Genomic DNA, 144,179 nt, shown 5'->3' on the forward strand with positions numbered 1-144,179 from the left:
GCATGCTAGCTAGTCATGAGATGAAGGATCAACATCTAACCTCCAACAACATTCTCAGCCCGGTTACTCACAACCACCTATCCGTCAAACTTTTCGTTCCACAAACACACAAACACACAACCAAAACATGCCATTCACCCAACCCCAATACCAAGAACATCCCCCATACCACCACCAACAAATGGACCATCAACCTCAGACCGAACATCGCTTCTCACCCACACCATCACCCTACCAAAGTCGCCTTAGCCAAAACACTAACCGCCCCTCCTCCTACCGTAGCCAAGAACCCCAAACATCACAATACCAAAACATCCCACAACCATATCTCTTCCAAACACCCCAACAACCTTTCCAAACTTTCCTAGACCCATCATTCACACCCATGTCTCCCTTCAACCGTCCAGGTCGCCCATCCATGAGTCAACCACACCCCAACTTCTCTGGCATGGGTCATGAGCTCAACTACGCCGGTACACCATCATTGAATACTAAAGACTATGCTGAGTTGGCTGAATACCTCAACGGATCTTCTCCTGTAGGAGGTAATGACGCTTCTGGACCATCAGATGAACAAACACCGGTGCAGAATCGTCAACATGGGTTAGGGCCAAGGGTTAGGGTAGCTAGGGGATGTGGGACCGGAGGTCGGTTAGGTGATCCCGGTCATCACCATTAGGATTCTTTGTGTAAACTCCAAATCTTATTAATATCAATTCATATTATATCAAATTTATCTTTGTGTAAACTCCAAACATTAGGTTTCTTTGTCTAAACTCCATTTTGGCAAAATTCACATACACATGTTTTGACAGAAACCCTAATTTTGGGTCAACTTCGCAAGGACCTAACTCACTCATTTTTTATGATTTTGAGGTGGGACAAAGTGAATTAGAAAGTTTGAGATGTCTACTTAAATTGTTATGTTGGAAAAAATTTCATAATTCTAAAATAAACACATATGATAATACAAAACATTATAGGCCATATAACAATTGAAATGTCAAAGAGTCCAAGTTCAGGTGCCCATACCTTTCTAAAAAAAATGCAAATGATGCAAAATTTTAGTCCAAATTCATTATCTTGAAAAGATCTACAACTTTTATGTTGAAGGTTTTGTCATTTGAGGCTTTTATCATTCAAACAGAAGGGCTTGAAGTTGGTCCCTTTTGGCAAAATACACATACACATGTTTTGACAGAAACCCTAATTTTGGGTCAAGTTCGCAGGGACCTAACTCACTCATTTTTAATTATTTTGAGGTGGGACCAAGTGCATTGCAAAATTTGAGATGCCTACTTCAAATGTTATGTTGGACAAAATTTCATAACTCTAAAAGAAACACATGCAATAATGCAATACATTATAGGTCAGATAACAGTTGAAAAACTCAGAAGTCCAACTTCAACTGCCCATAACTTTCTCATAAAAACTCCAAATGATGCAAACGTTATATCCAAATTCATTGTCTTGAAAATATATACAACTTTCATGTTGGAGGTTTTGCCATTTGAGGCAATTGTCTTTAAGGGAGTCGCCAATTGAATTGGCGCCTCCTCTTAAAAATTACACATAGGCGCCAATTGGATTGGCTAGGGCACCTGCCCTAGCCAATCCAATTGGCGCCTCCTTGCAATTTTTAAGAGGGGTCGCTAATCCAATTGGCGCCTCCTCCTAAAAGTGGGGTAGATTGGGAATTTTGCTGAAAACTGGGGTATTTTGGGATTTTTTTCCGAAAAACAGGGTTATCTCGGTAAAAAAACCGTTTTATGCATGTTAAAAATGAATTGAATAAAACTCGATTCTGAGAAGTGCAATCATGAAAGAGACTCAATGAATGGAAATAAAAACAAAGATGAAAGAGATAAGACAAGTAAAAAAATAACCGAATATAAAAGTTGCTCCTGAGATAAGTAGGGACATATAACTACAATCTCCCCCTTTTTGATGGTTGACAAGCTTTCGCTTGGAATTGAGTCAACCTTTGAGTATAATGCGTTGCCCCCTGAAACATTATACACAAACTACTCCAACATAAAAATGAACAAAATAATTCTAGACTTAATAAAACTTCTCCCCCTTTGACAACATCAAAAAGAGATAGTTCGAAATGCATCTAAAACCAACGAAACAACCACTAATAGATAATTCCACAGGTCATAAGAGCTAAACGACTAAGAAGGATATACAACAACCATGATCACATATAAAATGAAGATAGACATATCACAAGCAACATAATTCAATTAGACATGTAACACAAACTTCAACAACTAACAATAAAGGGATCAAACTTGTAAATCAAGATATACATTAACAATAAAAAATAATGCATGAACAAGTAATCAAACGTTCATATGCACATAATTATCAACACAAATTTAAAAGAGTTAAATGCAAGTAAGAACAATCAGAGACATAAGCTAAAGATGAATGAGTAAGATATGGAGGAAATAAGAAAACCACTATGAATCACTATTGATTTAACTACAAGAGTAAGAGTAAGAGAGATAACACCAAGATTTATAGTGCTTTGGCATTCGTCCTTGTTTTGCCTACCTGCACTCTTCAATGGTTTCCCATTAGAACCTACGTGATTCCTTATTATTTAACAAATATTTACAAGAGTTCATACAATCACCAATCTACAATACAACTGAGAAAATAAATCTCCTAATTTGGATCTTGACTTGTATACAACAAACTTACTAAACTCTTTTACATAATCTTTACTCAAATATGTTTCTTGAATCTTCCAATAACACAAATTCTGCTTCAAGCCTTCTTGCGTAGCAATCAACTCCTTGATCCTACCGATTCCTTGAGTGATGGAATTGTACGAAGATCTGAAAAGAACTTTGCCTTATATGTAGCCTTCCACACAGTTACTACTAAGGTAACTCTGAAGAGAAGAACCTACTTCTTTTTGATGGAATTTGTCACCACCATTGATAATCCCTCAATCTTGCTAACAACCTGAAAAATTCAACAAGATCTCCAAGAATGATTAGTTTCAAGTACGTGCCCCCTTCAACCAATATCAGAACTCTTGTTATCAAGATCTGAACTCAATTGAAGTTGAATATGCAAGAATGCCGTAGCAAGACTTTGAACACTCAAAATAGAGGAAATTAATTTTCACTAAAAAATCACATCAAAAATATATTCAGAGTTATTGATGTTACTATGAGAAATGATGAAAAAAGGTTTTATATGTGCTTGAGATTAAGCATACAAAGTGGTTGAAAAAGGTAGTTAGATTCGAATCAAGAGAAAAATATAATTTAAATCAAATGAGAAAATGAAGTGGAATGGAAGAAAGAATTGATTTTTGATAATATTGCCAGTTGATTCAGATTAAGCAAGTCGAATCAAATACCACGTGATTCGAATCATGTTTCAAATTTGATTTGAATCAAATGCCACAGAATAGATAATAAAGTTTTGAAAAAGAAATTGATTTGAATCATGTTCAAATATTGATTCGAATCAAATCAAACAGAACCTATCCTTGAAAAAATTATCATAATCAAGTGTAAGTTTTGATAAAAATCAAATGATTGAGTTCCATTTCTATCCAATTTGTTCAGGATGAAAAATTCAGTGTAAAACTGAATGAATCAAATCAATCTTATAAAATCTCAAATTTTCAAATTTTCAAATTTTCAAAAGCATTTTGAGGTTTTACTTTTGGATCAAAGTTTAACCAAAACAAAAAAAAAAATTCATTCCACTAACATATGCTACTTATCAAAGAACATTTTAAGCAAGATCAAACCTAACCAAAGTCTTATGCATACTAAAAATAAATTAAATCAAACCTGATTCTGAGAAGTGAAATCATGAAGGAGACTCAACGAATCAAAATAAAAACAAAGATGAAAGCCATAAGACAAGCAATAAAATAACCAGATATAGAAGCTCCCCCTGGGTGAAGTAGGTACATGCAACTATAATTTCTTCCATGTTACTCATACCCTTTCTTCCATTTTTCTGTTAATAGGTTCTTCCATATATCTTTGTTTTTCATACACTTTCTTCTTTATCATTTCGCTTTCACCTTGCATGATTTTCGTGTTTTTTGGTTTATATCAGTTACCATATTAGTTCCATGTGTTGCTATGGTGAAACAATACAAGAAGAACGTCTTCATTTTCCACGAATCTTTTCAATAAAAGATACGTTCGTGAAATATTTAATGAGTTGATATGTTGTTGTGGTTTTTTTTATAAATGTTGGTGTATGTTATGGTTGTTGATAAATGTTTCTCAGGACAAAAACAAAACATTGCTAAGTCACAAAGTATGGGTGTGGTTAACAATTGGTTTGTGATGATATGGAGAAACAATAAAAGAAGAATGAAGCTATTGTCAAAGATTCATCCGCCTTGTATTCTTTTCTTTATTAAAACACAAAGTAGATCAACTCCAATTCATTCTGAGACAAGTAGATCATTTCTTCGTTTTCATTTTCCACGAATCTTTTCAATAAAAGGAATGTTGGTGAAACATTTTATGAATTGATATGTTATTGTATGTTATTGTTGTTTTATTGATAAATGTTGATAAGTGTTGTTGTGAGATGTTGTTGTCATTGATAAATGTTTCTTAGAATAAGAACAAAACATTTCTAAGTCACAAGAAAAAACCTTCTTGCGACTTAGCAATGTTTTGTTTTCATGATTCTTGTAACATTAATTTCTTATGCAGATTGATTGAAGATCATGTTGAGTTTATAATATCATATGTAGATTGTTTGTTTCACTAACCCTTCACTGAAAATGCATCCATTTAAATTTATTTAGAAAATAATAATTTGAAAATTAACTTATATTTGAAAACCAAGTTAGATCAATCAATGTTTTTCGAATTTCATGCATCTCATAATTCATCTTTTGCTCTTTAACATATAGAATATGGTTCAATGACCTAAGTTCTTGATAACATCGATTCCTTCTCTTCTAGTTTATTTTGAAAATCATCAATTTGTTGACTAATTCCGACTCATCATCATCACTATCATCATCGTTATTATTTTAAATGATGATGATGATTATGATGGTAGTGATGATGATGAATCTGAATTAGTCAACAAATTGATGCTGTTCAAAATAAACAAGAAAATAAGGAACTATTTCAATGAATAACTTAGGTCATTGAACCAAATTTTATCTGTTAAAGAACAAAAGATGACTTACAAGATGCATGAAGTTCGAAAAACAGTGGTTCGTTTAAGATGTTTTTCAAGAATAATTAAATTTATCAGATTATTATTTTCTACATCAATTTGAATGGTTGTATTTTATTTAGTGAGGTTTAGGGAAAAACAAGCAATTCACATATTTTATAATAAACTCATGTGTATATATCACAACGGTTATCTTTCATAACCATGGTGAAATGTTAATTTTATTCAATTTAAATTGCACCAGATGGGTTTCAAACCAATGACATAAATATGTATAACAACGGTTATTTAAGATAGTCATTGTAATATGTAGTGTGATACCTAGTTTATCACCACGTTCACTCGCCTGTGGTGGAAAGCAGCATACATGAATCAGACGCTACCTAACAACGGATGTGTAACCATAATTATATGTCTTTTGCAATCATTGTCATATGTGTTTTCCATAGTAGTGATGCATTATCCTCACTTATAGGTTTTTTCGGAAACTTCCTAGAAGATCACCCATCCAAATACTACTCCAAGTCAAACACACTTAACTATGGAATTCTTATTTGTTAGCTGTCGCGCCGCGAAAAATACCTGAGAGCATCACACGTTCGAAGATACAACAAAGTCTCCACCACAATTTATTTATTCTAAAGGAGAGGGAAAATATCGATAAAATCCAAGGGGGATAAAAAATAGGTAAGGAAGTCGGTTTTCAAGGGGAAGGTATTAGCATCCCTCACATCCGTTGTACTCAACAAGAACCACTTTGATTGTTCTTTGATCGAATGAGTGTTATTATATAAAGGTTACTTGCAAAAGGGAAAAAATGTTTAATAATTAATATGCTCGCTGAGGATTGAGGCACTCCTGCCTACGTATCCTCATTGTGAAGAAGGATAGGAAACGAAAATAGTGTGTGAATGAATGATGAAAGATGCATGAAATAATGTTTAAACCGAATAGTGGTGTTTAAACTAAAGAAGGAAATAGAAATGGTGTTTAAACCAAAGGATAAATTAAAGTGGTGTTTAAATCGGAAGGAGGTAAAAGTGGTATTTAAACCAAAGGGGAATAAAATTGATAGAAGTGGTGTTTAAACCAAATAAGAGATAAAATGTGGTGTTTAAACCAAACAGGAATAAAAATGGCGTTTAAATTGGATAGAAAGAGCAAGTGAAATGATGTTTAAACAAAATAAGTGGTATTTAAACCAAAAGATTGGTAAAAGTGGTGTTTAAAACAAAGAAGTATAAGTATGGTATTTAAACCAAGGAGACGGTGTTTAAACTGAGAGAATGGTGTTTAAACCGAAGAAGTGGTGTTTAAAACAAAAGGGTTATAGGATTTTCCTAGATCTGGAGGATCAAGTCCTACAAGAAAATGGGTGTCATAAAAGTGGTGTTTAAACCAAAAAGTTAATAACAGTGGTGGTTAAACCAAAGAGGTGGATGTTTTAACCAAGATGGTGAATAACCCAAAGAGAAAAATAAGAGTGGTGTTTAAACCAAAAGAGAAGAGAAAAGTGGTGTTTAAACCAAAGAGAAGGAAAATAGTATTTTAACCGGCAGAAAATGATTAACCAATGCAAAAATAGGGTATGTTAACCAAGATGTGGTGATTAACCAAAAAGAAATAGAAACTGGTATTTTAACCGATAGCTGCTGATTAACCAAGGAAAAGGTATGTTAACCATGAAGTGGTGATTAATACCCAAAAGAAAGGTGTGTTTGGTCCAAAGAGAAAGTATTGTGAGGTGTTGATCGTTGAAGTTTTAAGGGTTTTGAATGGTTATAGGTTTGAATGTTGCCCTAAGGCGGAAAAAAGTATTTGATTGATTATGATTGATTTTAAGTGGGAGATAAGTATCAGACCACAAGCTAAGTATGACCGACAATCCAAATACTTGAGAGTTGAGAGGACAAGTGCATCCCAACCTCTCTTTTTCATCCAAAAAAATTTGTTTATAAAATTTGTTAGGCGAGTTTAACCATTTGTACTTAGAGGGAGACAAGCATCTAACCATAGGCTAAGTACGATCGACAATCAAAATACTCGGGAGATGAAAGGACAATTCATCCTAACCTCTATTTTTCATCCCAAAATGAGTGAATTAAACTCGTTTATTTAATGTGTTTTGAATGGATGACAATTATTAGGCCCCAATCTAAGTACGAACGACAACCCAATTACTTGATAAATGGTGCGTACAAGTACATACACCCCATACTTTTTCATCCGGTTTATTGCAAAAAGTTTGAAGATGACTTGACATTGTATCAAGTGTTTGATGTAGAATTGTATGGATTAAACGTAAGAGGTACTTGACGTTGGATCAAGCACATGTGTGGCATTCAATGAAAATTGATTTGAAAAAAAGTTAACGTTGGATCAAGTTTTATTTTTGTTCTTTTGAAAAAAAAAGGTTACTTTTATCGTTTTGATTTTTATGTTGTTTATTAACATGCAAAGGAAAGCGATAAAGAATGGAAGGTTCTAAGATTATTACACGTTCATAGGGATTGGGAATATTTTACCCACAATGGGGGGATGAATCATAAACCATGCAAGAATTAAAAAGATTCATATAAGCATACAAAACATACAACCATTAATCATGCCCAAAAAAATCAATCAAGTGGCAAAATAAACCATTCAAGAGTAACATTATGGAGTCAAATTCTAAGAATAATCATGATTAATTTTCTAATTAAATCCTAAAGGGAGTTATCTTGATTATTTCTAAAATTATAAATGAAAATTATTCTAAAAAACTAATGATCATTATATATTATTTTCCAATCAAGAAATTGTTTAATATGATTAAAAAACAATTAAAGTCTAATTATCTAAGCATCAATATCATTTTTCAAGGTACTTCTCTTTTAAGCAACATAAAATATGTCAAAAAAACTAAAACGTAGAGTTAACTACTAAATGGACTAAAACAAAAATTTTTTAAGAAAAGATAAAGAAAATAACAAAAGGATAAAGGGAAGAAATTAGAAACAGGGGGTGCAACACTGAATATTATGGTGCAAGAAGTAGAATCAGTGTGCTTTTGTACCCAAAGCCCAAAGCATTTCGACAAGGTTCATAAGGGGTGCAACATGAAATTGTGGAAGGTGAATTGAGCAAGATCCATTGTGCTTGAGGCCCAATGTGCCAATTGCAAGTGAGGGCAAGGGTTCACCATATGTTCATTTGTGTTCAGTTCATATGTTTTCCTCTCAAACATTCCTTGGCTGGAGAACCTAGCTTCATCGCGCCAGAAATCTCCTCCGGTGACGGAGGAGATTCAAATACTTCGAATCATGCATTAATTTTCTTGCCTCATCTTCCTCTCTCACCTTACCATATTCATTTTCTCTAATTTATATCCTATCATTCAAACTGAGATAAAACTTGCTATGAACCCTAAATCCCTAACTAAAATTAAACGCAAGGATGAAGGAATCAAATCCTAATTCCTTAGGGCTTTGATTCCTCAGACAATAATCTACATGATGGTAACTCGCTCAAGGCAAAGTGGAAGCGCTAAACCTACCTACGAGGATGAGATGTTCCTCGGTACGAGTTGAGTTCGAAGCCAAGGAAGATGAAGATGGATATGTTGCACATAGGTGCCTTTAATATCCCTACTTCTTCAACCTTAGATTCTCTCTTCCCCTTCTTCACTTCTTTAGCCTATAGGATATGATTGCTTGAAATATGTTATTTGTGTGATTTATTGTGTTGCGTCATTCTTGCTTGCGCATGTGAGAGATTGAGAAGGTGAGGATAGCGTGAGTGAGGTGTTCAGAGATGATTAAGATGAGTTACATAGGTTGATGGTGATATAGAGATAGGCTTGTGAGAAAAGGTTATGTGATGGTTGAAGAGTGATTGGGGAAATGATTAAGATCTAGTGTGTAATAATTGTGATAAGTGATTTGTGAGTAATCCCCCCCCTGAATCAGGAGTGAGGTTAGAATATATAGATGAATCGGGTAATAGAATGCGGCAGTTGGTTAGCTTGCTTATGGAAGGAGTTAGGTCGGTTCACTTTGTTAGATTTCTAAGTGTATATTGGTTATATGTTAATGAATTGGATTCTGTTTCTGTTATCTTAGTTGGATTACGAGCTATTAGTGTAGTTACAGTTAGGTGTTAATGAAGTTACGAACTTGAATTTCGAATGTGAAATATCGTGTACTGCTGTTATTGAATTTGTGTCAATGAACTGGTATTGGCTATTTGAAAGTAGGTGTTATGTAATTAATGTGTTATTGCTATGACTCTTACTATTTGAATTAGGGATTATCATATTGGATGTAAAGAATTGATTAAAATTGCTTCCTATAATGCTTATTGAATAACATGTTGAAATTAGAAACACTAGGAGTACTATCATATTTCTGAACTGTTGATTATGTTAGAACTATGTTGGAACTATTATGAGTTAATTTGCATTGAACTTAAGATGCTTGGCATTATTGTAATAAAATGTGAACTATTATGCTGCTTTAATTTACATTAGTGGGACTGAACTGCTACAGAGCTTGAACTACCATGGGCCCTTTTTAGTTAATGAAACTTCTAGTGAAGTAGGTCATACGTGTTAAGAGTTATTGATGACTGAATTGGTTAGTTAAAAATAGTTAGTCTGATCAAAAGTCGGTGATTAGTTGACTATCATGAATGCATGAGCTATTTAGGGAATGTTGCAACTTAGGTTAGCTTTCTATGTTAGTTTTCGATTTTGAAATTGGGGATGGATGTTAAATAGAGGTTAAGGGTTTAATTATTTATGTCCATTTGGCTCATGGTTATGGATAGTACTTCCTTGCCTGATTGGTGTTGTGTATGTCATATGTATGCATTGAATATCCTAGTTGTAATGGTAATAATTTTGAGAAAAAGTTATCAATTAACTTAACTCGCAAAGCAAGAGTCGCCACCGTGCTTCTATTGTTTCCAAAGGAAAAAAAGGAAAAGTACGAACAAAACCCGAAGAAGTTTTAAAATAAAACTAATAAAAAGAGAACAAGGGTATGGGGGTTAGTTATGCAAAGGGAAGGTATTAGCACCATAAACATCCATGATACTCCATGGGAACCTATTTGAAAATGTGCCTTTTGGTTTTAAAAAAAAGAGTGTTGTTTGTAAAAGATTGGAGAGATGGGAAAATAAATATTTTCTTTATTTTTGTGTTTGTCAAGACTTTTGAAGTCTCATGCCTACGTACCAACAAAGTAAAATGGAGGATCAAAACCTCATAGTTCATGGTAAAAATAACAAAGGGGGTTTATTTTGATTCATTTTTATGGAAAACGATATTTTATCATTTTAAGGAAAATACTCAACTAGTCACCCACAAGTATGAGTACTTTGCGTCATCATGAGAAGGGCTCCAACTTGGATAAGGATCAACAAGTATTCCATTAGCTCTCACAAATGGAAAATAATTGTCATCAATACTACGGGAATAGGAGAATTATATCTCAACTATCGAAATGACTCATGTCTAATATCTGGAGAAAAGTTTTAAAAAGGAATAGTGCACAAGGGGCACAAGATGGTCTGAATGAGTAGGCATTTTTTAGTCTTTTGAAATTGGTCTCAATATACTTAAGATGAATTAGCATTTATTAGGAAAAGGTATTGAAAATCTTTTGACAAAAGTCAAGGTTTATTTGAGAAAGTGGTTCAAGTTAGAAAACAAGAAGGTTTTGAAAAAAGAGAGAAGATTTTGAAAATTAAAGAGAGGGAGGAGAAGAAGATACTATCCTAAAGCATAAAGTAAAAGCTAGAGAGGAAAGATCTAACTAAGAAAATAGCAAGCTTTATGACATAAGTCAGGTAAGAATTCCCTCCTTTGGATTAAGCCTCAAGCAAGCCAAATAAGAAAATAATAATCCATGCATCAGATGAAACCAAAGTAACTCAACCAAGTCTCCAAAGGAAGTCCAAAGTCAAATGTATCAGATGAATCCCAAGATCTGAAATCACAAGTCTAAAACAAAGGTCAATGTCCTAATTCTAAGTCCATCACTCCACTATGATGTCAAGGATAGTAATCACAAGTCCATGAATCAAGATAATCAAGTTTCTTTTTGGTTTTTCTTTATTAATGTCTTCCTTACAATGATATAAAAGATATGTCCAAATGGACAAAGAACAAAATGACAAAAACACAAATAATATGGTATGGAATGCTAAATATAAAGTATAAAGTAAATGGCATAAAATAAAGGAGCATAAAGTAAATGACTTTGAAATAAAAGTTAATACAAGTAAAGTGTTAGTAAAGGATGCTAGTAATCAAAAATGAAAGAGAGTTTGGTCACTTTTTGGAGAAAACTCAACTATCCACTCACAAGCATGAAAATATGAACCTATACATCATTTATGAGAAGGGCTCAAACTTGGATAAAATCAACAGCTATGCCACTAGCTCTCACAAAATAGAAAAGGAGAAAAAATTTCATACAATACCATAAAGAATAGGAGACCTACAATCTCACTTACAAAAATGCCTTTGTTTTCTTTGGGACAAATTTAGCGCTATGTTAAGTAATCGTAATTGGACTTATGTAGAAGTCAAACCTATCCGAGGCCGGTTAATAATAATGTTTGTGTTAATACATGTTAGATAAATTATATGTAAATCATTCTCTTTAAGATATGCCATAGAAAAAAGGAAGAAAGGGGATGATCAAGCACAAAGGCTAGGAGGACGGTCCATTACTTAAATACACACTTCATGACACTTAGGACAAACTTATGAATCAATCCAAAGTACCTTAAATGATCCATGATCAATTAGGAGGTAGATTTGAAATGATGGAAGTTCATCAAGTACCAATCCATACATCATGAACAAGATGGACACAAGCCATCCAATTGATTAAAGGGAAAAGAAAGAGATGAAGAAGAGAGACACAAGAGAAGTCACACCCAATTTGCACCAAAAGTTTGATCAAGTCATCGTCAAAATCAATCATCCATTTTGGTGGATTAGGGTTTTCACCCCATAAACACCCAAGATCCATTGAGTTTGATGAGACTTGAAGTCCAAACCATCATGATCCAAGGCTAACAGAAGTTCACAAGAGTCATACAAAAATAAAATACAATTAAATGAAATAGAAATGCATTAAAGTTATTTTTAAATGAATTTTAAAATAGCAATAAAATGGAAAATCCATAAAGTCCTTCAAAACACCAAATAAATGGCCAAGAAAATTATGGAAGGTTGGAAATAAAATAAGAAGTATATAATAATTTTTCCAGAATTTTAAAATACAGAAAAGTATTTTTAAACCAATTAAAACAAAGGAGAAAATAGAAAATTCATGAAAAATATAAAATCTATGAAATAAAATATGCAAAAATAAAAATCAGATGAAGAAAAATAAAAGAGAATTTTAGAAATTATTTTGGGATTTTTTGGATAAAAAATGAAATTACTATGAATTTTTAAAGAAAAAGAAGTTTAAAATAATAAAAGAAAAATAATAAAAATCAGAAAAAACACAGAGTGTTGGATCACGCCTCATTAATTGACGTGACAGATCCAACACTCCAAATATTAGAAACACGATGGAACATGCTGCAAGCCAAACACATGATCCAGTTTAAATCCAACAAATCAAAACATTTCGTTCTGCCAATGTGTCTGATCAAACTTAGACAACCTGAGAAAACTCCATTCGTCTTCTCCGATGAGCTCTCACCGGAGCTTCATCATTTGGTAAATTCAAGACACGAGACCACCACCATTGTGATCCTCTTCTCATCCCGAATTCAACCTTATGCTCCAAATTCATTTATATAAACTGAGCATATGGAACTTCAGAGAAGTTTCAGAAACAAGCAAACCATGAAAAATTAAATTAAATGATGAACACGATCAATCAATAGCAAATAAGTTAGGGGAAAGCATCAGAGAGTGAAAGACTACATTGTGGTAACTTGTTTGAGTTCAAATAATGCTCATAACTACCTTGTCCAAATGGTGATCAGAAGTTGATGAAGCTCGATCTAGTTAGAGCACTTCAGAAGGTCTCAGAGCTTGGGAATTGTTGCAAAAGTTTTAGAGGATGCCAAAGATGCTAATGGAATCAAGAAATTGGACTGAAACAAGTTGAAACTCAAAACACAATAATTGAATTTCCTGGAAAAAATTCAAGTTGCAACGGGGATTTCTTGGCTCTCTAAATCTTGGAAATGAATGAAATAGCTTCCTCTATTTATAGAGAATGTGATTGGACCCAAATACGTGTGAAATGATGCAGAATTCGTGCATAATGAATTTGATCCGAGTGTGAGAAAAGTGTGACTTGAAACTCCTCAAAACTCAGCCAAATGATGTGTTTTAAGGGTCAATTAACTTATGGAGACTTGTTTAAACATGTTTAGGTCCGAAACACATGCTAATTTGGCTTGGAATTGAGATTAGTGAAGTTCAAAACTCGGGCAATGGCAATTTCTTCAGTTACAAGTCACCATGTTCAACCCAATGGGGCATCCTACTTAGGAGAATTTTTGATCCCATTCTTTTTGCAATATGTTAACATCACGGCAAAAATTACAATGTGCCAAGAAAGGTTGCATTTGGATGCTTGAGCATAAAATTATGCCATTTTGAAGTTGGCATTAAAAACTAATCATATAACTTAGAAACATTTGAGTGTTTCATGGCTGAAAATGACCTATAATGTTTCAATGAATTCCATGGCCTTCCAAGCATATTTTGACTTTGGTCCTCGAAGGAGACTTGTATAGGAAATCACAAATGACATTGTGCAAAAAGAATCAGAATCATATGTTGAAATTGAAGAAGTTATGAATCTTGAAAGTTGATAAAAAGTCACTTGAAACTAGGTCAAATTTCACTAAGTCCACAAATGACCTATAATGTCTTCAAACTTTTGATGATCCTGATGCGTTGGAAAACTTGATGTTCGCAAGTGTACGAACGCGTCAGAGTAATATAAAAGATTATCGAACCACAGAGACCAAGTGTCAATCTATCGTTATCTGTTATTATGTTGTTTATCAAAGGCAGTCAAAATAGGTGTTTTTGTAGTGTGCAATGAAAAGTAAAGTATTGAAAATAGAATATAATTAATAAAGACAGGGTCGAATGTAATTCACGTAATCAATTGATAATCCAAGTACTTGCTAATAGAACTACTTATGGGCAATGTTTCCTACTTTGAAAAGAACTAATTTAACAGGAACTGTCGCTTTCGCGTATTCAGAACCGAGTTGTACTCCCTAATCAAACCCTCTTATTGTCACTTATAAAAAGGCGCGCATTGCGTTAGAGTAGTAAACTTATTTTTAAGAAATATAGTATTATTTTTAAGAAATATAGTATCTTGACTAAGTTGAAAAGTATTATAACCTAGATTTCTTAACCGAAAGAGGTTCTTACGAACCAGACTCTAAACTTATAAACGCGTCCGAAAATAGTTTTAAAATCTCTTTTCTTCTTAATGTTAAAAACTCCTAATGAACTAAACAAAGCGCTTTCGCTGTTTTTGAAATAGTTAAAAACAATTAAGTTTAAAAAGACGTTGGACGGCTTTCGATCTTACCCAACGGAATTGAAGTGCGGGAAAACTTAATTTGAAAGTTAAAATAGCCCTTTAAGTGTTTCTACGAACAATTGTACGGATTACTGGTTTAGTTACGATCCTTACATTCTAGCCTTATAAATTTAGCTAGACATGGTAAAGTAAAAGTGCATTAAAATAAATAAAAGTAGTGCGAGTGCGGAAAGTAAATAATTTAAAGCGAGTGTGGGAAATAAATAAAGTAAAGCGAGTGCGGGAAATAAATAAAGTAAAGCGAGTGCGGAAAATAAATAAAGTAAAGCGAGTGCGGGAAATAAATAAAGTAAAGCGAGTGCGGAAAATAAATGAATTAAAAGCGAGTGCGGGAAATAAATGAATTAAAAGCGAGTGCGGGAAATAAATAAAGTAAAGGCGAGTAATAAAAACCTGCTCCAATCGGAGGGCTGAGTAAATTGCAATGCGGAAAAGAAAATGGCGGCAGGATTAACTTCCTTCCAAAGTGCTCCAAACTCGAGTACAGACTCTATCACAGACTCAATTACACAATTGTGGTAACACTCCAATGCGAAGCGATTACCACTTTATAAAACTGAATATATGCCTAAGTGAAACAAAGTTGCTTCTGATTTCGCCTTGTTCCAACGTTCGGATCTTCGTCTGCTCTAAGTTTGGGTGATTGTAAAACTGAATTCGCATTTCTATTTATAAGCAAATAAAAAAGGTGGAATTGACTTGGATGCCCTTCAACTTGAAAATAGAGGAAACCGTTTTCCTCTTGTGGCGCCCGCCACAAGCATAAAATGGGGCGCCTTAGTGGAAGTGGTGGGAAAACGTGGGAGTTGATGGAAGTTTGAATTAGACACGTCATGGCTTGGACTGTGGCGCCCGCCATTGGGTAGGCCATAAGAGCAAAATGCTGATTTTTAGGGTTTTTGGCTCTTTTTCGCTCCTTTTCTCGATCAGGGCTCCTATTAAGGTAAAAACCTGAAAACAAAGGAGAACACAGTAATAACACAACAAAATGACAATAAAATGACTAGAATGCATGTGAAATCGGAGTCGAAAATACGTAAATTTTAGTGTGATCAGATCCTCCAAGCATAATTAGCTCTTGTAATGTAAAGAGAAGTTATAGAGGATGTTGAGAAGATTCATATGAAAAAATAAGCATTCAAATATGTTGATATCTGAAGGAGTTGTGATCCTTGGAACCTTGACTTCAAAATGTTGACTTTTGGTCAAACCACTTCAAACAAGCTTGTGTACTTGGACTTTACTTGCATTTCAAAGCTCATGGGTGATCATATGAACTCGAAATAAGGTGTCCTTGAGTTCCTCTTGATTAAATTGCTCAGAGCTTGGAGTTGTTTGTTGAATAAGGCATGGAAATAAACACATGAACCTTTGACTTTCCTTGAGAAGTAAGCCATAAAACTTTGAGATGTTTCGATTGAAAAACCCTTACCTTGCATAATAAACTTAAGGAAAAACAAGACATATTTTTTGTATTTTGATTAGTGGTTAGATAAGCAATTAATCATATAAACACAAAGGTAAAACAAAACAACAAAGAGGTGCTTGGTGATCCCTACAAGAAGCAAACTCAAAGATGGATAAGGGGAAGAACCAAGATGTGACCTTGTTTGTGTACTATGATGCAAATGATATGTGGTATCTTAGGGTTAAAAATTAGGTTATGATAGATGCCCTTATTTAAGTTTCTTCAATTTGGAAATATGAAGGTTGAAATCTTTGCCTCGACAAGATTGAAGAGACTTAAATATCAAAGACCCAATTTTTGGCCCTAAGATACCGCAAAATGCTTATGATACGATATGAATGCAAACCAGGATCTCTGTGGGGAATAACAGTTTCTATAGTGGGACTTTGATGGAGATAAACAAAATTCCGCAGAGGAAAAGGCTCGAGAATAACCAATGCACCGTTAGAAACAAACAAACAAAAGATCCAACGGGGAAGACTTATCAAAGAAAGACCTCGCCAGGAAAAGAAATCGTCCAAAAAGGGAAAACCCTGACTCCAAATAGGAGAGGAATATTACCTAACTATCACCCAAGTGATAGCTTAATAAAGGTAATAAACTAAAGGGAATGATTACCAACTACCAACCAAGTGATAACTTAACAAAGGTAACCAACCAGAGGTAAGAGAAATTTTACCTACTATCAGCCAAGTGATAGCTTAACAAAGGTAACCAACTAAAAAGGAATGATTACGAACTACCAGCCAAGTGGTAACTTAACAAAGGTAATCAGCCAAAGGTAAGACAAATATTACCTACTATCAGCCAAGTGATAGCTTAACAAAGGTAATAAGCTAAAAATGAATGATTAACAACTACCAACCAAGTGGTAACTTAACAAAGGTAACCTGCCAAAGGTAAGAGAAATATTACCTTCTATCAGCCAAGTGATAACTTAACAAAGGTAATAAGCTCAAAAGGAATAATTACCAACTACTAGCCAAGTGGTAACTTAACAAAGGTAATCAGCCAAAGGCAAGAGAAATATTACCTACTATCATCCAAGTGATAGCTTAACAAAGGTAATAAGCTCAAAGGGGGCCGAAGTTCAACCCAGGAATGGACTGGAGAGAAGCGGTCAAAGAGGACTTCACCTAATGAGGTAACAAACTCAATTGGAGATTAATTCCGTCCAGGTGATGAACTGAAGAGGGAAACTGAAACAAAAAATTTCCACGAGGATCAGACTCAGTGGGGAATTAGAAAGGATAAACTCTTTCTGCTTAAGGTTGACACTCTATTGGAGAGAAGACGCACACACTCTGCGGGGAGAAAAGTTTTAGAGAGCGGAAGGATCATCAAGAAAAATGCAAAATACGCAAATAAACACGACGTTATATGCATGTGTATGCTTATGCTGATGAAACAAGTGTGAAGAGTGTGAGACTGATAACATAGTACAACTAGATACTCGGCTAATCTCAACAAGATAGAGGCACTGACAGAGATTCGTTAGGAATTCTACCATTCTTGCAATCTAATGTTGGGGAGACTGTTATACATGTAACAAAAGAAAATTCGGCCTGGGGAAGTCACTGAATTCCATTCTTCAGGATCTTACCATCCTTGAGATTGCTATTAACATTCCTCTTTTGTATTCACAAGTCGAGGAAAATACATATACTTTTTTGTAAATTTTCAAAAATATGATTGTTTAGATATTTTTTTGTTTAAAAAATTATCATCAGAAATAAATGAAATTTCATAAACTAAAATAAAATAAGAATAGCGAACAAATAGGCAAAAGGCTCAAATTTTATTGATAGAATGGTAGTCTGCAAATAGCATGACTCCATGGATCATTACAAAGTTGGAAAAATGGTAAATACATGGAAATGGCTACAATGAAATACAATGACCAGTATTCTCCCTAACAAATTTGAATTCGACTATGCTCTGGACTTTGGTCGAGGATGACTGAATAGGAACCTATGGTAGGCACTGTTGCTTTGAATGATCAAGTCTGGCCTAATGCAGTTACTTTTCATAATCCCAAACTTTTTCCTAGGTTTCCTTTTCGGGTTCAATCTACCGGGATGATTACTTTCTGTTTATGTCTATAACTTTTTCCTGGACCACCCTTTAGGGTTTTTGATCCACTGAGACGCTCATTTTTTCCTAAGCCACCCTTTCGGGTTTTCAACTTAGCAAGCTGTTCTTTTATTTTTTTAGGCGAAGTATTTCTTGACTGCATCAGCATTCACAAGACGAGGGAGCTCCTCACCATCCATAGTTGTAATAATCAATGCACCACCAAAGAAATCTCTCTTAACAACATATGGGCCTTCATAATTAGGAGTCCACTTACCCCTAGAATCAGTGTTGAAAGAGAAGATCTTCTTGAGCACAAGGTCACCTTCTCTGGATACGCGGGGTCGAACCTTCTTATCAAATGCTCTCTTCATTCTCTTTTGATATAATTGGCCATGACACAAAGCCGTCATCCTTTTCTCTTCAATCAAATCCAACTGATCATACCTGCTCTAACACCATTCAACCTCAGACAAACTGGATTCCACCAAGACTCACATTGATGGGATCTCTACCTCAGGGAGTTCTGTTTCCATGCCATACACAAGAGAGAAAGGAGTTCCCCCTGTTGAAGTGCAGACATATGTATGATATCCATGCAAAGAAAATGGGAGCTTCTCATGCGAATCCTTATACATCACAACCATGTTCTGGATGATCTTCTTAATATTCTTATTCACAGCTTCAACAACCCCATTCATCTTAGGCTTGTAAGGAGAAAAGTTATGATGTTCAATCTTGAAGTCGTCACAAAGATCTTTCATCATCTTAGTATTCAAGTTTGACCCATTATCGATAATGATCTTACTTGGAATGTCATATCGGAAAATAATCTGATTCTTGATAAATATGACCACAACCTGATTGGTCACATTAGTATAAGATACTACTTCAACCCACTTGGTGAAGTAATCGATAGTTACCAGGATGAAACGATGTACATTCGAAGCTTTGGGTCCAATCATATCAATTTCCCACATAGGGAAATGCCATGGAGATGAAATAACGTTGAGAAGTTTCGGAGGCACGTGAATCTTATCAGCATAAATATGACATTTATGGAACTCCTTCACATATTTACAACAATTAGATTCCATTGTCAGCCAGTAGTAACCTGCCCTTAACATATTTTTAGCCATTGTATATCCATTTCCATGAGTACCAAAGGATCCATAATGAACTTCTTGCATTAACATATCTGCTTCGTGTCTATCCACACATCTGAGCAAGACCATGTCAAAGTTTCTCTTGTACAAAACATCTTCATTTAGAAAGAAATTTCCAGCTAGTCTTCTCAAAGTCTCCTTATCTTTTCTGGATGCCCCAAGCGAGTACTCCCGACTTTGGAGGAAAAACTTAATGTCATAATACCAAGGCTTATCATCTGTGAATTCTTCTATTGCAAACACATGAGCATGTCTATCGAGGCGCATAATTCCAACGATTTACTTTTTACATAGAAGACAAAGTAGCCAGAGCATCTTCCATCTGATTCTCTTCGCGAGGTATATGATGAAACTCTATTTTATTGAAGAAAGTCAATAACCTCCTTGTGTAATCTTTGTAAGGAATTAAGCCAGGATGATGAGTCTCTCATTCTCCTTTAATCTGATTAACCACTAAGGTTGAATCTCCATACACATCAAGGATTTTAATTCTCAAGTCAATGGCCTCTTTAAGACCTATGATACAAGCTTTATATTCTGCCATATTATTCGTACAATCAAACATCAATGTTGCAGTGAAAGGGATGTGAGAACCCTTAGGAGTAATAATGATTGCCCCAATTCCATTACCATAAGCATTAACAACTCCATCAAACATTAAACCCCATCAGGATCTAGGCTCTGGCCCTTCTTCAGACAACAGTTCATCATAATCTTTAGCTTTTAAGTACATAACATATTCATCAGGGAAGCCAAACCTGATGGGTTGATAATCATCGATCGGTTGGTGAGCCAAATGATCTGCAAGAATACTTCTTTTAATTGCTTTCTGAGTATGGTACTCAATATCATACCCAGACAATAGCATTTGCCAACGAGCTATCCATCCAGTCAAAGCAGACTTTTCAAAAATATACTTGATTGGATCCATTTTGGATATCAACCAAGTGGTATGATTGATCATGTAATGGCGTAAATGTTTGGCAGCCCAAGCTAAACCACAACAATTCTTCTCAAGCATAGAATACCGAGACTTACAGTCTGTGAACTTCTTACTCAGATAGTAGATGGCATGTTCCTTTCTACCAGTTTCATCTTGTTGTCCCAGCACACAACCCATGTACTCTTCTAACATATTCAAATACACAATCAAATGTATTCCTTCCACTGGAGGAGACAAAATAGGAGGTTTAAGAAGATACGCCTTGATGTTATCAAAAGCTTTTCGGCAGTCCTCTGTCCAAACACAACCTTGATCTTTACGGAGAAGCTTGAAAATCACCCACACATGGCAGTCATGTGAGATATAAATCTGGATATGTAATTTAGACGCCCGAGGAACCCTCTGACTTGCTTTTGTGTCTTTGGTGCAGGTATCTCTTGAATAACTCTGACTTTATCAGGATCTACGTCAATACCTTTCTGGCTGACAATGAAACCCAATAGCTTTCCTGAACGGACACGAAAAGTACATTTATTAGGATTCAACCGGAGTTTAAACTTTATCAACCGCTGAAACAGCTTCAACAAATACTCAACATGCTCTTCTTTAACCTTCGACTTAGCAATCATATCATCAACATAGACTTCTATCTCTTTGTGCATCATGTCATGGAAAATAGTAGTCATGGTTCTTTGGTACGTTGCACCATCATTCTTTAAATCGAAAGGCATCACTCTATAACACAATGTTCCCTAGGGTGTAATGAATGTTGTTTTTTCCATGTCTTCGGGACCCATCTTGATCTGATTATAACCGGAGAATCCATCCATAAAAGAAAAGACCTTGAACTTAGATGTATTATCTACCAACATGTCAATGTGCAGTATCGGAAAATCTTCTTTCGGACTAGAATTGTTCAAGTATCTTTAATCAACAAACATCTGAACTTTACCATATTTCTTTGGAATAGGTACAATGTTAGCCACCCATTGAGGGTATTCAGCGGTAACAAGTAATCCAACATCAATCTGTTTTTGCACCTCCTCTTTAATATTGACAGCCATATCAAGTGAGTCCTTCTCAACTTTTGCTTAACCGGCGGACACTCTGGCTTCAATGGTAATCGATGTTCCACAATATCAGTATCGAGACATGGAATATCTTGGTAAGACCAAGCAAACACATCCACATATTCTCTAAGAATCTCTACCAACCTCTTCTTGATGTCTGGACAAAGCAGTGCCCCAATCTTGACCTCTTTCTTTTTATCTTCGGAACCCAAATTAATCACTTCCAACGACTCTTTATGAGGCTGAGTGGTCTTTTATTAATGCTCAAGCAACCGAGAAATCTCATCAAGAATCTCTTCATCATCCTCTTCTTCCATTTCGAGAACAGGAAATTCAAAGTTGGGAGAGGGCATAGGGTCATTGTTTTCAATGTGTTTAACAATTAATATGCACAATGATTTTATGATTGATTTTAGAATATGAACAAATAAATTCACATTGTGATGCATATATGAAAGTGATTATTATATTGTTTCTTATGTTACCATTTTTTCCATAAAAAGCAAAAAGGAAAAACATAATATGGATAAACGAAATAACATTTTTATTAATGATAATGAAATCTGAAACAAACCCCACATAGATTCACTTTCACTTTGGGCATAGTGAAAGGATTTTGAAAATAACAAAAAGATATATTACTTCGATAAATGAATAACATAAGGAACATCAACAGAAATCCAGTTTTGGCACATCGATCCACGTGTCATAAAGTTCGACACTCCCTGCTCTTCATCATCTTCTAAAATTGTAGCAGCAGACTGATCTATGGAATGAATAAAGCCATCATTGTGAAACACTTCCTGAATTCTCTTTAGATCTCTTTGGGTTACACCAGGTGAAAAACCCAAACCAGCTCTGTTCTTGTTCTCTACAAGCTCAACAACTTGTCCCCACTTAGTTGATTGACCATTCTTCAACACATGTTGGGCGTCCTTCGAGGATGACATGGATTCACCGTTCTTCTTAACAATAATATTATCAACAGAAAGGGCTTGAAACTATGTTCCCTCAGCTTCGTCGGCATCAATGTATGAAAATGAAGAGAGATGACTCATCAACATGGCCTGCTCGCCACCCATAATCACCAATTTCCCATTCTTCACAAACTTCAACTTATGGTGTAGAGTTGATGTAACTACCCCAACCTTATGAACCCACAGACGTCCTAAGAGACAACTATAGGTGGGATGAATATCCATCACTTGAAAAGTGATCTGAAATAAGAACAGACCTGTCTTTATTGGGAGATTAACCTCCCCAATTACAGTCTTCCTTGAGCCATTAATGGCCTTCACAATGACTCCACTGAATCTCATCGGAACACCCTGATAAGCAAGTTTAGACAACATAAACTTAGGCGGAACATTCAGAGAGGACCCAGTATCCACCAGCACATTGGACATGGAATCTTCCTGACAATTCATAGATATATGTAGGGCCAAATTGTGGTTCCTCCCCTACTTGGGCAGCTCTTCATCACTGAAGCTCAGATTGTTACATGCGGTAATATTGGCCACAATGCCATCAAATTGATTGATCGTCACATCATGGTCCATATAGGCCTACTCTAGGACCTTCCGCAAAGCTTCTCGGTGTGCTTCTGAACTTATCAGTAGGGATAATACGGATATCTTGGACGGGGTGTGCAAAACTGGTCCACCATGTTGAAATCACTCTTCTTGGTCAATTTCAGCAATTCATCTTGATCAACATTCTAATTCACACTACTGGATTGGACATCTTGTATAATAGAAATTTTCTCTGGAGTTGATTTCTCTATCACCATGTCTTCAATTCTCTTAGGAGATGCAGCAACAAATACCCGACCACTTAGGGTCACACCAGTTATATCGACGATGTTCACAACACACGAGAAAGCAGGAATATGCACTTCTTTACCGTCTTCTATCATAGTAGCATTATACTTATAAGGCACAGCTTTATCAGACTCGTAAGGCATGAGACCCGCCAAATGAATAACCAACGGAGAAACAGTAGTCTTCTAACCATCGTATGCAATCACAACTGGTTATGGGAGATTAAATCGGGGAACTATGACGTTCGCCTCATGCTCACCTTCATTTCTATCTCTTGTAACTTGAATAAGGTTTTGATCCAACATTTCTTATAAGTCTCTTTTCACAATAACACATCCTCAGAGATCTCTGGAACAAACTTGACAAGAAGCATGGTCATGCTCATAATAGCTCAATTTGCATAAAGTAGCGTGTATTTCAAACAAGGATCTTCTGATTATATTGATGTCAAAAACTAGGTGCTTTCTAGGACATCCTTCGACCATATTCATGTTGGTGTAAGCCCTAAAGGCCAATACTTTTGGTACTTGTATCGAATTATTTATTAATAATAAAAGGCTTTTTCTTTATTATGTTTGTTTAATGAAGTCCCTAGAATAGCTAGTCCGTTTAATGTATGAAGTGTGACTTAATCATGAGATCCCATTAAACATAAGGACACTACTCTTAAAATATTCGTAGTCGAGCTTTGTTGTAAAGTGGGATAGCATTAAAGCATTAAGACTATTTTGTATATAGACTGATGATCATATCTCATGGATCATGGATAAGGAGTTATCAAGTCTTAAACATATGTATGAATATTAGGAGTAATATTTATATTGGATTGACCCGCTATGAGAATATTATATAGAATGTTATGCAAAGTGTCATAAGTTATTCTCATGGTGATAGTGGTGTATACCACCCTTCGACCTGAAACCACTATGGACCCTAGATGTAAAGTCAAGTGCTTTATTGCTGATCAAACATTGTTCGTACCTGGATGACCATAAAGACAGTTGATGGGTACTCAATGAAGCATGCTGAGGGACATGAGTGACCTAGATGGAATTTTCCCATCCTGCGTAACATGATAAATGTCTAAGGGCCCAATATTGAACTGGACAAGGATGACACAGTCTATACCTTGTGTTCAATATAGACATAAGGGTAAAATGGTAATTATACACATAAGTGTTATCACAAAAGGATTTGTCAGATCACATGACATTTTCGTGTCTTGGATAACAGTGATGTGTTACTAGATACCGCTCATTGTGTATTATGTTAAATATGTGATTTAATATGATTGCCAATGCCGAGAAAACCTACAGGGTCACACACAAAAGGACAGATTGATGAGAGATAGAGTAAATAAGGAACACCTTAAGGTACGGTGCACTTAAGGGAATTGTAGAACATCGTAAGGTACGGTGCACTTAAGTGAATTGTAGAACATCGTAAGGTACGATGCACTTAAGTAGAATACGAAATATGGTAAGGTACCATGCGCTTAAGTGATTTTGGTATATCATAAGATATATACATACACTTAAGTGGTCTTTTTAGCTTACAACCCACACAAGTGGTTCTATATATAGAATATAGAACCCCTGTGCAGAAGCATTGGTTCAGATGAAAATTTTGTTTCTCTCTCTCACTCAAAGCCTTCATTCATAGTAGCTAGCACCGAGACTAAAGGTATCCGTTCGTGTGGACTGAGTAGAGGCGTTGTCACCATTCAACGTCCGTGATCACTCCTTCGATCTTCATCAATGGTTTCAATCGCCACAAGAGGTAACGATTCTATCACTGATCATGCCCATTCGTAAGGATCACTAAAGAAGAAATTTTTTAATTTCCGTTGCATTTTGGATCGCTATTCTCCTTCAATTCACAGTTGCATTTCCATGCTTGGGTAACAAATTAGCTTGTACATGGGGAATAGAATCTTCAAGTGACAAGATACCACTTTGCATTAACCTTCTCACCTCAGCTTTCAAAGATAAACAATTCTCAATATCATGGTCGAGTGCTCCTTGGTGGAATGCACAATGTAGGTCAGACTTAAACCACCAGAGAATCTCTTTCGGAACAACTGATGGAGTTCTTGTTTGCACCAAATTCTTATGAATTAAAGCAGGAAATAACTCTGTATAGGTCATTGGAATTGGTCAAATTGTGCGTGCCTCTAGACATGATTATGTTGATTCTGTTAATTTTCATGTTGCTAGAAATGCAGTTGATAACTCGATGTTGCTTAAACAACCAGAGTAGAATTAATCACTAGAGTTACAGACGCCACATGCTGATAACATTGACTATTCCTCGGAAGCCTACTACGTTTCTCTTGCGAGATAGCGTTAGCATCATGTTCTTTCTTCTTGGGTATCCCATTCCCATACTTTCTGCAACGTTGGGCCGAACGATTTTATTTCAATCATCCTTCACAGACTCCTTCTTCTAATCTCAAGCCCATATTTACCATTTCAATAAAGTCACTAGGCGCACTTGCAACCATTCGGTCGTAATAGAACGGACTTAACGTCTTCAAAAACAACTTTGTCATTTCCTTTTCTTCCAACAAAGGAGTAACTTGTGCAGTGATCTCGCGCCACTTCTGCGCGTATTCCTTGAAAGTTTATTTAGTTTTTCAGAACATAGCATGGATTTGATCCATGTCCGGTGTCAACATTGTATTTGTACTTACGAACAAAAGGCTCACCTAGGTCATTGAACATTCAAATCTGAGTATTGTCGAACCCCATATATCTTTTCAGCGCGGCACCAGTCAAACTGTCTTGAAAGTAATGGATCAACAATTGATGGTTATCAGTCTGAGTCGACATCTTACGAACGTACATCACCAGATGATTCAGAGGATAAGATTTGCCTTTATACTTTTCAAAATCTGGAACCTTAAACTTGTGTGGAATCTTCACATTAGGAACTAAACGCAAATCATGAGCATTCTTCCCAAACAAATATTTCCCCCTCAAAGCTTGAATCTCTTTCTGCATAGCCTGAAAATGATATTGGAACTCGTCCATTCTTTCATAAACACCAACAGTCTCGCTCTGTTCAGCATGAAAGACAGGTTCTTCAACATAAGGAACAACATGAGCCACGGGAGGTAGTACTGACATCACAACCTGGGCCCTAGGAACTTCAACAGCAGGTTGGTACCCTTCAGGCACGAAGTTAGGAGGAATTCCCCAAGGGAAACCAGAAGGCATGTGGTGTTGTGTAGCTTTGACGGGAGCCACAGAGATGGGCGTAGAGATAATCTCGAAAATCACGGTCCTTTGAAGCGAAGTCTAAGGAGAAGGAGGTGGCTGATTTTGAGCAGCCACCAAAGCTTCCATCATAGTAGTAAGCCTCTCATAGCTGTCCTTCAAGGTTTTCACCTCTTCACAGAGTTCACGATTCTCTTGTTCTAGGCGGTCCATCTTCTTCAACTGATTAGCTCGAGTATTGTACCATGAGACAGCTTGTCTGGATGAAGACCAAGAAAGAAATATGACCCCTAGGGAACTTGCTCAAAGCTAGACTAAGATGCAACATGATGCATGATATGCAAATGCAAATGTGAATGTTATTATTATTATTTTTCAAGGAACTTTAAGACATAAATTACAAACATCATAATAAGAATAACTCATTTCGATGTATTGAAAATCTCATTTTACTAATAGTGTAAAAGATTACAATCAGAAATATAATTTCAATGATCGTAAATGGAAAGAAGCTAGATCTATGGAATCATGTCCGATGATGATCCAACTCCAAGTTGATACTTCTTGCGAAGCCTTTTGATCTCACTTTCGTATCCTCTTTTCATAGCATCCTTCTCTATTACGAGTTGGTCTACAATGCCCTTCCAAATGCCGGAAGTAGGAAGATGAGTAGATGATGAACTGTTAGAGGAAAATAAACCCTTTTGGTCCCTTGATCTCTTCACAGCATGTTGCTCAAGCAATTCTATCAAGACGTCCTTCTCCTTTAGCTACTTCTGCAATTCTGCTTTCTCAAGGTGTGAGGTGTGAAATTTGCCTTCCCAATCATCCCTTTCTTGCTTCATCCTAACCAAATCCTCTTGCTACTCTTCTATGCATTTAGTAATGTGCGATTTGACCATTATTAAAGACATGGGTCTTTTGTAATGTATGGCATCTTTAATTCCTTTGCTCTCTTCTTTACCCAACTAGTGTAAGGCTCCAAAGCTATACAGTCCTTCAATCCAAGCTCAGTTTTTTTCTTTCCTATGAACATTGTGCCAAGCACGTACCATCCTAGCTTTTGGCCCTTGAGTCTCTTTCCCTTCTTGGAAAAATAAACCTTCTAGCAAAGTGTTATTAGGTTTGTCCTTCACTGCGAACCCAAGTTGACGTCTCGCCAAAGTCGGATTGTAGTTGATTCCTCCCTGTGTACCAAGAAGAGGCACACTAGAGAACTCCCCACAACTATCAATAATCTCAACATCGTCGTAAACAGAAGAATACCAAGCTATGTCATCATTGGTGAGAGACATAAGTCTTTGGGACCACCTTAAACAATCCTTGTTTTCTGTGAAGAAAGGAGACTACGGCAAGTGTGAAATAAACCACTTGTATAGTAAAGGCGCACAACAGACAATAGTTCCACCTTCTTTAGAAGTCCTATGATGAATGGAGAAATAAGTGTCACCGAGCAAAGTTGGAACCAGATTCCTAATCAAAAAGATCCTCATAGAATTAACATCAACGAAGTTGTCAATATTGGGAAACAAAACCAGACCATAGATGAGTAAGGAAAAAGTAGCTTCAAAGGCCACCATGCTACCAACGTTGGTAAAAGAAAAGTCTTTCTTAATCAGAAATTTTGAAGTCAACCCTCTGATACCTCCTTTGACAGTAAGATTGGCATTTCTATCAAATTTCCTTAGGTGAACGGTTTCAGCAATAACTCAAGTTTCTAGAACTCCTTCCACCCTACTAACAGGAACTCTATTAGAAATAGGTACACCCAAAAGATGAGCATACTTCTCCATGGTGGGCAACAACTGATAATCAGGGAAAGTGAAGCACCGGTAAGAAGAATCATAAAACTGAACCAAAGTACAAAAAAGGCCATCCTTAACATCAATAGATAGGATAGATAGAATTATTCTAAAAAATCTCTAAAACCTTTAGGATCATCCACAAAAGATGCTAGCTTCCTTAATTCCATGAGATCGGGACATCTGAAACTGTATTTCCGAGTATTCCTTCTTCCAATGTCCGTGATCAAAATATATGTGATCTTTGCAAAAAGAGTCTCCAAGTTCCTTGAAAATTGAGAAAAAAACTTATGAATTCCATGAGTGCATGATGCAACAACCACAAACAATATCACACAAAGCACACAAACAAGGTCCAAAGGTTCAGAGTCACGAGCATGGAGTCAAGGGTAAAAACCAACCCACAATGTATGTACTAAGGACATAATCACCTGTAGAACAAGGTCCTAAAAGGTTTCCAGAGTCATAATTCCATCTTTCGGATATTACCGACTTAAACAACTACTCGTCAACCAATAATATTCTCAAGAGAAACTCGTCTGAGTGTAGTATCGTGTAACAACTAATTCAAGTCTACACCTGAATAGCCACCGTACTACGTCTTAAAAGGCCAATATGGGTTCAGGGTTCTAAGGTCCTTAGCTTCTCGGGCTCCTAGGTTGGAAAAAGTAATGCCAACTACGAGTACTCGTGTGACATCAGTAATCCCAAAGGGGCCTCCACTGAGTGGGGGATCTCAAGTCAGCTTATTAAGGATTAATTCCACGTAAGCCAAACATGACTATACCACCCTCCTATCATAATAGCTCTCAAGTCCAGGTATAGGACTTATCTCACCACAAAGAGATCACCAAGCATCAGACAGAACAAACAATAACAAACAACAACAAACATAATATATGCACAAAAACGAAAATGGGCTTAACCCGCTAGGGACTACTCCCTAGCAGAGTCGCCACTTTTCTGTAACGGTAATAATTTTGAGAATAAGTTATCAATTAACTTAACTCACAAAGCAATAAAAGCACGGTGGAGACTCTTGCTTTGCGAGTTAAGTTAATTGATAACTTATTCTCAAAATTATTACCGTTACATAAAAGTGGCGACTCTGCTAGGGAGTAGTCCCTAGTGGGTTAAGCCCATTTTTGTTTTTGTGCATATACTATGTTTGTTGTTGTTTGTTATTATTTGTTTTGTCTGGTGCTTGGTGATTTCTATGTGGTGAGATAAGTCCTATACCCGGACTTGAAAGCTCTTATGATAGGAGGGTGATATAGTCATGTTTGGCTTATATGGAGTTAATCCTTAATAAGCTGACTTGAGATCCCCCACTCAGTGAAGGCCCATTTGGGATTACTAATGTCACACGAGTAGTCGTAGTTGGCATTACTTTTTCCGACCTGGGAGCCCGAGAGCTGAGTACCTTAGAACCTTTAACCAATCTTGGCCTTTTAGGACGTAGTGTGGTGGCTATTCAGGTGTAGACTTGAATTAGTTGTTATGCAATACTTCACTCAGACGAGTTTCTCTTGAGAATATTATTGGTTGACGCGTAGTCGTTTAAGTCGGAAATATCTGAAAGATGGAAATACGACTCTGGGAACTTTTTAGAACCCTGTTCTACATGTGGTTATATCCTTAGTATATACATTGTGGGTTGGTTATTACCCTTGGCTCCAGGCTCGTGACTCCGAACCTTTAGACCTTGTTTGTGTGCTTTGTGTGATATTGTTTGTGGTTGTTGCATCATGCACTCATGGAATTCATAAGAATTTTTCTCAGTTTTCAAGGAACTTAGAGACTCTTTTTGCAAACATCGCAGATATTTTGATCATGGATAATTGAAGAAGGAATACTCAGAAATACGGTTTCAGATGTCCCGATCTCATGGAATTAAGGAAGCTGGCATCTTTTGTGGATGATCCTAAAGGTTCCGGAGATCGTTTTGGAAGACTTCTATCTATCCTATCTACTGATGTTGAGGATGGCCGTCTTTGTACTTTGGCTTAGTTCTATGATCTTGTTTATCGGTGTTTCACTTTCCTTGATTATCAGTTGTTGCCCGCCATGGAGGAGTATGCCCATCTTTTGGATGTACCGGTTTCTGATAGAGGTCCTTTCAGTAAGGCGAAAGTAGTTCTAGAATCTCGAGTTATTGCTGAAGTTGTTCGCTTAAGGAAATCTGACATAGATGCCAATCTCACTGTCAAAGGAGGTATCTGAGGATTGACTTCAAAATTTATGATTGAGAAATCATTTTCTTTTGCCAATGCTAGTAGCATGGTGGCCTTTGAAGCTACTTTTTCCTTAATCATCTATGGTCTGATTTTATTTCCCAACATTGACAACTTCGTTGATGTTAAGGCTATGAGGATCTTCTTGATTAGGAATCTGGTTCCAACTTTGCTCGGTGACATTTATTTCTCCATTCATCATAGGATTCTAAAGAAGGTGGAACTATTGTCTGTTGTGCGCCTTTATCGCTATCGGGATTTCACGATAATGAAACCGAGACTAAAGAGATGCCAAAGGGAGGCAAGATTAGAAGAGTCTCCATCGAATTTTATTTGTGTGCCTCTATTAGAGAGGTGGGGGGAATAGTCGATAAAATCCTCAAAAGGTACACGCACGGGAAGTGCTAAAAAGAAATAAGGAATCAGTCTCGCAACCGAGATTTGGGTTCGGAAGCCGGTTAACAAGGGGAAGGTATTAGTACCCCTCACATCCATGGTACTCCATGGGAAACATTTGGGTTGTTTTACATACATGGGGATTTATCTATCATTGTTTTATTTTCAAAAAGAAATGTGTGTAAAAGAGGAGGGGGTGTTTTGTTATTATAGTGCTCGCCAAGGACTGGGGTCCTTGTGCCTATGCATCACACATTCGGGGATGAGGAATCAGAGCTCCATAGTTCGGAGTAGAAAATGTTTATGTTTTGGATGATTTTACCTTTAAGAAAAGGGGTTTCAGGATAATGCCCTAAGGCACAAAACTGAGTTTGATGAGTTCTATTATTTTTACCTTGAATAAGGGTTTTATGAAAAGAATGTTTGTGATTATTCTATACAATAAGCCAAACATCTTGCATCCAAAATAATCAAAGTAAGGGTAGGAATGCTCCATTCTTACTCATTCTCCACCACTTAAGGCTCGTGGCGCATAATAATAATCGTAATTTTATTGTATTTTTGAATTTGATTATGAAAATGTCACTTGACATTGAATCAAGGGTTTATTTATTTGATTATGATATTTGGGTAATGCAATATGCATGCAAATTAACCAAACAAGAAAGTAAAGGGTCTCATTGTAAGGTAGCCCAAGAGAAACTCTTGTGTGTGCAAAAGTGACCTAAGCTAAACAAAGGATAATGGTCTTACAAACATGTCCCCTAAGGTGGTGCCATGATGTCATTCTTACCACATGAATGTAAGTTACAGATGAAAATCCAACATTCACAAAGTATCACAAAGGTAATGGGAAAAGATCTCCAAGCAAAGGTCCTAGGATGAGATCCTCTAAGTCCAAATTGATTAAGAGTGAAGTGAGCATTTTTGGTCTTATCATTTTATCATGTTTTTATTGTTTTTAATGTATGATGACAATAAAATAAATAACAAGTAAATAAACATGCATGATGAGTTTGTAAAATGATGATGATAATGAGCATTTGAATGTAAATTACAAGGTAGTGGCATAAAAATAAATTACAAGATAAATAATAACAACATCACAATAACAATGGTTAGTGAATATAAATGACATAAAATAAATAACAAGTTAATAATACCAAAGTCACAATAACAAATGTTAATGATAAACAAAGTTAGTGAAGTGTAATTAGGGGTTAGTAATATGTGCAAAATGAACATTTTTAGGACTATCTATCCATAGGTCAAAAACTCAAAACATGGCACATTAAGGGATAAATTATCATTGATGCAAAGTATTGAAGATGATTAATAATCATCTAACAATAGATTTGTAACAAATAAATTTATACAACCCTAAGTCCATCTATCAATACTTTGAAAAAAAATAGAGGATTATATCACTAAAAAAATATGATTTGTTTTATATCTTTTGTTTTTTACTTCTTTTTATTTAGCAAGATGGTAAGAGAGTAAATAAATTAGCATAATGTAAATGATATATGGTTATATAATAATGGACATAAACATAAAGTACTTGAAATAAAATGAACAATAAAATAAATTGTGAGCAAATAAATAGCAAAGAAATAAAGTGCAATAATATAAATGTTAGAAGTTATTAGTTAGTGATTAGTGGAATAACAATAAGCAAATGAATTAGCAAGTCAATGTGACGAACATGGTTTCATCTATGCATAAATTACTCAAATATGGTTAAAATAGAGGCAACATAGCAATACCTCAAAGTATCATGAATGATCTATTGATCAATCATTAATAGGTTTAAAACATTGAAGATTTAATCAAACTCTAAACAACCATGACCATAATCTAATAGATCTCATCAACCAAACAAATGTAACCACAAGCCAACAGTAAAAAATGATAACAATAACAACGTTTGACTAAAAATGGTTAACAAAAGATAGTAAGAGCAAAAAAATCTCAAAAAAAAGTGTGTAAACCAAACTTAATCATTTTTTGCAAGCTTGACTCTAAACTCTCTCAAAAGACCAACCAAGAACAACCAACCATTTTTAATACAAAAACAAAACCAAAAAATGTTAAAAGTTTAAGCTATAATCATTACCCAAAAATGTGAAAAAGTTAGGTTGTTGTAGTATTGAGCTTGAATGTGAAGCAGGAAGTTTTGAGATGAAAGTGTTTATGGTGGAAACTTAGTGAAGAGGCTGAGTTGTGAGTGTTAGAGAGTGGAAGGTTTTGAGGAAAAAAGTGAAACGGAAAAAAAAATTGGTGGGAGGTGATTTTGGGAGAGAATGATTTTTGTAGGTTTAAGAAATAGGGTTTGATTGATGTGAGGACATAACTTTTGGGGGATGGAAAGTATGGTAAATGAGGGGGGAAATAATGTCCTATTTATAGGGAAAGCAAGTGGGTATATGGGTAAAACGAAAGGATCAATTTGGGGTAAAAAAAGGTTATTGCTGTTGTTCTGCGCAGGGTAACCGGTTACCTGAATCATGTAACCGGTTACCTGGGCCAAAAATGGTTTGGGGAGCCTGCATTTACATTGAGGTAACCGGTTACCTGAGTCATGTAACCGGTTACCTGGGCCAAAAATGTCCTAGAAGCTGTTTTTTAAAAAGGTCATGTAACCGGTTACCTGAATCAAGGTAACCGGTTACCTGGGCCAAAAAATGACTTTTTTTCCTTTTTTTTTTTTTTTTTTTTGCTCATTCTTCTCTTGAAGTTTCATCTAAAAAAACTCAAAAAAAAATTAGATGTGAACACCATGCCTTGAGTCTGTGTAATATGTCTTTGCTTATGAATGTTTATGCAATTATGGGGATGGAACAAATGCATGTAAGTGTAACAGGGTCATGGATCAGATGAAAGTCGTATGGGATAGGGCGAATTTTGGGGTATGATAGATGCACCTATTTAATCTTAACGGATCTATATATATGGATGGCGACGGTTTCCAATCTGTTCAAGGTAGGAGAGGATTAAATACTAATATGAGTAATTGAAAATATGCCTTGTCGGGAGATGATAATGTTATGATTTGTTGAGGATTATGCATGGTTATGATGGTTATGCATGCAATGCGATGTATGCGCCATAAGTATCTTCTTAAGGAGGAAACTTTGATGTCAGAATCCCAAGAAGATGGAGGGAAGAAAAACCCACTGGGGAGTGAGAAAAAGGGTGATGGGGAAAAACAAAACGGTAATTCCAAGAAACGAATGGAATACCTATCCTTGATGGGGAAATATAGGTTCGGTGATGATTCCTAGCGACGACTGGAATACGTGACATCTACTAGGGACTAAACGAAGAAATTCAACGACAATTCTTAGCAACGGTTAGGACATCTGACTTAGTGGGGATGATAAATGATTTCAAATGATGATGCCTAGCAACGGCTAGGACATCTGACCTGGTTGGAGAGAGATGACAAGGTACGATGACGATTATTAGTAACAGGTAGAATACCTGATTCTATGGGGAAAAGAAGTCGTTCAGTGACGATTCCTAGCAACGACTGGAATACCTGACTCGACTAGAGATACAACTTTCCATGAAGGTACAGTGACAATTCTTAGTGACGACTAGAATACCTGACTCGACTAGAGATAAAACTTTCCATGAAGGTACAATGATGATTCTTAGCGATGTCTAGAATACCTGACTCGACTACGGAAGTAAAGAGGTTTAGAGATGATTCCTAGCAATAGCTAGAATACCTGAAATCCATCAGGGATATCAAACAGTTCAGTGACGATTCTTAGCAACAGCTAAATACCTGACTGTGCTGAGGAGAATATAGAAGTCCTATGACGATTCCTAGCAACGACTAAAATACTTGACATCTACTGGGAAAAGGAGCATTTCAGTGACGATTCCTTGTTAAGATTGGAATACCTGAATTATGATGCAAAAATAAATTTAAAGATGATTCTCGGCTATAAATGTCTGACTTGGCTTGGGGAATGAGCCCAAAATACCTCTTGTCTGAAAAAAGAAAGTTCGGTGACGATTCTTAATAACGACTAAGAATACCTGACTCTGCGAGGAATAGGGAAAATATGGTGATGACTTTCTAGGGATAGAAGAGGTATAGTGACGATTCTTGGCAACGACTAGAATACCTGACTCTTCTGGGGAGACTTGGAATGAAATAAAACAGTTTAGCAACGATTCCTAGCAATGGCTGGAATATGCGGCTCTACTTGGGTAAATGTTTTGAGGATGAACGTTGATTCTATTGGGGAAAATTCCTAACACCGGTTGGGAAATTCCGAACTCTGATGAATCAAATCGAGTAAGTTAAGGAGATACTTATGATGTGATGTTATGTATGCCGATGCGTGTTTGGGCTTTCACATGGGAATGTATGAAATGCAGGGTTTGCAAGTTATGCCAAGTATTATTGGGCTTTGCGAGTGAACATATTTGAGGAATGCCAATGGTGATTGGCCTTAAAAGGTTGATTGGAGAAAGTGTATTGACTTTTCGATACTTAAGAAATTGGAACTCGATGTCTAAGCAAGCACTGAGTGTAATAGTTGAGAATTCTTGCTGGGGAAGAAGAAATGATTGGCCAAGTCCACGAAACTGCTTGGCATTTTTAAGTTGGGATACCAAATGCATTTTGGTTACCTTTAGCAATTTTTTGAAAGAAATGTAATTCGATGTTGTTTTCCTTAAATTTTTTTTTGAAAAAGGGGTTTTTAACAAAAAAAAATCCAGTGTAATATCATTTAGAAAAAGTCATATTTCGCAGACAAGGCAGGAAAAATAAAAACATTGAACACATATGAGGGAACTAATTTTATTGATAAATGATCCCAAAATGGGTGATTTTGTACAAAGGAAACAATTCCTAAAAGAGGTGATTACGAAAAGAAAATGATAATTGTAATGGCAATGAAACATCTCGGGTTTCCACCAAATTCCAACTCTGATATAGCCTCTACGCCTTTGGTCGTCCTTTGATCTTTCTTTCAGAAGGAGAGTGACTGGACTGACTTGTTAGCGAAGCCATATGATTGACTTGTAGGGGAGTGAAGAATGACTCCTTGCGGGATGCAGCCTCTCGTTCTTATTAAATCCCCAATTTTTGCCTAGACCTCCCTTTCGGGTTTTCAGTCTACCGAGATACCCATTTTTGCATAAGTCGCCCTTTCGGGTTTTCAACTTATCGGGCTCTTTTTTTTGCAAACGTAGTATTTTTTTACCGCATTCGCATTTACCCGGATGGAAGATCTTCACCATCCATAGTTGAAAAGATTAAGGCTCCTCTAGAGAAGACCTTTCTTACAATATATGGGCCTTCGTAGTTTGGCGTCCATTTGCTCCTTGGGTCAGTGTGGATTGGAAAAATCTTTTTCAACACGAGGTCTACGACCTTGAGGCTGTGGGGGAAAACCTTCTTGTCGTGTGCCCTCTTGATGTGTTTTTTATAAGGTTGGTCGTGGAAGATGGCTGCCAAGCGCTTCTCATCAATGAGGTTTAGTTTGTCAAATCGGGATTGTACCCATTCAACTTCATCAAGCTTAACGTCGGTCAAAATCCTTAAGGAAGGAATATCTACTTCGACTGGCAAGACTGCATCCATGCCATATACAAGAGAGAAAGAAGTTGTTGCAGTGGAAGTGCGTACTGAAGTACGATAAGCATGTAATAAGAATGGGAGCATTTCATGCCAATCTTTGTAGGTTTCCACCATCTTTTGCACGATCTTCTTGATGTTTTTGTTAGCTGCCTCAACGGCGCCATTAGTTTTAGGCCTATAAGGCGATGAGTTGTGGTGGTCGATCTTGAAATTTTGGCATAACTCTTTCATCATTTTGTTATTAAGGTTAGATCCATTATCAATAATGATCTTGTTGGGGACCCTATAATGGCAAATGATTTCTTTCCTGATGAACCGAGCCACCACTTGTCTGGTAACGTTGGCGTATGAGGCTGCTTCTACCCATTTTTTGAAATAATGACTACAAGGATGAAGTGGTGTCCATTTGAGGAAATTGGCTCCATGCGTCCGATTACGTCAATGCCTCACATGGCGAAAGGCCAAGGTGATGTTAGGACATTGAGCGACATTGGTGGCACATGGATCTTGTCGGGGTAGATCTTGCACTTGTGGCATGTTTTGACGTGGCGGTGATAGTCAACCTCCATGGTCATCCAATAGTAGTCGACCCTTAAGATTTTCTTTACCATAGTGTTCCCACTGGCATGCGTCTCAAAGGATCCTTCATGAATTTCCATTATAATCTAGTTCGCTTCTTGCTTGTTCACAGATCTAAGTAGAACCGAATCATAATTTCTCTTGTATAATACCCATCCACTTAACAAGAATTTGGATGATAGTTTCCGAAGATACTTCTTGTCGGTGATGGATGCATCCATAGGGTACTCTTGGTTCTCTAAGAATTTCATAATGTCATAGAACCAAGGATAATCGTCAGCTTCGTCTTTTGCTTCTAGACAGTAGACAAGCTTGTCCAAGTAGTTAAGGTGAAAGGATGGTGCTTCATTCTTCCACTTTACCTTAAATACGGACGCCAAAGTTGTTAAGGCGTCATCTAGTTGATTCTCTTCTCGAGGGATATGGTGGAATGTAATCTCATCGAAATAGGGGACTAGTTTTAAGACATGCTCTTTGTACGGAATGAGCTTATGATATCTAGTATCCCAATCTCCTTTGACTTGGCTGATTACCAAGGATGAATCTCCATAGACTTACAAGATTTTAATCCTAATATTGATAGTAGCTTTAATACCAAAGATACAAGCCTCGTACTCGGCCATGTTGTTTGTACATTCAAAACACGACCTTGCGGTGAAAGGGAGGTGGAAATTAGTTGGAGAAGTGATTACTTCCCCAATGCCATTTTCGTGGGCATTAGAAGCTCCATCAAAAACCAAGGTCCATCGAGATCCAAGCTCATGTCCTTCCTCGGTATCGGGGATGTTACAATCTCTAATCGACACGATATCTTCATCGGAGAATTCTAAATGCATAGATTGGTAGTCTTCCAAGGGTTGTTGTGCAAGCTAATCGGTCAGTACACTCCCTTTAATGGCCTTTTGAGTTACATGTTTGATGTCGTACTCGGTTAAAGCCATTTGACATCGGGCTATTCTACCGGTTATAGCAGGTTTCTCAAAGACGTAGTTCATAGGGTCCATCTTAGAGATCAACAGTGTCGTATGAGTGAGCATATATTGTCTTAACCGTTTGGCAGCCCATGTTAGTGCACAACAAGTCTTTTCAAGAATCGAATACCTACTTTCGCAATCGGTGAACTTCTTGCTCAAGTAGTATATTCCATGTTCTTTTCTACCAGTCTCGTCATGTTGGCCGAGGACACACTCCATAGATCCTTTGAGGACGGTGAGATACATGATCAATGGTCTACCAGGCACAAGAGGCATCAACATGGGAGGTTCTTGCAAGTACTCCTTTATTTTCTCAAATGCACCTTGGCAATCGTCGTTCCAAGTGACATCTTGATCCTTTTGAAGTAGTTTGAAGAGTGGCTCACAAGTGGTCGTGAGATGAGATATAAACCTAGCAATGTAGTTCAATCTACCTAAGAATCCTCAGACTTCCTTCTCGGTTTTTGGTGCAGGCATAACTTGTATGGCATTCACTTTCTTGGGATCTATCTCAATACCATGTTGACTGACGATAAAAACTAGCAATTTTCCAGATCTTACCCCAAATGTACACTTGTTGGGATTAAGCCTCAATTCGAACTTCCTCAGCCTCTCAAACATCTTTTCTAGATTGACAAGGTGTTCCTCTTCGTTTTGAGACTTGGTTATCATGTCGTCGACGTAGACCTTAATCTCTCTATGGATCATATCGTGAAAAAGAGTGACCATAGCTTGTTGGTATGTGGCATCAGAGTTCTTCAATCCAAAAGGCATCACCTTGTAGCAGAAGGTTCCCCATGGGGTTATGAAAGTGGTTTTCTCCATATCTTCTTCAGCCATGCGAATCTGGTTATAACTGGAGAAATCATCCATAAATGAGAAAACAGATAACTGAGCGGTATTATCCACTAGCACGTCAATGTGTGGTAGTGGAAAGTCATCTTTGGGACTTGCTCTATTTAGATATCTATAATCTATGCACATGCTTACTTTGCCATCCTTATTAGGTATAGGCACAATGTTGGCAATCCATTGAGGATAATTGGAGACCGCTAGGAAATCGGTGTTGAGTTGTTTTTGTACCTCATCCTTGATCTTCATAGCCATATCGGGACGGTCCTTCGTAGCTTTTACTTTACTAGAGGGCATTCTTCTTTAAGAGGCAGATGGTGGACTACGATGTCAATATCGAGGTCGGGCATGTCTTAGTATGACCATGCAAACACATCTTTGTACTCCTTCAAGAGATGATCAGTTTTGCCTTCACTTTATCTTGTAGAGTGAAGTTGATTTAGAATTCTTTCATTTCTTTGTTTGTCCCAAGGTGATAACACGAAATTATATCGCTTTTTAAGACTTAATTCAATTAAATTATATTATCATTTACGCTAGTTTATCTCATTTTATCAGATATTATGCAGTATTCCTCTTCTATTTATATCAGGTACCCATTTTGAAGCAAAAGTGAAAAAGGGAAGAAAAGGAGGTGTAAAAAGGAACAAAAAGGAGAGAAAAGAACCAAATGCCAAAGCCCAGCCCAAAGCGCACAAGTCACCAATGCTGTGCCTGTGACGGACGTCACAGGACGCGTGACGAGCGTCACGCGAAGTAGCCTTGTGACGGACGTCACACATAGCGTGACGAGCGTCACACAACTCCACTACCTTTTTGGCGCAAGTATCGCCCTCAGAAAGACTTGAAGAATAACGTTAAGGAGTTGGTCTCCTATATGCACGCCGTGGATATAGCCACGCTGAAGAATGGGAGAAACGGAATGCAGTTACCAAGGCTATTATAAATAGCCATCTCACAAACCAAAAGAGAAGAGGTTTTTGCACGCTCAGTTTTGCGAAAGCTCTGCCAAATTTTCCTTTCACGCCTTTGCCTATTTTTCTTCCTTTCCAGCATCGTTCATTTTATTTATTTTATTTTGCAAGCTTTATTTTCTTTTTCCCTTGCAATTCTTTTTCCCTTGCAATTTATTTTCCCCCGTTCTTAGCTTTTAGATATTTTTCGCGTAGTAGTTTCTACACCGGAAACTACTGTGCAACTTTATACCGGATTTAACCTTACGTTATATTCCAGTTTTATTTCCTTGATTTATTTTACTGTTTAATTGAAGAATCCAAGAACAAATCCTACCGGCTTGTGGAGGAGTGTTCAAGACCATTGTATTACGCATTCAGGTTCTTTAATCGTTATTTAATTTTTATGTTTTATTCTATTGTTTATTTACATTGCATGCCTGGAATGAGTCTGTTTATGCATGATATAGATTCTTATTTATTTAGCATGTCTGGCTAATTTGCCTAGGTATCGGTATGTAAAGTAAGCAGAAAAAGGGGTCAAGACTAAGTCGGTCTATTCAAACTTAAAATTTGAATCAATCTTTTTATGGTCTTAACTTACAGGTTTAATAACAAGATTTTTTACAAAAGTAAAAGACATAAAGAAGTTGAAACCAACAGAGCGAGAGTTTGAGGTTTTAACTGGACAGTGTAAGTTAGTCATTAAGTCTATCTCAGGGCGAGAGCAAGTTTTAGAATTAATTAAATTCTGACTTTTTTCCAAAAAGTATTTTTAAAGATTGAATGTGAGGACGAGAGTTAAGCATTTAGATTTAATTGTATAACCTAAGTCAACAGAGCGAAAGTTTGAGATAAGGGTGTTTAAAACGGTCAGTATTTTCTTAAAAAGAGTTTCTGCAACTTTATTGTTTTCAAAATATGATTTTTGACTTAATTATAAGTGACAGCTACATTAATCTAAGATCATGGTTTCTTCAACAGAGCGAGAGTTTGAGATAAAACCTTTAACCAATAAAGTTAATCGAAACGATTTATTTTAAAACCGAGAGACCGACAAGGAATTGATTCCCTAGTTTTGACGAACTACATACCGATATCCGTTTTATTGATATTTAATCTAGATATTAGTTTAGCTCTTAGTTTTTCCCCAAACAATCGAACATTTTCACCTTAGCTTTACGTAGTAACTTTAGATAACGGTATATCGATTCATAAGTCCCTGTGGGATCGATATCTTTTAAAACTACGCGATAGAACTGTGCACTTGCAGTTTGTATCCCATTCTCGACTCACACAGTCGAGCGATCAAGTTTTTGGCGCCGTTGCCGGGGACTTTTACTCAATCGATATCGTAACTCTTCCGTTACGCTGTAGAGACTAAGGTTTCTTTTTCCTTCTATTCTTTCTTTCGTTGATTTGTATGCCACGCACTCGCTCTCAAGGCGAACCGCTCTATTTACGAATCAACGATATCGAACTATATCTCCGAGTCTTACGACGAATTCGGGAATATCGTGCCGAAAACAATCTCCCTCCTATAAACCTTCCTGATATCAAAAACATTTTTCCTTCTTTAACCGAGATGGCAGAACCAGCTCGTGCTCTTAGAGATTACGCCGCTCCATCGCAAGATGAACCGCATTCAAGTATTGCTCCGCCCGCAATCGAAGCAAACAACTTTGAACTTAAACCTTCACTGTTGCAGGCTGTGCAACAGAACCAATTCTCTGGAAATCTTACCGAGGATCCAAACCTTCATTTATCCGTATTTGTTCAATATGCTGATACTGTTAAAGCTAATGGTGTCACTTCAGAGGCAATTCGACTTCGTCTTTTTCCTTTCTCACTAAGAGATAGCGCTAGAGGATGGCTTCAATCTCTCCTTTCCAACTCAGTCACCACATGGAACGAGTTGAAGAAAGTTTTTCTTGCCCGATATTTTCCGCCAAGCAAAACAGCTATGTTAAGAGCCCAGATAAACGGATTTAAACAGAAAGACAACGAGTCTCTTTTCGAAGCATGGGAAAGATACAAAGACATGATGAGACTTTGCCCACACCATGGTTTGGAAGACTGGTTAGTAATTCACACATTTTATAATGGTCTCTTATACAATACAAGGTTAACAATAGACGCCGCTGCAGGTGGTGCACTAATGAACAAACCTTATGCTGATGCTTACCAGCTTATCGAGAGCATGGCCCAAAACCACTATCAGTGGGGAACCGAACGAACAACAGTGGAAAAACCTCAACCGAAAACTGGCATGTACGAGATAAGTAACCTCGATCACGTTAATGCAAAAGTGGATGCTTTGGTCCAGAAGATTGAAAGTTTAAACGTATCACCTCCAACCGCCGTGGTTGCTATAACTCAGAATTGCGAGGTCTGTGGAATCCAAGGCCACACTCCTGCGGAATGTCAACTCTTGACTGGAATCCAAACAGAGCAAGTAAACTATGCTCAAGGAAGCCCCTATTCGAATACCTATAACCCAAATTGGAAGAACCATCCAAACTTTTCATATAAGAGTAATAATGCTTTATACGCACCTGGACAGTCTCCGAATCAAACCCCATCTATATCTCCAGGATATCAGAAACCAAATCCTAACAATAATACCCCTAGAAAATCCAACTTGGAAATCATGATGGAAAACTTTATAGCTTCCCAACAACAAACCAATAAAGATTTCTTAAACCAGAACATACACACTGGCGAACAACTTAAACAACTAGCAAGCAAAGTAGATGCCTTGGCTACCCATAACAAAATGTTAGAAACCCAAATATCTCAAGTAGCTCAACAACAAGCACCTACTGCTGCACCAACTGGTACATTCCCTGGACAGCCCCAACCTAATCCGAGAAGCCAAGCTCATGCAATTATATTAAGAAGTGGAACGGAAGTGGAAGGACCGTCTGATCCAAGGATAGAAAACCAAAACCCTGAGAAATCTACTGAGGAAAGTGAACCTAAGGAAAAGGAAGAGAGTAATAAGGATACCCTAGAAAAGAAGGAACCTTATGTACCTCCACCACCTTACAAACCACCTATACCTTACCCTCAAAGGCTTGTTAAAACCAAAGATGTAGGCCAATTTAGAAAATTTGTTGATCTCCTTAAACAATTAAACGTTACAATTCCGTTTACCGAAGCTATTACGCAGATGCCCTCATATGCTAAATTCTTAAAAGAAATTCTTTCTAATAAAAGGAAACTTGAGGATAGCGAAACCGTTACACTCCCTGCCGAATGTAGCGCTATAATCCAAAACATGCCCCTAAACTCAAGGATCCGGGTAGCTTCTCTATACCCTGTCACATAGGAAAATTTGTCATCGACAAAGCCTTATGCGATTTAGGAGCCGGAATTAGCGTTATGCCTTTATCCATATGTAAGAGACTGGAAATGGGAGAATTAAGACCGACCAAGATGTCTGTACAACTAGCGGATCGTTCCATCAAATATCCTGTAGGAATCCTTGAAAACGTTCCCGTACGCATAGGTCAGTTTTACATTCCCACTGACTTCACAATTATGGACATTAGAGAAGATGATACTACACCTATTATACTAGGAAGACCATTCTTAGCAACTGCCGGTGCAATCATAGACGTAAAACGAGGAAGACTCACCTTCGAAGTAGGTGAAGAGAAAATTGAATTCATTCTTTCCAAATTCTTGAAAGCACCTGCAATAGAAGATACATGTTACTTCATGGATATCATCGATGAATGCATAAAAGAAGCAGAGTCAGGAGAAGACAAATCATCAGACTATCTTCTAGAAGACAAATCTAAACAATGCTTAGCAATAACACCAGATCCTACGCAGAGTCTTAACAAACCAACCCCTGATTTGAAAACACTTCCCAAAAATCTGAGATATGAATTCCTAGACTTAGAACTTGAACGACCTGTGATAGTCAATGCAGATCTAGGAAGACTCGAAACAGAAAAACTCCTACATATCTTAAGAAAATATCCAACCGCACTAGGATACCACATAACTGATCTTAAAGGAATAAGCCCTTCTATTTGTATGCACCGCATCATGTTAGAAGAAGACGGTAAAACCTCTAGGGAACACCAGAGAAGACTAAATCCGATCCTAAGTGAGGTAGTAAAGAAAGAAATAACCAAGTTATTGGAAGCAGGTATTATATATCCTATATCTGACAGCAAATGGGTTAGTCCTGTACACGTTGTACCAAAGAAAGGAGGCATAACCGTTATTGAAAACGAAAAAGGAGAAACTATAACTAAACGAATCGAATCGGGATGGAGAATGTGCATTGATTATAGGAAACTAAACAAAGCAACCCGAAAAGATCATTTCCCTTTACCATTCATTGACCAAATGTTAGAACGATTAGCTAAACATTCACATTTCTGTTATTTAGACGGTTATTCAGGCTTCTTTCAAATACCAATTCACCCTGATGACCAAGAAAAGACAACATTCACATGCCCTTTTGGTACATTCGCTTATAGACGAATGCCGTTTGGTCTGTGTAATGCCCCTGCAACTTTTCAAAGATGCATGATGGCGATTTTCGCCGACTTTCTCGAAAACATCATGGAAGTATTCATGGATGACTTTTCTGTATACGGACAAAGTTTCGAAGAATGCCTTGAAAACCTGGAAAGAGTTCTTGAACGATGTCTAAAAGTAAACTTAGTACTTAATTGGGAAAAGTGCCACTTTATGGTACAAGAAGGAATTGTTTTAGGACACATCATCTCGAACAGAGGAATTGAAGTAGACAAAGCCAAAATAGAGGTAATCGAAAATCTTCAACCCCCAAGAACCGTGAGAGAAGTACGAAGCTTTTTAGGACACGCCGGTTTTTACCGACGATTCATCAAAGACTTCTCTAAGATAACTAAACCCTTAACCGGACTATTAATGAAAGATGCTGAATTCATATTCGACGATAACTGTTTAAAAGCATTTCAAACTCTTAAACAAGCATTGATCTCCGCACCCATTATGCAGACACCAGACTGGAATGAACCATTCGAAATAATGTGCGATGCCAGTGATTATGCTGTAGGTGCTGTCTTAGGACAAAGAAAGGATAAAAAGCTTCATGTTATATATTACGCTAGCAGAACCCTGGATGAAGCACAGATGAATTATGCCACAACCGAGAAAGAACTCCTAGCAGTAGTATTTGCGCTAGATAAATTTCGTTCTTACTTGGTAGGAGCCAAAATAATAGTTTACACCGATCACGCTGCTATCAGGTACCTTCTAACAAAAAAAGATGCTAAACCTAGACTCCTAAGATGGATCTTGTTACTACAAGAATTCGACTTAGAAATCAAGGACAAGAAAGGAACTGAGAACGTAGTAGCAGACCACCTCTCTAGACTTGAGAACCTTGAACCAGAAAGAACATCCATTAATGATGATTTCTCGTATGATAAACTCATAGCTACTTTGGAAGAGAACAACCCGACATGCAAGTAGAAACCACCTTAGCTATATCTGTCATACCATGGTACGCTGATCTAGTCAATTATTTAGCTGCCGGAATAGTTCCACCTACTTTATCTTACCAGCAGAAGAAACGATTCTTCCACGACATAAAACACTATTACTGGGATGATCCCTTACTTTTCAAAAGAGGCCCCGATGGTATTTTCCGTCGATGTGTACCCGAAGAAGAGGTAGAAAATATAATCCAACACTGTCACTCTGCGCCTTATGGTGGACACACAAGTACATCCAAGACCTGCTCTAAAATCCTACAAGCTGGCTTTTATTGGCCAACTATATGGAAGGACGTACATGCGGCTATTAAGGAGTGTGACAGATGTCAACGCACGGGAAACATATCTAGACGTGACGAGATGCCACAAAAAGGTATTTTGGAAGTAGAGATTTTTGACGTGTGGGGAATAGACTTCATGGGACCGTTTCCATCCTCTTTCGGTAACAAATACATACTCGTGGCGGTTGACTACGTATCAAAGTGGATCGAAGCTATAGCTTCTCCAACTAATGACACCCGAGTAGTAACTAGACTCTTTAAAATATAATATTTCCGAGATTTGGCATCCCAAGGATAGTAGTCAGTGATGGTGGATCGCACTTTATATCCAAGGTACTCGAAAAACTACTACTTAAATATGGAGTGAGACATAGGATAGCAACACCTTACCACCCTCAAACCAGTAGACAAGTGGAAGTATCTAACAGAGAAATCAAGCAAATACTAGAAAAAACGGTCGCCACTTCAAGGAAAGATTGGTCATTGAAATTACCAGAAGCTTTATGGGCATACCGAACTGCTTATAAAACTCCCATAGGGACGACCCCATTTAAGCTCATTTATGGAAAATCCTGTCACCTCCCGGTAGAATTAGAACACAAAGCCTATTGGGCTATTAGAAATTTAAATCTGAATTACAAAGCCGCCGGTGAAAAGAGAATCCTTGACATAAACGAATTAGAGGAACTCAGAAGAGACGCCTATGAAAATGCCAAAATCTATAAAGAAAGAACAAAACAATGGCATGACAAGCGTATATCAAGGAAAATCTTCAAGCAAGGCGACGCAGTACTCTTATTTAACTCCAGACTAAAATTATTCCCGGGAAAACTACGATCCAGATGGTCAGGACCTTTCCATATCACTAAAATCTTTCCCAGTGGAGCGGTAGAAATAAAAGGACAATCTACAGAACCGTTCACCGTAAACGGGCAACGTCTGAAACATTATCACTATGCGGAAACCAACGAGGATTCGCAAATTCTACACTTAGACGAAACGCCCCCAGGACTCATAGACTATATTTAACAGTTTCTTTGTCGAGCTTGCGACATTTAAACAAAGCGCTTAGTGGGAGACAACCCACAAATTAATCTGTTATTTTATTATTCTATTATTATCATTTCTCTATTTTTCTTAATTATTCTTTTAATTTCTATTTAGTATTCATTATTGATTTATTCAAAAAGAAAAAAAATATATCTATATATAATAATAATAATTCTTTTCTTCTTTCGGCATTTGGCCAAATCCTGACTTAAACTCATGTTTTCTTTTCTCTAGTTAACACTAACCAGATGGGACATTTTGACCGTATGGGTATCAAGTTCAGAGGAATGGCTCAGAAACGAAGGTTTGAAGAACTAGCCACTAGAGAAATGCTACCTAGTTTATATGCTGATGATTGGGCTATGACTGCCCTTGGACTGAGACAGAGTGTCCTGTTTTTGCTGAATCAGATAGGATGGGAGACCTCCCCTATCCTGAGACATTTCACCACCTACCGGAGACTCACACTAGAATTCCTTAGTTCATTAATCTATCTACCTAGCCATGGAAAAGGAATTACCAGAGGTTTTATCCAGTTCAGAATGTTCAATATGGAGTACCAATTTAATATTAGAGACTTCACCAACCTTTGGGTTTTCCTACCTCCTTTGATACATTCACTATAAGCCAGGAAGAACTTTTTGAATATAGAGAGCTTGAACACTTTTGGGGTAAGCTGACTGGAAATGATGAGCCCGAAGAACATGAGTTTCTCTCTGGAAACATACATAACCCGGCTTTTCGCTATTTCCATAAGATCCTGACCCACACTTTATTTGGGAAGAAGCCAAATAGTACTTCAGTTTCACGTGATGAACTTTCATCATATTTTGTGCTTCCCAGAACCGTCCAGTAAACGGTGCTACTTTTATGTTAGCTAATTTGGACCACCTTATCCAGGATGAGAGAGCACCCATTAGAATAGGCGGTTTGATCACTATGATAGGTAATGCTATTGGATTACGTCAGCCTATGCTTGACCTGAACCCTTTTTGTGGCATTACCACTATGAGTATACCTTTCCTCTTCAACACTATGTTTATAGCAAACATAGGGTCTGATGAGTTTGAGCTTGTTATTGATAACCAGGTTCTCTGCCTATTCACCCTGCCCGATCCTAGGACTAGTGTTCATAACCAAAGGAACTGGCTCTATAACCTGAATGAAACCCCAACTCCTGCTGGATCCACTGAATCCATCCAGGATTATGAGATTTGTGATGACTATGAGCACTATGTTGACCATATCTCTCTTGCTGAATCTGACCCTCAGACTCCATCCGGCTACCATGATATTGATCCTCCTCCTCAGCCTGTCCTGACCGAAGAATCAGCTATGCCTGATCTCCGACATCATATGCCAGGAACAGATATTAAAACCGTCATTGAAGCTTTGATGTCAGAACAAAACGCCCTCAGGGAAGATTTCCACAGCTTGAGACTTGCAGTCCTAGAACACATGAGCAGTACGGCAAGTCAGTTACGTATGTTACGGCATCATGTTAACTCTTTTACTCCTCCGGCCAGAGATCCGAAGATAGATGGAATTTAGTTATTTTTCCTTTCTAAGTTATTTAGTTTTAGGCTAGATTTTTTTCATTAATGTTATTTGAATTCATGTTTATTTCTATTTCATTTCATTATTTTCCTTTCCTGTATTACATTATGATCCTTTTTATTGAAGCTGTTTAGTTAATTTTATGCAATGGCTATGTTCTCTACTCTTACTTAGAATGAATTATTATTATGTGAAGTAGAATAGCATGCAATACAAATTAATTAGCTAAATTAATTAGAACAATCTAAAAACCAAATAAAACAAAAACGAAATAATCAAAATATAATCATCTCCTAATTAAGTCTGTGTAGCGCTACTGAAGAAGCCTTGCCAAAAGAACTGTGTGACGTGACGAACGGCACGCAACACTCTTGTTACGACCGTCACACCCTTGTGACGAGCGTAACGCCTCTCAGACATGTGAACGTTAGGGAGCCGTTGGAGACGAACGTTACACCCCTTACCTTTTTACATTCCCCATTCATTTTTCATTTACCACATTTAATTACTTTTCAACCACTCTTTCTTTTCACCTCCCACATTTTTCTCCTATAAATACCCTACCAAAACCTCCTTCATTCACCACAAACAATTCTCTCATATCAAATATACACTTCTTTTCTTTTCCAAATCACTCATTCAAAAATTCATCACAATGGCGGGAAATCAAAATTTCGGAAATATCATCTTCCGATCCGGAGATGACAACTATCAGCAGGAGCAATTCGAGCGCTTCCAACAGCGAGGCGTCGCTTCCACCAGGTACCCCGATTTAACTTGTTTACAACAATTGGGCTTACTCCAAGGTATCGAGTGGATGCTCCGTAGAGCCGATTTAACCTTCCTTTGCACCCATAACCAACCCACCTATCCTTCCCTAACCTTAGAATTCCTAAGTTCTTACGACTACACCACTCCCGTCGGTGAAGGTGAATTTCTAACCGGTACGGCAACCTTCCGTATGTTTAACACCGAGTACTCTCTAACCCAACGCGAATTGAGTGCCATGCTACAATTTCCCACAGAAGGTCTGCTCCATGCCAGAATCCCTCCAACCTCAAACTGGAACACAGTTCTAGTTTTCGACCTTTTTAAGAAAATTTCCGGTATAAATACCTACAACTGGGAAGAACTCCTTCTCTCCCACATCCATAACCCCACCATCCGTTATTTTCTCCGTATCCTGCAAAACACACTCTTTGGAAGACCAAACAACAGTAAGGTCAACTCAAAAGAACTCTTTTTCCTCCAGTGCGTTTTTGAATCGGATACTACGGTAAACGCCGCCTCTTTTCTCTTTCATCATATCCGCACCTTATGTGCTAGAGGCCGGCAACCCTTTATAATTGGTGGATTAATAACCTCCATAGCACTTGGCCTGAACCTAGGGGATAAACTCCAAACTTTAGAATCCCTACCACCCCTGTCTATGGATATCAGCTATTGCCGCTCCAGCCGCCTGATTAAAAACAGAGTAGGCGGAGGCTATTATCTGATGGTGAACAACCAAGCAGTCCCAAGTGTTGTGCTACCCAATACCACCCTAACCGATGTCACAAACCCGGACCGCCACCTCTACGATCTTAGCGCTCCTGAAACCACCGAGCCTTCACAAACAAACCAGCAAACAGATGAGTTTGAAGAAATGGAACAAGGTGATCATCCGCCAACACAACAATCAGTCCCGCTCAACCCTTCCAGTAATGCAGCCGGCCCATCCTCCCAACGTCGTCGACGAAGACGACCTGCGACCAACGACGACATTATGGATGCTATCGATGGAATGCAGGCACAGAATGCAGATATGATGCAGATGATGCGTCAAATGCAACAGCAACAGGATGCTCGGAATGCCATAACCGACCAGCGGTTTACTGAGTTGTTTAGCAGATTCGACAGCTTAGACATACGTCAAAGATCACCAGGACCAAGAACCAGAGGTGGAAGGCAGCCTTAATTGTATTTTTCTTTTCATCTCCATTTTGTATTTCTTTCCCTTAAAACATCGAGGACAATGTTTAGTTCAAGTATGGGGGGGAAATTATTCTTTCCATTCTCATCTTTGTTTCAAGTATGTACTCTCCCTTTTCATTGTTATTTCCCTAAAAAAAAAAAAAAAAAAAAAAAAAAAAAAAAAACAAAATATTTTTTTTTAAGTTAAGTCCCGAATGTGAAAAATTTTCTATTATCTATTCCCCTCAACTTTCTTGAGCCATAACAAAAATTTTAACACACCCAATAAGTATAAAGGTCGCCTACTCTATAAAATTTGAGTGAAATCAAAACAAAATCATTACCATAACAACGCTCTGAGAACCTCAATATGTTAGATCAGGATAAGTACCTATTATACCGAACTCCTTGAACTTTTAGTTCTATGGTAACCCCAAGTAGTTTATACAGAAGTCAGCACCATCTTAATAGCAAACTACGTGGAGAGCCGATGAATATAAGTGAATGATCCCCAAAGTTACATGAAATATACGAATATATCAAGAAATGCACTAATTAAATTAGGTGATCCTTACCAGATCATTTAATCTAAAGGTTGCAGATCATGCAAAAACACAATATGAAAGATCCATTATGAGTTGGTTCAGTAGGAATCTGGTACTGAACTCGGTAGGGCGGACTACGGTTCGATCCCCCGCAATTTGCAATGGGCTGAATAATGAAGTTATCCGACTTATGTACCAGAACTTCTAGCTAAAAGCGGATCATAATCACTAACCGGTTACTCCACTATGTGCGCGAAAAGATAAAGGGCTTAATGTGATTTCGCTAGAATGAAAACGGGTAAAATAAGACTAAAGGAACCAGGATAGCTATCATAGGGTACTTGAACTGATTGGCATAAGGTAGGGTTATCTAAGTTGTGACGGTAGTTGTTGATGTCAAGATTAAACTCAAGTCCTCCTAAACAAAAACCCATTGGCAACCTAGTACGAATTGATGTGCGCTTTAAAATTTCATCTGGCTAAAAACTTTTAACAAGTTCTATACTGAATTTTGCTTGAGGACAAGCAAAGATTTAAGTATGGGGGAGTTTGATAACACGAAATTATATCGCTTTTTAAGACTTAATTCAATTAAATTATATTATCATTTACGCTAGTTTATCTCATTTTATCAGATATTATGCAGTATTCCTCTTCTATTTATATCAGGTACCCATTTTGAAGCAAAAGTGAAAAAGGGAAGAAAAGGAGGTGTAAAAAGGAACAAAAAGGAGAGAAAAGAACCAAATGCCAAAGCCCAGCCCAAAGCGCACAAGTCACCAATGCTGTGCCTGTGACGGACGTCACAGGACGCGTGACGAGCGTCACGCGAAGTAGCCTTGTGACGGACGTCACACATAGCGTGACGAGCGTCACACAACTCCACTACCTTTTTGGCGCAAGTATCGCCCTCAGAAAGACTTGAAGAATAACGTTAAGGAGTTGGTCTCCTATATGCACGCCGTGGATATAGCCACGCTGAAGAATGGGAGAAACGGAATGCAGTTACCAAGGCTATTATAAATAGCCATCTCACAAACCAAAAGAGAAGAGGTTTTTGCACGCTCAGTTTTGCGAAAGCTCTGCCAAATTTTCCTTTCACGCCTTTGCCTATTTTTCTTCCTTTCCAGCATCGTTCATTTTATTTATTTTATTTTGCAAGCTTTATTTTCTTTTTCCCTTGCAATTCTTTTTCCCTTGCAATTTATTTTCCCCCGTTCTTAGCTTTTAGATATTTTTCGCGTAGTAGTTTCTACACCGGAAACTACTGTGCAACTTTATACCGGATTTAACCTTACGTTATATTCCAGTTTTATTTCCTTGATTTATTTTACTGTTTAATTGAAGAATCCAAGAACAAATCCTACCGGCTTGTGGAGGAGTGTTCAAGACCATTGTATTACGCATTCAGGTTCTTTAATCGTTATTTAATTTTTAATGTTTTATTCTATTGTTTATTTACATTGCATGCCTGGAATGAGTCTGTTTATGCATGATATAGATTCTTATTTATTTAGCATGTCTGGCTAATTTGCCTAGGTATCGGTATGTAAAGTAAGCAGAAAAAGGGGTCAAGACTAAGTCGGTCTATTCAAACTTAAAATTTGAATCAATCTTTTTATGGTCTTAACTTACAGGTTTAATAACAAGATTTTTTACAAAAGTAAAAGACATAAAGAAGTTGAAACCAACAGAGCGAGAGTTTGAGGTTTTAACTGGACAGTGTAAGTTAGTCATTAAGTCTATCTCAGGGCGAGAGCAAGTTTTAGAATTAATTAAATTCTGACTTTTTTCCAAAAAGTATTTTTAAAGATTGAATGTGAGGACGAGAGTTAAGCATTTAGATTTAATTGTATAACCTAAGTCAACAGAGCGAAAGTTTGAGATAAGGGTGTTTAAAACGGTCAGTATTTTCTTAAAAAGAGTTTCTGCAACTTTATTGTTTTCAAAATATGATTTTTGACTTAATTATAAGTGACAGCTACATTAATCTAAGATCATGGTTTCTTCAACAGAGCGAGAGTTTGAGATAAAACCTTTAACCAATAAAGTTAATCGAAACGATTTATTTTAAAACCGAGAGACCGACAAGGAATTGATTCCCTAGTTTTGACGAACTACATACCGATATCCGTTTTATTGATATTTAATCTAGATATTAGTTTAGCTCTTAGTTTTTCCCCAAACAATCGAACATTTTCACCTTAGCTTTACGTAGTAACTTTAGATAACGGTATATCGATTCATAAGTCCCTGTGGGATCGATATCTTTTAAAACTACGCGATAGAACTGTGCACTTGCAGTTTGTATCCCATTCTCGACTCACACAGTCGAGCGATCACAAGGTTAATCACTTCCACTGATTCTTCGTGTGGTTGGATGACCTTTTCATCTTGTTTGAGCAGTCTTGCCAATTCTTCGGGGAGCTCGGCCTCTTCATCACAATCTTCACCGGCTTGATTAATCGGGTTGTCAAAATCGCATGAGACCATAACATAATTGTCATTGGTGGTTTTCGAGGGCGATCTGCATGATTTAAGGTTCATGCTTTTATTGATATGAAAGAAAAGATGGTTTGAAAAGAATCTTTTAAGAAAATTGAAAATTGTCATTTTGAAAAAAGGTGAAATAAGTAAATGAAAGACAAGGATCTCAAAATTGGTTGCGAAACATGGACTTTTTCCATTAATGATTAATTAGGAAATTTGATGAGGCCCTACAAATGATTCCCCCATGCCTTGGTCTTGACATGGGTTCTTTTGATAAAAATAAAGGAAAACAACATTGGAAATTACATTTTAATCAGGGTCACTTTAGGTATTTCAATCTCAGTCCACTTTGTGGCACCCTTTCCATCAGTCTTTGTGAAGATCAATCCAACATCTTCTTCTTCGTCTTCTTCAACGACACATATACGATTGTCATCAAGGTAACCAACACTTGAGAAGTTTTCGGATAGCATGAGCACTGATCCCTATGTAGCTTTCGGCGCGGGCTTCTTCAAATTATGGGAGTTGTATCCCAAATAGGTACGATTCTTGTTGGCAAGAACTTCAAGCATTCTTCCCCATCCTTAGAAGTGTATGTCGTTTATGATTGTCAGGGCATCCTTAAGAGAGGCCATTGAGAATTCCACATTCTCTGATTCATCCCTCGCAAGGCTAAATATTTCGACATTGATAACTTCAAACGACTGAAACGGGATTTCCTTCATCTCCCCTTCTCATTCAACATAACAGAAAGATGCGAGGTGACGTACCATAATATCCTCCTCACCCTCTATGACAACCAGTTTATCATCAGCCAAGAATTCCAATCTTTGGTGGAGCGTTGAAGTGACTGCACCAGCTAAGTGGATCCAAGGCCTTCCAAGAAGACAACTATAAGTTGGATAGATATCCATGACAAAGAAATTGATAAGCAAAGTATGGGGACCAATCTTAATAGGCAGATTCACCTTATCGATTATGGTCCTCCTAGTCCCATCAAATGCTCTTACTACAAGCTCACTCGGTTTCATTATGAGTCCTTCAACAGTTAGCTTAATAAGGGAGATCTTAGGCATCACATTGAGGGAAGACCCAGTGTCTACCAAAACTCTTGATAGGATTATGTCCACACACTCAATAGAAATGTGTAGAACCTTGTTATGATTCCTCCCCTCGGAGGGAAGCTCCTCGTCACTGAAACCCAAGCTTAAGCTAGTAGCGATATTGTTAACTACCCCTTCAAACTGGCACACAGAGATCTCTTGTGGCACATGAGCTCCATCAAAAATTTTACCAAAGCATCCCTATGGGATTCTAAGCACATCAATAAAGACAACATCAAGATCTTTAAGGGTGTCTGGTTAAGCTGATTAATCACTCGATAGTCGCTCTTCTTGATAATGCGTAAGAACTCTTCCATTTCATTGGATGGTGCAGGATCTTGTCTCTACTGAGCGTCATCAATTTGTGTGCCTTTGTCTAAAGTTGAAGGATTGCTAGTTCCAATCAGAGTGGGTGTTGGTGCAAATATCCTTCCACTTCTCGTGACTCCGCTAGTGTCGGCGATCTTGATTATTGGATCACTAGAATTCAATGGTTCTTCTTGAATCTTATGACCATGGATGTGGACTGAGGTGTCATATACCCATGGGGCTGCCTTGGTGTCATCGTACGGGAATGGTGTTGGAACTATTATTATCATCGGAGCAACATAATTTACTGATAAAGTTAACTGAGACAAGTTATATGGAATTTGCAGAGGGGGGACTTCGTCATACGGTATCTCGAGGGTGGACATATCTTTGAGTGAAGAGGGTCGATCAATTACAATAATTCCTTGATTCATCAGAATTTGAACGGAGACCTCCAATATCTCACACCGTTGTGGGTCCTTTAAACAATGTTCGCAAGCCTTGGTACAAACTAAGAATGCATCACTTCTTATTAGTATGTTCTTGATTTTAATGAGCAGAGTCTTCAATTCACTGACAGAGGTTATCACTTTCCTTTTATCGTCCAATTCTATCATATTTACATTTGCGTTATTGTGCGGAGGAATAAGATTATTATTTACATTTGGACCATTGAGTGTGAATGTAATTGCCTTTGAATCAATAAGATCTTGTACCTTGTACTTAAATTCTTTGCAATTCTCGATGGAATATCCGGGAGCCCCGAAATGAAATTCACAACGGGAATTTGCATCATAACCGGGAGGAAGAACCACTGGTGAGGGTCCAAACTCCCTTAGTTATACAAGTGATCCTCTTAATAAGTATGGTAGAATATGGTTGTACGGCATAGGAATCGGGTCAAACCTTCTTTTAGGCCTTCTTACCCTTTGTTGTTGTTGTTGATACTGTGGTTACTGACATTGTTGTTGTTGTTATTGTTAATAACGTTGTTGTTATGGTTGTTGGTGGCGTTGTTGTTGTTGAGGTTGAATAGGAATTGTAAATGGTTATTGTTAAATAGGTTGGACGGGAGCCACAACATCTACTTGTTGATAAGTGGGATTTCTTGTTCGGATGATGGCAATGGCATTGGTCTCGCCTTCTCGTTTTTTATCGTAAGGAAAAAAGGTTTCTTTGATGCACCGGATGTACTTTTAGAGTTTTGAATCTTGCCCATCTTAATCATATTTTCAATCCTTTCTCCATCTAGGACTAAATTAGAAAAACCTAATGAGGTGTTCCCCCCATTCTGTCAAGATGTGGGCCTTGTAGGTTACCCATAAACATGTCTATTGGTTCCCTTTCTAGTAATGGGGGTTATATCCTAGAAACTAATTCCCTCCATCGATGGGCATACTCTTTGAAGGATTGCTCAGACCTTTGAGTCAGATTTTGCAACTGCGTGCGGTTAGGTGCCATATCAGTGTTTTACTAATAGTGCTTGAGGAATGCCTCAGTCATCTCCCTCCATGTGTGAATATGGTTTCCCTCGAGTTGCATATACCAATCAAAAGATGCCCCACTGATGGAATCTTGGAAAAAATGCATTAATAGTTGATCATCACTGGAATAAGAATCCATCTTTCGGCAGTATACCCTAATGTGAGTCTTAGGGTCGCTATTTCCCTTATATTTTTCAAAGTCTGGGACTTTGAACTTTACTGAAATGACGACCCCATGAACTAGGTACATTTCCTCCGTGTCAAGACAGAAAACATCGGTGCTCTCCATTGCTTTGAGCTTCTCCTCGATAGCTTTTACCTTCTTCTCCACCTCATTGGTTGCTGAACCGAAAGTGTCATACTTAGAAGCAGCCATTGGGCTGAAAAAAGCATCATGTTGATCGTCTATGTCAATGACATGAGGACGAGGATTGGTGTGTGAAACACCAATGGGTGCAATTATGTTAACTGGAGGATCAACTTGAGAAGGTGGACTCGGTGTCTCGACCACTTGAGGGGTGGGAGGATTGGAAGCATTGGCATGTTGGTTCATATCCTCTTGTATTTTTGCTATAATTTCTTGCCCTCTTGCAACCGCTTGGATAATCTCCATTAATTGTCGGATCTGGGACCATACCTGGGATACTTCCTCCTGAAGTGCATCTTGGTTTTCTTGAAGTTGTTCCATGACAACTTATCGGCGTCCTTGTGTATCGTACCGGAAAGTCAGCTTCGGAGAGTGGTTCTGGTTAGAAAAAAGGGTGGATGGATGAGTTTTTATTTTTTTATGTTTTGAAAGATGAAAATGATGCGTGAATGTTTCTATTTTTAGTTTTATGTTAAATCAAAGCTCTTTTTAGTTATTCGTGTTTATTCATTGCAAGAACTACTTGACGATTTATGTTCACAATCACAGATAAAGGAAAACACAATAGAGAAATTCACAAAGCTTTCATTCATCCTTTGAAGGGAAAATAGATTGCAATACATGGAATTTTTAAAGCACAAGTAGTGGAAACAAATAAACTAACTAGATATCAACCCTAAAAGTGACCCCTTGAGACTTGCGGAGAGCCTCATTGTCGGTGATGAGTTCGGCCATCATCTTCTTGCAGAATTAAAGGAAGTGATAAACCTCATCAGGGGTATTATATGGGCACATCATCAGATCAACCTCCTTCAACTTGTCAGGAAAGTCTTGAAGGGCATAGTTAGTCAGAACCGCCATATTGGTGTATTTGTCCCTCCACTCGTTGTAAACGGCTTGGAGATTGTGGATGATTCCATCCCTTTGAGCAATGGCCGCTTCGGCTCCATGGCAATGCTCCTCCCAATGTCTACAATTGTTTAGCAAATCTACATAGGCTTGGTCATAGATCTCCCTCTTCAGGTTCTTGATTTGCTCGTTCAAGGTTGAACTGCTCGCGTAAGAAGCTTCGATGAATCTTTTCTCTCTCTAGTTGTTTGTTGGCTAGAAGGTCCTTACACTCCTTGAGAGTGGTCCTTAGCTCGATCTGGGCCTCATAATCTTCCCTCACTTCTTTCTTTATATAATTAGACTTCTCGACAGTTTTCTCAAGGTCCTTGATGACTCAAAACGCTTGATCCAACTTGTCATTGCGGAAGTCTAGCTCAGAATTAGCTCTTTGTAGAGGTTCACCAACCCAAACTCTTTGTCCCTCGGCTATTCGGAGCCTCTTCTTGCTATCCTTGACTTTTCACAAACTTGCTTACCCTTATCCTCTAAGACGTGGTTATGTTCCTTGACACGATTGAGTTGGACTCGTAATTGAGTATTCTCCAACTCAAGCTCTTTGATTTGGTTGGTAAGCTTGTCCATGTCCTCTTGTAGGATAGGCTCGGGCTTGGGCGTCAACGAGAATGAGGAAGAGTCAAATAGAAACGACATCTTAACCACCCTAGCCCTATCTTTTACCCACACATAGTAGGGTTCCTTGGATAGGATATTTTTCTTACCCCATTCTTGGTCAATACAGACTATGTTTGTCCAAGTTTTTCGTACTCTTTTCACATTTGAATCGAGCAGGTTTACAGTATTGGTGATGAAAGGAATGAAGTCTCTTTCCTCGGGAGGACTTGTCATGGCGTACCCTAGTTGTCTCTTGAGTATAGAAGGGTTGTAGTTGATGCAACCTTGTTTTCCTGTTAAGGGTATGTTAGGGAACTCTCCACATCTTGCAATGACGTCTTTCGTATCCCATTCTCTCTTGTACCATAAAATTGAACTGGCAGAGAGGGATGCGAACTTTTGAGGCCATGTCAAATTATTTTGAGCAAAGGGTTCACTATGAGGCATGCAGACCCTCATCTATAGATGTAACAAAGAAGCACAACAGAGGAAAGTACCCCCTTTTCTTCTCATGCCTTCAATTTCCAAGTGATCCATGAACATATCCATATTTGGGAAGAGGACAATTCCATGAATCAAAAGTACCAAAGTTGCACTACAGAAGTCGGGTCTTCCTTCTTTAATCATTTCCCAAGCATGGGCTTCGAGAAACTTTTGGGTTAAACCTTTGATAGATCTTTTAATGCCCCAATTAGCCACTAGCTTGTTGGCGTTGACACCCAAGGCGAGTGAGAGCTCGGCCAAACCATAACCTTCTTACAACTTGGGGAAAGGGTTATACTCTTTGATTGATCGGTTGAGGAGACTCTCGAGGTCTTCCAAGGTTGGAGTGATTTGGAAGTCAGGGAAAGTGAAACATCTTAAAGGGACGTCACAGTATTGGGCCATTGTAGTGATAGCACCATAGTCGACCTTTTCGATTAGAAGATCTATGATGTTACCAAAATTGGCTCTAAACTTGTTGTCTTTGAGAGCTACGACCTTTGAGCAGATGACCTTTAATGAACTGATGTCGGGACTCTTGAAGTGGAAGGTAGAGGTGATTTTCCTTGTTGAAGTATCCATGATTGTGTCGGAAAAAGTCTTATAATTCTGCGTTCGAACAAACGAATTTTTTTAAGAGCTTTGCTTATTGTAAGACCCTAATTTTGACCCTAAGATCCCTCATGGCATCATAACATTGCATTTGCATTGCCTCAAGGATCATAAGCATCTTGGTTCCCTTTGCCTTTGGGTGGGATCTCTTGAGATTTGGTTTGAGATCACCAAGCATGCTTGAATTGTATATTATTGCTTTTCTCATTTTATTTACTAACCAAAAAGCACAAAAATATGTCACTAACATCTCTTGTTTATAGCTTGAGCAGTCACAAGGTCTAAAGGCTTCTAGGAGACCCTATGTGCATTGATATGGTCAAGAGAAGATGAAAGCAAGCATGTCAATGGTTCCCAAAGCTCTCACCCAACAAATATGCCTCCCAAGTATCTCAATTCATCATTTTGATCAAAGCAAGTCAAGGGGTTTGAGGCTTGTTTCCCAAGGAAACCCTAATTCATTTGTTCATCAACTATGCCTTGCTCTTGAAGCAACCTCAGCCCATGGTCAAATACAATCAAGGGAAGTTCTTTAATTCATCAATTCTTTCATATTTGAACTTATTTGAGTGTCCTCAATCATCAATTCATCAAGATATGAGGAGTGGACTTGAGAAGTTGATCAGTCAATTCATCTGACTATTTTGAAATGCACTGAGACCTAACTTTTTATGTGTTGGTAAAATGGAGATGACCCCAAGAGAACAAATGTTCTTAAGGACAATATGAACAACTTTCATGTTCATCAAAAATTGATTTGAAGCTTGGAAGGTCATCATCCACTCCAACACATTATAGGTCATTTTGATTGAAACCCTAATTTAGGGTCAACTTCCCAAGGTCATAACTCCTTCATATTTCATGATTTTGAGGTGATACTTAATGCATTGGAAAGATTAATGTGTCTACTTTAAATTTTATGTTGAGAAAAATTGCAAAATCTCAAAAGAAATACATGTGATAATGCAAAACATTATAGGTCACTTTGGACCAAATGCATTGAAATGTGAAAAAGTCCAACTTAAAGTGCCCATAACTTCTTCATGTTGAAGATTTTGTTATTTGGAGCATGCATCACTGAGACAGAATGGCTTGAACATTGGCCAATTTTGGAAATTTCACATATGCATGTTTTGCACCCTACACTTCAAGTTCAGTTTTCATTAATTTCCAAGACCCAATTGAAGTTTTGATCAACATGACATTTGTTCCTTATGCAATAAGCTTTCCAACCATTACTCATAAGGTTGCATTTTGATTTTGTACATGGCATTTTCGAAGGCTTCAATGAAATAGTGAATTTTATGAAAATCATTCCAATTGCCATGCATGATCCATTAATACCCAATCTGCACATTCAATTCATATTTGGGGATGTATAGCTTGCAATTCCAATTAGAATTGGGCCCTCCATGCGCCTGTACAGGCCCATGCATGGAGGCCCTCTTCTCCCATGCACACGATTTTGATGATGCTTGCAGCACCCTCCATCTATAAATACAAGGCTTTGGCTTCATAATTTCTCAACCTTAAGGCGCCCTACATGCTGTGCAACTGAAATCCCACATCCACACCAAAGGAACAATCTCAATTTTCTCTCAAATTTTAGATCTGAATTTTGATTTCCTCGATTGAAATTTCAGATCTAAAGTTCCTTAGCCTTCTTCTCCTTCATCCATAGATCATACTTCAAGCTTAAGCATCAAGAAATCGTGCACTCAAACTCTCCATTTCAGAGGTTTACTTCAGATTTTGATTTCTTCGAATCTCATTATACATTGCTTGTTTCTTGTTATTGTTGTGTTGTCTGAAGTCCTCTTCATAGAGGCAATCATTCTGAGCTTTGAATTGTTAAAATCAAGCAAGTTCACTTGAACACCACAAAACTTCCATCTCTGATTTCTCTCAATCTAGAGATCTAGAGTGGAATTGAATGGCACAGGAGTGATGTACATCACTCCACCTTTCGTTTGGTACCTGGATTGAGCATTTTCATGCACATTTATTTCTCTACAATTTCTGATCTCCGCCGGAGCTAGCCGGAGAAGACGGTGGCGCTGGCCACCGTCTGTTTGCCAGTTTTAATGTGGGTCGTTGGATCATGCTTCCAGATCTGATCAGATCCATTGGATGTTATGACTTTTTTTATTGTTTGTGTTATTCATTTGACTGAGGTTCATGGTGCGCGCTCATTCCATTGCCATTAGATCCTCCACATCATTTAATGAAGTTCAATCCAACGCGTGTGGATTTTTGTTATTTCTGAATTAATCCATTTTATTTTCTTAATTCCATTTTATTTCTAAAATTCATATCTCTCTCATTATTGGTCCAAAAATTATGGGACCAATTGCATTATTTATCTTTTAATTTCTAGTTTCTAAAACTGATTTTTAATATTTTTTATTTCATCATTTGCTATTTTTTAGTAATTTTCTCTTTTTTGGTTATTTTTAATTCATTTTAAATAGTTTTTGAGATCCAAAAAATAAAAAAAATATTTTCTCATCCTCTTTGAATGATGATAGATCTATGAAAAATATTCTCATCAATTTATTAATTGATTTGAGATTTATTTGAGATTTTAGTTCAATTAGGTTATTTTTATGTATTTTTAATTGATTTAAAATAGTTTCTGACTTTTAAAAATGCTGAAATTTTTTCACAAACTTTGTTTGACCTTGTTGAACTTAGGATAATTCACTTGGACTTTTCAAAGTTAATTTGAAGTGAATTTGAAGTTTGACCTTTCTTTATTATTTTAATTCAAGTTTTATTTTAAATATTAAAAATGCCAAAAATATTTTATTTGTTTCTTGACTTCTAATCTTCATTTTGCTTCTGTTTTTTATTGTTTGACCTTGATCTTCTCTATCTTTGGTCATAGCTTGTTGATTATCTTATTCCATTTCATTTAATGCACTTTAATTCTTCATCTTCTTCTTCTCCTTCTTCTTTTTTCTTTTTGATCAATGAGTTAAAGATTGGTGGTTAGCATTAATTAGGGAGGTTTAATCTTCCTTGATTCAAATCTAATTCATCTTGATCATGGATCAAATGAATGGTTTTGCATTAAGGATAGGTTGCTTCCTAAATCATGCAAAGGACCTAATTTAATAAAAGATCATTTCTCATCTTCTTTTGGCATGACAAGTTGTTGGAGTTTGATTCACTAATCAAGACCTCTAGCTTGTGTTGTTGCCTACATTATTATTGACCGGCCTCAGATAGTTGTGACTTCTACATAAGTCCAATTACGATTGCTTAACATAGCGCTAAATTTGCCTTATGGCAAACTAACTACTAACACTAACCATTAACCATTAACATTTAATTCTTGCTCTTTATATTTATGCAATTTACCATTCTTGTACATATTATTCATTTGCTTTTTTCCTTTGCTCACTTGAGCACATGTTTATGTTAATGCAATTTGCCTTTTGCTCACTTGAGCACATAATTGTGTATATATCATTGTGCTTGTGTTTTGTTTTGATTGTTGTGGACCAAATGCAAAGAAATGAACAAAATGGACTTAGACTTTAGGACTTCCCCTATGCAAATTTGGAGTCAAAGAGCAACTAGGCATTGGGCCTTTAGAGTGCTATAAAAGTCAAATAGCAACTAGGCATTGGGCCTTTAGAATGCTATAAATGCTAAAGAGAACTTTGGAAGGACCAATTTCTAAACTCTTGCTTGTTCATTCTTAATTTTTTTGATAGAACTTTTTAATGTGGGTGTTCTTGTGCTAGGGATTCCAACATTGAGCCTAAGTGAGGAACCATTGCCATGAGCTTCTAAGAGAGAGAGATCTAAAAGCCATTAAGGAACTTTCCAAGAGCTTGTTTGATTATGTTGATTGCTTGATCTTACACTTATTTTGCTTGCATATTCCAAAGGATGGGGGATACTTGGATCATCAATATGATCTCAAGAGAGGAACTCCATTTGTGGTCTTGTTTCTTATCCCTTGTCTCTTGTATGATTAGGACTTTAGCCCTTCTTCTTCTTCCCTCCACTCTAACCCAAGCCAAAACTTTTGTGCAAACATTTAAAATTTGTTTTCAAACATTAGAAACCTAAGCCTTATGCTTTTGATTTTCCAACTTCTTTTCATAACACTTATTTTGAATTGAATTTTTAAGTCGACTTTGACCATACTTTGTAAATACTTTTCATTGGTAAATACCACTCATTCAAATACCTTTTTTTGGTTTCAATGACCACTTTCTTAATCAAATTTTTTCACAACCTTTAGCTATTAGGTTTGAGTTATCCTTGAGTAGATATAATACTCACCTATATCCTTAGTGAAGGACAATGTGTCTTCCATGCTTATTATAGGGTTAACTCCTCACTAGCATGTCGAAGCTATCCTCACATGGTGGATTTGTGGTTTTAGGTTGAGTTTTTCTCCATTGGATAACAAAAGACCTTAAGGCTTTTGGACCAATCAATTCACCAACTCATTTTTGAGAGTTTTACCCCGAACTACGAGGTTTTTATCCTAATCTTTTTTAAGATGGTACGTAGGCAATGGGTTTATCCATCCAAACACAAAATGTAAATAACTTGTATATTCTCTTCTCATCTCTTCAGTCATGTTTGCACAAACAAAATTTTCACAAAATACCAACCTTACAACAAATGTGAAAAGGGCTCCCTAGGAGTACCTAGGGTGTTTTGGTGCTTAAAACCTTCCCGTTGCATAACCAACCCCCTTACCCCGATCTTTGACATTTTTACTAGTTTTTTATTTGATAAAACTTTTAGGTTTTTGTTCGCTTTCTAACCATTCCTTTGGATAAATAGAAGTGCGGTGGCGACTCGACTTGTATGGTTTACCTTAGATTTAGTCAATATCTCTAATGGTAACGAATACCCCGCTACAGAAAGTGGCGACTCTGCTGGGGAAATTTGCCTAGTGGGTTTTGCCTACTTTTCATATTTGTTGTATTGTTGTGTATATTGTTTTGTGACATATTTTTGTGCAATTTGGGATTAATGTATTGTATGTAATGATTGAATTGCTTGAATAATTAATTCCTTGTATGCTTGGTGATCTTTGTGAGATGAGTTCTATACCCGAACTCGAGTGCACTTAGGATAGAAGAATGGCATAGTCTTGTTGACTTGTGTGGAGTTATTTCTTAGCAAGTTGACTTGCAAGCCCATTCACTTGGTGGAGGTCATGTTGGGATCAATAATGTCACACAAGTAGTTGTGGTTAGACATTACTCTTTCCAATATAGACCTTAAAAGCCAAGGACCTTAGTTTACCAAGCCCATCTTGGCCTATTCTTAGGATGTAGTGCGAAAGTCGTTCAAGTGTAAGATTTGATACGATTGTTACGCGATACTACACTCATAAGAGTCTCTCTTGAGAATATTCTTGGAATACGATTAGTCGTTTATCCGATAATATCCGAAAGATGGGATGATGACTATGGAAACCTCTTGTAGAACATGTTTGGCTCCATGCTAAACCCTAATACACTCCCTTTGGGTGGTTCTTAACCGAGACTCCATGCTCGTGACTTGCAACAAACCCTTGATTTATGGTTGATCCGTTCTTGTATCCTTAATATCAATGGAACTTGGGTGTTGATAAGGTGTAAACCATAATCCACCAAAATGGATGATTGATATTAAGGATGACATGATCCATCCCATGACCTTTGTTTGGTGTGCTTTGCTTGATCCTTGAGTGCGATTGTTGCATTCATGCATTCATGCACCCATTTGCATCCATATCATCAATAATGAGAAAACTTTCAAGGAACTTAAGAGGTCTATTTGCAAATTTTCAGACATGGAAAGACAAAGAAGGAATACAAAGAAGTACAGTTTCAGACAACCCGACTTGAAAGAGCTAAGGAATTTGACATCCTATGTATTAGATCCCTTGGGTTTCAAGGCTCGTTTTGGGAAGCTTCTATCTGTTCTGACTACTCAAGTGGACGAAGGATTGATGAGTATATTGGTGCAGTTTTATGATCCCTTGTACCATTGCTTCACATTCCCGGATTTTCAGCTTTTGCCCACGCTTGAGGAGTATGCCTACCTTGTGGGTATACCTGTTCTAGACCAGTTGTCGTTCAGTGGCTTAGAGAGTGTTCCTACTTCTCAAGAGATAGCTGATATGTTGCATATAGATGAATCTCTGGTTGGTGCTCATATGATTACCACAGGTGGAATTCAAGGTCTCCCTTCTGAGTTCCTCATTGCTCAAGCTACTATGTATGGGAAGGCCATGAGTGAGGACACCTTTGAGGCCATATTTGTACTTCTCATCTATGGGCTAGTGTTATTCCCCAACATCGACAAGTTTGTGGATGTGAACGCTATTAGGATTTTCTCTACTCTTAATCCCATTCTGACTCTGTTGGGTGACACTTACTTTTCTTTGCATATGAGGAATGCAAAGGGTGGTGGTACCATTGTGTGATGTTTGCCTCTGTTGTACAAGTGGTTTATTTTGCACTTGCCACAGACGGTCGCCTTCAAGGAGAACAAAGGATGTCTACGGTGGTCCACGAGACTTATGTCTCTCACTAATGATGATATCTTTTGGTACAACCGTGTATATGATGGTGTGCAGATTATTGACTCTTGTGGTGAATTCTCCAATGTGCCTCTTCTTGGTACCTGTGGTAGGATTAACTACAACCCTATTTTGGCACTAGCTTGGGTTCCCCCTAAAGGATAAACCCAATAACATTCTGTTAGAGGGTGTGTTCTTTCAGAAGGGTAAATATCCCCAAGGCTTGAAGGGTAGGATGGTCCACGCTTGGCGCAAGATTCATAAGAAAGGAAGGAAGGAGCTAGGTCCGAAGAATTGTATTGCTTTGGAGCCTTATACTTCTTGGGTTAGGAGGAGAGCTTCCGAGTACCTCATGCCTTACGAGTATCCAATACCTACACTTTTGGTTGTGGCTGGGCCTTCAACCCTCCTTGTCCAAGGAGTAGAGGAGTTGAGAGACGAAGATCGTTCACGTGCCTGGATCCGTGAACGAGAGGAGTTGCTTCAGCAGATCAGAGAGAAGGATGCTTTGATAGAGTTCCTCGAGCACCAGGTTATAAATGATCCCGATGATGCATGGACTTCTCTACTTCCTCAGTCTTCCAAGTTTTGGAAGAGGAAGTACGATCGACTCGCCAAAGAGAAGGCGGACATGGAGGCATCCTATGAGAAGGAGGTGAAGAGGCTTCGTGTATCTTATCTTCCAGTCTCCCGAGCTTTAGATGATTGCTTCTAGGGATCTATAGGATGATCATTTTCCTTCTCTCTTGTATTGTATTTGGTTACCAAGACTGTACTTCTTTGGTGTAAAAATATTTTTCAAATATTATTGATATGATATTTCCATATGTGATAAATGCTTAATATTTCCAATATTTGCAAATAGGACTCTAAATTTCCTCTGATATAAAAAATTAAATCACAAGCATTGCATGCATCATGTGCATAAGCAGGTTTTGCTCTAGGCTTCTTGTTCTATGGTCTAACTATGTGCTCTTCATTTATTTTGAAGACAAGCTGACTCATCGGTACTACACCCGAGCCAACATTTCAAGACTGATGGATCATTTGGAGCAAGAAAACCGTGAGCTTAAGGAGGAAGTAGCCAGATTGACTGCCCTGATGGAGTCATTCATGGCTGCCCAGAGCCATTCGTCTCCGACACCTTTAACTCCTCCCCAGAGGACAGTCATCTCTTAGATTGTCTCTTCAACTATGCATGCGGCCAGCGCACACTTTGCACACGGCCATGCCAGCCGGGTTTCCATGGGGGATGCCTCCCAACTTCATGCCTGAAGGTCCTACACCCACCTTTGCTTCTCTGCCGGTATCTATCCCGGTCCTAGTTGTTCCTCCTCCTGTCGTGCATACTATTCCTAGAGTAGACGACACCATCTACCATTCTAAGCCGTCTGAGGGCCCAGATGTCTACGAAAAGATGGACGCTATGAACGATCAATTTCTTGAGCTCCGCAAGGAATTGAAGACTCTTCGAGGAAAGGATCTTTTTGGCAAGTCTGCTGCCGAACTCTGCTTGGTCCCTAATGTGAAGATCCCTGTGAAGTTCAAGGTCCCTGACTTTGAAAAGTACAAGGGAAATACTTGCCCTCTCAGCCACCTGGTCATGTATGCCAGGAAGATGTCGACTCAGACCGACAACGACCAACTGCTCATCCACTACTTTCAGGACAGTTTGTCCGGTGCCGCCCTACGTTGGTATATGGGCTTGGACAGTGCGAACATCTGATCCTTCAATGACCTTGGCGAAGCCTTCGTCAAGCAATACAAGTATAACGTGGATATGGATCCCGATAGGGATCAATTGAGGGCCATGTCCCAGAAGGATAAGGAAACTTTCAAAGAATACGCCCAGAGGTGGCGAGAGGTAGCAACACAGATTGTGCCCCCGCTGGAGGAGAAAGAGATGACCGAGATCTTTCTGAAGACCTTGAGTTCTTTTTATTACGAGTGGATGATTTCCAGCGCTCCTTATGACTTCACCGAAATGGTGAACATGGGGATGCATATGGAAGAGGGAGTCAGGGAAGGGCGCCTGACCAGAGAAGAAGGTTATTCTGCCAAACGTTATGGGGCGTTTGCAAAGAAGAAAGATGGCGAGGCACATGTTGTGACCTCCCATGTTAAACCAAGAAGACTCTTAGTGAGGAGGAAGACCGTGCGTCATGCCGGTAACCAGCACCAGGTGGCTCACATAGCACCTGTTTTCAGAGATAATCAACAGTATCAGCATCACAACAATAATCAACAATCATATCCGCAATATCAACAACAACAGCACCGTCCGTAACAGCAGGCCTATCAGCCTCGAAACAGTAATCAAGCCAGCACAAGTTACGAGAGGAAAAGGGTCACCTTCGATCCTATTCTGATGACGTATGCAGAACTATATCCTCTTTGATAGAGAGGAAGTTGATTACTCCACGAGATCCACCGGCTATACCTACCAATCCTCAGTGGTGGTATAAGCCCGAATTACATTGTGTTTATCATTCCAGTACTCCTGGACATGACGTGGAAATTGCTACCCTTTGAAGACCAAGGTTCAAGACCTTGTGAGATGTGGTATTTTGTGTTTCGAGGACGTAGGTCCTAATGTAAAGAAGAACCCATTGCCCGAGCATGGGAAATCTGTCAACATGGTCCAGGGCTGCCTTAGTAAATACAAAGTCAAATATGTCAGCCATATTCGACAATCTCTGGTCGAGATGCATAGATTGTTGTATGAGTACAGTCATTACGAGCACGACCACGATAGATGTCGAGTTTGTTCTATCAATCAAAGAGGATGTTGCCAAGTGCGCAAAGATGTTCAAGAAATGCTGGATAAAGGAGTTATTGAGATACTTCAAAACAGAAATATTGACGAAGTTGCTGATGAAGTCAATGTAATTTCTCCAGTATTTCGGAACCCTGAGCCTGTTATTATCAAGTATGATGGTAGCAAGCAAAAGGCTTCTCCTGCTTTGATCATTAAACCAGTTGGCCATGTACCTTATTCTTTTGAGAAAGCGGTTCCTTATCGCTACAATGCTGTAGCGTTAGAGGATGGAAAAGAGGTGCCCCCTCCCTCTTCATCTGTTGTTAATATTGCCGACGTCAACGGCCTGACCCGCAGCATTCGTGTTTTCTCGGCTCCGCCGAAGCCTCAAGCTGATGTTCGAAGGAATGATACTGCTGATTATGCTGAACGCCCGGTAGGGAATGCTGTGAATGCTCCGAATCCGGCACTTGTTGCCAAACCTGCCTCTACGTTGAAAACTTCCGTATCTGTTGGCCAAAGTGGCAATGCGAAAGAAGACTGTGATGAGATGTTGAGGCTCATCAAGAGAAGCGAGTACAACGTGGTAGATCAGCTTCTACAGACGCCATCCAAAATCTCTGTACTATCCTTGCTGATGAATTCAGAACCACACCGAGAAGCTCTGCAGAAGGTGTTGGATGTGGCGTATGTGGATCACGACGTCACGATTGAATAATTCGACAGTATTGTTGCAAACATCACCGCTTATAACAATTTAAGTTTTTGTGATGCTGATCTCCCTGAGGAGGGAAGAGACCACAACCTGGCATTACACATATCCATGAGCTGTAAAGATGATGCCATGTCCAATGTGCTGGTGGACACTGGGTCATCATTGAATGTGTTTCCGAAGTCCACTCTTGCAAAGTTATCATATCAGCGGCCTCCCATGAGGCATAGTGGGGTAGTGGAGAAAGCTTTCGATGGATTGCGTAAAACTGTGATTGGAGAGGTTGATCTCCCAGTCAAAATTGGACCAAGTGATTTCCAGATCACCTTCCAGGTTATGGACATTCACTCATCGTATAGATGTCTCTTGGGCAGACCATGGATTCACGAGGCAGGCGCCGTGACATCCACCCTACACCAGAAACTGAAGTTTGTCAAGAATAAGAAGCTGGTGGTGGTAGGGGGAGAAAAGGCTCTCCTGGTTAGCCGTTTGTCTTCCTTCTCTTATATAGATGTTAAGGATGAAGTTGGAACGTCGTTTCAAGCTTTATCTATTGCCGAGCCTATTAAGAAGGGAACTTCTTCATTTGTGTCCTATAAAGATGCGAAGTTGGCCATTGAGCATGGTGCAACTACTGGATTGGGGCAAATGATTAAGTTGGAAGACAACAAATCCCGAGCTGGCATAGGCTATTCTTCTGGTGTCTTCAACAAGCAAGGGTTGTTCAAGAGTGCTGGATTCATCCACACCGGTCAAGATGAGGAGGTTGCTGCCATTTTGGAAGAAGATGAAGAGGATTCTGGCAACTTCGTCATCCCTGGAGGGATCTGCAATAATTGGGTCGCTGTTGATGTTCCAACAGTTATCCATAAGTTAAAGTAATGTTCATTGTGTTTAAAAACCCTTCTCCCATGCCAAAAGGAGGAGTGATGACATTGTTGGCGCATAAATACAATGATATTTTCATTCAATAAATTCATGTTAAATGTTTGTTTTTCCAATTATTTTCCCTTTTCGCTTTTGCATGAAATTGGTGATCACATAAAACCTTAAAAATAAGAATAAAATCAATCTTTTCATCTGCATAATGATTTGCCTTGTTTGAATTCTAAAATCTCTTTATCCAAAATCATTATGCAGGTTGATCAAACCCATTGAACATAATGATCCAACACCATCTCCCAACTTTGAATTCCCTGTATTTGAGGCGGAAGAAGATGATGTTGAAGAGATCCCTGACGAGATTACCCGTTTACTTGAGCACGAAGAAAAGATCATTCAACCGCATCTTGAGAATCTGGAAACAGTCAATTTGGGGCACTCCTGGAAGAGTCTGTTAAGAAGGGGTTGATTGAGTTGCTACGAGAATATGTCGACGTCTTTGCCTGGTCATATGAAGACATGCCTGGTCTAGATATAGATATCGTGCAACATTTCCTGCCTTTGAAGCCTGAGTGCGTGCCTGTGAAGCAGAAGCTCAGAAGAACTCATCCTGACATGGCAGTGAAGATCAAAGAAGAAGTTCATAAGCAAATTGATGCGGGGTTTCTAGTGACTTCTACATATCCTCAATGGGTGGCCAATATTGTGCCCGTGCCTAAGAAAGATGGAAAAGTCCGAATGTGTGTGGACTATAGAGACTTGAATAAACCTAGTCCGAAAGATGATTTTCCTCTACCACATATTGATATGTTGGTAGATAATACAGCTAAATTCAATGTCTTCTCGTTTATGGATGGATTTTCTGGATATAATCAAATTAAGATGGCACCCGAGGATATGGAGAAGACGACATTCATCACACCTTGGGGAACATTCTGTTATCGAGTGATGCCCTTTGGTTTAAAGAACGTCGGAGCCACGTATCAACGATCTATGACTACCTTGTTTCATGATATGATGCACAAGGAGATCGAGGTATATGTTGATGATATGATTGCAAAGTCAAGAACGGAAGTTGAACATGTGGAGCACTTGTTGAAGCTTTTTCAGCGTTTGAGGAAGTATAAGCTTCGTCTGAATCCTAACAAGTGTACATTTGGAGTCCGTTCCGGCAAGTTATTGGGTTTCATTGTCAGCGAAAGAGGTATTGAGGTTGATCCTGCAAAGTTCAAAGCAATACAAGAGATGCATGCGCCCAAAACTGAGAAGCAAGTCCGAGGTTTTCTTGGCCGCTTGAATTATATTTCCAGATTCATATCCCACATGACTGCCACATATGCACCGATATTCAAGCTCCTCCGGAAAGATCAGTCTCACGATTGGACCGAGGATTGCCAAAAGGCCTTTGACAGTATTAAAGAGTATTTGTCTGAGCCTCCGATTCTGTCTCCGCCTGTGGAAGGGAGACTGTTGATTATGTATCTGACAGTTCTTGAAGACTCAATGGGTTGTGTCCTTGGTCAGCAAGATGAGTCAGGGAAGAAAGATTATGATATCTACTACCTGAGTAAGAAGTTCACTGAATGTGAGTCTCGATACTCGATGCTTGAGAAAACATGATGTGCTTTGGCTTGGGCTGCTAAGCGCTTACGCCAGTATATATTGAATCATACGACTCGGTTGATATCCAAAATGGATCCAATCAAGTATATTTTTGAGAAGCCCGCTTTAACTGGGAGGATTTCCCGTTGGCAGATGTTATTGTCTGAGTATGATATTGAGTATCGAGCTCAGAAGGCTATTAAAGGTAGTATCTTGGCTGACCACTTGGCACATCAACCAATTGAGGATTATCAGTCTATTGAGTATGACTTCCCAGATAAGGAGATTCTGTATTTGAAAATGAAAGATTGCGATGAGCCTACGCTCGAGGAAGGGCCAGAGCCTGGTTCTAGATGGAGCATGGTGTTTGATGGCGCTATGAATCAATATGGAAATGGTATTGGGGCAGTGATTATTACTCCTCAGGGCACACATTTTCCTTTTACAGCAAGGCTAACTTTCAAATGCATGAATAATATGGCTGAGTATGAGGCCTGTATTATGGGATTGGAAGAATGTATTGATCTTAGGATCAAACATCTTGATGTTTAAGGTGATTCGGCCCTCGTTGCTAATCAGATTAAAGGTGAATGGGAGACGAATCAGTCTGGCCTCACCCCATATAGAGATTATGCGAGGAGGATTTCAACATTCTTTACTGAGGTTGATTTCCATCATATTCCTCGAGATGAGAATCGGATGGCAGATGCTCTTGCTACACTTGCTTCAATGATCGTGGTTAGACTTTTGAATGAAGTGCCCAATATCACTGTGATGCGCTTGGACAGACCAGCTCATGTATTTGCGGTAGAGGAAGTGCAAGATGATAAGCCATGGTATTATGATATCAAGTGCTTTCTTCAGAGCCAGATTTACCCGCCTGCGGCATCTGTGAAAGATAGAAAGACTTTGAGAAGATTATCTAGCAGTTTCTACCTCAATGGCGATGTACTTCATAAGAGGAATTTTGACATGGTTCTGCTCAGATGCGTGGATAGACACGAAGCAGACTTGTTAATGACTGAGGTCCATGAGGGTTCATTTGGTACTCATTCCAATGGACATGCCATGGCTAGAAATATATTGAGAGCGGGCTACTATTGGCTGACAATGGAGTCTGACTGCTGCAAATATGTGAAGAAATGCCACAAGTGTCAGATTTATACGGATAAGATTCATATTCCCCCGACACTTCTGAATGTGATTTCATCACCATGGCCTTTCTCCATGTGGGGAATTGATATGATTGGCATGATAGAGATGAAAGCGTCTAACGGTCACAGATTTATTCTCGTAGCAATTGATTACTTCACCAAGTGGGTTGAAGCGGCGTCATATGCGAACGTGACCAGGCAGGTGGTTGTGAAGTTTATCAAGAATCAACTCATATGCCGTTATGGTGTTCCAGATAAGATCATTACTGTCAATGGATCTAACTTGAACAACAAGATGATGAAAGAGTTGTGTAGTGAGTTCAAGATTGCACATCATAATTCTTCTCCTTACAGACCCATGATGAATGGGGTTGTTGAAGCTGCTAACAAGAATATCAAGAAGATTATCCAGAAGATGGTTGTTACGTATAAAGATTGGCATGAGATGCTTCCATTTGCCTTGCATGGGTATCGTACATCTGTCCGCACTTCAACAGGGGCAACCCCTTTCTCTCTTGTTTACGGCATGGAGGTTGTGCTCCTAGTAGAGGTGGAGATCCCATCAATGAGAGTCTTGATGGAAGCCAAGTTGACTGATGTTGAATGGGTTTAGAGTCGTTATGACCAACTGAATTTAATAGAAGAAAAGAGATTAACTGCCATGTGCCATGGTCAGTTATATCAGCAAAGGATGAAGAAAGCCTTTGATAAGAAGGTCAAGCCTCATGTGTTCCGAGAGGGTGAGCTTGTGCTTAAGAAAGTCTTGTCTTTCGCGCCCGATTCCAGGGGCAAGTGGACTCCAAACTATGAAGGTTCATATTTTGTTAAGAGAGCCTTCTCAGGCGGTGCTTTGATACTTATAACTATGGATGGGGAGTATTTCACTCGTCCTGTGAATTCAGATGCAGTCAAGAAATACTTCGCGTAAAAATAAAAACAGAATAGCTCGCTAGTTGAAAACCAGAAAGGGCGGCTTAGGCAAAAATGAGCGTCTCGGTGGATTGAAAACCCGTAAGGGAGACCTAGGAAAAAGTTAGAGACATAAAAAATGATTATGTATCCCGCTAGATTGAGTACCTCACCCTGGGGCAATCTAGGCAAAAATTAGGGATTTGGCAAGTAACTGCATCCTGACAAGACTTTGTTCTATAAGCTGTTAACTGTCAGAGATTTTCGCTCAGTCATCGTCAACTGAAGTCTCAAATACATCGGATTCAGAGTTGGTGGAGAAATGGTCATTATGTTCAATGTAGCCCTTTTCCAATATATATCACCAATTTCAAATTTGTAAAGATCTATGGAGTCTTGCCATCTACAGACTACCATTCCATCAAATAAATTTGAGCCTTTATCCAATTATTTGCACTCTTATTTGTTTTTATTCAACAAATGTTTTGCATGTTTTAATTGGGAAATATCATTATTTAAATAAATAAATTTTTCATAACTTGTTTTTAAACAAAGTGAACATTCACAATGATGAAAGGATACTTGGGACGTCTTCAGTGCTCTCCCAAAGATGGTATGATTCCCAACAGGGTAAGACATTTGTTCATATTCCTGGCATGCTTGTATCCCCTTCCTCCAGAGCCTTTTGTGGTTTTTTCTCCCGGAAAGAGTGTTTGGTAAAGATATCCATCCCTCTTTCCTTCAGCAGAGTAGTGATCCTTCCTCCTTAGTATATGTGATCTCCTTGTTAGTGCAGTATTTAGTGGTAACCTTGGAAGCTTCTGATTGGTGGTTGTTCCCCACAGAGATCCATCCTCCCCTCTGATAATTTCCCCAGTAGAGTTGCTTCTTCAGCGGATTTCATTTGTGCGATGATCATGTCCCCAGCCGGAATGACTGATGTTCACTCCCCTGCAAAGATCTTTGTTTCCTGGTATCTCTGATCCCCATCATATTGGATGTTCTCCACTGGGCCTGGCTTTCTCTCTTGAGATGTAGTACCGAATATTTGTTCATTGATTCTTGGACCTATTTGTGTTAGATATGTCTGCTTTGTTAGCATTCATCATACATAAACCATGCATATATGCATAATTGTAACATTCAGATATTCATGTTGCATTCCTTTCCATATATCGTTCTTTGTTATCTCCTGCTAGTTGGTAATATATTTCCCCAAGCAGATGTTTGTGTCTGATCTCCCCATGTAGAGTCAGCCTCATAAGCAGAAAGTGTTTATCGTTCCTTCCATATTCCCCACTGAGTTATGTCCTCGTGGATGATAGTTGTTTCTGTTTCCTCCCAACACATATACTGGGATGGAGCTCCCCCCCCCCCTGAGTTATATCCTCATAGGGACGAGTCTTGTTTCATCGTGCCTCTCTAGTTTGTTCTTAGATTGGCTTTTGGCATTTTTCCTTGCACTTCCCCGTAGTTTAGATGAATGATTGTAAAGTAACCAGCAATTGTCCATCTTTTCCTCGGCGGAGTCTGTGGTTTTCTACCCTCATACCGGTAGTTGTAAACCCTATTTTATCCCTTTACAGAGTTAACCTTTTTGTTCATCCTAACCGATGACGGTTACTCTTCCGTGGTTTTCTACCCAGTATCTGGTAGATGTAATCCCTCCTTGACGGATATCTTTATCCAATATTCGGTATTGATATTCCTTCACCCTTCTTGAGTATATCTCCCAGTAACAGGTGATATGTCTCCCGGATCGTTGCCTTTGTCAATGTATCCCCAGCGGGTCATCTTTCATTTGCCTTTTGTCGGCAATGATCGTTTCTCCCTTTGTGATTGGTGGTCATTTTATATCTAGTATTTGGTATCCTGATGCCCTTTTTCTTTCGGTCGATTTATCCTTTATTAACCCAGTAATCAGTTGTGGATAATCTTCCATGCGAGTATATTATCTACGTTCTGACGGTAATAGATAATATATCTCATGCACTCTTTGGTCGAAGTCTTTTTCTCTTCCCCAATCGAGTAAGATTTGTATCCCCTTTTTTGGAGTCGAATGTCCATCCTATAATCGAGTTTGCTTTTCAGCCCTCTTTTGGATGATGAGTTTCTTGGAAATATTCCCCAATTCACGCTTGGTCGGTCACCTATTATATGCCCAGTAACCGGTATCCCTGGTGTTCCTTCCCTTCTGCTCCCTATTATGACTTTTTGTCCCCTGTGGAGTCAGCTTCTCCTGAGTTGAAATATACCTTTTTAGGTTTGCCTTAGATGATTTTGGATGTTTGATATCTCTCACCCTTATACCGGTCTTAGATATTCATTCTCCCCGAGCATGTTATTCTTTCACCCTCATATCGGTGTTTTGACCACATGTCTCCTTGAGCTTATTACCCAGTAACCGGTAATACCATATTCCTGGTGTTTCCCCAGGGGAGTCCTGTTAGGACATTCCTCAGCGGAGTCCCTTAGTGGATTTTCCCCATTTGAGTCCAGATTTTCATCCAAAGTATCCTTTGTGGATAGTTCCGTTGTATTGGCATATTCCCCAATACATGCATTTTTGAGTCAGCTCGAGTCCTTCCATTGATTTATTTTCATGGAATCCCTCTCGTGTCTCAGCAAATTCCAAGTCGTGGCCTGCTCACGCAATTTATCTCCTTCCTTATCCCCATAAGAGTCCTAGAGTCTCTGTCCCATGGAGTGAATTACTCATATGGGTTGTCAGTTTCTCCGGATTTCTTTTCTTCTTTGTGGACACATATCCCCATAGAGTATTACCTTTTTGCATACATACATCTGCATCATGAGGTCTCTTAGGGACCAAAATTCGTCTCTTTGTTATTATTTAAGCCCATTCTACCTCGTCGAGACGAAGATTTTAACCTTCACATCTCCGGCTAGAATGACCTTAAATAGGGGAATCTGTAAGACCCTAATTTTGACCCTAAGATCCCTCATGGCATCATAACATTGCATTTGCATTGCCTCAAGGATCATAAGCATCTTGGTTCCCTTTGCCTTTGGGTGGGATCTCTTGAGATTTGGTTTGAGATCACCAAGCATGCTTGAATTGTATATTATTGCTTTTCTCATTTTATTTACTAACCAAAAGCACAAAAATATGTCACTAACATCTCTTGTTTATAGCTTGAGCAGTCACAAGGTCTAAAGGCTTCTAGGAGACCCTATGTGCATTGATATGGTCAAGAGAAGATGAAAGCAAGCATGGAAATGGTTCCCAAAGCTCTCACCCATAAAATATGCCTCCCAAGTATCTCAATTCATCATTTTGATCAAAGCAAGTCAAGGGGTTTGAGGCTTGTTTCCCAAGGAAACCCTAATTCATATGTTCATCAACTGTGTCTTGCTCTTGAAGCAACCTCAGCCCATGGTCAAATACAATTAAGGGAAGTTCTTTAATTAATCATTTCATGCATATTTCAACTTATTTGAGTGTCCTCAATCATCAATTCATCAAGATATGAGGAGTGGACTTGACAAGTTGATCAGTCAATTCATCTGACTATTTTGAAATGCACTGAGACCTAACTTTTTATGTGTTGGTCAAATGGAGATGACCCAAAGATAAAAAATGTTTTTAAGGACAATATGAACAACTTTCATGTTCATCAAAAATTTATTTGAAGCTTGGAAGGTCATCATCCACTCCAAAACATTATAGGTCATTTTGACTGAAACCCTAATTTAGGGTCAACTTCCCAATGACATAACTCTTTCATCTTTCATGATTTTGAGGTTAGACTTAATGCATTGGAAATCTTAATATGTCTAATTCAAATTTTATTTTGAGAAAAATTGCAAAATCTCAAAAGAAATACATGTGATAATGCAAAACATTATAGGTCACTTTGGACCAAATGCATTGAAATATGAAAAAGTCCAGCTTAAAGTGCCCATAACTTCTTCATTAAAAATCCAAATGATGCACACTTTAAGTCCAAATTGATTTCCTTGAAAATATCTACAACTTTCATGTTGAAGATTTTGTCATTTGGAGCTTACATCATTGAGATAGAATGGCTTGAACATTGGCCAATTTTGGAAATTTCACATATGCATGTTTTGCACCCTACACTTCAAGTTCAGTTTTCATTAATTTCCAAGGCCCAAATGAAGTTTTGATCAACATGACATTTGTTCCTTATGCAATAAGCTTTCCAATCATTACTCATAAGGTTGCATTTTGATTTTGTACATGGCATTTTCGAAGGCTTCAATGAAATAGTGCATTTTATGAAAATCATTCCAATTGCCATGCATGATCCATTAATACACAATCTGCACGTTCAATTCATATTTGGGGATGTATAGCTTGCAATTCCAATTAGAATCGGGCCCTCCATGCGCCTGTACAGGCCCATGCATGGAGGCCCTCTTCTCCCATGCACACGATTTTGATGATGCTTGCAGCTCCCTCCATCTATAAATACAAGGCTTTGGCTTCATAATTTCTCAACCTTAAGGCGCCCTACATGCTGTGCAACTGAAATCCCACATCCACACCAAAGGAACAATCTCAATTTTCTCTCAAATTTCAGATCTGAATTTTGATTTCCTCGATTGAAATTTCAGATCTAAAGTTCCTTAGCCTTCTTCTCCTTCATCCATAGATCATACTGCAAGCTTAAGCATCAAGAAATCGTGCACTCAAACTCTCCATTTCAGAGGTTTACTTCAGATTTTGATTTCTTCGAATCTCATTATACATTGCTTGTTTCTTGTTATTGTTGTGTTGTCTGAAGTTCTCTTCATAGAGGCAATCATTCTGAGCTTTGAATTGTTGAAATCAAGCAAGTTCACTTGAACACCACAAAATTTCCATCTCTGATTTCTCTCAATCTAGAGATCTAGAGTGGAATTGAGTGGCACAAGAGTGATGTACATCACTCCACCTTTCGTTTGGTACCTGGATCGAGCATTTTCATGCACATTTATTTCTCTGCAATTTCTGATCTCCGCCGGAGCTAGCCGGAGAAGATGGTGGCGCTGGCCACCGTCTGTTTTCCAGTTTTAATGTGGGTCGTTGGATCATGCTTCCAGATCTGATCAGATCCATTGGATGTTATGACTTTTTTTTATTGTTTGTGTTATTCATTTGACTGAGGTTCATGGTGTGTGCTCATTCCATTGCCATTAGATCCTCCACGTCATTTAATGAAGTTCAAACCAACGAGTGTGGATTTTTGTTATTTCTGAATTAATCCATTTTATTTTCTTAATTCCATTTTATTTCTAAAATTCATATCTCTCTCATTATTGGTCCAAAAATTATAGGACCAATTGCATTATTTATCTTTTAATTTCTATTTTCTAAAAATGATTTTTAATATTTTTTATTTCATCTTTTGGTATTTTTTAGTAATTTTCTCTTTTTTGGTTATTTTTAATTCATTTTAAATAGTTTTTGAGATCCAAAAAATACAAAAATATTTTCTCAACCTCTTTGAATGATGATAGATCTATGAAAAATATTCTCATCAATTTATTAATTGATTTGAGATTTATTTGAGATTTTAGTTCAATTAGGTTATTTTTATGCATTTTTAATTTATTTAAAATAGTTTCTGACTTTTAAAAATGCTGAAATTTTTTGTCAAACTTTGTTTGACCTTGTTGAACTTGGGATAATTCACTTGGACTTTTCAAAGTTGATTTGAAGTGAATTTGAAGTTTGACCTTTCTTTATTATTTTAATTCAAGTTTTATTTTAAATATTAAAAATGCCAAAAATATTTTATTTGTTTCTTGACTTCTAATCTTCATTTTGCTTCTGTTTTCTATTGTTTGACCTTGATCTTCTCTATCTTTTGTCATAGCTTGTTGATTATCTTATTCCATTTCATTTAATGCACTTTAATTCTTCATCTTCTTCTCCTTCTTCTTTTTTCTTTTTGATCAATGAGTTAAAGATTGGTGGTTAGCATTGATTAGGGAGGTTTAATCTTCCTTGATTCAAATCTAATTCATCTTGATCATGGATCAAGTGAATGGCTTTGCATTAAGGATAGGTTGCTTCCTAAATCATGAAAGGACCTAAATCAATACAAGATCATTTCTCATCTTCTTTTTAGCATGGTTGTTGGAGTTTGATTCACTAATTAAAACCTCTAACTTGTATTGTTGCCTACATTATTATTGACCGACCTCAGATAGTTGTGACTTCTACATAAGTCCAATTACGATTGCTTAACATAGCGCTAAATTTGCCTTATGGCACACTAACTACTAACACTAACCATTAACCATTAACATTTAATTCTTGCTCTTTACATTTATGCAATTTACCATTCTTGTACATATTATTCATTTGCTTTTTTCCTTTGCTCACTTGAGCACATGTTTATGTTAATGCAATTTGCCTTTTGCTCACTTGAGCATATAATTGTGTATATATCATTGTGCTTGTGTTTTGTTTTGATTGTTGTGGACCAAATGCAAAGAAATGAACAAAATGGACTTAGACTTTAGGACTTCCCCTATGCAAATTTGGAGTCAAAGAGAAACTAGGCATTGGGCCTTTAGAGTGCTATAAAAGTCAAAGAGCAACTAGGCATTGAGCCTTTAGAATGCTATAAATGCTAAAGAGAACTTTGGAAGGACCAATTTCTAAACTCTTGCTTGTTCATTCTTGATTTGTTTGATAGAACTTTTTAATGTGTGTGTTCTTGTGCTAGGGATTCCAACATTGAGCCTAAGTGAGGAACCATTGCCATGAGCTTCTAAGAGAGAGAGATCTAAAAGCCATTGAGGAACTTTCCAAGAGCTTGTTTGATTATGTTGATTGCTTAAGCTTACACTTATTTTGCTTGCATATTCCAAAGGATGGGAGCTACTTGGATCATCAATATGATCTCAAGAGAGGAACTCCATTTGTGGTCTTGTTTCTTATCCCTTATCTCTTGTATGATTAGGACTTTAGCCCTTCTTCTTCTTCCCTCCACTCTAACCCAAGCCAAAACTTTTGTGCAAACATTTAACATTTGTTTTCAAACATTAGAAACCTAAGCCTTATGTTTTTGATTTTCCAACTTCTTTTCATAACACTTATTTTGAATTGAACTTTTAAGTCAACTTTGACCATACTTTGTAAATGCTTTTCATTGGTAAATACCACTCATTCAAATACCTTTTTGTGGTTTCAATGGCCATTTTCGTAATCAAAATTTTTCACAACCTTTATCTATTAGGTTTGAGTTATCCTTGAGGTAGATATAATACTCACCTATATCCTTAGTGATGGACAATGAGTCTTCCATGCTTATTATAGGGTTAACCCCTCACTAGCATGTTGAAGCTATCCTCACATGGTGGATTTGTGATTTTAGGTTGAGTTTTTCTCCCTTGGATAACAAAAGACCTTAAGGCTTTTGGACCAATCAATTCACCAACTCATTTTTGAGATTTTTACCCCGAACTACGAGGTTTTGATCCTAATGTTTTTTAAGATGGTACGTAGGCAATGGGTTTATCCATCCAAACACAAAATGTAAATAACTTGTATATTCTCTTCTCATCTCTTCAGTCATGTTTGCACAAACAAAATTTTCACAAAATACCAACCTTACAACAAATGTGAAAAGGGCTCCCTAGGAGTACCTAGGATGTTTTGGGTGCTTAAAACCTTCCCATTGCATAACCAACCCCCTTACCCCGATCTCTGACATTTTTACTAGTTTTTCATTTGATAAAACTTTTAGGTTTTTGTTCGCTTTCTAACAATTCCTTTGGATAAATAGAAGTGCGGTGGCGACTCGACTTGTATGGTTTACCTTAGATTTAGTCAATATCTCTAATGGTAACGAATACCCCGTTACACTTATTATTTTGATGATGAATGGATGTATGAATGAATGATTGGTTTATTATTTCCATAGGTTTTTAGGCATATAAGTTCATGGTTTCGGGCCATTGTGACGAAGCATGGAGTTTAATAATGACTACTTAATAAACTGAGGTTCTCACTTTGTGTGATCTAGGGCTTATGAAAAATTGGGTGTAAGACATTTCCCCTAGAGTCATGGACTTCCTTGACTATCAGCCGTTTATGTCAATTTACTTTCCAATTGACTACTTTATCAAAGTAATATACTCTAAGTGAGATCTTCGTATCGACCCTTACGAGGAAGGAACCTCGGTGGCCTATACTACACGATCATCGGTCTAGGTTGGCTATAGTTAAAGGTTCTAAAAGGGGTCTTAGGGTCACTGACTCTAGTAAAGGAAAAGATGCTTACGTTGAAAGCACGATGGTCATCAATCCCCTTAAGAGAATCTACCACTAAGTGAGGTTCTCGTATGACCCTAACAAGGAAGGTACCTCGCAGACCAATACTACTTAACCTCTCCTATCTCAAGAAAGCTCTCAGACTCGGGTAAAGAGTCTTTGACACAGGGTTTTCTTTGCAATCATTATTACCTCCAAAATTCTTCGTCAGTGAGCCAAGGTTTCGGACCAACAGAAAAATAAAGAAAATATGTATAGGTTTGCAACAAAAGCAATATATACATAAAAAATAAATAACAAATAAATCTCCACGTATGTAAAAGAAAAACAACCCAAACTAGGCTAGACTTGCTTAGGAAAAACCGAGTCCTTAGCTGAGTCGCCAGCTGTCGCTATTGGGATTTCACGATAACGAAACCGGGAGTAAATAGATGCCAAAGGGAGGAAAGATCAGAAGAATAGCCACCGAATTTTATTTGTGAGCCTCTATCATAGAGGCGATGGGAAATAGTAGATAAAACCCTCAAAAGGTACATAGACGAGAAGCATTAAAAGGGAATAAGGAATCGGTCTTGCAACCAAGATTTGGGTTCGGAAATCGGTTACGCAAGTGGAAGGTATTAGCACCCCTCACGTCCATGGTACTCCATGGGAACCATTTGGGTTGTTTTATATACATGGGGATTTATCTATCATTGTTTTATTTTCAAAAAGAAATGTGTGTAAAAGAGGATGGGGTATTTTATTATTATAGTGCTTGCCAAGGATTGGGGCCCTTGTGCCTATGTATCACTCATTCGGGGATGAGGAATCAGAGCTCTATAGTTCTGAGTAGAAAATGCTTGTGTGTTGGTTGATTTTACCTTTGAGAAAATGATTTTCAGGATTAATGCACTAAGGCACAAAAATGAGTTTGATGAGTGGTATTATTTTTACCTTGAATAAGGGTTTTATGAAAAGAATATTTGTGATTATATTGTACTAAAGTCTATGGAAGGAGGTGATTATTCTAGACAACAAGTCAAGCGTATTGCATCCAAAATAATCAGAGTAAGGGTATGAATACTCCATTCTTACTCATTCTCCACCACTTAAGGCTTGTGGCGCATAATAATAATCGTAATTTTATTGTATTTTTGAATTTGATTATGAAAATGCCACTTGACGTTGAATAAAGGGTTTGTTTATTTGATTATGAAATTTGGGTAATGCAATATGCATGCAAAGTAACCAAACAAGCAAGTAAAGGGTCTCATTGTAAGGTAGCCCAAGAGAAAGTCTTGTGTGTGCAGAAGTGACCTAAGCTAAACAAAGGATAAGGGTATTACAAACATGTCCCCTAAGGTGGTGCCATGATGCCATTCTTACAACATGAATGTAAGTTACGGATGAAAATCCAACATTCACAAAGTATCACAAAGGTAATGGGGAAAGGCCTCCAAGCAAAGGTCCTAGGATGAGATCCTCTAAGTCCAAATTGATTAAGAGTGGAGTGAATTTTTTGGTCTTATCATTTTATCATCTTTTTGTTGTTTTTAATGTATGATGACAATAAAATAAATAACAAGTAAATAAACATGCATGATGAGTTTGTACAATGATGATGATAATGAGCACTTGAATGTAAATTACAAGGTAGTGGCATAAAAATAAATTAAAAGATAAATAATAACAACATCACAATAACAATGGTTAGTAAAGATAAATGACATAAAATAAATAACAAGTTAATAATACCAAAATCACAATAACAAAGATTAATGATAAACAAAGTTAGTGAAGTGTAATTAGTGATTAGTAATATGTGCAAAATGAATATTTTTAGGACTATATATCCATAGGTCAAAAACTCAAAATATAGCATATTAAGGGATAACTTAGCATTGATGTAAAGTATTAAAGATGATTAATAATCATCTAACAATAGATTTGTAATAAAGAAAGTTATACCCTAAGTCCATCTATCAATACTTTGAAAAAAAATAGAGGATTATATCACTAAAAAAAACTATGATTTGTTTTCTTTCTTTTGTTTTTTACTTCTTTTCATTTAGCAATATAGTAAGAGAGTAAATAAATTAGCCTAATGTAAATGATATATGGTTAGATAATAATGGACATAAACATAAAGTACATGAAATAAAATGAACAATAAAATAAATTGTGAGCAAATAAATAGCAAGGAAATAAAGTGCAATAATATAAATATTAGAAGTTAGTAGTTAGTGGTTAGTGAAATAACAATAAGAAAATGGATTATCACATTAATATAAAGAACATGATTTCATCTATGCATCAAATGACTCAAATATGGTTGAAATAGAGGCAACCTATCAATGCCTCAAAGTATCATGAATGATCTATTGATCAATCATTAATAGGTTTGAAACATTGAAGATTTAATCAAACTCTAAACAACCATGGTCATGATCTAATAGACCTAATCAACCAAAAAAATGTAACCACAAGTCAACAATATAAAATGATAACAATAACAAAGTTTGACTAAAAATGGTGAACAAAAGATAGTAAGAGCAAAAAATCTCAAAAAAAAGTGTGTAAATCAAACTTAATCATTTTTTGCAAGCTTGACTCTAAACTCTCGCAAAAGACCAACCAAGAACAACCAATCATTTTTAATACAAAAACAGAACCAACATTTTTTAAAAGTTTAAGCTACAATCATTACCCAAAAGTGTCTATGGTGGAAAGTTAGGGAAGGGGATGAGTTGTGAGTGTTAGAGAGTGGAAGGTTTTGAGGAAAAAAGTGAAATGGATAAAAAATTTATGGGAGGTGATTTTGGGAGAGACTGGTTTTTGTAGGTTTAAGGAATAGGGTTTGATTGATGTGAGGATAAAACTTTTGGGGGCTTTAAAGCATGGTAAATGAGGGGGAAATAATGCCCTATTTATAGGGAAAGAAAGTGGGTATGTGGGTAAAAAGAAAGGATCAATTTGGGGTAAAAAAATGTTACTCATGTTGTTCTGTGCAGGCTAACCGGTTACCTGAATCATGTGACTGGTTACCTGGGCCAAAAATGGCCTGAGGAGCCTGCCTTTACATTGAGGTAAACAGTTACCTAAGTCATGTAACTGCTCACTTAGGCCAAAAATGGCCTGGAAGCTGTTTTTTAAAAGGTGATATAAATGGTTACCTGAATCAAGGTAACCGGTTACCTGGGCCAAAAAATGATTTTTTTTCTTATTTATTTTTATTTATTTATTTTGTTTTATTTCACATCATTCTCTTGAATTTTTATCTAAAAAAACCTCAATTTTTTTTTAGATGTGAACACCATGTCTTGAGTTTGTGTAATATGTCTTTGCGTATGAATGTTTATGCAATTATGGTGATGGAACAAATGCATGTAAGTGTAACAGGGCCATGGATCAGAAAGTCGTATGGGGTAGAGCGAATTTCGGGGTATGACAACCATTACTGTACAAGTGGTTTATTTCCCACTTGCCGCAGTCTCCCATCTTCACAGAAAAGAAGGATTGTCTAAGGTGGTCCCAAAGACTTATGTCTCTCACCAATGATAACATAGTTTGGTATTCTTCTGTTTACGATGATGGTGAGATTATTGATAGTTATGGGGAGTTCTCTAATGTTCCCCTTTTTGGTGCACAAGGAGGAATCAACTACAATTCGGCTTTGGCGAGACGTCTGTAGCGGTAAATTCATGATCATTAAGTTATGGATAAGCTTAACGTCAATAAAACCAGAGTCGTCACCGCGCTTTTATTATTTCCAAAGGAAAAGGGAAAAGTACGAACAAAACCCAAAGATAAGAAGTTTTCAAATCAAAACTAATAAAATGCCAGAGATTACAGGTAAGGGAGTTGGTTACACAGAGGGAAGGTGTTAGCACCCAAAGTATCCTAGGTACTCCCCTTCTTTATGTGTGTATGTGTTTTCGGTATAAAATGATGTTTGAGAAAAATAGAGTTTGGAGATGAGAAAAGAATTCATTGATTATACTTTTGTGTTTGACAAGACCTTCGAACTTATGCCTACGTACCAATATAAAAATGAGGGATCAAAACCTCGTAGTTCGTGGTAACAATTTCAAAGTGAGTGAATTTCTTTTAACAAAAGATTAATTTTAAAGAGGAACAAAGGGCCTAAAAGAGTTTGCATGAGTCTTAGTTCTTTATGTCTTTTGAATTTTTAAGTCAATATGGTTAAGTTCATTTACAAGTTTGATTAAGAAAAGAGTGTAAAAATGCAATGGAATAAGGTCAAGGTTTCTAATTTGCAATAAAGTCTAAGTTTAAAAATCACAAGCAAAGAAGATTTTGAAAGGGGGGAGAGATTTGAAATTTAAGAAATGGGAGGAGATGAAGAGACTAATCCTAAGCAAAAATTTAAAAGTTAAGGATTGAAAAGAACTGACCAATGGGATGCAATCCAACAGACAAGAATGTCATATAGAAAACCCACTTTCCCTTTGGACTTTGAATCAAGCAGTAATCAGCAATCAAATAGCAATATCAAGAGCAAGGCATCAAATAAAGATGGCCACATCCAAGCAAGCAACTCCTCAATCTTCTTCTTAATCTTCCCATGTATCAGATGACATACTCCTTGCTTAGCTCAAAATAAAGCATTAGACACAAGCTCCAAATAAAAGTTGCATCAAGACCATATATCAAATGAACTCCTGTGGATCCAAATACTTGCATCAGATGAAAGCTCAAATCATGATAACTTGGTTTCAAAAATGTTAGCATTGGCCAAGTGCTTTTGCATAGGGAATGTTGTCTAATTCTAAATCCAAAAGCTCAGATCAAATCCAGCAGTCCACACAAACATTTTTTAAGGTTTTTGTTGTTTATTAAGTATTTTAAGGTCCTAAGACCACAAACACAAATAAGATACACAAACAAATACATACAATCACAATATGTGGCTCAAATGAGCAAAGTGAAAATGGTATAAACATAAACAATTTAAATGATATGTAAATGGTAAATGACTTGAAATTAAAGTGCACAAGGTAAATGAATTGAAATTAAAAGCAATAACAATAAAAGTTAGTCAAATGTTAGTTTATTAGATGTTAGTGGTGTTTTGCTTTTCAATTGATTAAGTCATTCTTTGGAGAACGCTCAACCCTCTATTCACAAGCATGGATCCTTGAACCAAGACATCTTCCAAAGGAAAGAAAAAATTCCAAGTTTCCACACAATACCATGAAAGGGGGGAACCTTACAATTCCACTTACTAGAATGTTATGCCTTTAGGGTTAAAATTTAGCTCTATGTTAAGCAATCGTAATTTGACTTATATAGCAGTCTCAACTATCTGAGACCGGGCAGTAGAATTTTAGGTGCTAATTCATGTTAGAGATATGGTATAAGGAACCATACTCCTAAAACATACCACACTCAAAAAGAAAAATGATCAAAGGATGGACCTAATCTCATCCATACTTGTATTGGTTTATCTAACATAAAGTTATTGATGAACCGATTAGCCTTAGGATATTGAGATAACATTGGTAAATGGAAGGGATGGAAAAGAACGGGATTGAATATGAAGAGGGATGGGAGATGAGAAAAACACAAATTGGTCATGGGAGGAATTTTATCAAATTAAAATCATCCATTTATTTTGGGAGATGAAATGTATATTTCATCAATCCCCTAAATCGAATGATTTTAATTCAACAAAAGTCAAATCAATCTTGACCAAGGCCCAAGCACATAGTCAATCATCAAAATTCAACAAAAATGGCTCAACACAATTTTAATTCAATTAATCAAATAAAAATCAAATTAAAAAGAATTAAATTTAAATTTAAATTGGCCAAAACCTAAAACCTCTTCAAAACACCAAATAAATAGCCAAGAGATTTATACTAGGTCAAAGAAGGTCAAAGGACCTTGGAAAAAAAATTAATAATTTTTGAAAAGTCAGAAGTATTTTTAAACAATTAAAAATATGCACAAAAACAATTAAATCATGAAAAACATCAAAATTAATCCAAAAAATAATTTTAATTCAGAAAATGAAAGAGGAAAATATTTGAATTTTTTTTGTGAAAGTCCCATATTTTTTGGATTAAAAATAAAATTAATATGAATTAATTAAAAGTAAGGGATTAAATAAAATAATCAGAAATTCAAAAAAAGGAGAGCCATATGATCTCCCTCATTAATTGAGATGGCATATCAGATGGTTAGAAACGCGCATTTCACCAATGCTTCAGTCAACTGCCCCACATGCGTGGTAATCAATTTGGATGGACGAGATAAGAAGCTATGGACCAGATCAAATGGTTGGAACATTTCCAACACACCACCAGAGCCCTAGCTCCGGTCATCTTCTCCGGTGAGGACCATCGGACTGGTCTAAGCTCAACTCAAAGGAAAATGAAAAGTGAATACACTAATTTAAAGGAAAAATGCTCAGGAGCACGAATCTGACCTCAATTTTGTCCAATTCCAAGTATATAAAAAGATACAGGGATTTGAATTTTGAGGACCATGAACTGAGTTGCTTTGATTTGATCTCAAAGCAACTCAATCTTCTTGCCTACATTGATAGGACTTCAGATAACCAAAAATTAACAAGAATTGTGAATAATTGAGGGAGAATCGAAGAGATGAAAATTCTAAAAATTCACCTTCAATGGAGCTTCAGATTGGTACGATCTTGCTTTCAATTATGCTTGGCCTTGCTTCAGATGCTTGTTAGAAGTGAAATGGATCAAGGAAAGGGATGGACTCTTGGAGTTTCAATCTCAAAACAGTTGGAGATTTGAAACTCGATTTTCAAAGAAAATCTTCAAGCTTATCCTTTAATGGTGAGGGTTTGGGATTTCTGATTCGAAGCTTTGGCATGAGGTCCTTATTTCTGAGCAATGAGGGTCTTATTTATAGGCCATGAGATTGATTTTTGCACACTTCCAAATTTGGCAAATTTTGAAATTCTCCTTTGCATGGTTGCGTGCGCGTGTGCTAGGTCCATGAGATGATGTGATATAATTCATAATTGAATGTTAATCATGCTGAAACCATGTTAGAAGGCCATGAAAATGTGTATGAAAAATGGAAGTTGAAATTATCCAAATGGTCCTTTAACTTACACCCATGCGCAAGTCCTTCATACTTTGGCCAAATGAGATGATATTGGGCTTTTAGGAAAGGTGGGATCAAGGGGAACAACTTTCATGTTGAACACTTATTCATTTAAAGCTTATATCATGATGAATGTCGAGGTGGAAATTTTGGAAATCAAACATATTTGAAAATTTTCTAAGTCCCAAGTCAAATGTTCACTTCTTCCACCTTGAATAACATTTTCTATGGAGTTCAAATGAGAAACATTCCTTCATAAAAGTTGTATCTCTTTCAAAACTCTTCAATTTAGTCACAAATTTTACCTCATTTGGATTTGGCACGAAGGAGTTATGTATTTTAGAAGTTGAGGAAAATCACTTGTTCAATGGTATTGGTCCAAAATGACCTATAATGTTTCCTCTTGGCACATGCATTTGCAAGTTGAATTTGAACTTCCTTCAAACATAAAAGTTGAAGTAGACATCTTGAATTTGATCACGCAATTTTAATGGCTTTCATCTCATATAAATTGAGCAAGTTATGGTCTTGGGATGTTGACCTCCAAACTAGGGTTTAGACAAAATGACCTATAATCTTTCACCATAAAAAATGACTTTCCAAGCAAACCTAGCTCTTGACTTCAACATGAAAGTTGTTTGGAATGTCATTAAAGTAATGTTGCTCTTGGAATAATTTTCATATGACAAAAATTGTAGGAATAAGGTCTACGGAACCCCAGTTTTGACCAGTTGACTTTCTTTGGTCAACCACCATGAACCACCTTGCTAGCTTGACATTCTCTTAAGTTTTGGGAATCATGGAGGATCATATATGCGTAAGATGATGTAATGTGAAGTATACTTTGAAATATTTGATCAATTGTTAAAGAAACTTGTTGAAGAAGTCACACAAGATACCCAGATGAATTAGGGTTTCCAAGACAAACCAACTCCAATATCATGATGATTTCTTGATTAAAATAACATGTGAAGATCATGGGGATCCATATATGATGCTTAGAGCCATTGTGGATCATTTCTTGATGGAGCTCCTTACATTGAGGGTCTTAAACCCTAGATGTGAGCTTGATAGAGCATATGTGAGCATACACACTACCTAAAAAAGAGTTAAACTATACATTGACATTTTTTTTATATTTTGGTTAGTAAATAAAGAAAAATGAAGTATGATACAATAAATTGTGCTTGGTGATCTCTCCCAATGTAAACCCAATGGATGAGGGGTAAGGAGGATGCCAAGGTGTGATCTCAATGTTAATGCATATGATGAGATTGCATGAGGGATCTTAGGATCAAAATTGGGGTCTTACAGCTGCCATTATTTAAGGACATTCTAGATGAGGAGATGAAGGTTAAAATCTTCGTATCGACTCAGTAGAATAGACTTAAATAACAACAATAGAAACAATTTTTGGTTCCTAAGAGACCTCATGATGCATATGAAATGTTAAAAATAATCTTTGTGGGCAAAATGTTGCCACAAAGGAAAAGAATCCAGAGAGACTGAAAATCCATAGGAGCATAATGCATTCCTTTAAGGAAAACTCGCTGGGGAGGTAGAGAATCTGGGGGATAAAAAGTTGTACGTAGGCCAGGCTACGACTTAAAATTGCGGTAGGGATACGAGGGATTCCATGAAAATAAATCAGTGGAAGGACTCAGTCGGGGATAAAGGAAAAATCTCCAGGGGAAACGGGTAAATCAGGACAGACTGAAATACTCAATCCGTATAGGGGATGGAGATTTCATTAAGGAAATACACACTCGAACTCACTGGGGAAGCATAAAACTTCAACACAGGAGTACCAGAAATATGTCATTTATTACCGATTATTGGGTAAGGAGATAACATAGTCTGACAGGGAAGACATTCGTTACCGGTTAGGGTAAACATATCAAGGATGACTCACCGAGGGCAACATGAGGTGTATTCATTACCAATTACTGGGTAAGAATAACCTGCTGAAGAAGGGCCAAATAGGATTTACAACTACCGGTTACTGGGTAGAAGACCAAAGAAAGAGAATATTCGTCACTGGTTAAAGTTAACATATCAAGGATAGACTCAACGTGAAGAATACTCGTCATTGGTTAAGATGAACATATCAAGGATATATTGTCGGGAAAAAGTAGGAATTATATCTTTCAATTACTGGATAGAATACCGAAAAGAGAATATCCGTCACGGGTTAAGATGAACATATCAAGGATAGACTCCGAGGGGAGAAATAGGAATTATATCTATCAGTTACTGGATAGAAAACCAACAGAGAGAATATCGGTCACCGGTTAAGATGAACATATCAAGGATAGACTCCGTAGGAGAACGCAGGATTTACAACTACCAATTACTGGGCAGAAAACTGCAAAGAGGAGGAAACCCGTCATCGGTAAGGATGGACATATCAAGGATTGACCCTCTAGGGAATAAAATAGGGATTACAACTACCTTTTTACTGGGTAGAAAACTAAAAAGAGAGAATATTCGTCACCGGTTAGGATGAACATATCAAGGATAAACTCAAAGGGAAGAATGTTTGTCATTAGTTAAGATGAATATATCAAGGACAAACTACCTGGGGAAACAAAAAACGAATCCGCTGGGGAAAACAAGAGGAAGTAGATTACTGTTACTGGGTATTGGGTAAGAGTAAAGTACTTGCAAATCGGGAAGAATGTTACAAGTTATTGGGTAACAGGCTCTCGGGGAATCAAGGTACCTATCGAGGCAAGATCTAGAAAGAAAGGGTCAATCAAAAACTCAACCCAATGAGGATATAACTCAGGGGGGTCCATCCAGATAATCAATTGGGGAGGAATCTGAAATAATAATCATCCATGAGGAAATAACTCAATGGGGAATGAGAACGGTTAAATTCTTTCTGCTTAAGGGACTGACACTCTATAATGGAAGGAGGACAGACACACCAAATCTGCGTGGGGGAAAGGATACCACCATAGCAGAGGATCAGGAAAACAAATATAACAAATCATAAGGTGCAATAATAATGCAATAACGAAAACTATGAATGTATATGTATATGTATATGTGATGATTATGCTGAAAAAACAAACACAAGGATCATAATGTCAACATTCTAAATCATCGTTATAACACTCGGCCAATCCCAACAGGATGGAGGCATCGGCTAGAGAAAGAGATGCTAAGGATGAACATGAATCATCAGTCTCGAAGGCTCGGCCCTAGCTGGGGAAAGAGAACAAATTTGCTGAGGATCTGCATTATCAATTCTGCAGGGAATTTTAGGTCAACACCATATCAAATGGGAGACAACCTTGTAGAGGACCAGAAATATTACTCAAAAATCAGTGCTGACGGGGATCGGGGATAACTCCGCTGGCGACCTGAGAAGAATAAAACTCATGCTGGACTTATGCCAACCGTTGAGAATATGTGCCTCTAGTTCGGTTGGAGATGTGGTTGCAAACTTAGCTGGGGAAACTGACTTGCTGCAGGAGAGGAAGAGGTGAACCAAATGCTCGGGGAAAACCAACAATGTTCCACATTTCAAGACTTACCTATTCTCAGTCTGCTGTTGTCATTTCTTAAGTGAAGTCAACTGCTCTTTTAAAAGTAATTGCTTTTATTATTTTAAGAAAAAGATTTTGATTTTTAAATTCAATTTCAAAATGATCATCATAAAATTTAATTCTATTTAGCTGAATAAATAAGAGTAGAAACAATTGGATAAAAAGCTCAAATTTATTTAATAGAATGGTAGTCTGTTAATGACAAGACTCATAAATCTTTACAAAAGTTGAAAAATGGTCATTTACATGGAAAAGGGCTACATTGAATACAATGATCACTAATCCTTCTACCGACTTTGCTGTCCACTGTGCTCTTGGCTTCGGTTGAAAATGATGAATCCTAGTTGACTGACTTGCTCAAGATTGTTCCAAGACTAGAGATCACCCGAATGTAATTACTTGTTATAATCCCTAGTTTTGGCATAGATTTCCCCAAGGTGGGGTACTCAACCTATCGAGATGAATTTTTGTTTTATGTCTCTAATTTTTTTGCCTGGATCGCCCTTTCAGGTTTTCAATCCACCGAGACGCTCATTTTTACCTAAGCCGCCCTTTCAAGTTTTCAACTTAGCGAGTTGTTCTTTTATTTTTAGGCAAAGTATTTCTTGACTGCATCGACATTCACAGGACGAGTGAACTCTTCACCATCCATAGTTGTAAGAATCAAGGCGCCACCTGAAAAGCCTCTCTTAAAAACATATTGTCCTTCATAATTAGGAGTCCATTTGCCCCTAGCATCTGGATTGAAAGATAGAATCTTCTTGAGCATAAGGTCACCTTCTTTGAATACTCGAGGCCTGACCTTCTTATCAAATGCCTTCTTCATTCTCTATTGATATAACTGACCATGGCACATGGCAGTCAACCTCTTTTCTTCAATTAAATTCAGCTGGTCATACCTGGTCTGACACCATTCAACCTCTGTCAACTTGGCTTCCATCAAGACACACAATAATGGGATCTCAACTTCCACGGGGAGCACAAATTCCATGCCATAAACAAGTGATAAAGGAGTTACCCATGTTGAAGTGTGGATGGATGTGCAGTATCCATGCATAGAAAATGGGAGCATCTCATGCCAATCCTTGTACGTTACAACCATTTTCTGAATGGGCTTCTTGATGTTCTTATTTGCAGCTTCAACAGCCATGTTCATCTTAGGTCTGTAGGGAGAAGAATTATGGTGTGCAATCTTGAAGTCTTTACAAAGAGCTTCCACCATGTTATTATTCAAGTTAGATCCATTATTGGTAATGATCTTACTTGGCACACCATACCGGCATATAATCTGATTCTTGATAAACCTTACAACAACTTGCTTGGTTACATTTGCATACGATGCCTCTTCAACCCACTTTGCGAAGTAATCTATAGCCACCATAATAAAATGATGTTCGTTCGAAGCTTTGGGCTCAGTCATGCCAATCATATCAATTCCCCACATAGAGAAGGGCCATGGAGAGGAAATGACATTCAACAGTGTCGGTGGAACATGAATCTTATCTGCATAGATTTGACACTTGTGGTATTTCTTCACAAACTTGCAACAATCAGATTCCATTATCAGCCAATAGTAACCTGCTCTCAACATCTTCTTAGCTATAGCATGTCCATTGGAATGAGTACTAAAGTAACCTTCATGGACTTCAGTCATTAATAGGTTTGCTTCGTGTCTATCGACGCATCTGAGCAGAACCATATCAAAGTTTCTTTTGTATAGCACATTACCATTCAGGTAGAAGTTGCCAGCTAATCTCCTCAAAGTCCTCTTATCTTTCAAAGATTCCCCAGTCGGGTAAATTTGACTTTGGAGGAAACACTTGATATCAAAATACCACGGCTTCTCATCTTTGACTTCTTCAACAGCAAATACATGAGTTGGCCTATCAAGACGCATCACAATCAAATTGGGAACCTAATTCCAAAAATTCACTACAATCATCAAAGCCAACGTTGCAAGAACATCTGCCATCCGGTTTTCGTATCGAGGGATACGATGAAATTCAACCTTTGTAAAGAAAGTTGAAATCCTCCTCGCATAATCTCTATATGGTATCAAACCGATTTGATTCACTCCCATTCACCTTTGATCTGATTCACAACCAAAGCTGAATCTCCATAGACGTCAAGATATTTGATTCTGAGATCAATGGCCTCTTCAAGCCCCAAAATGAAAGCTTCATACTCAGCCATGTTATTTGTACACTTGAAAGTTAATCTAGCTGTAAATGGAAAATGAGTGCCTTGAGGAGTAATAATTACTTCCCCAACTCTATTACCATACTGATTAACAGCTCCATCAAACACCATGCCCCAACAGGAACCAGGTTCTGGCCCTTCTTCAAGCAATGGTTCATCACAATCCTTCATTTTCAAGTACAAAATCTCTTCATCAGGAAAATCATATTATACTGACTGGTAATCTTCAATCGGTTGGTGAGCCAAGTGGTCAGCCAAGACACTACCTTTGATTGCTTTCTGAGATTGGTATTCAATATCATACTCTGATAGCAACATCTGCCAACGGGCAATCCTCCTAGTTAAAGTAGGCTTCTCAAAAATATACTTGATTGGATCCATTTTGGATATCAACCAAGTAGTATGATTCAACATATACTGGCGCAGACGCTTAGCAGCCCAAGCCAATGCACAACAAGTTTTTTCCAGCATAGAATATCGAGTCTCACAGTCGGTGAACTTCTTACTCAGGTAGTAAATAACATATTCTTTCTTTCCAGATTCGTCTTGCTGACCTAGAACACAACCCATACTTTCACCAAGCACTGCCAAATACATGGTCAACGGTCTTCCTTCAACAGGCGGAGACAGAATTGGAGGTTCAAGCAGATACTCTTTGATACTATCAAAAGCTTTATAGAAATCTTCGGTCCAATCACAAGAATGATCTTTCCGGAGAAGCTTGAATATAGTTGCACACGCGACAATCATGTGCGATATAAATCATGAAATATAGTTCAAGCGATTGAGAAAACCTCTGACTTGCTTCTCAGTTTTAGGCGCAGGCATCTCTTGTATTGCTTTGACCTTGGCAGGATCAACTTCAATACCCTTCTCGCTGACGATAAAGCCCAACAACTTACCAGAACGAACACCAAATGTACACTTATTGGGATTCAAGTGGAGTTTGTACTTCCTCAAACGCTGGAATAACTTCAACAAATGTTCAACATGTTCTTCTTCATCACTTGATTTGGCAATCATATCATCAACATAGTGTCGCATACGTGAAAAACAACTGGCGGGAAAAGACACAGAGCCGCCACCGTGCGTTATTTATCCCAAAGGAGGGAAAGGAAACGCTCGAAGTAAACCTGGAAAGGAAATGGTCTTACGACCAGAGATTGCAAGGATCGGGAGTCGGTTACGCAAGGGGAAGGTATTAGCACCCCCTCACGTCCGTCGTACTCGACGGAATCCACGCTCAGAAAGAATAGAAAAAGGTTGCTAAATAACTGCTCAAAGACTGCACACACTGGAATAAAACACAGATGAAAGGAGACAGAGAAAGGTGACTCGGCAGGATGTCGCATCCTGGGCCTACGTAGTTTGTCAGACACAAACGTCAGAGTCGACGTAGTTCGGAAAAATGGGGAAACGTGCTCGCTAGGACATCGCATCCTATGCATACGTATCTTCTCTAACTAGAGTAAGAATCAGAGCACTCGTAGCTCGGCTAACGCACGCCGAAACAGAACGCTGAAAGAAGACGCTGAGACGTCAAAGCAAACACACGGCAGGAAATGGAATGCCAATCGTTGGTCTTACATCCAACTCCGAACAAACACATGCAAATAGGATACGGAATGCCAATCGTTGGTCTTACATCCATCTCATAACACACACAAACAAACGCGAACAGGAAACCGAATGCCAATCGCTGGACTTACATCAGACTCCAGACAAAGAAACGCAAACAGGAAACCGAATGCCAATCGCTGGACTTACATCAGACTCCTAACAAACAACAAACAAACGGGAAACCGAATGCCAATCGCTGGACTTACATCAGGCTCCCAACACACACGAAAAGAAGAAAGGTCTCGATTGCAACTAGGGCAAGAGAAAAGGAAGGTCTCGATCGCAACGAGGGCTAGAGACAAGGATTAAAGTTAGTTGTCAGTCAAACTCGACAAGACATCGCATCTCGTGCCTACGTATCTCATCTGGACATGAGAATCAGAGTTGCCGTAGTTCGGCTAAACTATATCTATTTGTTTTGTGTTTTTTATATGAACAACGTCACTACGCAATCTACCGGATGCTCGACCTTGGGAGACTTACTCACCTGTAGTAGAAGGAGTTAACGTGTCTTTAAGAGGATATCAAGTTTGTTTGTGTTTTAGGAAAGCTCACGCAAGAAAGGAAGTCCTAGACGAAGGAACCGTGCTACCTTAATTGACATGCAAACGAGAGACTATGCGAAGTCTAGCAAACCTATGGGGATACAATCACACCACACACAAACATATAACATGAAGTAAACACACCAACAAGGGGCTCAAACATCAAGGGTGAGGCTTTAGTCAAGGGGTCATATCAACCTCGACAAACAAGCTGGGCTTTAGTCAAGGGGTCATATCAACCTCGACAAACAAGCCAACTGTAGGGGTCTGGAAGCTCTTAACCACTGACACTAACCGTCAGGGTGAGCAGATGAAAGGTAATGAGGATTGGACCTCATAGCTCTTAACCCGGGCCTGGGTGAGCTTCAATCAATGAAAACGTGGGAGTCCAGAATATGGGACTCTCTCCACTTGACTGACTCTATATACAAGGATCTTGGGTGTTTATTCAAATGCATCAGCACGTAGTGCGAGCAAGATGAAAGACTCAACTAAATAGCAGGGGACTGACTGCTAATCCCTTCTATCTACCAATTGCCTCTTCACTTAGGAGGACTTGAATTACATGGCACAAATATAAACAAACACAGTCGTTGCCTCTTAAGGAGGACTTCAGCCAAATGCCTGCCAAACAGAAACGACAGGGCTTCCAGACTACATGGAGTTAGAGGATGATTACCTAGGTGGTATGCCAACCACAAGCAAAGCAAAGTAACTCAAGCAATGAGTTAAAGCGGCTAAAGTACCTGTAAGAAAGTCAAACAAGTCAATATTCACATCCAGACAAACCAAACAAACAGTCAACAGTGAGACAACCAATATACACAATGCAAGTCAACAATTCAAGTGAGTTCATCACCAAGGAACCTACAACACAAGAAAGGTTAGTGGACAAAGAATTTTGCATCTCAATTCATGAGATCCACATAAACCATTGGGATTAGGAGCTTGAACCTGAAATGCAAAACTCAAAAGATGAGTACAAACCACTAGCACCAAGGCTAGGGTCAAAGGCAAAGTAAAAAGTCAAAACAGCAACCAATATTCAACATGAAGCATATTTATTCAAGTAAGAACATGTCCTAAAAAGGACCAAACCTAAATCAAATGGCAAAGTCATCTCATGAGCAAGATATGGCAAAGGCAATTTCAAAGCACACAATTGGATATCAAGAATCAAAATTCCATATTAAAACAGAAATGAATTAAACAATCATGAAAATTTTTATGTGCACACAACATGTCAAACACAATCATCATGCCAAAAATTAGAATCACCAGAGCTCAATTGACCTAGAAATGAAAATGAACAAGTATGACATCAAATTGTGTGACACACATTGTCACACCCTACAATCATGTGTCTAAAACAGAAATGGAAAATGATAAAAATGCACAACCAAGCCTCAAAAATCATGCAACATGTTGGGAATCAGCATATAAAATTTCAAATCAATTGGCCAATGTATGATCATTTCACAATAGAATGAATGAAGCATGTCACATTTGCATACATGTTCAAATAACAGTCCACAATCAAAAATCCAGAAATGATAAAAATCAGAAAATCACATCATAAAATAATAGACACTTCAAGGAACATGTGAGAAAAAAATTGGAATTAATTGGATTCATTTTCAATTTTTAGTGATTTTTTAAAGTTGGAAAAAAATATTGCATAAAATGAAGAACAAAAATATGATAATTGGAGGGAAAGGATAAAGGTTGATTAATTTGAAAAAATGCTGCCAGCCAGAATCGAAGCATGTATGGCGCGGCAAGCAAAACGACTGCGTTTTGGCAATGGATGGATTAAAATGAAAATAAAGAAGCGCGCTCAGTGAGGATCGAGCAGGCGAAGCTTTGGTGAATAGCGTCCAACAGTGGAATTGGCGCTCTGAACCAGACAAACCCTAGCGTATTGTACGCGTACAGTACGTGGTGGTTTCCACCGTCTTCTTCATGAAGACGGTGGCGCTACAGTAACAGTGTCAAAAAAAATTCCAGATTCGTGCAAAATATATACCAATCGAAAGCTTATGCTATGTACAACATGAATCCATCATCAATTCACACCAATTCATCATAACCAACGCAAATCGAACAAAAACATTAATGCATTCAAAACTTCAATTCAAGGTAACTCAGTCCATACTTCACCATTTCTCATAAATTTTATATTAGCGTGCTCAGCATGAATAGATCTACAACATTATGCACATAAAAAGGAGAATTAAGAGGTTCGAAAACCTAACCTCTTGAAGAGCAGTCACTGAAATCTGTAGATTCAAGGCTTGGCAAGTATCCAGATCTACTCCTGAGATGATATTATGAAGCTTTGTGCGTGAATTGAAGCTTGGAGATGCTTGGATCTAGCTCAAATGTCAGTTTCCATCTTCATGTTCTTGAGCTTGCACAGCTTGATTCTTCACCGAAACCTTTGATCCACACCTTGATCTGCACTCAATGATGATCAGAGAACACAAATATGCAATAATATTCAAGTGCTATGTGAAGAAAATTGGAGTTTCAATGGAGAGAAAAATTGGAGGGAAAAATTGGATCTAGATCTATAATGTGTTAGAATGAAAATTCTGTTAGGATTAAGGCTTTATACTCTCTCCTAATTACTTTGCTAATGATGATTTGCAATGGCTAATGAAATTTTAGTGCAAAATGAGGTGTTATGCACAATTGGAAAATTCACCCTATGCATGGCAAATATGAACGTGAACAGTAGCATGCATGGTCCAATTACACTTAAAATGAGCTTATGAACATGATGGAATGGTTAAAAAACTTGTAGCATCAACCAATTTCAAATTAATGATTTTCCCTCCAAAAAACACATGCATGGGCAAATGGTTATATGATTAAATTTCATGCAATTCAACATTGGATCTGGAAAATATGAGTCATAAGGAGCATAATGCAAAAAGAGGCACTCAAATTGGAGCTTTGGATCAAAAGTTATGGCTCTTGGAAGTTCCATGCACACTTTGCAATCATTTGGTCATAATTCCTCAACCATTCATCAGATACTCATGATCTTGGACTTTTTGGAAATGATAGAGAAAGATCTTCAACTTTCATGTTGGACAAAATTTCGTTTGAAGCTTATTTGATGTTGGAAAGTCAAGTTGAAAGTGGTCCAAAAACTTGCCATTTTTGGAAACTTTGAATTACAGGTCACTTTCCATTTTTAGAAACTTTTGATCTGGCTTCAAAATCTTCAAGGTAGATGTTTGACATGATGAATAAACCTATTTTGGACATGAATGAAGAGTCTCAAACCATTTCTCCACCTCCTAGCCCTCAGTTGACTTTCAGTTGACTTTTAGGGACCCCAGATGACCTGGACATGCACTGATGACATTGAGCCTCTAACACTTGGTCAAGTTGCTTCAAAATGAACCCTTGGTTCATATAAGCTCTTTAGAATACTCATGTGCCCTTCAACTCAAGGAAAACTTTCTCTCTTTGCACAGATGAATTCTCTTGATGCCAATTCTGAATGCAATGATGCAATGCAAGATGTAATGTTAAAGTAATGTTAATGACCTAAAAAAATGAAAATGAATGCATGAATGGGGGGTGCAAATTTGAGGTGCTAGACATAGACTTCAATCTCTTTATGCATCATATCATGAAAAAGAGTGGTCATTCCTCTCTAGGATGTTGCACCAACATTCTTTAAACCGAAAGGCATCACTCTATAACATAATGTTCCCCAGGGTGTAATGAATATGGTCTTTTCCATATCCTCGGGTGCCATTTTGATCTGATTGTAACCGGAAAATCCGTCCATAAACGAAAAGACTTTGAATTTAGCTGTATTGTCTACCAACATGTTAATGTGTGGCAGAGGGAAATCATCTTTCGGACTAGCTTTGTTCAAATCTCTGTAATCAACACACATGCGGACTTTTCCATCTTTCTTCAGAACATGCACAATATTGGCCACCCACTGCAAATACTCAGTGGTAATAAGGAAATCGATGTCAATCTGCTTTTGCATTTCTTCTTTGATTTTTACTGCCATATCAGGATGAGTCCTCCTCAACTTTTGCTTGACTGGCGGGCATTCTGGCTTGAATGGCAATTTATGTTCCACAATCTCGGAATCCGGCCCAGGCATGTCTTGATAGGACCAGGAAAACACATCTGAATACTCTCGGAGAAGATCAATCAACCCATTCTTAACATCTGGACATAGTTGAGACCCAATCTTGACTTCCTTCACATCATTTTCAGAACCCAAGTTGACTAACTCAATCTATTCTTCAAACGACTGAATGGCTTTTTCCTCGTGCTCAAGTAGGCGAGACAATTTATCAGATACTTCATCATCAATCTCTTCCTCGACCTCAAACATAGGGAAATCAAACTTTGGAGAGGGAGTAGGATCATTGTATTCAATGGGTTTGGAAACCAACCTTCATAATGATTTGATATTTTGATTTTAGAGAATTGAATTGTGACCAAATATTACGCAGATGTATAATTATTATTTATTTATGATTTTTGTGATAACCATTTTTCAGAAAAGCAAAAAGTAAAAATAAAAACATCATAGATTTGGATGAATAGAATTGCATTTTATTGATGATAATTGAGAAATGCCCAACAATGTTCACTTCTCCCTTAGGCATAGGAGAAGGATTTTTCTTAAAATAATGAAAAAACAAATTACTTAGAGCGATGGACAATAACAGGAACATCAATAGCAACCCAATTGTTGCAAGTCTTGGCATGCGTCACCAAGTTTGCGCAATCTTCATCTTCATCGCCTTCGATCACAGTAGTTGAGTCTTGCTCATTACCATGGATGAACCCTCCGCTACGGAAACAAGGTTGCATTTCTTCAGCTTTAGCATTACATGGCCCTTGCTGGAATCCTAATTTGGCCTGGTTCTTGTTTTCGGCGACCTCTACCATACGACCCACTGATCTGTGTTGCCTGTCTCAATAGCTCTCTGAGCATCCTTGAAAGAAGACATGGGTGCCCCAGTTTTCTTTTCTTCAGCAATAGATAAGGCCTGGAACGGAGTTCCTACCTCTTCCTTAGCTTCCACAAATGAAAAGGACGACAGATGGCTCACCAACATCGCTTTCTCTCCACCTACAATGACAAGCTTGTTATTCTTCACAAATTTCAACTTCTGGTGCAGAGTGGATGTTACAGCTCCAACTTCATGAATCCATGGACTTCCTAACAAGTAACTATAGGCCGGGTGGATATCCATTACTTAAAAAGTAATTTGAAAATCACTTGGACCTATCTTTACTGGAAGGTCCATTTCACCAATGATGGTCTTGCGAGAACCATCAAAATCTTTGACAATCACGCCACTATACCTCATCGGGGCGCCTTGATAGGATAATCTTGACAGAGTTGTTTTGGGGAGTACGTTCAAAGAGGAACCGGTATCAACCAACACATTTGACAATGCATCTTCCTTACAGTTCATCGATATATGTAGTGCTAGATTATGATTTATGCCTTTCACAGGAAGTTCTCCATCACATAAACTCAAGTTGTTGCAGGAAGTAATGTTAGCCACAATGTGGTCAACTTGATCCACAGTTACATTGTGTTCCACATAGGCTTGCTCCAACACTCTTTGTAATGCTTCTCTGTGCGCTTCAGAATTCATTAGCAGAGACAACACTAAGATTTTTGAAGGAGTTTGGAGCAGCTGCTCCACCATATTAAGTTCACTCTTCTTAATTAATCTTAGTACCTCATCATCATTATCAGGCTTCAACTTGCTGGATTCACTAGACTGACAGAATGGAGTACTAACCGGATTCACCACAGGCACATCAACCTTCTTACCAACTGAAACATCTTCTACATATTTCGGGAAAATGGGACCAAAAACACGACCGCTACGGGTCACCTTTGTAATATCTGCAATATTCATAATATAATTGATCGTAGGCAACGAAACCTCTTGACCATTCTCCACCATGGTAGCATTTATACTGGTAAGGAACAACTCTATCAGATGCATACGGGACGGGCCCCACTAACCATATTACCAACGGCGATACTGATCTATTAATGATGTTACTGCTGCTACTGTCAAACTGAATCACCACCCGCTTCGGGGTCTTAAACACTGGAGCAATCATATTGACATCATCTATATCCCTCAATTATTGAATCTGGATTACATTCTCATCTATCAACTTCTGGATATCTCTCTTGACAATCAAGCACCCACGGGGGTTTACACTACAAATTGCACAACCATCATGGTCGTGCTCACAATCACTAATGGTACACAAGGTCCTATGCATCTCCACCAAGGACCTACGAATACGTCATACATCGAAGACTCTAAACTTTCCCGGACAACCATCCATCATATTGACAGAGGAATTACCATGAGCGGGCAACATATTGGCTTTCACATTTGACGCACGGTCCTCAAAGGACACCATTCCACTCTTTACAAGCTTATGTACCTCATACTTTAACGGGTAACAGTTCTCGATATCATGGCCAAGGGCTCCCTAGTGAAAGGCGCAACAGAGTTCAGGCTTATACCACCACGGAAGTGGCTCTGGAATTTGAGGCGGGTTCCTTGGTTGGAGTAAGTTCTTGAGAACCAAAGACGGGTAAATTTTGGCATATGACATAGGAATGGGGTCAAAAGAGATCTTCTTCCTCTCGAAGTTTTGTTGTTGTTGTTTATTGTTGGTGTTGTTGTAGTTGTTGGTTCTTTTTGCGGCTGTTGCTGACGTTGTTGTTGAATTGGTGTTGATTGATATTTGGAGTTGTTTGAGAATACTGGTATTACTGATGAAACTTGATGTTGACGTTGACGTTGTTGCGGATTTCTTTTGACATGAGGCCTTTTTTGCCTCCCTACAGATACTGCATTGGTTTCTCCTTCCTTCTTTATGGAAAAACAACTTCCATACTATCTACTGGATGACACTTCTTCCTTAGACAAGCGTACCTCTCGGACTCCTTCTTATAACCTCATCCCCATGTTTACCATTTTGGTAAAGTCACTGGGGGAATTGGCAATCATGCGTTCGTAATAAAACGAACTCAGGGTCTTCAGGAAAATCTTGGTTATCTCCTTCTCTTCCAATGGAGGATTAATCTGAGCGGCAAGCTCTCTCCACCTTTGGACGTACTCTTTGAATGTCTCTTTGTCCTTCTGAGACATAGACCTCAGTTGGTCTATATCAGGCGCCATATCCACATTGTACTTATACTACTTCACAAAAGCTTCACCCAAATTGTTGAACGTGTGAATACTTGCGCTTTTTAGCCCCATGTACCATCTCAAAGTCGCACCAGTCAGACTGTCTTGGAAGTAGTGAATCAATAACTTATCATTATTAGTTTGCATTGACATTTTCCTCGCATACATGATAAGCTGGCTAAGCGGACAGGTATTTCCCTTATACTTTTCAAAGTCAGGGACTTTGAACTTCATCGGGATCTTAATGTTTGGTACCAAGCAGAGTTCAACAGCATTCTTACCGAACATATCTTTTCCTCTTAAGGTCTTCAATTCCTTTTGTAGCTCAAGGAAATGATCATTCATCTCATCCATCTTCTCATAAACATTTGGACCCTCAGACGGCTCAGAATGGTAGATGGTGTCCTCAACACGAGGCAGTGTATGAACAACCGGAGGTGGCACAGACATGACCGGGCTAGATGCCAGCATAGAAGCAAAGGCAGGCGCAAAACCTTCAAGCATGAAATTTGGTGGCATCCCCCAGAGGAATCTAGCAGGCATAGATAGACTAGGTTGAGTAGCAGGGACAGGCACAGTTGAGGCAGCAACCTCTGAGATAACAGTCCTTTGAGGAGAAAGAGTTGCAGGAGTTGGAGAAGGTTGGTTCTGAGCAGCTAGAACAGACTCTATCATAGTAGTTAGACGAGCAATCTCGTCCTTCAGTTCTTGGTTCTCTTGCTCTAAGTGCTCCATGATTCTCGGTTGATTTGCGCGGGTGTTGTATCGATGAGTCAGCTTGGCTGAAGCATAGAAGAATAACTGATAAGACATCTGGCAGAAGAAACTTGTTTATGCAAATTATGCATGAAATGCAATGTTTTTTTTATTTTTGTTTTCAAGGAACATACTATTTTATTTGCAAATATATAATAATAACAATTGTAACAATATGATTGACCAAAAAATCTCTTTTATTCATTTAATTTGGAAGGATTACACTGAGTACAATTTCAGAAACCAAAATAGGAATACAAGAGAAAAGGAAACTAATCATCCTAAGGATCCCCTAACAACGGTGTCAGATAATCTAGTTATGGGTGCGTACTTCCTTTGGATGCGTCGAATCTCAGACTCAAAAGATATCTTCATCTGAGCCTTCTCGAGGACAAGCTGATCAACAATCTTCTTCCAAGCACCGGCAAGATGAGGCATACTAGAGGAAGATGGTCCCTCTGGCTCTCTCTGTCTCTTTACTGCTCGGTCTTCAAGAAGCTCAATAAGCGCATCTTTTTCTTTAGACTCAAGCTGCAACTCTTCATGCTTTCGGCTCAAAGATGGAATTGTTTTTCCCACATATCCTTCTCTTGCTTCATCTTGGCGAGTGCATCTTCCAACTCCTCTATATCTTGGTTAGGGAGAGTTGATGGCTCAGCCACAACCAAAGACATAGATCTTTCACAAGCATACGGCATCTTCAACTCCAAAGCTCTCTTCTTCACCTAAGTAGTGTAAGCTTCCAAAGCTACACAGTTGTGCGGACCAAGCTTGGATCTTCCTTTCCTATACACATTATGCAAAGCATAAATCGTCTTCTGCTTCAAATGTTAGGGGTATTTACCCTCTTGATAGAAAATACCTTCTAACTGAGTTTTATTAGGTCTGTCTCTCAAGGGGAACCCAAGTTGATGACGAGCCAAAGCAGGGTTGTAGTTGATTCCTCTTTGTGTACCAATAAGGGGTACATTAGAGAATTCACCACAACTATCCATAATATCCAAGCTATTCAATGCAGAGTCATACCAAACTATATCATCATTAGTGAGAGACATAAGTCTCTGAGACCACCGTAGACATTGCTTATTCTCCATAAAAGCCAGCGTCTGAGACAAGTGCGAAATAAACCACTTGTACAGAAGAGAAACACATCACACAATAGTTCCACCACCTTTAGAATTCCTTATATGTACAGAGAAATACACATCACCTAAAAGAGTATGCACAGGATTCCCAATCAAGAAGATTCTAATGGCGTTAACATCAACAAAACTATCAGTGTTAGGGAACAAAGTCAAACCATAGATGAGCAACAAAAAGATGGATTCAAAAGCATCCATACTACGAGCTTGAGAAAAAACAATAGCTTTCCCTATGAGAAACTCAGAAGTCAACCCAAGCATTCCTTCTTTCTTCATCCAATGATCCTCAATCTCAGACTTCTTCAAGTCAAGAGTTTCAGCTATGATATGAGATCTGGGAATCTCCTCCAATCCATTAAAGCGCACCTTATCATAAACAAGTATTCCTAAGAGATGGGCATACTCCTCTAACGTAGGCATGAGCTGATAATCAGGAAAAGTGAAGCAACGGTAGAAAGGGTCATAGAACTGAACCAGCACACTCAAGAGTCCTTCAACCACATCGCCAGATAACACAGACAGAAGCTTCCCATGACGTTGCTTGAAATCCAAGGGATCTAATACGAAAGATGATAGCTTCCTTAACTCTTTTAAGTTAGGACATCTGAAACTGTACTTCTTGGTGTTCCTTCGTCCATAATCCATGGTCTAAAAATATTTGCAAATAAAACCTCAGTTCCTTGAAGTCACTTTTCGTGTGATGAATGTCATGATGTGCATGAATGCATGAATGCAAAAATCATAAATAAGGGATCACACACAATGAAAACAAACAAAGGTCAAGGGATGAATCGAGTCATTGTCAAGATCAATCATCCATTTTGGTGGATTATGGTTTTCACCTTATCAACACCCAAGTTCCATTGATATTGATAAGACTTGATTGGATCAACCAAGAATCAAGGTTTTGTTGTGAGTCACGAGCATGGAGTCGGGTTAAGAACCATCCCAAAGGGGTGTACTAAGGATAAAAACATGTAGATCATGTTCTAAAAAGTTCCCAGAGTCTTAATTCCATCTATCGGATATTACAGGCTAGGATGACTGACTCATCAACCCATAATTCTCAAGAGAAACTCATCTGAGTGTAGTATCACGTAACAATTGTTATCAAGTCTGCACCTGAACAGTCTCCGCACTACATCCTAAATAGGTCAAGTTGGGTTAAATGTTCTACGATCCTTAGCTTCTCGGACCCCAAATCAGAGAAAGTAATGCCTATCCACAAATAACTTGTGTGACATCAATAACTCCAAAAGGGTCTCCACTGAGTAGATGAGTCTCAAGTCAACTTGTTAAGGACTACTCCACACAAGTCAAACATGAGTATACCATCCTCCTATCTTAGTGGCACTCAAGTTCGGGTTAGAACTTATCTTACCACCCAGAGATCACCAAGCACAACAAGCAGATTATATCACACAAACAAGTATACAAACATCAAATATACAAATATATACACATAGAAAAGTAGGCTAAACCCACTGGAGACTACTCCCCATCAAGGTCGCCACTTAATTTTTATAGCGGTAAAGTCATGATCATTAATCTATGGATAAGCTTAACGTCAATAAAACCAGAGTCACCACCGCACTTTTATTGTTTCCAAAGGAAAAGGGAAAAGTACGAACAAAACCTAAAGATAAGAAGTTTTCAAATCAAAACTAATAAAATGCCAGAGATTACAGGTAAGGGGGTTGGTTACACAGAGGGAAGGTGTTAGCACCCAAAGTGTCCTAGGTACTCCTAGGGAGTCCTTTTTTATGTGTGTATGTGTTTTTGGTATAAAATGATGTTTGAGAAAAATAGAGTGTGGGGATGAGAAAAGAATTCATTGATTATATTTTTGTGTTTGACAAGACCTTCGGACTTGTGCCTACGTACCAACATAAAAATGAGGGATCAAAACCTCGTAGTTCGTGGTAATAATTTCAAAGTGAGTGAATTGCTTTTAATAAAAATTTAAATTTTAAAGAGGCACAAAGGGCCTAAAAGAGTTTGCATGAGTGTTAGTTCTTTCTGTCTTTTGAAATTTTAAGTCAATATGGTTAAGTTCATTTACAAGTTTGATTAAGAAAAGAGTGTAAAAATGCAATGGCATAAAGCCAAGGTTTCTAATTTGCAATAAAGTCTAAGTTTAAAAATCACAAGCAAAGAAGATTTTGAAAGGGGGAGAGATTTGAAATTTAAGAAATGGGAGGAGATGAAGAGACAAATCCTAAGCAAAAATTTAAGAGTTAAGGGTTGAAAAGATCTTACCAATGGGATGCAATTCAACAGACAAGAATGTCATATAGAAAACACACTTTCCCTTTGGACTTTGAATCAAGCAGTAATCAGCAATCAAATAGAAATATCAAGAGAAAGGCATCAGATAAAAATGGCCACATCCAAGCAAGAAACTCCTCAATCTTCTTCTTAATCTTCCCATGTATCAGATGACATACTCCTTGCTTGGCTCAGAATAAAGCATTAGACACAAGCTCCAAGTAACAGTTGCATCAACACCATATAGCAAATGAACTCCTGTGGATCCAAATACTTGTACCAGATGAAAGCTCAAATCATGATAACTTAGTTTCAGAAATGTTGGAATTGGCCAAGTCCTTTTGCATAGGGAATGTTGCTTAATTCTAAGTCCAAAAGCTCATATCAAATCCAACAGTCCACACAAACATTTTTTAAGGTTTTTGTTGTTTATTAAGTATTTTAAGGTCCTAAGACCATAAACACAAACAAGATACACAAACAAATATATACAATCACAATATGTGGCTCAAATGAGCAAAGTGAAAATGGAATAAGCATAAACAAATTAAATGATATGTAAATGGCAAATGGAATGGTAAATGACTTGAAATTAAATTGCATAAGGTAAATGACTTGAAATTAAAAGCAATAACAATAAAAGTTAGTCAAATGTTAGTTAATTAGATGTTAGTGGTGTTTTGCTTTTCAATTGATTAAGTCATTCTTTGGAGAACACTCAACCCTCTATTCACAAGCATGAATCCTTGAACCAAGACATCTTCCAAAGGAAGGAAAAAAGACCAAGTTTCCACACAATACCATGAAAGGGGGGAGACTTACAATCCCACTTACTAGAATGATATGCCTTTAGGGTCAAAATTTAGCTTTATGTTAAGCAATCGTAATTGGACATATATAGAAGTCTCAACTATCTGAGGTCGGGCAATAGAAATTTAGGTGCTAGTGCATGTTAGAGATATGGTATAATGAACCATTCTCCTAAAACATACCACACTCAAAAAGAAAAATGATCAAAGGATGGACCAAATCTCATCCATACTTATATTGGTTCATCTAACATAAAGTTATTGATGAACCAATTAGCCTTAGGATATTGAGATGTCATTGGCCAATGGAAGGGATGGGAAAGAATGGGATTAAAGATGAAGAGGGAGGGGAGATGAGACAAACACAAATTGGTCATGGGAGGAATTTTATCAAATTAAAATCATTCATTCATTTTGGGAGATGAAATGTACATTTCATCAATCCCCTAAATCCAATGATTTAAATCCAACAAATGTCAAATCAACCTTGACCAAGTCCCAAGCACATAGTCAATCATCACAAGTCAACAAAAATGGCTCAACACAATTTCTATTCAATTAATCAATTAAAAATCAAATTAAAATGAATTAAATTTAAATTTAAATTTGCCAAAACCTAAAACCTCTTCAAAACACCAAATAAATGGCCTAGAGATTTATCCTAGGTCAAAGAAGTTCAAAGGACCTTGGACAAAAAGTTTCATAATTTTTGAAAAGTCAAAAGTATTTTTAAACAATTAAAAATATGCACAAAAACAATTAAATCATTAAAAATATCAAAATTAATCCAAAAAATAATTTTAATTCAGAATATGAAAGAGGAAAATATTTGTATTTTGTTTTTTAGTGAAAGTCCCATATTTTTTGGATTAAAAATGAAATTAATATGAATTAATTAAAAGTAAGGGATTAAATGAAATAATCAGAAATTCAAAAAAAAGGAGAGTCATCTGATCTCTCTCATTAATTGAGGTGGCAGATCAAATGGTTAGAAACACGCATTCCACCAATGCTTTAGTCAACTGCCCCACACGCGTGGTAATCAATTTGGATGGATGAGATTAGAAGTTATGGACCAGATCAAATGGTTGGAACCTTGCCAACACACCACCGGAGCCCTAGCTCCGGTCATCTTCTCTGGTGAGGACCACCGGACTGGTCCAAGCTCAACTCAAAGGAAAATGAAAAGTGAATACACTAATTTGAAGGGAAAATGCTCAGGAGCAAGAATCTGGCCTCAATTTTGTCAAATTCCACGTATATAAAAAGATACAGGTATTTGAATTTTGAGGATCATGAACTGAGTTGCTTCGATTTGACCTCAAAGCAACTCTATCTTCCTGCATATATTGATAGGAGTTCATACAACCAAAAATCAACAAGAATTGTGAAGATTTGAGGGAGAATTGAAGAGATGAAAAATCTAAAAATTCACCTTCAATGGAGCTTCAGATTGGCACGATCTTGCTTTCAATTATGCTTGGCCTTGCTTCAGATGCTTGTTAGAAGTGAAATGGATCAAGGAAAGGGATGGACTCTTGGAGTTTCAATCTCAAAACAGTTAGAGATTTGAAACTCGATTTTCAAAGAAAATCTTCAAGCTTATCCTTTAATGGTGAGGCTTTGGGGATGCTGATTCAAAGCTTGGGCATGAGATCCTTATTTATGAGAAATGAGGGTCTTATTTATAGCTTGGGGTTGCACACTTCCAAATTTGGCAAATTTTGAAATTCTCCTTTGCATGGTTGCATGGGCGTGTGCTAGGCCCATGAGATGATGTGATCTAATCCATAATTGAATGTTAATAATGCTAAAACCATGTTGGAAGGCCATGCAAATGTGTATGAAAAGTGGAAGCTGAAATTATCCAAATGGTCTATTAACTTACACCCATGCGCAAGTCCTTCATACTTTGGCCAAATGAGATGATCTTGAGCTTTTTGGAAAGGTGAGATCAGGGGGAACAACTTTCATGTTGAACACCTTTTCATTTAAAGCTTTTATCATGATGAATTTTGAGGTGGAAGTTTGGGAAATCAAACATATTTGAAAATTTTCTAAGTCCCAAGTCAAATGTTCACTTCTTCCACCTTGAATAACATTTTCTATGGACTTCAAATGAGAACAGTTCCTTCACTAAAGTTGTATATCTTTAAAACCTAGTCAATTTGGTCACAAACTTTACCTCATTTGGATTTGGCATGAAGGATTTATGCATTTTAGAAGTTGAGGAAAATCACTTGTTCAATGGTATTGGTCCAAAATGGCCTATAATGTTTCCTCTTGACACATGCATTTGCAAGTTGAATTTGAACTTCCTCAAAACATCAAATTTGAAGTAGACATCTTAAATTTGATCATGAAATTTTAATGGATTTCATATCATAGAAATTGAGCAAGTTATGGTCTTGGGAAGTTGACCTCCAAACTAGGGTTTAGACAAAATGACCTATAATCTTTCACCATAAAAAATGACTTTCCAAGAAAAATGAGCTCTTGACTTCAACATTAAAGTTGTTTGGAATGTCATTTAGAGTAATGTTTCTCTTGGAATCATTTTCATATGACAAAAATTGTAGGAGATAGGGTCTAGGGAACCCTAGTTTTGACCAGTTGACTTTCTCTAGTTAACCACCATGAACCACCTTGCTATATTGACATTCTCTTGATTTTTGGGACTCATGGAGGATCATATATGCATAAGATGAAGTAATGTGAATTATCCCTTGAAATATTTGATCAGCTGTTGATGAAACGTGTTGAAGAAGTCACACAAGATACCCAGATGAATTAGGGTTTCCAAGGCAAACCAACTCCAAACTCTTGATGATTTCTTGATAAAAATAACATGTGAATATCATGGGGATCCATATAAGATGCTTATAGACATTGTGGATCATTTATTTATGGAGCTCCTTACATTGAGGGTCTTAAACCCTAGATGTGAGCTTGATAGAGCATAGGTGAGCATACACACTACCTACAAAAGAGTTAAACTATACATTGACATTTTTTTTGTATTTTGATTAGTAAACAAAGAAAAATGAAGTATGATACAATCAAATGTGCTTGGTGATCTCTCCCAATGCAAATCCAATGGATGAGGGGTAAGGAGGATGCCAAGGTGTGATCCCAATGTTAATGCATATGATGAGATTGCATGAGGAATCTTAGGGTCAAAATTGGGGTCTTACAACGTCAACTTGGGTTCTCTATGAAGGTCAAACCTAATAATACTTTGCTAGAAGGTTTATTTTTCCATGAAGGGAAAGACACTCAAGGGTTGGAAGCTAGGATGGTACTTGTTTGGCACAATATTCATAGGAAAGGAAAAGTGAGCTTGGATTGAAGAATTGTATATATTTAGAGCCTTACACTAGTTTGGTAAATAAGAGAGCAAAGGAATTCAAGATGTCATCTGCTTATGAAAGACCTATGTCCTTAATAATGGTCAAATCTCCTACTATTAAAGGCATAGAGGAGTTTCAAGAGGCTTTGAATAGGATGAAGTAAGAGAGGGATGATTGGGAAGGCAAATTTCACACCTCAGACCTTGAGAAAGGAGAATTGTAGAAGCATCTAAAGAAGAAGGACGACTTGATAGAATTGCTTGAGCAACGTGTTGTGAAGAGATCAAGGGACCAAGAGGATTTATTTTCCTCTAATAGTTCATCTTCTACTCATCTTCCTACTTTCGGCGTTTGGAAGGGCATTGTAGACCAGCTCGTAATCGAGAAGGATGCTATGAAAAACGTCTACGAAAGAGAGATCAAAGGCTCTGTAAGAAGTATCAGCTTGGAGTTGGGTCTTCACCGGACATGATTCTATAGATCTAGCTTCTTTCCGTTTATGATCATTGAAATTGTATTTCTGTTTGTAATCCTTTACACTATTAATAAAATGATATTTTTAGTACATCAAAATGTGTTATTCTTATTATGATGTTTGCAATTTATGTCTTAAAGTTCCTTGAAAAATAATAATAATAATAATAACATTCACATTTTCATTTGCATATCATGCATCATGTTTTATCTTGGTCTTGCTTTGAGCAAGTTCGCCAGGGGTCTTATTTATTTCTTGGTCTTCATCCAAACAAGTTGTCTCACTGGTACAATACTCGAGCTAATTAGTTGAAGAAGATTGACCGCCTAGAGCAAAAGAATCGTGAACTATGTGAAGAGGTGGCAACCTTGAGGGACAACTATGAAAGGATTACTACTATGATGGAAGCTTTGGTGGCTGCTCAGAATCAGCCACCTCATCATCCTCATACTCCGCTTCAAAGGATTGTGATTTCCGAGATTATCTCTACGCCCATCTTTGTGGCTCCCGTCAGTTCTCTGCATCACCACATGCATTCTGGTTTCCCTTGTGGCATGCCTCCTAACTTTGTGCCTGAAGGGTTCCAACCTACTATTGAAGTTCCTATGGCCTAACCTGTGATGTCAGTACCATCTCCCGTGGTTCATGTTGTTCCTTATGTTGAAGAACTTGTCTTTCATGCTGACCAGAGCAAGACTGTTGGTGTTTATGAAAGAATGGACGAGTTCCAAGATCAGTTTTAGGCTATGTAGAAAGAGATTCAAGCTTTGAGGGGGAAAAATATGTTTGGGAAGAATGCTCATGATTTGTGTTTAGTTCCTAATATGAAGATTCCGTACAAGTTTAAGATTCAAGACCTCGAGAAGTATAAAAGCAACTTCTGTCCTCTGAGTTATCAAGTGATGTATGCTCGTAAGATATCGACTCAGACTGACAACCATCAATTGATGATCCATTACTTTCAATACAGTTTGACTGGTGTCGCTCTAAAATGGTATATGGGGCTCGACAGTACTCAGATCTGAACTTTCAATGACCTAGGTGAGGCGTTCATTTGCCAGTAAAAATACAATGTTGACATGGCACCAGACGGGGATCAACTCCGTTCTATCTCCTGAAAAGATAAAGAAACTTTCATGGAATACGCGCAGAGATGGCGCGACATTGTTGTACAAGTTAGTCCTCTGTTGGAAGAAAATGACTGTTTTTGAAGACGTTGAGTATGTTCTGTTACGACCGGATGATTGCGAGTGCGCCTAGTGACTTTTTTGAAATGGTAAATAGGGGCTTGATATTAGAAGAAGGAGTCCATGAAGGTCGATTGAAATAAAATGGTTTGGCCGAAAGTTCCAGAAAGTATGGGAATGGGATACCGAAGAAGAAAGAACACGATGCTAACGATATCTCACAAGAGAAATGTAGGAGGCTTCCGAGGAACAGTCAACATCATCAGCATGTGGCGTCTGATGACCTATACATAGTTATTTCCTACTTTAAGTCAGAAGAATTTGGTGCAAACAAGAACTCCACCATCTATTCCGAAAGAGCTTTCGTGGTGGCATAAGCATGACCAACATTGTGCATTCCACCAAGGAGCACCCGACCATGATATTAAGAATTGTTTTGCTTTGAAAGCTGAGTTGAGGAGGTTAATTCAAAGTGGTATATTGTCTTTTGAAGATTCTAGTCCCAATGTAAAAGTTAATTTGTTACCCAAACATGGCAATGCAGTTATGAATATGGTCGAAGGATGTTCAGGAAAGTACCTAGCTTTTGACGTCAATCTAATCAAAAGATCCTTGGTTGAAATGCACGCTACTTTATGCAAATTAAGCTATTATGAGAATGACCATGCTTTCTGGAAAGTTTATTTCAGAGATCCCCGAGGATGTGTTATTGTGAAAAGAGACTTACAAGAAATGAAGATGAGCATGAGGTGAACGTCATAGTTCCCCGTTTTAATCTTCCATAACCGATTGTGATTGCATATGATGGTCAAAAGCCTATTGTTTCTCTGTTGGTTATTTGTTTGGTGGGTCCTACGCCTTACGAGTTTGATAAAGTTGTGCCTTATAAGTATAATACTACTATGATAGAAGACAGTAGTGAAATGCATATTCCTGCTTTCTCGTATGTTGTGAACATCGCCGATGTAAGTGGTGTGACCCGAAGTGGTCGGGTAGTTGTTGTTGCAACTTCTAAGAGAACTGAAGATGTGGTGATAGATAAATCAACTCCTGGGAAAACTTATGTTATACAAGTCGGCCAATCTAACAGTGTGAATCATAATGTTGATTAAGATGAAGTGCTGAAATTGATCAAGAGAAGTGATTTCAACGTGGTGGACCAGTTATTGCACACTTCGTCCAAGATATCCATATTATCCCTACTAATGAGTTTAGAAGCATAGTGAGAAGCTTTGCAGAAGGTCCTAGAGCAGGCCTATGTGGACCATGATGTGATGATCAATCAATTTGATGGCATTGTGGCCAATATTACCACATATAACAATATGAGCTTCAGTGATGAAGAGCTTCCCGAACAGGGGAAGAACCACAATTTGTCCCTACATATCTCTATGAATTGTCAGGAAGATGCCATGTCCAATGTTCTGGTGGATATTGGGTCCTCTCTTAATGTTCTTCCTAAGTCTACATTGTCTAAACTTGCTTACCAAGGTGCTTCGATGAGATTCAGTAGAGTCATTGTGAAAGCCTTCGATGGCTCAAGGAAGACTGTAATTGGGGAGGTTGATCTCCTAATAAAGATAGGTTTGTGCTTATTTCAGATCACTTTTCAAGTGATGGATATTCATCCCGCCTACAGTTGTCTCTTAGGACGTCCGTGGATTCATGAGGCTGGGGCAGTTACATCAATTCTACACCAGAAGTTGAAGTTTGTGAAGAATGGGAAATTAGTGATCGTGGGTGGCGAGCAGGCCATGTTAGAGAGTCATCTCTCTTCATTTTCATACATTGATGCCGACGAAGCTAGGGGAACATCGTTTCAATCCCTTTTTGTTGATAATATTATTGTTAAGAAGAATGGGTAAGTGGGGACAAGTTGTTGAGCTTGCAGAGAACAAGAACAGAGTTGGTTTGGGTTTTTCACCTGGTGCTACCCAAAGAGATCTAAAGTGAACTCAGGAAGTGTTTCACAATGCAGGCTTTATTCATTCCAAAGATCGGTTTGTTGCCGCAATTTTAGAAGACGATGAAGAGCAAGGAGTGTCGAACTTTGTGACACGTAGATCGATGTGCCAACTTTGGATTTTTGATGATGTTCCTTCTATTATTCATTTATCGAAGTAATATGTCTTTTTGTTATTTTCAAAATCCTTTCATTATGCCCAAAGTGAAAGTGAATCTATGTGGGGTTTGATTCAGATTTCATTATCATTAATAAAATGTTATTTCGTTTATCTATATTACATTTTTCCTTTTTGTTTTTTCTGGAAAAAATGATAGCATAAAAAACAAGATAATAATCACTTTTATATTTGTATCACAATGTGCATTTATTTGTTCATATTCTAAAATCAAGCATAAAATTATTGTGTAGATTAATTGTTAAACCCATTAAAAACAATGACCCTATGGCCTCTCCCAACTTTGAATTTCCTGTGTTCGAAATGGAAGAAGAGGATGATGAAGAGATTCCTTATCGGATTTCTCAGTTGCTTGAGCACGAACGAAAGACCATTCAGCCTCATAAAGAGTTGTTGGAAGTGATTAATTTCGGTTCCAAAGATAACAAGAAAGAGGTCAAGATTGGGGCACTGCTTTATACAGACGTCAAGAAGAGGTTAGTAGAGCTTCTTAGAGAATATGTGGATGTGTTTGCTTGGTCTTATCAAGATATTCCGGATCTTGATATTGATATTATGGAGCATAGATTACCATTAAAGCCAAAGTGTCCGCCAATCAAACAGAAGTTGAGAAGAACTCACCCTGATATGGCTGTCAAGATTAAAGATGAGGTGCAAAAACAGATTGATGTTGGATTCCTTGTAACTTCTGAATACCATCAATGGGTGGCTAACATTGTACCTCTTCCAAAGAAAGATGGTAAAGTTCGGATGTGTGTTGATTACAGAGACTTAAACAAAGATAGTTCGAAAGATGATTTTCCTCTGCCGCACATTAACATATTGGTAGATAATACAACTAAGTTCAATGCCATGTCTTTTATGGATGGGTTCTGCGGCTATAATTAGATCAAGATGGCACCCGAGGACATGAAAAAAAGCATTTATTACACCCTGGGGAACATTCTTCTATAGAGTGATGCCTTTTGGTTTAACAAATGCTGGTGCAACATACCAAAGAGCCATGACTACTCTTTTCCATGACATGATGCACAAAGAGATAGAAGTCCATGTCAATGATATGATTGTTAAGTTGAAGACTGGAGAAGATCATATTGAGTATTTGTTGAAGTTGTTTCAGCGGTTGAGAAAGTTTAAACTCCGCCTGAATCCTAAGAAATGTACTTTTGGTGTCTGTTCAAGAAAGTTGTTGGGTTTCATTGTCAGTCAGAAAGGTATTGAAGTAGATCCTGATAAAGTTAGAGCCACTCAATAAATGCTTGCACCAAAGATAGAAAAACAAGTTAGTGGATTCCTCGGGCGTCTGAATTACATATCCATATTTATATCTGACATGACTGCCACGCGTGGGCCAATATTCAAGCTTCTTTGCAAAGATCAGGGTTGTGTTTGGGCAGAAGACTGCTAGAAAGATTTTGACAATATCAAAGAGTATCTGTTTGAACCTCCTATCTTGTCTCCTCTAGTGGAAGGAAGACTGTTGATCATGTATTTGACTGTATCAGAAGAGTCCATAGGTTGTGTGCTTGGACAATAAGATGAAACTGGTAAAAAGGAGCATGTCATCTACTATATGAGTAAGAAGTTTACAGATTGTGAGTGTCGTTATTCCATGCTTGAAAAAACTTATTATGGTTTAGTCTGGGCGGCCAAACGCTTACGCCAGTATATGATGAATCATACCATTTGGTTAATATCCAAAATGGATCCAATCAAGTATATTTCTGAAAAGCCTCTTTTTACCAAAAGGATAGCTCGTTGGTAGATGTTATTGTCTGAATATGATATTGAGTACCATACTCAGAAAGAAATTAAAGGAAGTATCCTCGCGCATCATTTGGCTCACCAGTTGATTGACAAATATCAATCCATCAAGTTTGACTTCCCTGATGAAGATGTTATGTACTTAAAAGCTAAAGATTGTGATGGACCGTTGCCTGAAGAAGGGCCAGAGCCTGGATCCCGGTGGGGTTTAGTGTTTGATGGAGCTGTTAATGCTTATGGTAATGGAATTGGGGAAATTATTATTACTCCTAAGGGTTCTCATATCCCTTTCACTGCAAGATTGATGTTTGATTGTACGAAAAATATGGCAGAATATGAAGCTTGTATCATGGGTCTTGAAAAAGCCATTGATTTGAGAATTAAAATGCTTGACGTGTATGGGGATGTGGCCCTAGTGGTCAATATGATTAAAGGAGAATGAGAGACTTGTCATCCTGGCTTAATTCCTTACAGAGATTATGAAAGGAGGTTTTTGACTTTCTTCAATAAAATATAGTTTCATCATATACCTCGTGAAGAGAATCAGATGGAGGACGCTCTATCTACTCTGTCTTCTATGTATAAAGTAAATCGTTGGAATGACACACCCAGTATCACGATTATGCGCCTTGATAGACCTGCTCACGTGTTTGTAGCAGAAGAAGTCACAGATGATAAGCCTTGGTATCATGATATTAAGTATTTCCTCCAAAGTCAGGAATACCCGCTTGGGGCATCCAATAAAGATAAAAATACTTTGAGAAGAATGGCTGGCAATTTCTTTTTGAATAAAGATGTGTTGTATAAAAGAAACTTTGACATGGTTTTTCTCAGATGTGTGGATAGACACGAAGCATACATGTTAATGCAATAAGCTTATGAAGGATCCTTTGGTACTCATGCCAATGGACATGCAATGGTTAAAAAGATGTTAAAGGTAGGTTACTACTCGCTGACAATGGAATATGATTGTTGTAAATATGTGAAGAAGTGCCATAAATGTCAGATTTATGTTGATAAGATTCATGTGCCCCCGACACTTCTCAATGTTATTTAATCTCCGTGGCCTTTCTCTATGTGGGGAATTGATATGATTGGTATGATTAAACCCAAAGCTTCAAATGTACATCATTTCATCCTGTTAGCTATTGATTACTTCACCAAGTGGGTTGAAGCAACATCTTATGCTAATATGACCAAGCAGGTTGTGGTATGATTTATCAAAAATCAAATTATTTGCCTATATGGTGTTCCAAGTAAGATCATCATCGATAATGGGTAAAACTTGAATAATAAGATAATGAAATAGATTTGTGACGACTTCAGGATTGAACATCATAACTCTTCTCCTTACAAACCTAAGATGAATGGGGTTGTTGAAGCTGCGAATAAGAATATTAAGAAGATCATCCGGAAGATGGTTGTGACGTATAAGGATTGGCATGAAATGCTCTAGTTTTCTTTGCATGGATATCGTACATCTGTCCTCACTTCAACAGGGGAAACCCCTTTCTCTCTTGTGTATGGCATGGAAGCAGTACTCCCTGTAATGTTAGAGATCCAATCAATGTGAGTCTTGATGAAATCCAGTTTATCTGAGGTTGAATGGTGTTATAGCAGGTATGACCAGTTGAATTTGATTGAAGATAAAAGGATGACGGCTTTGTGTCATGGACAATTATATCAAAAGAGAATGAAGAAAGTGTTTGACAAGAAGGTTTGGCCCTGTGTATTCAGAGAAGGAAACCTTATGCTCAAGAAAATCTTGTCTTTCAACACTGATTCTAGGGGCAAGTGGACTCCTAATTATGAAGGCCCATATGTTTCTAAGAGAGCTTTCTCCGGTGGTGCATTGATTCTTATAACTATGGATGGTGAGGAGTTCCCTCGTCTTGTGAATGTTGATGCAGTCAAGAAATACTTTGCCTAAAAAATAAAAGAACACCTCGCTAAGTTGAAAACCCGAAAGGCGCGGCTTAGGAAAAAATGAGCATCTCGGTGGATTGAAAATTCGAAAGGGAGGTCCAGGCAAAAATTAGAGACATAAACAAAAAGTAATCGTCCCGGTAGATTGACCCCGAAAGGGAAATCTAGGTGAAAGTTAGGGGTTATGGAAAGCAACTGCGTCAGGTCATACTTGATTGTTTGAAGCAACAGTGCCTATCACAGGTTCCTATTTATTCATCCTCGATCGAAGTCCAGAGCATAGTGGAATTCAAAGTTGTTAGGGAGAATAGTGGTCATTGTATTTCAATGTAGCTCTTTCCATGTATTTACCATTTTTTCAACTTTGTAATGATTCATGGAGTCACGCCATTTGCAGACTATCATTCTATCAATAAAATTTGAGCCTTTTGTCTATTTGTTTGCTATTCTTATTTTGTTTCAGTTTATGAAATTTCATTTATTTCTGATGATAATTTTTGAAACAAAAAATATCCAAACAATCATATTTTTGAAAATTTACAAAAAAAAGATATGTATTTTCCTCGACTTATGAATACAAAAGAGGAATGTTAATAGCAATCTCAAGGATGGTAAGATCATGAAAAATGGAATTCAGTGACTTCCCCATGTCGAAATTTTTTTTGTTACATGTATAGCAGTCTCCCCAGCATCAGATTGCAAGAATGGTATAATCTCTAACGAATCTCTGCCAACGCCTCCATCTTGTTGAGATTAGTCGAGTATCTGGTTGTATTGTGTTATCAGTCTCACACTCTTTGCATTTGTTTTGTTAACATAAGCATACGCAAGTGCATAGCATCATATTTATTTGCGCATTTTACATTTTTCTCGATGCTCCCTCCGTTCTATGGAACTTTTCTCCCCGTATAGTGTGTGTGTCTTCTCTCTAATAGAGTGTCAACCTTAAGCAGAAAGAGTTTATCCTTTCTAATTCCTCACTGAGTCTGATCCTCGTGGAAGATTTTGGCTTCAATTTCCCTCTCCAGCTCATTATCTTGATGGAATTAATCCCCAATTGAGTTTGTTACCTCATTGGGTAAAGTCCTCTTTCACCGCTTCTCTCCAGTTCATTCCTGGGTTGAACTTTGGTTCCCTTTGAGCTTATTACCTTTGTTAAGCTATCACTTGGATGATAGTAGGTAATATTTCTCTTACCCTTGGCTGGTTACCTTTGTTAAGTTACCACTTGGCTGGTAGTTGGTAATCATTCCCTTTAGTTTATTACCTTTGTTAAGATATCACTTGGTTGATAGTTAGGTAATATTCCTCTCCTAATTGGAGTCAGGGTTTTCCCCTTTTAATGATTTCTTTTCCCCGACGAGGTCTTTCTTTGATAAGTCTTCCTCGTTGGATCTTTAGTTCGTTAGTTTCTAACGGTGCATTGGTTATTCTCAAGCCTTTTTCCCCTACGGAATTTTGTTTATCCCTGGCCAAGTCCCCCTATGGAAACGGTTATTCCCCCACAAAGATCCTGGTTTTCATTCATATCACATCATAAGCATTTTGTTGTATCTTAGGACCAAAAATTGGGTCTTTGATATTTAAGTCTCTTCAATCTTGTCGAGACAGAGATTTCAACCTTCATATTTCCAAATTGAATAAATTTAAATAGGAGCATCTGTCATACCATAATTTTTAACCCTAAGATCCCACATATCATTTGCATTATAGTACACAAACAAGGTCACATCTTAGTCCTTCCCCTATCCATCTTTGGGTTTGCTTCTTGCAGGGATCACCAAGCACCTTTTTGTTGGTTAGTTTTACCTTTGTGTTTATATGATTAATTGATTATATAACCACTAATTAAAATTCCAAAAATATGTCTTGTTTCCCTTAAGTTTATTATGCAAGGTAAGGGCGTCTCAATCAAAAGCATCTCAAAGTTTTATGGCTTACCTCTTAAGGAAAGTCAAAGGTTCATGTGTTTATTTCCATGCCTTATTGAACAAGCAACTTCAATCTTTGAGAAATTTAATCAAGAGGCAATCAAGGAAACCTTATTTTGAGTTCATATTATCACTCATGGGCTTTGAAATGCAAGAAGAGTCCAAGTACACAAGCTTGTTCCAAGAGGTTTGACCAAAAAGTCAATATTTTGAAGTCAAAGTTTCAAGGATGTTGAGAAGAGTCATATGCAAAAATAAGCATTCAAAAATATTGAGAATTGAAAGAGTTGTGATCCTTGAAACTTTGACTTCAAAATGTTTACTTTTTGGTAAAACCTCTTGGAACAAGCTTGTGTACTTGGACTCTTCTTGCATTTCAAAGCTCATGGGTGATAATATGAACTCAAAATAAGGTTTACTTGATTTCCTCTTGATTAAATTTCTCAAAGATTGAAGTTGCTTGTTGAATAAGGCATTGAAATAAACACATGAACCTTTGACTTTCCTTGAGAAGTAAGCCACAAAACTTTGAGATGTTTTGATTGAAAAGCCCTTACCTTGCATAATAAACTTAAGGGAAACAAAATATATTTTTTGTATTTTTATTAGTTGTTAGATAAGTAATTAATCATATAAACACAAAGGTAAAACAAACCAACAAATAGGTGCTTGGTGATCCCTGCAAGAAGTAAATCCAAAGATGGATAGGGGGAGGACCAAGATGTGACCTTGTTTGTGTACTATAATGCAAATGATATGTGGGACCTTAGGGTTAAAAATTAGAGTATGATACTAGTATTGACTTGTATGTGTGAATGGTACTGACTTATTTCCACTACTGCAGGGTTATTGTACTCATGGGATAAGCATGAACTAGGGCTTGAAATAACATCTCAAATATTGGCCTGACATGCATATCATGGTATCATGAAGAGATCTTGGAGTAAAGTTGGAATATTATGAATAAAATGGAGTGCATCATGAATCATGAAGAAATTGAGCACCTCGTGACTGATAGAAAGTAGAATTAGGGTTAGGATTAATGGTTGACTTTGGTCAACTAGTTGACCAAAAAGGCCATAGTTAACCAAAGTCAACTATAGGTCAAAGGTTGTAGTTTTTGTTTAAAGTATGATAATTTGTTTTTTTTTGTGTGATGTAACTGGATATTTAGCCATGAAAATGACTTTTTGGATGAATGTGTGTATGGTTTGATAACTTTCCCTCCAAGATTTGGATTTGAAAAAAGAATGTTTGAAATTATGTTGACTTCTAGAATGAATCTGGATCTTTGCCTTGAATGACATATCACGAACCACCCATGATCAATAATAATCATAGGGTGTAAACATCATATGAAAATGATCACCAATAGTCAAACTTAAAAAGTGACATTCATAATCAACCATTCCATGATGCCCTCAAAAGATTGTACCATGAATTAGGGTTTCAAGACAACCCAAGTCAAGGTAACACAATCCCAAAGTATGACCCCCAAATATGCCATGGAAGTAAACCTTAGCCCATGAGACATGTCAAGCCAATTATCAGGAATCCAATATTTGTGTTATAAAAACCTTTGAATCAATGATATTTATGAAATGAAAGAATGACCTAGATGCCTAGGAGGATGCAGATGAATCAGATACAAAATGTTAGATGAAAAGTGAAATTGGAGGGCAAGTTTTGGGGTATGACATTAGGATACCAAAGATTCATCTTATTGGTATAGGTAGTATCAATCAATCCTTATAAGCTTTCCTTCAACCATGCAGTCCCATATCTACACAACCTTAGGATCTTCTCGTTCCGATGTGAATTTGTGCAACCACTCCACGCCATCTTTGGCCTTGGGTGTTACAACCACTCTCTGCACTCTTCGGCCTCGAGTGTTACATTCCCACCAGCTTCTACTTGGTTTGTCCCCTAACCACATCATAATGGGAGAGGTATGCTTTGGATCCATTTGTAACGCCCCAGACTTCTTTCAGGATCACCAACTGGCCCCATAAACCAACACCTTCATCATGCTTTATCCTCACTCACACGCTTTCCGAGAAACATCCCAGAAGGCCACCCATCCAAATACTACTCCAAGTCGAACACGCTTAATTTCTTATTTGTTAGGCCACCCATCCAAATACTACTCCAAGTCGAACACGCTTAACTATGGATTTCCAAATACTACTCACTCAAAATTCCTATTTGGTTCGAGACAAACCTGTGCAAAATCTTTGTTTGGTGTGAAGACTAACCACTTCAAGTCGTGTTCGTTGTTTGGTTAAAAGTTAGTCTGGAAATCATTGAATAAAATGATTCATGGGCATAACCTTCTAAAAGCTTTCAAGCATAATGGATACTCTTAAGGTCAATTCTTAAGGATATGATTAAGTTTTCTTGGCCAAATTTTTATAATTCTATGGTGTTATGTCTCTTCTCTTCTATTTTTGTTTCCAATTATTTACTTTGAATTTTTGTTGCATTCTCAAATATTTTTATAAAATGGTTTAAAATCTAATTTATTAAATGATTTGGTTTTAAATCAACGTTTTTCAAACCTCCAAAATCCCACCTTATTGTGTATAGAGTCATATGTCCAACAAAATCTAATTTGGCATCCCAAGACTAAATCATCATTGATCATATTTAATTTTCCCTCAGTTGACATACGGATTACATCATTGACACCTGGAGGCATATTCCAGAGTTACTCCATATACGAGGGACTCTCCCTATACATGAGGGACTTGCCTCATATTTTAGGGACTCATCCGGATAAGGAGAGGAAAAATAAGACTAAACCACTTCGTCCTTCCCAAGTCCTCATGCTTGAGGGACTGTGAATTGGTATTGTCGCGGCTGGAAAAATGACAGAGTCGCCACCATCCTTTATTTGTCCCTAAGGAATAGGGAATAATGATAAAATCTAATTTTTAAAGGTGAGAAACTAGGTTTAGGAGTCGGTTAAGTAAGGGGAAGGTACTAGGCACCCATTACCTCCATTGTATTCAATGGGATCCTCCTTCAATTCTAGGGTTAGTGTGAATTACTAATGTATTATTTGCTTGATTACTGGTTGATTATTTAATTATTTATAGAAGGTATTATAATTAAATGGATGAGATACCCAAAAAGGTTTTCTATAACTGTACTCGTTAGAGTTTACAACTCTATGCCAACGTACCTTCACATTAGGTGAATGATCAAAGTACCGTAGTTCTTCTTGAAAATGTTGGTTGGTTGATTGTTTTTATCCCTTGAAAAAGTTCTCACGTATCGGGGACGGAGTAATACTCAATTTCGGAAAATGCCTAAATACACTAGGGTAGAGGTCTTACAATTTGAAGTGAGTTTAAATTGATTTTATCCATTTATCCCTTGCAAAAAATATTGTTTTAATTTATTTTAGAAAATAAATTAAGAGTCCTAATTAGTTATTAGACATAACCCTTTATTCCGATTTTAATCCAGATTTAATCCTTGAAAACTTTTAGTGTTTTATGCTCTGTTTGTATCTCATGTCCTTGTCCCATTAAATTTGAAAATATCATTTAATTTAGTTAAAGAAAATAAATTAAATATGATATAATAATATAATAAAAAATAGATTAAATTAAATGTAATACAAACAAATGGAATTATATGTCATAAGATATATCTCTTATCCCTATTTTTATATCCCTTAAAATCCTAAGAATTGACCCAAATTCTATCCTATGATTCCTGATTTAATTAACCCTAATAACGATATAATACTAATTAATCAAAATATTACTACTATAATTAATTAATCAATTATATAAATAAATAACAAAAAAAACCTAATTATTATTTTAATTGAATTAATCTTAAATATTAAATAGATAAATCCTAATTAATAGTTAATTAAGTAATTAATTAACTAAGAATAATAAAAACACGAGGGGGATGCATTTTGAACTGGGCTAGTAATTGGCCACCAGTATGGGGGTGTTAATAGAAGTAGAGTCAACAAGATCTGTTGACTGGAGAGTCAACAAGATCATCCCTCGTGTGTTGGATGAGATGACCATGAAAGTAAGTCAATTGAAGGGACGGTATGCGAAGTCAATCGGTGGACCATGGTGGATATGGCCGCGTCAGATGAGTCAAAGGTCAACTCATCTGAAGGCCCTATGGAAGGCCACATGTGTGTGTGGGGGGGGGGGGGGGGAATCCAGCAGGACAGGGGGCGTATTTAAATCCCTTTCCCTTTAGACCGTTCCCATTTTCTCTCTTTCACTCTCTCTCTCTCTTACTCTTTGTTCTCTCTCTACTCTTCTCCCTACCCTCCTCCGACCACCCATGTTCTTCCCCACCACCACTCAAACCGCCCATATCCCCAATTTTCCAATTGACCTTCAAACGGAAAACTCATCCCCAAGAACCCTAATACAAACCCTACTCAGAAATCTCACCAAAAAAGAACCCTAAACTAGGCTCACGATGAACCCTAACCCTACAACCTAGGAAGCGAAGAACCCCAGGATTCATCTGATGAACCCTAACCCTAACCGCGATGAACCATAACCCTAAAAGTTACCCAGAAACCCACACTGAACCCCCAAATCCAAACCTAAAACATGAATATGCAAATTTTGAAAAGAAAAAAAGGCAAAGGCAAGTTAAATCCAACCAACCTACGGAAATGAGAGATTCTCTGATAAATAGGTAATTTCTTCGATTCTCTTCTTCCTCTTTTGATCTGGTTTGTCCTTCTTCCTTTTTTAACTTCTTCTCTCTCTTCTTTTTTTGTGCGAGGTACAAATGATGGAGTCAAGCTCAGAAGAATTAGAGTTTTAATGTGAAACCCTAATCTTAAGTTTGATGAAGGATTTAGATATGCAACAACAAAGGATTTTTGTTTTCTTTTTTGCTTTTTTTTTATTTTCTGTTTAATCGTTAGGCTTATAGAAATTCATTTTAGGTTAAGGTTTTTAATTATATTGATTTAGTTAGGAATTTTAGGATTTGATTTGTATTAGCAATCAGGTTATCGAATTTTGTCTAAAAATAGATTTAGGTTTGAAATGTAATAGATTATTTGTAATATATGTAATCTGGATTCGATTTGTAATTCATGATTCCAGTAAAAATGGAAAGTTTGGATTCAATTGTGTTTACTTTTTTATCATTCATTTTGTGCGTGAATGCAGGGGTTTGATTGGGGAAGAAGATGAACCGGGTTTTGGGTTAATATCTTGACCCGGTTGGGTGATGGGTTCGGGTCATGCTTGACTTAATAAAAATGTGGACTTAGGTCACACTTGACCCAATTGGAAAGGGCCCGGTTTGGGCTAGCTCAAATAACAAGTGTAAATGAGGCCCAATAGCAGTAACGTACTGAAAAATAAAAAAGAATAAAAACCAGATTAAATAATAACTTAATTCTAATAATTCATTAATGATAACATTAATATTCTAATAATTTAATTTTTAATAATATTGATAATAGTATTTCTAACAATGATAAATAATAAGTAATAATAATATTGATAAACAATAATAATAATAATAATAACATTAATAGCTGTCATACCCCAAAATTCGCCCTACCATTCACATTGATCATATAGGTCACTAATCACAAACATTTGCATATCATCTTAAGCATTCGTCTCATTTGCATAAGCATGGCTCAACACAAGGATACAAGTGATTTGGATTCATGGTTTTATGCTTGCACCTAGTGGATACTATGGTTCATCGGTAATTTGAGGAGGATTGGGAAATCAGACCCTAAACCCTTGGTTTATAATATTGTTGAACAATTTCATTTACTTGGTAAATTTTTTGGTTTTAAGGCATTTGATCAAGCATAATCATGCCTTAATCAACAGGGTTTGCCACGTATTTCGTTAATCAGATGTTCGGGTGATTGTATACCTCGTCTTATTCTTGGATCTGTGTCCATTCTTGATTACACGTTTCCTTGGTACATTGATACATTCATTCATTTTCATTCAACCATGGCTCAATACGATTTACAAGTCTTGTGATCATATGGGTTCATTGGTTCATTGCATGTTGTTATCCGATTCATCTTTTTATCATTGTATCATAACCTTTTTCCATTGATCTTAATTTCAAACTGATTTTGATTTCAAATTAATTCAAGAAGTTCGAATGATTTTGGTTCAAATTGACGTTTGGGAATTCAAACTGATTTTTGAAATTTAAATTAGTTATAGAAATCATGTCATCATCTTTTATTTCAAATTAATTTTAGAAGTATCGATTTAATTTTTAGAATTTTAATCATTGTAGAATTTTCTTTCTTTTTCTTGATAAGTCCATTCACTCACTTTGTGTTTAAAAAATGCATAAGCCCACTGGTCCAATAATCCATTTTTCACAACTCCATTATCCATCTTGACCAACTATCCATCCATTAGAAACCAACTTAAACCATTATCCAATTAACATCCAAATTAACCATTCAACCAACCCATTATCCAAAATCATTTCATACATTTTTAAATCCACAATTACAAACCCAAAGTCCAAGGGGCATGGATAATAAGACAAAATAAGTATCAATTTGCAGGTGGAAAAGCAAGCGGAAACGCATGTACGTAAAGCCAAACGACATGAACAGAAATGCAGAATTTTGCAACACAAAACGGAAGCATAAGCACAGCAACAACACTTCAAACGACAGCAACAAAAAAATGGAAATGCGTCAAAAAGCAAGCTGCAACATGATGAATAAAAAGAAAAAACGGCAATGAAGAATTGAAATGCATAACAAATTCATCCAAATCCAAACTCCAACTCTATATAAAGGCCTTTAAATCGATTGAAAATTCTTCTGATTTTTTTTGCAAAAATTCTCCTCACTTCTCTGCTAAAAACTCTTCCCCCGTTTTCTGCTTCAATCTTTATCAAACCGCCAATAACCAGAAAATCCCAGCATCACGATCCAATCTTCATCACACACACTGATTCTTGCGTAGCATACGTACCGAACCACCACAAAAAAATATGCAAAACAAATCGCAAGCAAGACTCGTAACCGAAAGCAATCGTCGAAGCACCGTATCGAAACAAATCTATAGTGAAAGAAAAAGGGAGAAGATGGAGAGGCTAGTGCGAAGAGGTCACCGGAGTTGCAAGGTTGACGTTGTCGACGAAGCCGCCGCTTTCGTCGCTGGTAGGCCACTTTTCTTCTCTAAACATTGATTGATCCGTCGGTTTGATGTAGTTTGGTATACATTTTTTTCATTCGCCTTCGTCACCAGACCTCTTGCTCTTCTCATTGATCGGAGTGTTGGTTACTATTTGAACTCAGATCGTTCCATTTTCGTTAGTCCGAATATGGCCGCACGAGAGGCTCTTCTGTTTTGCATCGCCGCCGCTGGCGAAAGCCGGCGCGACTAGGATGCGGGTTCTGCTTTTGTGTTTCCCTCTTTTGCAAGTTACTGAATGTGAAGGAGAAGAAAGGCTCCATCTGTTTTCTCCCGTTAGTCGTGTGTGTTGGGATTTAGGCTTTACAAGGCCCAAATGCTTTCCTACTTCACACACACTCCATTAACCAACGTACCCCCATGCGATTGGGCTTTGCATATTAGGCTCATGCTAATTAATCTTGGTGTTTGGATAGTGTTTGGTTAATTGAGTTTAACTTTGTTAATATTAGAATTGTCTTTGGTTAGATTTAATTTGATAATTAGGATTTTGATTTTGGTAATTGTTTTAGATTTGTTTTTGATAATTCTTTTTTTATTAGATGTCCAATTGATATTAGGTTTTGCTTTTGTTTTAACATTTGATATTAATAATTACTTCGATTAGAATTTTTATTTGGTTTAATTTTAGAATTGGCTTTGGTTTTGAATTTTAATTTGATATTGATCATTGTTTTAGGATTTTGGTTAGATTTTTTATATTGATATTAATTCTTTTATGTTTCTCTTTTGATTTTGATTAATCTTAACATTTAACATCTAACTTCTAATTTTTAATTTTCACATCTAACTTCTAACTTTTAATTCTTGTACCTAACTCCTAACATTTAATTTTTGTCATTTACTTTGCTTTATTTCATCCTTGTACATATTATACATTCATCATCATCATTCTTCCTTCACTTCATCTTGAAAAAGACTTAATAATGGAAAAGACTTAAAAATTGCAAAAAGACAATAAAACCTAAGCATGGAATGGACAATCGATCATGGACTTAGAGATTTCTTGTAGCACCCTTGCATTTGGACTTGGACATGTGTGATTGACATATGCGACCTGGAGTTTCTGAGGGCTTGTAATCTTTTATTGCAAGAATGGAGAGCACTCATGGCACTACCTTAGGGATACATGCTTTGTATTTCCATTATCCTATTTTTGTATAGGACACAATTGCACATTGTCGTACCTCAAGAAAAAATGGGGATACGACCTAAGCGAAGCGCAATCGCACGCTCGCAATGATGGACTGAACAAAGTCGCCACCGAACTTTATTCATTCCTAAAAAGGAAAGGGGAAATATCGATAAAACCCAAGACAAAACGACAATGATTATGGTCGTCGCAACCAAATCAGGGTTCGGGAGTCGATTACGCAAGGGGAAGGTATTAGCACCCCTCACGTCCGTCGTACTCAACGGGAACCATTAGGTTAGTTGTACGCGTTAGTGTTAGTTTGAAATGTTAGGCTTTAAGTTATTAGGTGGGAAAGAAAGAATAGAAGAGAGGAGAATATTTTTGGATTTTTGACGAAGGACTAAACCTAAGTTTTTTATTAGTGGGCCTGACAAGATTTACAAATCATGCTCCTACGTATCTCAACAGAGAAATCAAGGCTTACGTAGTTCTGGGTAGAAAAATGTTTGTTTGTTGGTCGATTTTAGCGAAAGCTACTTTATGTCAAATCGACGAAAACATTATTGGACTACCCAAAACAGGTGGAGAAACATTGCCTTGCATTGTTTTGAAACAAAGTACCTTTCGTTTGAAAAAATGTTTAAGAGTCAATCGCACGGTGGCGAGAAAAAGAAATTGATTGGTTTGATGTGTTTTGAATAATGGCGAGAACTTGGATGAGCGAGATATCCATCTCGAATCCTAGTCTCAGGAGTGCGTGGTATCCACCACGTTCCATTTCCATCTTATTTGCAAAAATGTTTAATAAGAATTAAATGTTTTGAATTTGATTGAGAAAGGGTTTGAAGAAACCGCATTGCCAATTTTGGACAATGGCGAGAGATAAGATAGACGAGGCATCCACCTCGAACCTTAATCCCAGGAGTGCATGGTATCCACCACGTTCCATTTCCATCTTTATTGAAAAGTGTTTAAATAGGAATTAAGTATTTTGAGTTTTGTTGTGAAAATGACTTGACATTGGATCAAGCATTGATGGATGTTTAAGAGAAATGGAATAGAATGGGAAGAAGAAATGGATTGATTTGTTTATTGAGAAAATACTCGACGTTGGATCGAGTCTTATTTTTGATCTTTTGGAAATGGTTGATTTTATTCTTGTGTTAGTAGCTAACTAAATAGTCGAACAAACAAAGAAATGAAAAGCAGTAAAATTATTACACGTCGGGGGAGTGGGGTACATTTGTTATGAATGGGGATGGTTCATGGCAATCAAACAATAAAAATATATGCCTCAATCATCATACAGGTAGGCAACAGTTATCAATCAAATCAGATAAGTAAACAAGTATATAATCAAATCAAAGAATCAAAGAATGAAATAATGGAGCATTAAACAAGGCATGGGAAATATGAACATGTTAAACAATCAAACAATAGAAGCATGGATGAAAGAAACAAGTATAACAGATAACAGATGAACCAGACAGATGAAAAGATGCACAAAAAGGGTCCACTGAAATTGATTAAATCAAGAAATGAGGTAAGGATCAAATAAAATCAATATAAAAGGCCTATAATACGTGGCCTATGATATGAACAAGGGAGGATCAAAAGATCTTTTCAATTTCCATAAGCAATCCCTAAGTCAAACATCGATCATAAAGAAGTCAACTGAAAAATCGAGCCAACTTAATAAATATCAAATAAATAGCAAATTAATCAAGAAAATTATGAAAAATTAAACTAAGTAAGGTGGGGTCAGGACATTATCATCCCCCCAAAAGTCAACCAACCAAACTAGGTTAAAAATAAATCAAGAATAAATGGCAAATTGTGAAATAAAAATCCAAGAAAAAGTCAGGTTGACCATGGGACAGTGGTCAACCTTCATCCCAAAAATCAGAAGCTAAAAATAATTTTAAGTCATAAAAATAAAATCAAGAGTTTAATGTATGCTAAAATAGACCACTTGGAATAAATAATTAAAATAAAATATCAATATTAAATAAATGCGAAAATAAAAATTAAATAAAACTAAATAAGGCATCAAGAAAAATGGAAAATATTTTTGGATATTTTTATGGACAAAGAAAATATTGTATATCAATTAAAATCAAAACAGAAAAATAAATGTGAATTAAAAAAGAAAATGAAAATGGGAATGGATTAGTGCTGATGGGCCAGGAAAGGGAGGTGTCAACAACAACTGGCGCTGGCCCATGGTCCAAACAATTATTCAGGCGTGACAAAATTAAATTAACGTTTTATTTTAAAAAACCATGTGACAAGTTATCAATTGGTCAAGTTTCATTTAAAACACTACAAGACAAAAAACAAATGGACAACCAGGATTACAACATCGCGCTTGATCCAGCGGTCCTCAAGACGACACGTGGTCGTCTTCCTCATGGAACCCAAAAAAGAAACCCTAACGCCATGCAAATACGCAGAAACAGGTGAGTTTCTTCCAACTTCAACAACAAAATGCGACCACCATAGGGCATCAAATGACACGAAATAAAGCCCAGATATCAAGTATGAAATGTGTAGATTAACATGGTAACTTTGTTTGAGTGAAATGATGGCTTAATCATGGAGAAATATTGACAATAAGATGACAACATGGCCACGGGCATAACAAAAATCAACAACATAAACTCAACATCAAGAACACAAGCATATGATTGGCATTGTAAACAATCATGAAACAAACATGAGCATATGATTAGCATGGCAAACAATAGTGATAATAATGATGAGCATGGTAAGCAAGCATAAGAATGAGCAAAATAATGGCCATGGAAATGGAGTAAGATGATTACCTAGTGGAAGCTTGGTCTACTGCCTCTTGGTTGTGAAGAGTATGGAAGGGAATGGTGCTGCTCTCTTGGTGCTTCAACTTGAGAAAATGAAAGCTGACTTGAATGAACTCCCTCCTTGCTTGCTCGAAAAATTACAATGCCTCCCTTCAGATTTAGGGTTTATGTCTCTTAAATATGTGGGTCAAATAATCTTAATAGGCTCAAAATAATGTGATTTGGCCATGAGCAAAATGAAGCAAAGTGAGGTGTAGAAAGAGGGCATGTGAAATGTTGTTATTTTAGGCAAAACTTAAGTGAATGAAATAAAGGTGCATGGCCAAATGAGGAAACAAACATGGGCTGGATTTATGCAGCATAGTTTGGTTGGTTTGGTTTGGCAAGAAAACAGTCCAAAGGGGTGACTTTGTGGCCATGTAACTTGATGATCAAGTCACCAAATGATGAAATAATGCAAACAGTAGAAAGATCTCATGGAGCTTGGCATGTTTCATGTTGAGCATGAGTGGAAATGAGGAGTGGAAGAAGGTGAAAAATGGGCCTCAAGTTCAGGTCTCACCATGCCAAACTGGTTGGGCAAGTTTGGCCTAAAATCTGCCTAGAAAATCAAGTCATGGTGCCCACTTTAGGTGAATGTATCTCTCAAACCATGGATCCAAATGAGATGATTCCAAAGGGAGGTGAAAGAGGACATGGCAAGGTATAATTGTTGTGAAGAAAATATTTTCAAATGATGCCTTGAAATGCAAGAAAACTGGCCAAGAAGTCTTGACAAACTTTGAAGGTTTTGAGACTTAGAAATTTTTCTAAGTGTCCTAAAAATATGTCTCACTTTGACTAAGCATAACTTTCTCAATCTTGACCCAAATGGAGCAAACTTTATATTTATAGAAAGCTTGGAACAAGAGGAACAACTTTCATGTTGGAGAAATTTTCAAATGGAGCTTTTATCTTGATGGAAAATGGGCTTAAAGTGAGTGCAACAATCATGAAAACTTGCCCTAAATGGAAAGTCAACCATTTCCAAATTAAGTAACTTTTCCAATTCCTGATTAAATGATGAATCCATGATCCAACCTTGATCAAATTTCACATGTAGGCTCCCCTAGGCATGAATTTTGAGATTCCACTCTCAAAAAGTCAGGAGTTGACTTTTCTGGCCCCACGGTTGACTTTTCCCAAACTGTCCGACTCCCGATTCCAATGATCAATTGAAACACTTCTGGCTCAAATAAAAAGCTTATTTTTTGTATGTAGACCCTTGTGGACATATGGAAGGCCATGGAAAAGAGTTTCACCTAAAGAATCAGAAATAAACTGATTTTATACCAAACCCTAATTTTAGGGCAAAATTGACCGGGAACTGATTGCACTGCTTGCCAATGGATCTTTCTAAGGAAACAAAGAAAATGAATGAAATAATGATATCAATATCAGGGTCAAAATCGGGGTGTGACACACACACAAGGCTTTCTCTTGGGCTACTTGACAATGAGACCTTTTATTTCCGCACTCCATTGTACTTTTCATATGTCCCCCTCCCCTTTTGGATGTACTTTTTTACTTGCTTTCCTTATCTTTTTTATTGCTTGATAGCTATTCCTTAGACATTAGGAACGATCACTCTTTCAAAATCAATAAGCAAACCCTTGATCCAACGTCAAGCGGTCTTTTTTCAAATCAAACTCAAAAACATAATAAGATACAATTAGGATTGTATGTCACGAGCCTTAAGTGGTCAAGAAGGGACGAGAATGGAGCTTTCCTACACTCGTTCTGAGTATCTCGAACACAAGACGTTTGGCTTGGTAGTTCGAGATACTCGCCTTTATCCATAGTCTTTAGTGCAATCTGAAATCAATAACACATTTCTTCAAAACCTAAAAACAACTTCAAAACATTCAAACCTTTTGTTTGAGCCTTAAGGCATCACCATCGAAAATCCTTTTTCAAGGTAATAAAATCAACAAAACAAACAACATTTTTTACCCACGAACTACGGGGCTCTAATATCTCACTTCAACAAGTGAGCATACGTAGGCATGAGGACCCAAATCCTCGGCGATCACACTAATTTAAAATCTACCTCCACTCCGCAAACCTTTGGCAACCAAGCATTCGATAAACAACATCCATTCAAGCGCAAACATCCTAGATGGTTCCCATGGAGTACCATGGATGTGAGGGGTGCTAACACCTTCCCCTTGCAAAACCGACTTCTAAACATGTTTGTGGTTGCGATGACCATTCTTTGGGGTTTTCTCGATATTTTCCCTTTCCTTTGGAATAAATAAAAACTGATGGCGACTCTGTATTTTCCGCGTAGCAACAATAACTAAAAAAGGTAATTTAATTTTAATAATATTTCTAATAATACCAAGTAATACTAATAACATTAATAATAAATAATATTAATAAATATTAATACCCTAATTACGTCCCTTAATTAAAAAAGTCTTATTATTATTGTCTCTCTTGATTTGATAAAGTAAAATAATAATTTTAACCCTAATTTATCTCAAATAATAATGTTAACCCCGATTAATCACTCTTATATACCTCTAGTATAATAGTATATCAAATTGTACCCCTAAATCAAAATCTAGTTCCTATGAGGAATTAAGAGTCAAAATGGTCCTCCGTTGACTTTTTAGGTCATTGGAGTTGACCAAATGACATGTATGGGAATATGAATTTGTTAATGACTTAGATTCTAAGTCAATAATAAGAAAGAAATAGTGGTCAAAATTTGGGGTACGACGGTTGTCCCTATTTAATCAGCTTCAAACTGAGATGACGATGATGGCGAGTTTCATCTTCTCAGGGAGGAGATGATTAAATATAAAGAGAAATCCTAATTTTGATTGTGGGGTTAATAGACTCCGGAGCCTAGAAAGGATTGATCAATCCTTGGTGCTCTGTTGGCATCTCATTTTAGTGTATCCCTGATAGTATCTCCTTGCATATGATTCCCATAATCACGGAAATCGGGCAGGACTCGGATGATCCTTCGGTCGCTGCTTGATAAAACACTTGTAGAACCCCTTTGATCAGTTTCAATCCATCTAGGTAAAACTTGCATACGATTCTCATGATCATCCAATCATTTATGGAAATCGAGTAGGACTCTGAAGATCCTACGGTTGTTGCTTGATAAAACCCTGGTAAAATCCCTTTGATCAGTTTCAACCCATCTAGATAAAACTTGTATATGATTCCCATGATCATCCGATCATTTTATGGGAATCGAGTAGGACTCTGATGATCCTCCGGTCGTAGCTAATGAAACTCCTACGGGACTCCAGTGATATCATGATCACTTATGATGAAACCCCTAGTGAAACCCCTGATAGAACCCTTGATGGAACCCATTGATTAATCCCTGATGACGAGTTTCAACCCCTCCGGGTGAAACTAGCATACGATTCCTATGATCATCCCATCGTGTTACTGGAATCGAGATGGACTTTAGTGATACCCTGATCACTCTTGATGAAACCCCTTTATTAAAAACTCTGGTGAAATCCCTTGATAAAATTTTGGTAGAACCCTTTGATGAAAATTTAGATAGAATCCCTAGATGGAACCCTTGATAAAACCCTTTTGATAAAGTCCCTTGATAAAACCTTGGTGGAGCCCTCTGATAGAAAATCCTGGTGGAACTCTCTAATAAATCTCTGGTGAAACCCCTTGATAATAACACTTTGCTGAAACTTCTTGGTAAAACCCTGGTGAAACCTTGGTGGAACCTTGTGGATAATTCTCTCATGAAAACCCCTTGATTGAACCCATTTGATAAAAATCCTTTGATAAACACTTTGATAAAATACCTTGACAAAACCCAGATATATTTGATGGAACATATCCCTCGTGTGGGATAGGTTACTAAGACGGGGATGTGATAGGTGAATACCTGCTCACGGGTTGATAATGATCATTTAGGATGACCGATTACTGGATATGTTCTCTTAAAGACTCACCGTGAGTGGGCTTGTTGGGGAGATCCTTTGTTGAAAGTTACTTGTGGACAGGTTACTTACTGAGGAAGGCTAATAATCATTCTTGCTTGGGGAAGTGTACTTGTATAGTTGGGGATTGGACTTCAATCGTCATTAGTATGAGAACTGAAAGAAATAACAACGGTATAAGAACCATAAATCAAGATGACAAACGGTGTATGAACCGTAAAATAAAATGGCAAACAGTGTAAGAACCGAAAAATTAAAACCAATGGTATAAGAACCAAAGTGAACGATGGTGTAAAAACCGGGAATAATAGTGTAAGAACCAAAGTAGTGATCATGGTATAAGAACCTTTGTGAGTTCCAATGGTATAAGAACCAAAGTGAATGTATGACAATGATGTAATAACCGGAGTGACTGGATGACAATGGTGTAAGAACCAAAGTGACTGGATGTCAACGGTTTAAAAACCAAAGTGAGTGGATGACAACGGTGTAAGAACCAAAGTAAAAACAACAATGTATTAAGGTATTTGTCTAATCAGGGAGATATCCCTAATTGGGATTCCATGGGGATTCTCAAATCACCCTCTCACTACCATAGTACTCGAGAAATAAAGGTATTATGGATAGGACCAGAGGAAGGAGAATATCATCCTGGATGGTACTAGAGCAATAACTTCAGCTGGGAAGTTCTTTGAGAAGAATGGAGTAAAAAGGAGATTGATAGAAGAACTCGATGTTTCTACTAGGGGAGACTAGTGTCACGTAAGATGACTATCTTTTGGGGAGAAGCTTGGACGGAGCTCTATCTTTGATTTAGCTAGGGATTGATCCAGAATCTTATGATGAGTCATACGTCTCAGCCTATGTTACGTATCTATGTTATGTATGCATGTTATGATATGTCATGTATGCATGTTTAGAGTTTGTATGGGGTAATGCTCCACACTCGTGGATATGCTACGCATGATATGATGCATGAATGCGATATTGTGGATGATTCGTCCATGGATGATATATTCCTTTGGATAATATGGCTTTTTTTAAGTAGGACCTTTGGAAAGTGGCTCTGGGTTTTGGAAGTGAGGATGAGCCTTTTGTTGTGTGCCAAGTAAGATTGGGCTTTGTGAGGTGCCAATTAAGATTGGACTTTTGTGAGGTGCCAAGTAGGATTGGGCTTTTGTGTCGTGCCAATCAAATTGGGCTTTTAAGGTGAATGCCAAATGAGGTTGGGCTTTTTGGATGTAGGTTCCAAGTGAGGTTGGACTTCTATAGATGTTAGATTTGTGTTATGGGAATGTCCTATATGAATGAGATGATATGCATGGTTTGACACTAGAGTGTAGCGACATGATTAATGCATGACAATGATTTGAATGTTTCAACAAGTGCCCATGTGGTGAGTCGGGGATTGTCAAGGCTTAGGCAGGTTGCTTGTATTACAAGGCTATTTATCAAAAAATGGTAGTGAGGTATTGAGCTAGCATGACCTCCCGATATTCGTTGTGAACTTGATTATTGTAGATGTATGAAAGAGCTTGTATGTGCAACTTGAAAGTATTGAGAGGGATTGTCCCTGCAGTATCCTATAGTTGCCCCAGCATGTTGGGTCTTTGAAGAAATTAGCCTTAATATAAATTTGAAGCGGCTTAGCCATACCATGCACTTGAGACGGATTTCCGTAGTATTAGCCTTAGAGAGATTCATCCTTGACTAATAGACCCTTGGAATGATTTACCCTTAATAAACTGTTATTTTGAAGCGGTCTCTTTTTATAAAGACTTGCGGCAGTCTGCCCCAGATTGTTAGAGCCTTGGAGGGTGTGTCGCTTATTTGTTGGCCTTCTTGGAAGAGTTGCCTGAAAAGAAACTTGGATCCCACCATGCTATGGTATGACTTTGAGATGGACTTCCCCAGTGTATAAATCTTGAAAAGTATGCCCATGATTAGATAACTTTCAGAATGGTCAGCCTTACTGTGCCCATGAGTTAGTAGGATCTTTAGACGATCTATCCATGATTATAAGGAATTTCCACTAACTGGAAGGATCCTTAGGTTACTTTTCCCTAGTCAATAATGTCTCGAAGTGGTATGCCCCCTGATCAGATCATTGTTGATATTTCTTTGTGTTGGAGAATTGCCATCCAAGGCGCAGCGGAATTTAAAAATTTCTCCATTTAGTGATCCTTACGAATGGGCATGATCAGTGATAGAATCGTTACCTCTTGTGGTGATTCAAACCTTTGGTGCAGATCTCTGATAATGATCAAAACCTTTGATACATATCCACGGGGCGATCACGAACGTTGAACGATGACAACGTCTCTACTCAGTCCACACGAACGGATTCCTTCAATCGCAGTGCTAGCTGTTATGAATGAAGGCTTTGAGTGAGAGAGAGATACGAAATTCCAACTCTTCAGTTGTGTTGTATTCCCATACAAAGCTTCTGCACAAGAGCTCTATTTATAGAACCACTTGTGTGGGCTTCAAGCCAAAAAGCCCACTTAAGTGCATTTTGGCCTATATCTCATAATATGCCAAAATCACTTAAGTATTTGGTACCTTACCATATTTCGTATTCTGCTTAAGTACACCGTACCTTACGATGTTCCTTAATTATTCTATCTCTCATCAATCCGTCCTTTGTGTGTGACCCTATAGGTTTTCGCGACGTTGGCAATTACATTAAATCACGCATTTAACATAATAAACAGTGAGCGGTATCTAGCAACACATCACTGCTACCCAAGTCACGAAAATGTCATGTGATCTGACAAAACCTCCTGTGATAATAATTATGTGTATAATTACCCCTTTGCCCTTATGTCTATATTGAACACAAGGTATAGACCGTGTCACCCTTGTCCAGTTCAATATTGGGCCCATAGACATTTATCCTGTTACGCAGGATTGGCAAATTCCATCTAGGACACTCATGTCCCTTAGCATGCTTCGTGGAGTACTTATCAACTGTCTTTATGGTCATCCAGTTACGGATAATGTTGGATCAGTAATAAAGCACTCAACTCTACATCTAAGATCCATAGTGGTTTCAGGTCGAAGAGTGGTATACACTATTATCACCATGAGAATAACTTATGACACTTTGCATAACTTTCTATATAGTATTCTCATAGCGGGTCAATCCGGTATAAATATTACTCCTAATATTCATACCTATGTTTAAGACTTGATAACTCTTTATCCATGATCCATGAGATATGATCATCAGTCTACAAACATAATAGTCTTAATGCTTTAATGTTATCCCACTTCACACTAAAGCTCGACTACGGATACTTTAAGAACAGTGCCCTTATGTTTAATGTGTTCTCATGATTAAGTCACACTTAATACATTAAACGGACTATCTATTCTAGGGACTTTATTAATCAACCATAATAAAGAAAATGCCTTTTATTATTAATAAATAATTCGATACAAGTACCAAAAGTATTGGCCTCTAGGGCTTACACCAACAATCTCCCACTAGCACTAGAGCCAATCAGGCATACCCCGTATGCCCATTGATCTAGTATGGCCATCATGCTTCTGTTGCGCAAGAGGCTTTGTCAGTGGGTCAACTATATTGTCAAGTGTAGGTACTTTACATATTTTCGCATAACGCCTAAGTATGTGTTTGGATCGTTGGTGAGATCTAGGCTCCTTAGCTTGTGCGATAACACCATTGTTATCATAATAGAGACCAATGGGATCCACAATGCTATGGACTATGCCAAGTTTATTGATCCAAACAGTTTCCTTTGTTGCACTTAAGGCAACAATATACTCGGCCTTAGTTGTAGAATCAGCAACTGCATCTTGCGTTGAACTTTTCAAGCTCACAGTGCCACCATTTAAGTAAAACACATAACCAGATTGGAATCATTCATATTAAAGCGTCTCAACACTTTGTCTATGTATGTACTCTGACTTAGGCCAAGCAGTTTTTGTGATCTATCTCTATAGATTCTGATTCCTAATATATAGGCTGCTTCACCTAGGTCCTTCATAGAAAAGCATTTCCCCAACCAAGTCTTTACTTGTTGCAGGGTAGGGACATCGTTTCCAATGAGTAATATGTCATCTACATATAGTACCAGGAATACGATCATGCTCCCACTAACCTTCTTGTAGATACAAGGCTCATCTTCGTTCTTGATGAATCCATACAGTTCTACTGTTTCATCAAAGCGAAGATTCCATGAGTAGGTCACAGGCTCATCTTGATCCATGAGTAATACATCACCTAGATCAGATATCCATATATCTCAGGTAGGCGACGTATCCTGCCTGACCTACGCTGGTCTTGTTCTACTTGAGCAGGTTGCTCTTACACAACTACTTGTGTTTCCTGCTCTAATTCCTCCATAGGTATATCGATACTTTGTGATTCTTGAATTTCTTCAAGCTCTACTTTCCTCCCACTGATTCCTTTGGAAATAAGATCCCTTTCCAGGAAAACTCCAGTTCGAGCGACAAACACTTTGCCCTCCGAAGGATTGTAGAAGTAATATCCTCTTGTTTCTTTAGGATACCCCCACAAATAAGCATTGGTCAGATTTGGGCTTAAGCTTAGTTGAAATTTGTCGTTTCACATAAACTTCGCAACCCCAAATCTTCATGTAAGACATATGTGGTCTCTTACCACTCCATATCTCATATGGTGTCTTTTCAACCTTTTGGATGGAACACGGTTAAGTGTGTAAGCTGATGTCAATGGTGTATGTCCTTAAAAGGAGTTTGGAAGATTGGTGTGACTCATCATGGATCGGAACATGTCCAACAGGGTTCGATTTCTTCTCTCAGATACACCCTTCCATTGGGATGTTCCAGGAGGAGTAAGTTGGGATAGGATCCCACACTCTTTCAGATGGTCATCAAACTCTAGGTTTAAATACTCATCACTTCGATCTGATCGAAGAGTTTTAATATTCTTACCTAGTTGGTTTTAACTCGTTAGGTTTCACCTTTTTGTATTAATGTTATTGTAGCGGTGTATTCGTCGCTATATGATCTATCGATTAAATCATAAGCTAGGAGATACCTTGAAATTTCGAGTCGCCACCGCACTTTTATTTATCCAAAGGATTGGCTAAAAAGCGAACAAAAGCCTAAGAAGTTTTACACGTAGAAAACTAATAAAAAGATCAGAGAGTCTGGGTAAGGGGTAAATTACGCAATGGGAAGGTGTTAGGCACCCACTACGTCCTAGGTACTCCTAGGGAGCCCTTTTCACACTTGTTATGCTAAATTGTTATTTGTTATGACATAAAGATTGTGCAAACATGATTGGGATGATGAGAAGAGAATATACATTTTTTATTGGGTTATTGGGTTTTATTTATTTTTGTGTTCGAACGGATGAACCCGCTGCCTACGTACCTTCCATCAAAGGTAAGGATCAAAACGCCGTAGTTCGGCTAAAAGATTTCCAAAAGTTGGTGGATTCAGTTTTAAACACAAGCACTGAGGCTTTTCATTATCAATGGGAGAACACTCGACCAAAAACAACATCCACCATGCGAGGATAGCTTCGACGTACTAGAGGGGTTAGCCCTGTTTGAAGTACGGAAGTCTTACTGTCGACTCACTAAGGATAGGCAAGATTTACATCAACCACAATGATAATTGAAACCTATGGCTAATGTGAAAAGATTAACAATGGACAGAGCCAAAACAAGTGAATGAGTGAAGTTAATTGATTGTGATTATGAAAATGAAGTCAAAGTATGATTAAGATTGATTCAGATAAGTATTATGAAATGAGTTTGAAAAAAGGTCAAGGACTTGAGTCCAGGTTTTTAGTTAGAAAAACATGAAGATGTTTGCACGACACTTATGTCAAGTTTGAAAAGTAAAGTGTGAAAAAGTCTAGGACATAATGAATGATGAATGGATGGAGATGGAGAGTAAAACTTCTTAGAAGGTTCACTTCTTGAAATCATATAGCAGATGATTCAAGTGTGTCCTTTGGAATAGCAATTAATAATAACAAACAAACAAAGTAAGCAAAAGCGGATATCGGATGCCAATCACTGGTCTTATACCAATCTCCTAAAACAGAATGGGATATCAGAAGCCACTCAATGGTCTTATACTAATCTCCACAGGCAAAGAAATAAAAGCGGATACCGGATACCAATAGATGGATTTACACCAGTCTCCCAAAACAGAATAGGATATCAGAAGCCACTCAATGGTCTTATACTAATCTCCACAGAAGAAAACAAAAATGAAACATGGAAATCAACTGCCAATCTATCTGGACTTAGGTTAACTCCACAGTATGGTCCTAGGAAATCCAATGCCACATTACAGGGACTTACAATGGATCCTCACATACAAGAACGAAAGCAACAATATGATCACAGGAATGCAAATGCCAACTTACAGGGACTTATAATTGCAACCTCTCATACAAACAGATAAAACAAACTATGATCACAGGAAAGCAGATGCCAACTTACAGGGACTTATAACTGTATCCTCACATACAAACAGATAAAACAGAAGATATGAGTGACCAAATGAGGTCTTACACTCTATCCTTCCATATCATAGGAGCAAATGCCAAAGCAATGGACTTACAATTGTCCTCAATGGGCAAACAATAATGATAACATCACAAAACAAATGAGATGATCATGTATTAATGGCAATTGATGATGATGATAAATGCATAGCATACAGGCAAGCAAGTGCACATGAAGCAATCAATCAAGCAATGAATATCAAACAGCACACTCTATAGCCAAAACAAGGGGGCTCACACAAGAGGGTTTGACTTTGAAAGTCCACTGTAATAGGTGAAGGTCGCTCTTAACCTGGCCATTGAGGGGCTCAGGTGAAGCAGATGAAAAGGAGATGAGGGGTGTGCCTCATTGCTTCTATCTCAGATCAGAGAGAGCATCAAAGAAAGTGTGGGAGTTCAGAAAGTAGGAACTCTCTCCACATTATTGACTCGATTAGATCTTGGGTATTTATCTCAATGCTTCAACCATGTAATGGGAGCAAAGAGAGGACACACTGAATAGTGGGGGATAGATTGCTTATCCCTACCTTCCACCAATTGCCTTACTTGAAGGAC

The 144,179-nt window shown here is 37.6% G+C and overlaps 1 long non-coding RNA gene and 1 pseudogene across 1 annotated transcript; one reads left to right on the forward strand and one right to left on the reverse strand.

The window, feature by feature from the left end:
• The first annotated feature begins 8,319 nt into the window (after window positions 1–8,319).
• Window positions 8,320–80,881, forward strand: LOC127073595 (uncharacterized). The gene is made up of 2 exons (XR_007785804.1): window positions 8,320–8,798; window positions 80,431–80,881. It is a non-coding gene; the product is annotated as an uncharacterized LOC127073595 (long non-coding RNA).
• Window positions 41,898–41,997, reverse strand: LOC127077168 (uncharacterized; annotated as a pseudogene).
• Window positions 80,882–144,179: the final 63,298 nt, after the last annotated feature.

This window comes from Lathyrus oleraceus, chromosome 4 (genome assembly GCF_024323335.1).
Source record: "Lathyrus oleraceus cultivar Zhongwan6 chromosome 4, CAAS_Psat_ZW6_1.0, whole genome shotgun sequence".
Lineage (NCBI taxonomy): Eukaryota > Viridiplantae > Streptophyta > Magnoliopsida > Fabales > Fabaceae > Lathyrus > Lathyrus oleraceus.